This window comes from Ascaphus truei, chromosome 4, assembly GCF_040206685.1.
Source record: "Ascaphus truei isolate aAscTru1 chromosome 4, aAscTru1.hap1, whole genome shotgun sequence".
Lineage (NCBI taxonomy): Eukaryota > Metazoa > Chordata > Amphibia > Anura > Ascaphidae > Ascaphus > Ascaphus truei.
The window spans coordinates 44,458,144-44,580,999 of NC_134486.1; the positions used below are offsets into that span (position 1 = coordinate 44,458,144).

General features: G+C 45.1%; 2 protein-coding genes and 1 long non-coding RNA gene across 4 annotated transcripts; 1 reads left to right on the forward strand and 2 right to left on the reverse strand.

Moving 5' to 3' along the window:
- Positions 1–22,524: 22,524 nt before the first annotated feature.
- Positions 22,525–65,514, reverse strand: FLVCR1 (FLVCR choline and heme transporter 1). Its single transcript, XM_075595655.1, has 10 exons — positions 64,426–65,514; positions 61,683–61,827; positions 53,867–54,007; positions 51,501–51,568; positions 45,728–45,831; positions 44,316–44,426; positions 42,953–43,058; positions 36,892–37,003; positions 26,771–26,838; positions 22,525–24,525 (listed from the first exon to the last, which is right to left on the reverse strand). The coding sequence occupies exons 1-10, from the start codon at positions 65,146–65,148 to the stop codon at positions 24,451–24,453; spliced, it is 1,653 nt and encodes a 550-aa protein (XP_075451770.1). The 5' UTR covers positions 65,149–65,514; the 3' UTR covers positions 22,525–24,450.
- Positions 65,515–69,369: 3,855 nt separating this feature from the next.
- Positions 69,370–84,267, forward strand: LOC142492730 (uncharacterized). The gene is made up of 2 exons (XR_012800891.1): positions 69,370–70,313; positions 84,024–84,267. It is a non-coding gene; the product is annotated as an uncharacterized LOC142492730 (long non-coding RNA).
- LOC142492729 (putative deoxyribonuclease tatdn3-A) lies at positions 73,847–119,683 on the reverse strand. Of its 2 annotated transcripts, XM_075595657.1 has the most exons (11): positions 119,547–119,683; positions 110,139–110,171; positions 109,961–110,034; positions 109,746–109,827; positions 104,861–104,923; positions 104,644–104,753; positions 97,732–97,787; positions 97,183–97,295; positions 94,604–94,684; positions 88,886–89,005; positions 73,847–74,251 (listed from the first exon to the last, which is right to left on the reverse strand). In XM_075595657.1, the coding sequence occupies exons 1-11, from the start codon at positions 119,601–119,603 to the stop codon at positions 74,234–74,236; spliced, it is 807 nt and encodes a 268-aa protein (XP_075451772.1). In that variant the 5' UTR covers positions 119,604–119,683; the 3' UTR covers positions 73,847–74,233. The 2 variants fall into 2 exon arrangements, with proteins under 2 accessions (XP_075451772.1, XP_075451771.1); XM_075595656.1 differs by lacking the exon at positions 73,847–74,251 and having other exon boundaries at positions 88,701–89,005.
- Between the last annotated feature and the right edge of the window lie 3,173 nt (positions 119,684–122,856).

Below are 122,856 nucleotides of genomic sequence, written 5' to 3' on the forward strand. Positions count from 1 at the left end.
TATGTTGTTTCTCTATCTATTGTTAACGATGAAGCCTACTCCACTTAATCTTCCATTTTTTTTTACCTCTGTTGTAATGAGAATGGAGTTTCCTGTGTTTCTGATGGGCTGGGTGCATGATGAGTTAACATTTGTCTCTTACAGATGTGCTTAAATGTAGTAATTTTGCTGGGAACGGATACTGATGGAATTTAACGGCTAGAATAATTGTTATGAGAAGCGTGAGATATAGCAGGACTCCCTCGCATTCCTAACTGGGATGTTGTCTGAATGCCTGGCTGTGTTCTCTGATACATTTGTCTTGCATGAAATGTGCCAGACTCTCAACTGTGGCAAAGCTGATAGTATACTCAGGACTGCGCGCAGTACAAATTTGATCACATTTATAATAGTTGTTATTCTATTGACCAGGTAGTTAATCTTAACCGATGATGGGAGTCCCCTGGTTGTTGAGAACATCATGAGCGGTATCCTGAGCGCCATAGAATGCTGAAATATATATCCGAAGCTAAGTACCCAATAAATTATATATACTCATAACAGCTGGTACAAACACACAGAGTTGGTGCCGCAATCAAAACCATTCCCATAAATCAAAATAAATCACTAGGCCAGATGTAGGGGTTACATTTACCCTCTGGCGGTGCTAACAACCCAATATGATATACGAACACAAAAAGAAAAAGAGGGTTTGTTGAAAGCACACGAAAAATATGTGAAAGTACAAAATGGATTTTATTAGCAATACAAAACACAAAAATAATATTAAAATATACCTAAACACATACTAAATGAACACTGCTGAACCAAAGAATACACAATAAAAAAAATAACATAAGAACTGGTTTTGGTATTTTTCATGTGTGCCCTCGTGGCTGAGATCGACAACCCAAATTAATCTCTTGAACAAGTAATTTTCTTGTCAGAACATCTGTAATATGTATTTCCGTTTTTGAGCCCAATGGGGCCTTCATATTTTCTTCTTACGTCACTAAGGCCAACAATATCCCATTTAATCTTTTCAAGCTCATCTGCCAGTTCTTGCAGTGCTGCTTCTCTGGAGAGAGTCTGACAGCTGTATATAGCCAGATTGCGGTTTGAATAACAGCTGGTGTTTAACTTCAGCGGATTCGTAGCACCCTCTGCCTTCTTCCTGAGCACTGTCAAGCCCAGGGACTATCCTGCCTTGGGAGAATGCAGGCCATTGCTTTTTGGTATGTTCTATATTTGGGGGTTGAGGCCTTACTTTCCATGCTGGCCTCATTTGCATGTTGGCAAGTGCCTTTCCCACTTTAGCCGCGTATATTGCCCAAGCTTTCATAGTGTGGTTGAACCTACCAGCACACGTACCACTACACATCTTCTATACACTATACTGTACATCTTTTTGAACACCAGTTGCCCCCTTCCCACCACTAGCAGGCAGTGAGATTTGAGGGAAGACTATAGATATATAGATATAGAAACACAGAAAAAGAAAACCTCTAAAAAGCACTCAGACTAATTATGCAAAATAATGATAGTAGTTTATTAAATCAAAAAATAATGAAAAACAAAAAACGGCTGACTTGAAACCTGCCTGACTAGACAAAAAAATATAAATAAATAACCCCAAGGAAAACTAAATGACCATATGAAAACCAGACATAATTTGAACAGTACCCAAGATATCTCACCTCACTCTCCCCCCCCCTCACCTCACTCTCCCGCCCCCTCACCTCACTCTCCCCCCCCCTCACCTCACTCTCCCCCCCCCTCACCTCACTCTCCCCCCCCCTCACCTCACTCTCCCCCCCCCTCACCTCACTCTCCCCCCCCCACCTCACTCTCCCCCCCCCTCACCTCACTCTCCCCCCCCTCACCTCACTCTCCCCCCCTCACCTCACTCTCCCCCCCTCACCTCACTCTCCCCCCCCTCACCTCACTCTCTCCCCCCACCCCACCTCACTTTCCCCCTCACCTCACTCCCCCCCCTCACCTCACTTTCCCCCCTCACATCACTCTCCCCCCCTCACCTCACTCTCCCCCCTTCACCTCTCCCCCCTCTCCTCACTCTCCCCAACCTCCCCTCTCTCTCCCCCCTCCCCTCTCTCCCCCTCACCTCACTCTCCCCCCCTCACCTCTCCCCCCTCCCCTCTCTCACCCCCTCCCCTCTCTCCCCTCTCTCACCCCCCTCCCCTCTCTCTCCCCCCCTCACCTCACTCTCTCCCCTCCCCCTCTCTCTCTCCCCTCCCCCCTCACCTCTCTCCCCACCCCCCTCACCTCGCTCCCCCCTCACCTCGCTCCCCCCTGACCTTTTCTCGCGCCCCCTCACCTTTCCTCGCTCCCCCCTCACCTTTCCTCGCTCCCCTCACCTTTCCTCGCTCCCCCCTACCTCACTCCCCCCTCACCTTTCCTCGCTCCCCCTCACCTCGCTCCCCCCTCACGTTTCCTCGCTCCCCCCTCACCTTTCCTCGTTCCCCCTCACCTCGCTCCCCCTCACCTTACCTCGCTTCCCCCTCACCTCGCTCCCCCCTCACCTTTCCTCGTTCCCCCTCACCTTTCCTCGCTCCCCCCTGACCTCGCTCCCCCTCACCTTTCCTCGCTCCCCCCTCACCTCGCTCCCCCTCACCTTACCTCGCTCCCCCCTCACCTATCTCTTCTCCCCCACCGTTGGCTCTCCTCCTCCCCCGTGCCCTAACCTCTCTCTTCTCCCTCCCCTCATCTCTCTCTCTTCTCCCCCTACCTCTCTCTTCTCCCCCAGCCTTGCCTCTCTCCTCCTCCCCCGTCCCCTAACCTCTCTCATCTCCCACCCCTCATCTCTCTCTTCTCTCCCCTCCTCACCTCTCTCTTCTCCCCCCTACCTCTCTTCTCCCCCCTACCTCTCTCTCTTCTCCCCATCACTACTCTCTCTTCTCCCCATCACTACTCTCTCCTCCCCATCACTACTCTCTCTTCTCCCCATCACTACTCTCTCTTCTCTCCCTCACCTCTCTCTTCACCCCCCCCCCCCCAGCGTAGTTCCGAGTTATATATCTTTACAAAAGTGTCTATTATTTTATGAAAAAAGTATACATTTAGCCTATAATAGTAATAATCCCCTCAGAACAGGGCATTACTGGCCAATAATGCCCTGGCTGGGTTAAAGTCCCTCGGCTTCACCTTGGACCTTCAACTCTTCAAGCCAGGGCATTATTGGCCAGTAATGCCCTGTTCTGAGGGGATTATTACTTAAATATGTATTGGATTTTAGTTTGAGTGCTGCATCATATAAAGCCCCTGAGAGCGGTGACATCACCAACTCTCCAAGCATGAGCGAAGGGGGTCCTGCATACTTTTGCAAGCACGAGTGTGGGGGGATTGGATCGGGAGGGGGTGTTTGTGTGTGTGCTTCAAAGTCCATTTTGTTTGGCGCATTTTGTCTCCCCAAGCGCCAAGCTTGGGAGAGCGTACGTGCACAAAGGCAATACTTTTGAGGGGGCATTTATCCACCTCTTTGCTACCTCCCTTCCCTCTCTCCCCCTCCCCCCTTTATTTTCCCTTCCCGGTCCCGTTTTTCCTTCTCCCATTTGCCTTTTTATTCTCCCTGCTCTTTGGCTTGCAGTGTCATCCACACTCCTACCTACAGTATTATTTATTATTTATTTTTTTCCGTTTTCAATGCTGTGTTTTCACTTTTTTTTAAATTATTTCTGTACATTCATAGTATGATTGATATAGTGGCAGCCGACCCTTTCACTTGCAGAGGATCGCAGCGAAGCAGCGGAGGAGAGCAGGAACACAGCGCTATTGCAGGGCAGACACTGGAAGGAGGGACGTTTGACATCACAGCGCTGGGGCGTGCTCCTCCCCCGTACCTCCGAAGCCCCCATGCGTGCACACACACCATCACGTGGCCGCTACCCGCACTATCCTGTTCAGGTGCCTGCGCACAGCTTCTTTGGCTGCCCGACCGCGCACAGTGACTGCTGGGCAGCGCACACAAGGTTTCGCCGCCAGCGCCGCCCCCTGGGACGCGCCCACCAGTTTGCGCACCGCTGCATTAAATCGCAACACCCACACATACTCAATCACAACTCACACACACTCAGACACACTGCACTCACACTCAGACACACTGCACACTCTTTCACACTGCACACTTTTACCTGGGGGGTTAGTACTCCGCATGCTCCGGTCCCCTGTGTGGGGGAAACAGACAGTAGGAGGAGGGGCTGTTTGTGTGCTGGGAAGGCCCCGCAGGAGCAGAGAAGCAGCAAGGCCCCGCCCCCACAGCAAGGCCCCACCCCCACAGCAAGGCCCCGCCCCCACAGCAGAAAGCAGAGAAGCAGCACGGCCCCGCCCCCACAGCAGAGAGCAGAGAAGCAGCACGGCCCCGCCCCCACAGCAGAGAGCAGAGAAGCAGCACGGCCCCGCCCCCACAGCAGAGAGCAGAGAAGCAGCACGGCCCCGCCCCCACAGCAGAGAGCAGAGAAGCAGCAAGGCCCCGCCCCCACAGCAAGGCCCCGCCCCCACAGCAAGGCCCCGCCCCCACAGCAAGGCCCTGCCCCCACAGCAGAGAGCAGAGAAGCAGCAAGGCCCCGCCCCCACAGCAAGGCCCCGCCCCCACAGCAAGGCCCCGCCCCCACAGCAAGTCCCCGCCCCCACAGCAGAAAGCAGAGAAGCAGTACGGCCCCGCCCCCACAGCAGAGAGCAGAGAAGCAGCACGGCCCCGCCCCCACAGCAGAGAGCAGAGCCACAGCAAGGCCCCGCCCCCACAGCAGAGAGCAGAGAAGCAGCACGGCCCCGCCCCCACAGCAGAGAGCAGAGCCACAGCAAGGCCCCGCCCCCACAGCAAAGAGCAGAGAAGCAGCAAGGCCCTGCCCCCACAGCAGAGAGCAGAGCCACAGCAAGGCCCCGCCCCCACAGCAAGGCCCCGCCCCCACAGCAAAGAGCAGAGAAGCAGCAAGGCCCCGCCCCCACTGCAAGGCCCCGCCCCCACAGCAAGGCCCTGCCCCCACAGCAGAGAGCAGAGAAGCAGCAAGGCCCCGCCCCCACAGCATGGCCCCGCCCCCACAGCATGGCCCCGCCCCCACAGCAGAGAGCAGAGAAGCAGCAAGGCCCCGCCCCCACAGCAGAGAGTAGAGCCACAGCAAGGCCCCGCCCCCACAGCAAGGCCCCGCCCCCCACAACAGAGCAGAGAAGCAGCAAGGCCCCGCCCCCACAGCAGAGAGCAGAGAAGCAGCAAGGCCCCGCCCCCACAGCAGACAGCAGAGCCACAGCAAGGCCCCGCCCCCACAGCAGAGAGCAGAGAAGCAGCAAGGCCCCGCCCCCACAGCAAGGCCCCGCCCCCACAGCAGAGCAGAGAAGCAGCAAGGCCCCGCCCCCACAGCAGAGAGCAGAGAAGCAGCAAGGCCCCGCCCCCACAGCAAGGCCCCGCCCCCACAGCAGAGCAGAGCCACAGCAAGGCCCCGCCCCCACAGCAAGGCCCCGCCCCCACAGCAGAGCAGAGAAGCAGCAAGGCCCCGCCCCCCACAGCAGAGAGCAGAGCCACAGCAAGGCCCCGCCCCCACAGCAAGGCCCCGCCCCCACAGCAGAGCAGAGAAGCAGCAAGGCCCCGCCCCCCACAGCAGAGAGCAGAGCCACAGCAAGGCCCCGCCCCCACAGCAGAGCAGAGAAGCAGCAAGGCCCCGCCCCCCACAGCAGAGAGCAGAGCCACAGCAAGGCCCCGCCCCCACAGCAGAGCAGAGAAGCAGCAAGGCCCCGCCCCCCACAGCAGAGAGCAGAGCCACAGCAAGGCCCCGCCCCCCACAGCAGAGCAGAGAAGCAGCAAAGCCCCGCCCCCCACAGCAGAGAGCAGAGAAGCAGCACGGCCCCGCCCCCACAGCAGAGCAGAGAAGCAGCAAAGCCCCGCCCCCACAGCAGAGAGCAGAGCCACAGCAAGGCCCCGCCCCCCACAGCAGAGCAGAGAAGCAGCAAAGCCCCGCCCCCCACAGCAGAGAGCAGAGAAGCAGCACGGCCCCGCCCCCACAGCAGAGAGCAGAGAAGCAGCAAGGCCCCGCCCCCACAGCAGAGAGCAGAGCCACAGCAAGGCCCCGCCCCCACAGCAAGGCCCCGCCCCCACAGCAGAGAGCAGAGAAGCAGCAAGGCCCCGCCCCCACAGCAGAGAGCAGAGAAGCAGCAAGGCCCCGCCCCCACAGCAGAGAGCAGAGAAGCAGCAAGGCCCCGCCCCCACAGCAAGGCCCCGCCCCCACAGCAGAGCAGAGAAGCAGCAAGGCCCCGCCCCCACAGCAAGGCCCCGCCCCCACAGCAGAGAGCAGAGAAGCAGCAAGGCCCTGCCCCCACAGCAGAGCAGAGCCACAGCAAGGCCTCGCCCCCACAGCAAGGCCCCGCCCCCACAGCAGAGCAGAGAAGCAGCAAGGCCCCGCCCCCCACAGCAGAGAGCAGAGCCACAGCAAGGCCCCGCCCCCACAGCAGAGCAGAGAAGCAGCAAGGCCCCGCCCCCCACAGCAGAGAGCAGAGAAGCAGCACGGCCCCGCCCCCACAGCAGAGAGCAGTGAAGCAGCAAGGCCCCGCCCCCACAGCAGAGAGCAGAGCCACAGCAAGGCCCCGCCCCCCACAGCAGAGCAGAGAAGCAGCAAAGCCCCGCCCCCACAGCAGAGAGCAGAGCCACAGCAAGGCCCCGCCCCCCACAGCAGAGCAGAGAAGCAGCAAAGCCCCGCCCCCCACAGCAGAGAGCAGAGAAGCAGCACGGCCCCGCCCCCACAGCAGAGAGCAGAGAAGCAGCAAGGCCCCGCCCCCACAGCAGAGAGCAGAGCCACAGCAAGGCCCCGCCCCCACAGCAAGGCCCCGCCCCCACAGCAGAGAGCAGAGAAGCAGCAAGGCCCCGCCCCCACAGCAGAGAGCAGAGCCACAGCAAGGCCCTGCCCCCACAGCAAGGCCCCGCCCCCACAGCAGAGAAGCAGCAAGGCCCCGCCCCCACAGCAGAGAGCAGAGAAGCAGCAAGGCCCCGCCCCCACAGCAGAGAGCAGAGAAGCAGCAAGGCCCCGCCCCCACAGCAGAGGGCAGAGCCACAGCAAGGCCACGCCCCCACAGCAGAGAGCAGTGAAGCAGCAAGGCCCCGCCCCCACAGCAGAGCCACAGCAAGGCCCCGCCCCCACAGCAAGGCCCCGCCTCCACAGCAGAGCCACAGCAAGGCCCCGCAACAAACAGAGAGCAGAGAAGCAGCACGGAGCTTGTTCAACCACCCCACCCGCGCACAGCGTCTGCCGTCACGCCGCCTGCGCCCCCCCCCACCCCTAAATAATCCTGCGCCCCCCAGTTTGCGCACCGCTGATATAAACAATTAGGCTAAGGCCCCGCTCCCAGAGTCAGCGCACCCGCACTGCTGACAGGCGGTGCGCTGAGATACACAGACCGCGATATGCGGTCTGTAGGGAGCCGGAGCCGGAGCGGGAGGTGGGCGGGTGGTGGGCGGTTTGACAGGGAGGGGGGGCGTGGCTTGAGCGGAGGGACCCGCTACTCTCCCCCCCCCCCCTCCCTCTACGGACTCGGGCTGGAGCTGGAGCTTCGGTAAGTATTAAACACACACACACGCAGGCACTCATACATACATACACACACACACACACACACACAGGCAGGCACTCACGCACTCATACACACACGCGCGCACACACAGGCAGGCACTCACGCACTCATACACACACACACACACAGACAGACACAGACAGGCACGCACGCACACAGACACACACACAGAGAAAGGCACTCACCTGCTTTCACTCCACACTCCTCCCCGCTCCCCGAAGCCTCTCCTCCTCCCGCAGCCTCCCCTCCCCATTGGCTCACAGCCACACACGTCACGCGTCAAAGCTAGAAAACACCATTCTCTGGTGTCTCCAGCGGCTGACGCGCGACAGCGTGTAGTCAGCTGTGCAGCCAGTGGGGACCGGGACCGGCTCGCGAGGATTCCCCTGCTGGTGGGGAACTCGCTACATTGCCGCCCGCGCCAACGAGCGCAGCGGGACCGAGGCCTTAGGCTGACTGCAGCTTGAAATGTATAATGGGAAAAGCACAGTTAAAGCTGATGTTTGCTTTTTAACATCAACAATCCTTGATAATGACACCGTGTTGCCAGTTTGTCTAGTCTATTGTTTCAGTTTTTCACAGTACAAACCTAAATATTTTTGTTTCATGTGATACCAAATAATTTTTCACAAATATAGGTGCAAAAGTATTTGTGTTAATCATATTTCATGAAAAGGTACAACAGCTGGAATGAGCTCTTAAAGCTGCAGTCCAAGCAATATCCTACATGTGTGTTGTTTTTTTAATGAATCAGTTCTATACAGGCAGTCCTCGGTTATCCGACACAATGCGTTACTCAAAATGGCGTTGTAAAGCGAAACGTTGTAAAGCGAAACACACTTTCCCATAGGAACACTGTTTAAATGAAAGGTTCCGTTCCTGAAGGCATTTTTAAAACTAAAATACACCAAATATTTTATGCAGGCAATAAGATATGCAGCACACACATAAATTATATAGTGTATATACTGTATTATATATATATATATATATATATATATATATATATATATAATATAACATAATAAATAATATATTATATAGTATAATATAATATTATATAGTATAAAATTATATATATACGCTCTTACGACGCTTTGCAACATTGTTTATGTGAATGTGTATATATATACATACATACACAACATTGCAAAGCGTTGTAAGAGCGTTGGATAAGCCATTTTGGCGTTGTAAAAATGAATATAGGTATGCATTGCACAGCGTTGGATAAGCCATTCGTTGTAAAGCGAAGCGTTGTAAAACGAGGACTGCCTGTATTATGAGAAAATACTTAGCATTTAATTTTTTTTAAACGCTAGATTATTTTTTATGTATTATAATGTAACAAGCATTTCTTTTGTTTCTATAGCAACAATTTACAAAGTCACATCCCCTTCCTCTTCTGAAACTGACTCTGGCACACCCTTTTTTGAGCTCTGCCCTCTCTCTAGCAGTGCACCAATTGTATCTAGTGACTGCCCGTTCAGATGTTCTTCCCCACAGAACTTTGTCATATTAATACGCAAATGCGTTCCACTGACTGCAGAATACTCCTCTGCAGCCATTTAGTGACCCCCAAGTCGAATCATCGCCGATCGAACACAGGAGAATGGATCGATTGGCGACTTAGCTAATTACTTATCATTGTGTGGATTGTATTGATGCACATATTAAAGCAGAGGGAAAAAAACAGGTATTTGTTTGGCTGTGCTTCACATGCTGCTGCTGCTGCTGCTGCTGCTTCTAACATTTACTAGTTTCTGTGACGGTGCTCGTCTCCAATCAGGAAGCGGACCTGCAGGACTGAGGTAGAGATGCAGAATAACAGACCAGAGCCCAGGGACAGAGTCCTGTTAGAGTATCCGTCGTCGGTAAGCAGGCAGGAGGTCATGCTCCTTGAGAAAGCGCCAGTGACGGCGTGAAACTTGTGGGAGGAGAAGCTTGTTCTTCATGTGGATGTAACACATTTTTATGTAGCCTAATAAAGATGCTTTTATTTTAACCATTTTTGGCCGGTGAGTTCCGTGTTTGGCCACGGTTTTGGATGTCACACCGATCCCTCTTCTCTTCACTGCTACCTTTTGGATTGGATAAAGACACCGACAGAGACGTAGGATCTACACTGCTCCGGCGTGGCCAAGAGGACAAGGGGCATGGCGACTGATTGTGAGTAAAAGTGCACTCCACGCCTCACCTGCCTTCTGTTTTTGGGGTTAATACGCGTAATTTCAGCAGCCTATTCACTTTAGAGACTTTCCCAGTCTATTGTCTGCTGATACGTTCCCCTACCGAGGCTCCCCATACACCTCTCTTATTAGTGCCTATATCTCTCTTATCGTGGCATAGCTTATTACTTTATATCATCCGTGCAGCGCTGTTCCTGGAGCTGACAGCCGGTTTGTTTTTCTTATCAGGAGGTCAGGGCTGGTGGCAGTGGTGCAAAGCCCAGTAAACAAGGGTCAGGGCCGACAGAAAGCAGTGAGGTCGGGGTCACGATCCGGAGTCCACAACAGGGAAATCCAAACAGACAAAAGGGTAAAGCATGACAGCGTAGACAACAGGATCTGCAAACGTTAGAACCTTGCTTGGCAACTCCCACCAGAAAGTGCAGCCTTATATAGCAGGCTGCCAGTGTAACGAGTGCTCACCACAACCTGGACGGGACTGCAAGGCTCAGGTGGGGTACGCCGACCAACAACCGCGTCCGAATTGCAGAGTCGTAGTCGTGTAGCTGGGTCTAGGATTGGAGAAGTCGGGTGGTCGTTGTGCGTAGCCGGGGTCCAGGAGTAGAGAGGTCAGAATGGTCATTGTGCATGGCCGAGGTCCAGGGGTCAGAGAAGGTAGAGGTCCGGGTGAAAGTTGAGGTCAAAGGTACAAGATATCAAGCAGTATGCACAGAGCCATGGCAGGGCAGCAGGATGCTTGAGGCAAGCACTTCGTACATAAACACAAGTTTATGCTCAGCCAATTTGCCAAGGGGCTGGCAAAGCATATAAAGCACAGAGAGCCAATGGGAAGGCTGCAGGCAGTGAGTCTTCACACATAGACTGTGTACTGATAGGCAGGGGCGGAGTGTATCCCAGCTGTGGAGTAATGAAGGGAGTTAGCATTAACCCTCGAGGGTTTTGGTCATGTGGCGCCGCTGTGTATTGGAGACAGGAGCGTCCTCCATTGCGCCATGGGAGGTGGTGCGGGGGTGGAGCCTCGGTCCAGTGCCGGCAGGAGTACTGCGGCGCTCGCGTGAGAGGCATCACCCAATGCATCACGGGACGTGTCATGGGGGCAGGACCGAGGTCCAATTCTCACAGCCAGTAACCAAAATGTCCAAATTTAGCAGAAAGGGCAGGCAACCTGGAAAACCCGAACAGGCAACAAAACCCGGCATGGATTGAGCAGAATCCTTACAGTACACCCCTCTTTAGGAGAGACCTCCGGGCGATCTATGCCGGTTTGGCAGGAAATTTCATTTGAAACGCACGGACCAGGTTGGGGGAATGGACATCCCTGGATTTGATCCAAGGATTCTCTTCGGGTCCATAACCCTTTCAATGGACCAGGTACTGTAGCCCGCCACGGGATCTACCGGAATCCAGTATCTGGCGTACTTCAAATTCCTCCTGGCCATCCACCAAGAAAGTTCTAGGAGGAGGTGGAATAGGAGGAGAGAAGGTGTTCTGGACGAATGGTTTGAGGAGGGAGACAAGGAACACTTGAGGTATTCTTAAGCTATCCGGAAGTTCCAGTTTGAACCCCACCGGGTTGACCTGTTCAGGATTTTGTAAGGTCCAATGAATTTAGGACCGAGTTTGGAAGAAGGTAGTTTCAGCTGGATATTTTTTGTATACAACAAAAGACGGGTGTCCAATGCTACATCCAATTGACAAAACATATAAAGTAATAAGGAATAGGAGAAATAGTAACAATCCCCTAACTTGTGCTACAAAATATCACAGCATGGAGTAAGAATATAACAAACAAGTCCGGGACCCATATGAAATGTAACAATAATCCATCCGAATGCACAGTACAGTGTGTATAATGAATAGTTTCACTCCTATTTAGCCCCATATGATAAGACCAATAAGCGGGAGCCCGACTGTGCTAACAAGGGTAAGTGAAGCAAAAACAACACTCACCCTGTATAGGAGCACATGTCTCTGCCCGGCGGTCTGGACGGCTGAAGGGTTGTAAAGAAGGTGTAAGGGAGGGGGGAGATACATGGGTGATGGTGGTTCGAGAAGGGGGAGAGAAATAGAGGGGGGTAAGAGCAAGGGGGGGGAGTGTAAGAGAGGTGCTCGCAAGGCTGATGACATGGGGGGCCGGTGAAAACCCTAGTCCTGGGCCCCATAAAATCTGTTGGCGGCCCCGGCAACAGTATCCTCTAATTCTTCATACAAGAGTGCAACCAGCAGACGGATACTTGACCCACCCCTCTGTACCACAGCACCTTTGCAGGAATCATCTTGGCAGCATGCCATTTGAAGTTGGTGTGTCCTTTATTTTATCACTCTCTAAAAGCACTCTATTAGAGTCTGTTCTACTATATTTTATATTATATATTGTAATAAAAGTTGTGTTAACCTCTTCATCACTCACCTGGTCCTGGGGAGTTTAAGTGCCAAAATTAAGGGATTTTTGTTTTCTCCTCTGTGTTTATGCCAGATGTAAATATGGTAACAAATAAACTAAAGTAAATCACCACAATGAATGTTTTTTTTTTTTTAAAGTAATTTTAGAAGCACTGCAACAATCTTTTAAAAATGCACGGTAAGGAGACGTGGTAGGAAACGATGCATTTGGTTCCAATATATAGCAATCAGTATTTAGTATAGAAAGCAACAAAATGATATAATTTAATTCTTATGATTAAGCTGAGGGGTTTGAAGAGAGGTTGTTCCCACGTATTCCCTATTTCCCTGAGGTTCTTGAAGGCAACTCGTTCAATTGCACAGCGAGTCACCAAATTGTGTACAGAATGAGTCTGTCTGCCTTCCTCGGAGAGCTATTGCTTGCAGACTTGTATACAATGTTTAGAAACGTGTTCGCACAGCAATCTCAAGGTCTGCATTCAGATAATGTGCAATGAAAATGTCACACTGCCTTTCCAACAGAAAGTATTAACGCTTACTGAACATATATCAAATATATTGTAGTGACATTTGCATTATTTCATCCTGGGACACGAGCACTCAGTTTCTGAAATGGGGTAACTCCTTAAGGGTCCAGACCCACAGGGCCGCAGACGGATTTCCAGGGGCCCAGGACTAGCGTTACATCTGCCCCCTCCCCCCCAATGGTGACGGTCCCCCCGTGTCAGTGGTATTGCGATCCCCCCCATTTCACACCTCACGAGCCTCCTCTATTTCCCCCCTCTTCCCATGTATTTCTCTCCCCTCCGCCTCACTCCCTCTTCCTCACTCACCCTCTCATTCTCCCCCCTCCTGCCTCGCATGTATTTCTCTCCCCTGCGTCTCACTCTTACTCCCTCTTTTCCTCACTCCCTCACCCCCTCTCCTCCACATTCCTATATTACCCCACTCTCACTCAATCCCCCTCCCCTCACACAATCCCCCCAAAAATACATACCAAAAAATCCCACCCCCTAAATACATACAAACCCCCCACACCCCAAATACATTTAAAAAAAAAACAAATACATATAACCCCCCAATACATAAAAAAAATACACCCACCCAATACATATAAAAATGCATCTCCCCAATACATATAAAATACACCCCCCCCCCCATACATATGTAGCAGGATAGTCCTCCGCACCTCTAGGGGGAGCTGATGCAGCTCCTCGGACTCTTAGGCGTTGGTGCGGCGGCTATGCTGGAACTCCCACATGACTAGAGGGAGAGGATATCCCCTCTGAGAACAGGATATCCTCTGGAGACTGGGAACCGTGTGTCAGATGGGCGGGACCTTTGGAGAAGACGGTGGTGTCCGGGAAGCCAGCGGGCAACCCAGGACTAGGCCAGCAAACCCCATCGGCCCGAGTTAGGCCCTGGGCCACCCTAGTTGAGTACTATAGGGACGACCATACCTCAGGGACATTCCTGGTAGTTGAGTACCAGCGGAGCAACAGAGAAGAACGACTCATGGAGGAGTATTGCTGTGCGGCTGCCGGAAGTAAAGAGCGAGGGGCATATTGTTGGGAGGAAAGTACCAACATGCACCGCCAAATACACCAGGGAGGGTAGCGCTGCCCTCACATACATTTGGGGTTACCTTGTTGGACACCTAGCCTGTTGGGATGCCCAAGAGCATTTGGGGTACACTACTGGTTGTGTGCTATTGGTATTACTGTGTTATGTTCATTGCTGTATATGTATCAGGAGGGACCTGCTGGTAAACAGTAGTGTTTATCATTGTTGTGTGTTGCGGTTATTACTGTATATGTTCCTGTGAGGAGCCATCCCGCCAACGCTGGGATCCCCACGGGTGGAGCCACTGCCCCCCGCATCCCCCAAGCTCCCAATCAGCAGAGGCACAGGCCTTCTGTGAGCCTGCAGGTTAGCACCATAACGTAGTAACATGCAAATCTCCCTTGGGGGGGGGGGGGGGGGGGGGGGGATAGGTGTTACACATATAAAAATACACCCAACCCATATACATAAAAAATACACCCCCTCAATACATCTCCCCCAGCTGCTGGCCTCCCTCACTCTGTCCCTGTAGGGGTTTCAGTCCAGGGTTTGGCTGGAACTCACCATCACATGGCTATAGATGTTCCAGGCAAATCTCTCCCTAAACTGAGCAATTGGGATCAGCTGTTTCTGAACTCACAATCCAGTTGCCTTGTTGCTGCCTTCTCTGCAGCTCTGCCCCTATTGGCTGTCTGTGCTATTTAGGGTCAGCCCTTCCTACCAGGAAGGGGCTGAGCATAATTCTTGAATACCTTGAGGACTTTCTTTTGTGTAACCTGTGCTTGTCACAAGCATGTCTGCTTGGCCTGTCTCAGGTCTTCCTGTGCTGAAGCGCCTGTGCTGGATCCCCAGCGCTAAAGCTTCACTGTTCCAGTGGCTTGTCTGCAGTATACCCTGCTTCCAGAGGCTGTTCCTGTGCTGTAGCCCCTGTGCTGAAGCTTCCTGTTTCCTGAAGCCTCCTCCTTCCAGAGGCCATTCCTGTGCTGCAGCCCCTGTGCTGAAGCCTCCTCCTTCCAGAGACTCCTATGCTAAAGCTCCTACGCTGAAGCCTTCCCTGGGATTGTCCCCAGTCTGTGACCTCAACCATTGGTCCTGTGCTGAAGAGCCTGTGCTGGATCTCCTGCACTACAGCTTCACTGTTCCAGTGGCCGTTCCTGCTTTGGAATCTCCTCCTTCCAGCGGCTTCATTGGGCTGTAGCCCCTACGCTAAAGCCCTGATGCCGACCCCAGCATATGACCCCGACAATCGCTCCTGTGCCACTTGCCCTGACCTCAGCCTGGACTTCCTTTACTCTGATCTCTACAACCGCGACCCGGCTAACCATGACGACGGAATCCGGACCCAGCCTCGCGGTCTCAGGGCGGTGTTTCTCTATACCCACCTCAGCCCTGCGGTCCAGTCCTTGTTTGTGACGAGCACATCTGTTACAGTCCCAGGTTGAGCTGCTGATGCGGGCACGCGTACCAGGCCTCCTTCTCATGCTGGGCCAAGCTTACTTCCGGCACATGCTGACGTCAGAGAGATCCATCGCGTGTCGGAAGCTCACCGTGGGACAGAGTGAGGGCGGCCCCGAAGCTGGGGGAGAGGCGGGGCCCGGCAGCGACAGGACCGGCAGCTGGGTCAGACCCAACTTGCAGCACCCGCCCGCTGGGGCCCCCGCAGCCACCAGGCCCGGGACACTTGTCCCGGCTCTCCCCCCATGTCTGTGACCCTGCAGACCCATTTAATTCATATTCATAAGACTCTTAGGTCCATAGCTAAGTTCTAAAGAACAAATACTAAAGTACAAGAGGCACCCCAGTGAAAACTAGAAGGTGGGAACTGAGCTGTTTCATACACCACATAGTTAAAAGACCTCAGTAAATCTGGCCCTAAGGGCTCGACCGTTATTAAAATCATTAACGACTTACAGCTCCCTGAGGCTAGCACATACTGAATGGAAAGAGTGAGAGAACACAGATACCTCCCCATGTCTTGTTTAAGGGAGTGTTTGGGAAGGTATACAAGTCACTTGGTACTTTACAAAATGTGACTCCTCTCTCTCCATATTGTAGGGTGTGGAGTAACACCACCTTTAGGTATGACCTAACTAACGCCAAGTTAAACCCCTGCGTTAACTATAATGAATCTGTGTATAGGTGTTGTTAGGGGGGAAATGCCGCTTTTGTATATTATTAGCAGTAACGGCCGTTACACTTAACCTGCCCTTTCCAGCCACAAACTTGACTTAACCCAATGTTACTGAGTTTTAGAAGATACTCATTAATACTTAACGAGGCTTTAACATAGGTTAGCGCTTTATGTGGTTAGTAATGGACCTTTGCACAGTAGATATAGGGCATACTGCTTTCACATCATTCACCATCTGATACTAACGCAGACTGAGCTCCCCAATTATTAATGTCTCATATGACGTAAATTAAGTCATTTTATCAACTAGAACCCTCTGGGAATAGATTTAGAAAATATTCTTCTTCATCAGATATAGAAAACCTTCAAAGGACTTCAGAATAAAAGTTCAGTATGAAAAGAATGAGTACAGTCATTCACCACTAATCAGCAATGTATTGTGTAAACTAACCACACTGTTTGAACGGCCTTCCGTCCCCATGTTGCTTTAACAAATTTCTGTTATCTCAAAGAGGAATTTTCGAACAATGATTCAAGCGCAAATCATCTATTCCACAAACAAAAGTTTGTCAAAATATCCTGTGAATATTTTAAATAGCAAAGCCAAATGATTATTTCAGCAAAGTATTTTATATAAGCCGAGTCAGGAATTCCAACTCTTTCTGCAGCTTTCTGCATGGATGGCAGTGGGGTTCACCATTTACCAGCCTTACCCATACTGTAAGTCCTGATTTCCAAGCTTTTGGATGCTAAAAGATTTGCAATGGAAATTGGCCAAATCCCACGTGGGTAGGAATTTTAATCCATATTTTCCTCTGTGATGACCACCTGATCCAAACTGCAGTCCAGAACAGGGGTGGGCAACTCCAGTCCTCAAGGACCACCAACAGGTCAAGTTTTCAGGATATCTCTGCTTCAGCACAGGTGGCTCAATTAGTGGCTCAGTCAATTAATTTAGGATAATTCAATCTATACATGGGGGCTTATTCACTAAAACTTTGATAAGTGGCTTATAGCACTATAAATGCCCTTATAGCACGATTATTGCCTGTGCTGCTATTCCCAAAGCTGCAATATCCACTAAAACAACTTTTTATAGTACTAGAACACTCTGGATAAAACAAGCCGTGCAATAAGCCATAAAATTCCCGAAATCGCATTTTTTGGCCAGAAATTGCTAGTCACTAAACTACAATATGCATATAGTACTATAAATATTTGCAATCTTTTCTCGCCAGCCAAAGGAATTGCAAAATGCCTAAAAGGAGTTTATTTTAGTTTTACTGCACAGGATTGATACAGGAGGCTGGCGGGGGGCCCCCCTGGGATCCCTGTGGGTTCTCACGAGTCCCCTGGGGTTCCCACGGGCCTCCGTATCTCCGGGGATCTCCGTATATCTTGTTTTCCACTAACGTTAATACTTCATTTGGAATATTAGAGTTAGTTATTTGTAAAATTAGTATTAATGTTTACAGTAGTTATTGAAATAATGAAATCTCACTCGTCTTGGCTATTAGCAGTTATAAGGCAACTTCACAAACACCCATTTGTATTTGAACATATCGTTCATGGGTGAGATCATGGCCTTGCAGAGTTGTTGCAGTTTCCTCTACCAGCCAATGGGTTAAGTTGATGTAAGTTCAGCCTCTACTTCAAGATAAACTCGGGCTTCAGCCCATCATGACACCTTATTGCTACCAGATTCCAAGAGGGAAGGAGAAATCGATGGGACACAGAGGAAAGACCAGCTTGAATAATAATCTTACACCAGGAAGCTTAGGTTCAAGTTCTAGGCTTTAACACAACCAGGCATTAAGAGGATATTTAGTTACTGTAGCCGAGATACAGGGTACTGAACCGCGATCTTGTGTTAAATACCATTGAAGTTCAGAGCAGTTAACACAGGATCGCAGCATAGTACCCCACATCAGTGCTAAGTAAATCCCGGCATAATAATCTGCTACTTCTAGACAGGAGGAAAACAGTCTACCACCTGTGAGGTGGAGAGGAACAAAAAAAACAACACCAAAATCATCTCTGTTTCCATCTGTTTTTATTTTATTCCTGAGGGATATAAATTGACAGATGACTCATGTTTTTGGTTGTTTTCACGTACAAGCAAATATGTGAATTTTGAAACAATACAAAGAATTCAAGAGTCTATGTATCAATACAAAGACCGCATTGCTTTCTCACAGCATGAAATGTATAAAACTTGTTGATTACGTTTATTTCATTTGGTGCAGATTGTCAGTAAGAGATTTAGGCCACCTCAGACTTGCAGGATGTCTTGTAGAAGTATTAAATAACTCTTCCCCCCCCCCCCCAACTCCTATTGCCAACACTTCAGAGGGTCTATGGCTGGGATTCATCAAGCTGTGAAGTCGATTTCCCACCCTGTTCCCAGTCAAGTCCAAAGCCAGATCGGGTGTGCTAACCCATGACTGCACTTGATGAATCTGCCCCTATATATTTGTGCAATTGCTCTAACTGCAGCAACCTGAAATCAATAGAACACATTCTATGTTTGATGCAATTGTTGTGCTCCAGTATTGGACCTCGATACATAGATCCCTAAATAACAAGCACACAGAACAGAAATGTGAGCAAAGTACCTTCATATACTGTATATGATGAAGATTCCTCTGATAGTTGTGCGCCAATATTGTCTTGATACAGGGACGTAGCTAGAACTTGCCCAATAGTTAGGCTTCTAGCAAAGCCCAGCACTGTGTAAGTCTCTCTGTCCACCCGGTTTACTAAGTACAGTAGCAAGCGCAGGAGTGATAGGCAACATCGAAACTTATGGGGTTGCGCTGCCCCCTTGTATTTTGGGGTGCGACTTTCCTGGACTTGGTGTTGATTGGCTGATACGGGCTGCTACTCACCGCCAAGCCTGGGAAAGGTGCACCTCAAAATTCTTGGCAGAACCAGAGAGGGCGTAGAGATATTTCGGGGCTTGCATGGCTAGGACCTACCCCCACAAAGTATGCCGTAATTGTGACAATAGCAGCACAGGACACAGAATACTTTCTTTGGGTTTGATACAAGTGTTTGCTAGCATAGTACAAATACAGTCACAGTAAAATGAAATAGGTTTACAAAATGATTCCATTTACAGTATTTCATGGATTAAAAACACTTCTTAAAAAATGTTCATCTAACAGCATTTTATGCAAGAAGGCACCAGTCATACTTTTTTTCTGTAAACAAAACCTTCTTTCATCCTCACACAACCAATGATGTTAGTTTATTTAGCATATCATTTTTTTCCATGTTATAATACAGCTGTTCCACTCTTCTAAAGCAAACATATTTATTCATTTATAAAATAGTTTTTATGTTCACTTTACACAGTGAAATTATGCAGTATTTTTTTTAACCTTTTATTTTGGAGACAATCACGGAAAAACCATTTTTTTTTAACCCTTTGACCAATTGCTGCTTCCCCCCCCCCAGAAAAGTGTGAGCCTCTAACAAATATCGGTATTTATTGAATATTTCTTGATTTGATTTTTGCTACAAAGAAAATCTTAAGTTACCAAAAAACCCACTGATAGTGATCCACTATTTTCCAAGTGCAATATATGTTACCAAGTTGAACTGAACTGTTCAACTCACTTGCGTCCTCTCAGTCCAGGAGAGGACATCCTCAGTGGGTTAAAATCAGCGGTTTGGACAAAATGTTAATTTTTTCATGGAAAAGTTTTGCTATTGGAGACACTAGAAATCAATGGCATGGACTTAAAAACAGTGAGAATCAAAGAAAACTAAAAAGCAGTGAATCAGCAATACATGTAGTTTATAGCTCGCCCTCTAGGCCCATCATTTTGTGCTGTATAATTAATAAATGCAAAAATCACAGAGCAAGTAGCACAGCAAGTCATATACATCATTGCTGGAGAGACCTGCAATGCATTATATCACATTAGTATTTACCCGATGTTAAATAGATTACGAGACTATTATTTTATCTCACTCCCAAAACTGAAGTGAGCGCAGCGAGAGTTAAATCTGTGTACGGGACGAGCAGCAATACATTCCAGCGAGTGACCTACAGAATCGTGTTATGATCTGTGGTAGGTGGCACCGACAATAGCAGCAACTAGTGACATTCAGCGGTCCAGAGAATGAGTGATGAGAAGCAAAATCATTTCATGCCCCAGTGATAGAATGCAGGAGGGAATTATTCTGATAAACTAGGAATCTGATCAGCACTCCATCTTCAGGTTCATGCTTCAGAAAATAGATTATTTGAAAAGTTTAAAAGTAGTGACACTAGGGAAAGGAGTAGCACGTCAAGTTCAGCCAGGAGCCGCTCGCAGGGCATTGCCAGATTCTAGCTGCAAGTAATAACCGGTGAAAAAAACATGTTATTCTTCTAAAGGTTTATGCTCGCGCATGTTTTTCTGATGGAGAAAAGGAACAGGTATAAAAACTCCAGACATTAAGTGAATTGTATACGTTTTGAGCCCATTAATGACTGCCTAATAATAACAACAACAATTACATTTATACTGCCTATCCCAACATTTCTAGTAGCTGCATTTCTCCTGAAATGTAAGTTAATTGCAGGCTATGATATATTTTAATTGACCACACCATAAAGAGTTTTACATAGATACTGTAGTATACAGAGGTACAGGTCTATTCGTCCTGGAGAAGAGAGACACCCGAGGCTTTGAAAATGTACACTATAGTTTCATCTATGAAGAGCTCTAATATCAAAAACCTTCACCTAATCTGTTTGTATCTAGAAACAATGTCAATCACATTGATGAAAAAATTGTGATAGATCAAGAGTGAAACCAATGATGAAATGAGACTGGAACATGCATCACAACATTGATGCAAATCACTTTTGGTCTTGCCACCCTATAGAGGTGATAAGACTGGAGCTTTCCAGTCTTTTGAAATGATTAAAGACAAAATAAAAGCCTAACTAATATTTGCACAAACAATAAAAGTATTGTTGACCTTTGGGAGCTGCCTTCTGTACTGTTTTACATTAAAAAAAAAAAAGGAATACAAACTTTTGCCCATGTACAAAAATGAAAAAAGACAAACCAATTTACATTACAAAACTGTCCATTTTGTTATAAAAAGAATAAAAAGACACTATATTCTGCCTCAAATCCCAAAACTGGTAACAGATTCTGCCTTCAGCGGGACACACACTACTAATGTTCTTTACAGACTATACCTCATATACGTTTCCAAGAAATGGGAATATTAGTTCCAGTGTCTCACTCATACTGCCCAATACACAGTTACAGATTAGTGAACCCCCAAAGAACATACAGTAATGAGATGCTCAGAGAGCAACTGACCAGTCAGTCAAAACAAAGAACATGTACTGTACAAGAATTGCAGGCACATAGTAACGATGATTGTTGATTTTAATCTATACCATCGCCAGGGTCCGTGTGCCAGCGAGCCTCGTTCAGCACTATGCATCACTCATGTTTTACATCAAAGTGCATCGAGTAGGTTATGTATTTTCAGGACCATGGACTCCTTTGGTTCAAGTATATATGCAGCACTAACAGCACTGAAGGGTTTTGCATGTCACTGATAAATTGACAAAGAAAACAAACCTTAGAGCACCTCAAAGGATGCACTGCTAAATGATTCCCAGGTCCCAGGCTCTTGACCGGTTAAAGACCTGTATTCTTTCACTACAGGTACAGTTTTGTGTAGAATAACCTCCTATGGCGCTGAGGGTAGAGAATGGAATGGAGTCTTGTGCAATGGTTTCTTCTTGTATGGGTGACCTCAGAGAGGGGGACAAGAGATAAACAAAAAACACCACAATAGTGTATTACCCTTGAGACAACATATGCCGTGATGGACAAGATACAAAGAGCATTTATTGGTTAAAACAATTGTAACCTCAATTGATATAAAACATGTGTTGAATTAATAAACAGTAGATTATTCTCCTGCTGAATAAGAAAAAGCTCCCAAGCGCTTGTGCTTAAGGAAGCTATGTTGCTCCGCCGTTTGGTAAAAACTGAAATCCTACTCACCGTCCATGAGTAGGACATGTGCAGTGGTTCGGGGTCTTTTGCCAGGAATAGCCGCTCGCCGTGGGGTGCAGAACGTCCGTTAGTGCGGGGAGATCTCCTGCAGTCCTCGTGGTCTTGCTGCCAACAGAGTTTTTTCCAAACGTCTCCTCACCTGACGTCACCGTCTGGTATGCACAGCTACGGTGTCCCTGGATGGCCACGGGACACCGTAGCTGTGCATACCAGACACCGTAGCTGTGCATACCAGACGGTGACGTCAGCGGAGGAGACGTTTGGAAAAAACTCTGTTGGCAGCAAGACCACGAGGACTGCAGGAGATCTCCCCGCACTAACGGACGTTCTGCACCCCACGGCGAGCGGCTATTCCTGGCAAAAGACCCCGAACCACTGCACATGTCCTACTCATGGACGGTGAGTAGGATTTCAGTTTTTACCAAACGGCGGAGCAACATAGCTTCCTTAAGCACAAGCGCTTGGGAGCTTTTTCTTATTCAGCAGGAGAATAATCTACTGTTTATTAATTCAACACATGTTTTATATCAATTGAGGTTACAATTGTTTTAACCAATAAATGCTCTTTGTATCTTGTCCATCACGGCATATGTTGTCTCAAGGGTAATACACTATTGTGGTGTTTTTTGTTTATCTCTTGTCCCCCTCTCTGAGGTCACCCATACAAGAAGAAACCATTGCACAAGACTCCATTCCATTCTCTACCCTCAGCGCCATAGGAGGTTATTCTACACAAATCTTCTAATCTGGTTGGAAGATACCGGATCAACCTCTCAGGCAGCTCCAGGACTACCTTCATCACAAACTGTATCACAGGTTTTGTTCCACTGTTTGTATCACTGTATAATATTGTTTACACTAGCGCTAATTTGCACTTATTATTTTACCACTCACAGGTCCAGTTTTACCTTATTTCCCCAGTGCATGTCTCCAGTGTTTATCATGCATGTACCCTTCTCCCCAGCATGTCCTCAGTCTTCCCCCATGTGTCCCCACCATGTCTTTGTGCAGGCTGCTGCCTCTTCTCATCCTTAGCTCAGTGTTGCCACAACAAGCCTCTCCACCTGTGTGCACAGCACCTAGCCCATGCATCACTCTATCTAAACAATCTTAGGCCGCGCTTATCGTGTCGGCGACGCCGCATCAAAACAAATGCATTGAATCCGTCTAGTGCGCTTATAGTAGAAGCGGCGCGACGGCTTGGTCGCGATCGCTGGAAGTCAATTCAATTTGTTCAGCGACCGCAGCATGACGTCAGCGTCGCTATAAGCGCGGCCTTAAGTGGACACAAGAGATAAGAGCCGCCTTAAGCTAGGTCCCCAGTGGCCGCTACGGCGTGCTCGTCACACACAAGGCACAGCCCTCTACGGGCAGGCCCCAGTCAGCGTGTATGCGTGAGTGCACAAGCCGTGATGTGCGACCGCCTTGGCCAAAAGACAAGATTTGTGCTTTGGCGCGGCGGCAGAGCATTGGCCAGTTCACGGCGTCAGTTCAGCCAATGAGGGCGAACCAGCCGAGTGACATCATGGCTACGCCCTCGCCAGCCCTCCCCCACGTCGGTTCTCAGATCTCCTGCTCTGCAAGCACAGCCGCAGACCGCAGGTCGCGGCTGAAATGGGTCACAGGCCATGAGGTGCTCTAGCACGCGTGCAGCCGTAGCTTTACATGTCCTCATGCTGATTGCACAAAATGCAGGGAGCTCACAGCACCTTAGGCCGCGGCCAGGCTGGGAGCGCGCTCGCTGGCGCTAGGCGATTCCTGGCCAGCTAGCTGCGGGTGTGGGCCCGTGACGTCACGTGAGTGGTTCGCCCTAATTGGCTGAACCGCGAACGTGGCCAGGCGCAACAAATACAAAAGTGCACACAGCTTGGACACAACAACAACTTACTTTGTTGTGATCGCGCCCTCACTCAAGCACTCAGCCTGGACAAGGCCTTACTCCTGCTCAGTGAGATTCTACCGCTGTCAAACCCAGCATTTAAATACTGTGGCAGTAACTCAGAAACACAATCACGGAAGGGATATGGGCTATTTTAGGAGGGAGGAGAAGTGCTGGGAGGCAGCTTACATTTTGGGATATATGAATTTATACAATCATATTATTGGGCTTTTTAAAAATAGCCATCAACCCTCAGCCCGGATCGCTGCACCTTCTAATGGCAGCAGTATTGTTACTACGTCTACCTACACACTAGCCCATAAAACATGGCTTGGCATACATTTTAAAATACAATAAAAAAATTATTAAAATGACAGAATATTTAAGGTTTTACAGTACACAGGAATAAAATGGGCCAACCAATCATGATCTAGGTTTCTTCCCAACGCGTCGCAATCTTGTGCCTCCAATATGGTTTGGTGCTTAAAGACACAGACAAGCACAGTTGCCTTCTTCCTGGCTCCAGTTTGATGTAAGATTTGGACATTGGAAAGGAATCTTTGCACTTTGCCACACAGCATGATAAACCGTCCAATAAATAGTATAACCAATAAATATCGTCTTTGAGATAAGTCCGCAGACTTATCACCTTGGTATTTCTCAGTGCTACTTGTGCATCTCTGTGAAGAGGATTCGCTCTCAGACTGTGGATGATGACTGTGTAGTGGAGATGATAATGTTGTGTTCTGGTTCAGTTGGGCTTTCCACTGGTACCTGTCAAAAAAAATGGAACTGTTTAAAGGACAAGCTTAATGTGTGGCAAATAGAATTCACATTAACGGCTAGAAAGATTAAGTTTATATTTTTTTTTGGAGGATTTAAATTAGACATCTATGGCCCCTGTTACAAATCTATGTATACTGTGAGCAATACAGAATTAATTTGCTCCACATATCACATGATGCGATATGGAATAAGAGACACTGTCACTGATCTGCCTGGTAACACATGACAGGAGATATGGGATTGGATAAGAAAAACATTGTTTCAACATTCTGTCAGTTTGAGAGAGTCAGATGAGACAGACACACCGAGAGACAGCCCAGGTGGCCACAAGTGGGGCTACAGAGAGACCGCCTGAAACTAAGGAGGTGAAAGAGGAATCTTGTATGAGACTGCAAGCCAAGGACAGAGAAAGTGAGACAGCAGCATGAACACATTCTCTACACACAAAGAAAGAGAGAGGAGCCCAGAGCAAGAGAGATCCTGATACTTGCTGAGCTGTTAAGACGCGGTCGGACAACAGACAGTCAGGACTTGTTCCTGAAAATGTGGTTATCAGTTGTGAATGTATACACGCACCTCACAAATATACCACCCTAACAGGCCTGCAACGCGACTATCCATCATCTTAGAGCCCCCATGCCATTTCAGCATTAACATTGGCCTATTTGGTTGCTACATTGGACACTGGAACTATATAAAGGGAACAGCACAGTGTTCTCATTTACTGTGTATAATATGTATGTATTGTGTGAAGGTGCAAGGGTTTTTCTCTAAAAGCAGTGTCCACCGGGCTAAGGTTGCACCAAACCATAAAGTATATCTCTCTCGTCTGGTGGGTCCGACTTTGTTGTACTAAGGGAGGATGGACTCAGGCCATATACAAGGAAATAAGAGGCGTTACAAATCAATAGAAATTAAGATGTAGTATTGTACTAAAAAAAAAAAAAATAAGTCGTTCAGCCTCGACAGCAACATCTACTTATATACTATACAAAGATCATGCGGTGATGATTTTGTGAGGCATAGGCTTCCATGTAACCTGCTTTAATGACAGGGAGAAACATACCCAAGGGGTATAGATATATAGATTATAAATTCAGAAACTTTGTTTGTATGGTTATACAAATCCACACGCTTAATCCTAGAGCCACCAAACTTGGCATGCTATCTTGGCATGCCATCAAAAGGAAGAGAATACACACACACACACACACACACACACACACACACAGATTCCCAGCCTTTTTATATTGTGCACTCGCTGCTAGAATATATGTTCCATGATCCCCTAATGAATAAGTCTTATTGCCTACTCAGACTATTGCGAACAAAACGGTTAGGCAGCAGTGTCCTTTTTTGGTGAACCCCTAGGAAACACCTCACAAACCCCCTGTTGGGAATCACTAGTATATATAATACATGGGTAAACACTAGCAGAAAAATAACATGAGAAAATAGTCTTTTCATTTAAAATCCAGGTCTCTATTAATATTATGTACTTTATAAATAAAAAACAAACATCTTTCAAAGTTACAATTGGATGTAGATCTGTTTTGCACACACTAGAGGAAAAGGCACCTTTTCCCTTTAATATTCACAATGAATAGTGAATGAATATAATACAGTGAACATATGTATAGTTTACTGTATTATACTTGCGGAGTTTTTAAATCTACACTTCAGTTAAAAGCTTTTACAAAAAGGGAAAAAATAAAAATCACAATATATGAAAAGTCCCATTTGTTTGAATTTATATCTAAGGATCAGTTATCTAACATGCTTAGTTAGCATGACACAAGCCAACCAACATGTACTCTTAGCAGCTTTGTTTGACCCCTTCAGAGCATGACTTTGCTCTCTGTCACATTGGATTAAATGAAGTATGGCTGTTGATTGGAAGTCAGCAGCAAGGATAATATACTCAATCTGGAATTCCAATCACATAATAAGCACTTTGGTTCAGTAACCGGGCAGAGTTTCTTTCAATCCCAATGGTATAATCTTTGTGTTAGACATTTCCTGTATGTACACTTTCTTATATACGCACTCTAGTACTGAGACTCTTGGTGAGTAGCGTTACGCCATTAAAAAATAAATAATACAGTAATATTGCATTACTGCAATGATAAAACCGTTATGAGCAAATTCACGGTTTAGAAAGGCCACGCTGGCCGCGTCATTTTGTTTTATTGCGAGAATCCCCACAAAATACTCCAAAACAAGAAACACTTACAGGCGTCGCTTCGGACTTTGCAATTCCAACATTTACATTGTGCCTTTTTAGATCAGATTTGATGAGAGCTGCAAGACAAAACAAAAATCAAAATTAAAGTAATCAATAATAAAACATATACTTCATACTGTAAAAGTGACACCACAACGCTCCCATCCCAATGTGTGTTTACAGGTACAGTACCCTTCCAAAAACCTTACTGAAGACACAGATAATGAAAGCACCAAAATATTTTAAAAAATGGCTTTTTCCAATTTATATTCAAAAGTAATAAAATATTTATTTCACACGCCCGTTCTATCAAACAGCAGGGGTTTTTTTTTTAATCGGTCAAATACTGACAATTTTAAGAGCAGATCTTCCTGAATGTCAAACATTTGCATTTATCATAATTTCAAGATATTAAGACACCCCGCGTAGGCAAAACGTTTTAGTACATTCAGAAACCAATATTGAAATAAAAATAAATGATAAAATGGGGTGTATAATGGCAGAAAACTAGGAGACAAGAACACCCTTTTGACAGCACTCGTTGTGATTGAAGTGTAATGATGAATTATTTAATAAGCAATACTTTGTTATTAATATATAAAATAAATGGTTACATAGTTAGTTGTTTATCACTTAACATTGGTGACACAACATATAAAACAAACTAAAGTGCTCTATACACAAACTGAGACATAGGGGAGTTAGGTAACACCCGGTTGCTAATTAGCCCCCTAGTTCAGCAATGAAAATAATTAAAAAGCCTGTATATTCAAAACAGGTAATAGAGGACTGACCATAGGGTTAATTACTAATGTATAACATATGAAAGTTAACACACTAATACACAGATGGTAAAGACAAATAAATTAATATTATGTCAAATGGTATAATCAGTATTGCCAAAATATCAGATCACGGCTCGTGTAGGAGCATCCAACACGCTAAGGATAAAATAGCAGCAGGGTGAATAAATCTCCTAATGGATACAAATACAGGGATACTCCAGAAGTAAATGAATAACATGCATAAGAGCCCACAAAACGTGTTAGATGGCTCTGAGGCACGGATCGAGTCCGTATCAAGTTATAGCCTCCTAGTTAATATGTAATTTAAACATCCAAAAGATAGCTAATGGCAATTTAAAATCTCTGGTGAGGAAACAAACATATGAACACAGAGGGTGGGTTCGCAAGTGTATCACACACACTGAATGCAGCAGCTGCTACTAAAATACAATGTAGCACACAAGAGAGAGTAAGGCTAAGGCCCCGCTCCCAGAGTCAGCGCGCCCGCACTGCTGACAGGCGGTGCGCTGAGATACACAGACCGCGATATGCGGTCTGTAGGGAGCGGGAGGTGGGCGGGTGGTGGGCGGTTTGACAGGGAGGGGGGGCTGCAGGAGGGAGCTGCTACTCTCCCCCCACTCCCTCCACGGGCTGCAGGAGGGACCCGCTACTCTCCCCCCCTCCCTGGACTGCAGGAGGGAGCTGCTACTCTCCCCCCCCTCCCTCCACGGGCTGCAGGAGGGACCCGCTACTCCCCCCCCCCCCTCCCTCCACGGACTCGGGCTGGAGCTGGAAAGTAAGTTTAAACACACACACGCATGCACTCATTCATATACACACACACACACACACACACACAGGCACTCACGCACTCATACACACACACGCGCGCACACACAGAGGCAGGCACTCACGCACTCATATACACACACACACACACACAGACAGAGGCAGGCACTCGGGCACACACACACACATACACAGACAGGCACTCACGCACTCGGGCACACACATACACAGACAGGCACGCACGCACTCAGGCACACACATATACAGACAGGCACTCACGCACTCGGGCACACACATACACAGACAGGCACGCACGCACTCAGGCACACACATATACAGACAGGCACTCACCTGCTTTCACTCCACACTCCTCCCCGCTCCCCGAAGCCTCTCCTCCTCCCGAAGCCTCCCCTCCCCATTGGCTCACAGCCACACACGTCACGCGTCAACGCTAGGAAACACCATTCTCTGGTGTCTCCAGCGGCTGACGTGCCACAGCGTGTAGTCAGCTGTGCCGCCAGGGGGGACCGGGACCGGCTCGCGAGGATTCCCCTGCTGGTGGGGAACTCGCTACATTGCCGCCCGCGCCAACGAGCGCAGCGGGACCGAGGCCTAATTGTCACCACTCTATAACAATCTCCTATTACAGCGGTGGCTGCTATGCTTCAAACACCATCGTCATGGCTAAAGAGGCAGTAAATACCAAGGCTAACTCAATATAAGTTGTATAACATTAATAGTAGCCATTAGTGCAGTGTGTAACAGTAAAATCAGCAAGATAATGGCCCGTGAACAAACCTGTACTCAACAGTGCCTCTCAGGCCTCGTTCAGGGTGCAGGCTTCGGAGGGTGGGCGTGCTGCCGTGGGACACAAAGTATTCAAATTGAATACTGGTTGTCAGGGTAGCAGCTGCCCTGTCCCCGAAGCCCGGAGTTGACGCTGGCTACAGTTTCAATAAACGAAAAAATCGTTTTTTGAAGCTGCAGCAGCGTCACTGGGACCTCGGCAGCCAATGAAATCATTCTTGAGAATGATTTCATGACTGCAACTTGGATCCCTAACCTGCCGTCTGTAGCCCCGCCCCCTCAACTCCTGAAACAGTCTGCTGGGGATGAACACACATCGCCCAGCAAACTGCCGCCCTCACTCCCTCCAACTCCTGCCTCTGGCACCCTGAATGAGGCCTCACCCTCTGCCTTGCGTGTGATCGTCATAACGTCAGTCCAATAGCCGCCTCCCACCTTATAATGGCAATAATCCCCAACAACTCGTGACCTGGCTGCGTCAATGGCCTTTGGCGTCAACTCCTGCAGGCCTTAATAGTTCGGTAATAATGTCATGTTCTTTGTGGATAATTATAATGACAGGCTACAACATTTAAAACAATTAGAAACCAAGCAATCTGTTTGTTCTACATCCTGAAAGCTGGCGACCTAGAAACAAATAGCAGCTAGAATATTGAAATAACTAAAAAAAAAAATGTACTCTAGGATAGCAATATCCCACAAAGAATAGGGCATTACCTGGCCATTAATGCACCAACTGGATTCATCTCAATTCCTTACTCTCCTGTGGTAATTACTTATGTGTTGTGTGGTAAACACAGGTGCTAAGAAGATCTGAACTAATGTTGGCAGACAGGAAAAATGAAGCTGTTCACAAAAGGCAGAATTGCTAAAAAGGTTACTTACTGATTGACCTGAGCTACAGCAATAAGACCTTCACTATTAGAGGGCTTGCTTTGCAGTGCCACGGCAGAAAAAGTGGCTCACTGTGGTAATTAAAAATCTCAACTAACTAAAGCTGTGTGTTAACTTGTGTCCTACAGTAACCTCTGTCTGTGGGCTGTTTACAAAACAGGTGTGTTGAGTAGAGTCACCTGCTGTGTATATGGTGAAGAGGCACCTGCTTCATGGAGTGAAGATGATTTTAACACAGGTGTGTGGGTCACTTGTCCATCGTCTTCACTTACGGCGATCAGAGCAGAATTTTAAAGGAGGGGTTTTGGATTATGTACAGGGCTTGCCAAATGCACTTGCCCACTCGCCTGGGGTGAGTGCATTTTGCCCGCTGTTGAGTGTTACCTGCGAAGGCGTAGTGCAACGTCTCCCGCTTTCCCCTGCAACTTGCGAGTGTCTCCCCTGCAGCTCCTGTCAAATGGCGCTGCATTGCCACGACAACAGGACGCTACGTGATGTCAAGTTGCTATGACAACTTGACACCGCGTGATGTTTTGATGTCACATAGCGTCCTGTCGTCATGGCAATGTGGCATCATTTGATGCCGGGCAGCCATTTTGACAGGAGCTGCAGGGGCGACACTCCCAAGTTGCAGGGGAGAAGCAGGAGAATGGCGGGAGATGCCGCCGCAGGTAAGACTGGTGAGGGGGAGTTTTTTTTAAAGAATTTGTCGAGTCCTGATAATGTAAACATGTACAGATATGGAGAGCAGCTGCCAATTCAGGATTTAGGCCGCATCCATACTGTACCCGAACAAAAGGCTGCACCTCAATGAGGCAGGCCATAGAGTGCGCAACAGATTTATCACATTTGTTTTTGTCGCGCGACGGCCGAGCCACCTGAGTGGTTCAGCCAATGAGGGCGAACCAGCCTCATGACATGGACACGCCTCCTCCACCCCGTCGCTGTGGATCTCAGGCCACAGATCGCTCAGCCGACAGGCGCACGTGACACCATGCGCTCCTTCGCGCACCCACTATACCGGAGACCTTAGAAATGTAAGCAAAGATAATTCCACTAAAGATTTAAGGACATTTACCAAGCATTGATAAGTTGGGGGCATCTTACTGACGTAAATGTAATCCTCCTTGCCCGGCACTAAAGGAGTTTACATCGAGTTGAACTATATACTGTACGTGGCAATGCTCAATCTTGCACACCTTTTCAGGGTGCTGGGGTGGTGCAGGTTGGGCATGGATGTGCAGATAGAATAAGGATGGGCGCCAGGAACTTTTATAGTACAAAAAGTGCTTTATTCTCATCCGGTTATGAGGCTCGCCATACAAGGACAGACTTCAGGTTGGACATCTTAACTGGTAGTAAATCATAAAGTTACTCTGTGCTTCTTCCCCTGGTGGCTCTCACTCCTAGGCTGGGGAGGTATTTATGCTTCTTTCCCTTACGATTGATTAGATTGGATATCTCCTGGATAGCGTCAATAATGCCCCATCTCAAGTGGGCCCCTGCTACAATCACCCCTGTTGGGAATACACACTGCTTTCTGGGATTCGTTTCCTATTAATGTGTACTGCATACTTCCTCCATGCATATTGGATTGGGAGTTTTACGAAGGACCTTCCGGTGGGGCAGATCTGATTATGCTCCGGAGCTGTAGTACTACAGTACACTGTGCTGTATGTAATAGAATGTAGACAAGTCTCGGCTCTGGACAGGTTATGGTCTAAATTTGGACATTGGGAGATAACATTACTAGGTCAAGGTCACAAAAAGCTGACACTGGGAATTGAACTAGGAGTCATTGGGAGAATGGGGCATTAACACCGAGTCCCCATAGGCGACAGGCAACTCCTTAGAGCAGTTTACTTGGTCAAGTACTTTTATTTACCCCCTTCAGTGCTCAATGGGTCACCAAAAGGGGGAGATTCATGGAAACACTGCTGAAAGAATTGATGAATATCCAAGATCCCAGTCAGCATACATTTTCTGGGGGAAATCATATCACACAAAGTTGTGTGACCAACGTGCAGTAATAGTTCAGGGTGGAGCAGTAGATGTAGGTTTCCTAGATTTTAGTAAAGCCTTTCACACTGTCCCAAATAGAAGACTGATAAATAAGTTGTAACGCATGGGATTGGGTTGTAAGTTGGCTGAATGGTTAAGACATTGGTTGAGTGATCGGTAACAGAGCTGTGGTAAATGGAGTCCATTGAATGGAGGGGAGGATGACCAGTGGAGAACCTCTGGGATCTGTACTGGGATCCATGCTTTGTAATGTCTATTAGTGACATTAGAGAATGTCTAGAAGGGAACGTGTGCATCTTTGCAGATGATACACAGATCTGCAACATGGACAGTCCAGAAGTAAACTAAATAAATGAATGATTTGGGTAGATTAGAGGAATGGTCAAGAATGTGGCAACTGCAATGTAATGCCAAGAAATGCAAAATCAAGCTCTTGAGCCACAAAAGGCTAATACAGTAAGGCAATTCAATAGTTAAACTCTAATAAACACAGGGCTATCCTAAATGTGAAAGAAGCCAGAGTATCTAATTGGGTCTAAAGTTGTACAACAGAGGAAAATGAGCAGAATTAGTGGTTATCTTCTGTGAATGTCTGTTTCACAGAATCACTGCTTGAAAAAGGAAAGTAAAGGCAATAATTAAAAAAAAAAAACAATATACAAGAGAGAATCCTTTGGAGTGGGTGCATTCCTGTACAATCCCTACGGATCAGAGTTTAGAACCCTTCGTATATCAAGAGAACATAGTGTCTCGCATGAGAGGACTAACCACAATTCCTTACCAAGGTTATATCAAATGGTACATGGATAGGCAAGTCTAACAGTACCAGTAGGGTCAAAAGGTTAACCAGACTGGGTATGGTGTATACCAGGCCTCTACGGAGAGAAAAACACCCTGATCTGAAGGTGTCAATCTTTTAGGGTAATAGTTAGCCTCCAGATACTGGTTATAAATGTAGTATCTATATAGTGTAGTTTAAAATAGATTTAATGCATAAAAGTAAATAAACGTATGGGATTTTACAGGAGTGCACCCACTCCATAGGACACCCTCTTCCTCTCATATAGTGGTTCTTTATTGCTTCCTAGGAAGCATCAATCCTTGGGTAGCACCCTCTCAGTTTACAGCGAGTGTCAAGTGTATACAGTGTCCCATAGAATTAAAAACAAAAATTGGACAGATAAAAAGATGAATAATGTGTACGTGATGCTGTATCTGCAGGCACGCTCACAGATCTTATAAATGGTGGGGGGGTAAGGGGTGGGTTGTGATTTGTATTTGTGGCTTCAGGACTTAAAAAGGATTATTCAAACTGGAATGTCCCACTTCACAGATCCTTAACACTAGGACTCTCCCTCTTTCATACTGTATATAGCAAGTAAGTAGAAGTCAGTTTGGCACAGAGCTTTGCAATGTGCCGCAGACCCTTTGGCTCTAGTTTACTAGTTCTTACCCTCATATAAACAATGGAAACTTGTATTTTGTCTGTACATGCAAACTTTGGAGAGATTCCCACCCACATAACTAACCAAGCCCAGGAAACCCAACCCGGTTTCTATGGCAGCCAGATGCATTGGTATATCGTGATCTCACCTTTCACCTAGATGCTGTGTAATGTTACCTGTACACCACCAGCCTGGCTTCAGGCCCAGTGCAGTACGCCCAGCCAAAATCTGCACAGTATTACGCAATGGGCATGTCTTTTGGCCTTAAAGAAACACCACTCTCTATAACTCATAACCTCTTTAACATTGTTAGAATGAAACACCTGGGTTACACAACATTACATGATCTCAGTCCCACTGCAACTTAGATATTAACACCCTACAACTTTGCAGTTTACAATGGAAACTGCTCTTTCCCAAAGCACCCTCGAAAACTCAGACGGTGCTGTTTGGGTGCACAGGTATAAATATTTTACTAAGCAGTGTTTAGGTTTAAAACACATAGAACATCTATTCACTCCACCCCTCTCTGCAAAGGGGAACAGCAGAGGTTGGTAAGGAACATGGTAGGAAGGGGGTTGCTGGTGGCCGAGTGGTGCGGAAGTGTCCGTAACCTCACTCCAGGTACCGTGGAACCAGATAGAAGGGTTAGGGTGGATGATGAGGGGAAGCAAGCTGGGCGTCACCTTTGTTTTGGGTGCCTACTGCCTCCCACCGTCACAAACACCCAGTAAGAGCAAGATCCATACACTTCTCTGACTCATGATTAGCCAAAGGCTCTTAATCTCCTATTGTCAGTTACACGAGGAACATAGTGTTCTGGGAATAAGCGTGGGTCATATTTATTCCTGCCCTAAAGCATGTCATTATGCTATCCCCATTTACTGCCATAGGGGCCTGCATTGTCAGGGAAGTGATTACACAGTTCTGTCTATAGCATTTGTCAAGTATTCAGTCATCTCTAGTTGCTGATTAAATGGGCAGTTTAACTCAGCGTGTCAAAACATATTTTAAACACATCAGTGTTACTTGCTTCCTAGGAAAGATCCATCAACCTTTTAAAGTAACTGCGTCACATATTCCTTTTTCACAAAGAAGGAGTATGGCTTTTTTCTCTTTTTTTGTAACACTGGATTCCAGTACTTCAGTTGCTTGTGTTTATCTGCGTGACAAATGATGGCACCATAATTACTCTGCAAATAAAATAAAACTATGCTAACAATTTGGAGGACACGCAAAATATAACAGTTATAGATAGTGAAACCCATCCAAAGAATGTGTTTACCATTGTAATGTTAACAGTTGAAAATGTGTCTTTAACAAAACCGGTCCATCATCTACAGTACATTTAACCCATTAAACACGTAACCTATTACACGTCACTATCCTTCGTTCACTTTCTTCCTAGGCAGGACTGCTGCTTTAACTTAAATGCGGCTGTGATTGCCATAGTCACGAGGTTGCTTGAGCTGTTCTCCATTCTCATGATTGGGGCTTTTGTGGCACACATTGGGCCTTGCAAAAGAAAAAAAAAGGTCTGCTGGCCCTTTCTGCATTAAGGGTGCAGTGCTACATTCAGATTCATTATCTACATTCAAGCCGCTGTCCTTATTCCAAAGTTTAGCTCCAAAAAGAAACATTGGCCTATACCAGGAGTGGCCGACTCCAGTCATCAAGGCCCACCAATAGGTCAGGTGTTCAGGATATCCCTGCTTCAGTACAAGTGGCTTAGTCAATGACAGCCGCCTGTGCTGAAGCAGGGATATCCTGAACTCCTGACCTGTTGGTGGCTCTTAAGGACTGGAGTCGGCAACTCGAGCCTCTACATTACAAGTAAATGGTCACTGACACAATATGTAATAAACACGCTGATCTGTGTACATTGCAAACGTATGTAAAAGTTGTCCAAAAAAATACATAGAAAAGCAACATTGAAACCTTGCAAGACACGTAATCTTACATCATGTGCAACCTCATACGGCTACAACAAAAGCACATCTGAACAAAAGACTGGCACAGTATTCAATGCTCAGATAAAAAAAAAAAAAAAAACGCTAAGAAAAAAAAACCTCTTAAAAACTCAAGTGTTTTTCCCCGTCCTCTTGAGGCAAGTGCCAAGTACGTACAGTGTAGGATTTCTTTTTGACGGACAAATTATTGTAACCAATCTCAGGGACTCAGTGGTTTTTGTAGACAAAAGGGTTGAATTCCAGCCTGCCATGTTTCCCAGAACTAAATGTTCAGCCAGCGTCACACCCTAAATGTGGTATGGATACCATAGCCTCTGCAATCAACTAGTTGATAGAACCAAAACATCCTAATTTATTAGTTACCAGTGGCACATTAACAGGTGCTGTAGCTCTTCGGGGCAGGGCCTCCTTTTCCGAAATGTTACTTTTATGTCTGAAGCGCTTCTTCCTATTGCGTTTTATTTGTTATTTATAGGATTGTGTCACATGTATTACTGCTGTGAAGCGCTATGTACATTAATGGCGCTATATAAACAAAAATCTACATACAATCTACGTACATCCCTTAAGTGTCAGAGGGGCGGCGGCGGCAGCAGAGTGCCACATCCCCTCCGGCAAAGCGCGGTCACATGACTGCCCCTGAGAGCGGCCACATGACCGCAGTGGCCCTTAACCTGGAGACAGAAGGGGAGGCTTCCATTTCCCTTCACTGCAGACATACTGTAGGAAAATCAGTTTTTCATAAAACTTTATTGTTTAAAGTATTTGGTGGTACAGCGTTCTGCTAATCAATATGCTTAAAAGGATTTGACACAATCGCTCATCACTGATCAATTTAAAAAAAACATTTTTGGCCTGCTTAAATCATATTATTAGGTGTGTGCCTCTAAGCTTTATGTTAAAGAGGCAGTCTGTGCAGCACTTAAAATATTTTTAGTTTTAATATAGGCAGCCTTTAATTATTTTTATTGAAAACGAATTACATAAGATGCCGATTGATTAGTTCTTCTGTTATCGATCAGCGAATATACTGCTTACCAGGGTTAACTAACTGGCTGCCTTTCAGTTTCAATCAATCCTTCAATCAGTGTAACTCAGCAGCTACAATGTATTCTTATATGACTAAGGTAACATTATCTACTGTTACAGTTTACAGCTCAAACAGCTGGGAATATTGGCAACAATTTATCACAAAAAAATGGAAAGTGTTTCATAGATCTTGCACTGCTGGGGAGGTGTGCTAAACCTGCTGTAGACATCAAAAGATGCTCAGTATATTAAAACAAATTAAAAATGGCATTAAGAATGCAATAATAAAAATGTAGCCATTATCTAATACTACAGAACGGATTTAAAAATAATTTTAAAAAAATAAACACGTAGGATATTGCTTGGATTACTCCTTTAAATAAACTCACCTGTTAAAATGATACCTAAAAACATCCATACGCAAAGAAAGATATTCCCAGCACGAGGATTGTAGTCTGTTGTAAGCTTGCCTTGAGCCAACGTGAATAAAATCCCAAATATCTAAAATAGAATGGAGAAGATGACATTGAATAACATACAGTACACCCGGTACGTTTAAATAAAGTTCAAATAAAGATTTAAGAGATTTAAAAATGAGTTTTCTGCTAAAATTGCAAATTTATCATGAAAAAAAATCAATAACTCATAATCAATGAATAATGCCAGTGTGTGTGTGTGTGTGTGTGTGTGTGTGTGTGTGTGTGTGTGTGTGTGTGTGTGTGTGTTTTACTTTCTCTCTAGGTCTGGTTTTAATTATTTGCAGATTTCTATGTTCTACTGACTTTTATATATTTATAGTTAAAAAAAAATAAAAGCAAAATAATTACTAAAAAAAAAAGTGAAATTTTCCCATGGCGCACATTATTTTTATGTAATTTTTACAAACGCCTCTAGCCGATGAACAACTCCGCCGCGCTGAACACTACTTAGGCCTGGAATTCACTGTATAAAAATGCGTTTATGTACAAGCAATTTGTAACACAAAAATATTCTGGAATCCTCTTAATAGGGCTTCAATCACACGGCGCTATAAATGTTTCACGTATGTTCCTACTTGGCTTTCTTGGTGCCGCCACGTTTTCTTAATACAGGTTGGTACTTTTTTTTTAAATTTAAATCTACCACTTTTTATACAAAAATTGTGATAATCTTCAGCCACACACTATGGTTTTAGCCTCCATGCTGATAGAAGGCCCGACAAACCCCTTCTATTGTGGTTAGGCCCAATATGGATACTTCCAATGTTCCGCCATCTGCCTCGCCACAGATTCCTTATATTAGGGGTGGCCAACTCCAGTCCTCAAAGGCTACCAACAAGCCAGGTATTAGAGATATCCCTGCTTCAGCACAGGTGGCTCAGTCATACAGTCATACTGAGCCACCTGTGCGGAAGCAGCGATATCCTTAAAACCTGACCTGCTGGTGGCCCTTGAGGACTGGAGAGTCCCACCCCTGCCTTCTATGCTGTGTGAATGTTCCTTTTCATTCTAATTACATGGTTCTTGACCAAGTTATTGAGCAGTATTTCCTTGTATAAAAAGGCAGAATGTCGTTATCCTACAAATAAGAAAGGGAACCTAGGAGGGAATTTTTTTTAAGGCGGCTGGGTTGGCTAGAAACTAGCATATTTTGGGAAGTTGTATGATCTGCATATTGCTTGAGCATGTTACATCTTAGCTTTAATTATGAGATACACTACATTAGGGCACCCACAGTACTGGGAACTTGAATATGGACTTCTGGTATGAACTATTGGTGGAGCTGTTGCATTAGGACCTTTTCATTGTGTTTGTTTATGTATTATGAGTGTTTACATGCTTCTGTGATAGTGTAAAGGAATACTTATTTAATTTGATCTAGCACAACATTTTTTTTGGTGATAATACTGTATGATAAAAGTAAAAACGTAGTCACACAAATGGGGGGTTAGGGAGGTTGCAGGGGGAGAAGAATCACAAAATTGGCCTACAAAACCCACCTATTTGCCAGGACATCTGTCAGTCATCTGCTAAATAATGAAAAGGTGCACTCATTCAATGTAGAAACTGTTTGCTACAATATCTGCACACAACAGCACATATAGTGCTGAGGGCACTCCACACAATAACACTATGCCAGTTTATGGGAACTCTCTGGGTGCAGTTGGGGACCTTTTATTCTTGGTCCCAGACGGTTGGTCTTTTTTTCCCATATATGGCTGTTTCAAGGTTCCACTATTTCTGTCTCTCATATAATTATAATGGTCGAATATGCTTGTTTTTCAACTTCATTTGCGTAGCTATATAGGAGTAGTTATGGTACGAGACCGAATTGACCTTTTGCCCTCTACTTCTTTATACATCCTATGTTTGGCTATGATCCACTTAGGATGCATAACACAAAGAGTGGTGGTACTGTGAGGACCATTGCGTGCTATAACTCAGACAACCAGCAGGGCTGCGGACTGGATCTGTGCGTTTGGTTCTTCTATTCTCGTTGATTGATGGGTTTTGAATTTTGGATGTTTTACTCTTTATGCATTATTCGTCTATTCTTTGTACACTAACAGATATGATGGATATTCTCCCTAATATCAGTTTATACAGTATCTGCTTTTTCAGCTGTTTATAGTTGCATTTAGTAACACTTTACACTATATGATATGCACTTCACAACACAGTTGTATATACACAATGGTACACAGTTTGCCGGGTTAGTTTCTCAGACGTTTTGATACATAACTTACTTATTCATGCATTTACTTTTTGTACTCATTACAGTCATTAACCCAGCACATACAACTCATACAGGTGTTTGCACTTACAATAATTAGGATTCACCTGTGCAGAGCATGTTACCATGTTGTTACTATGGTGCAGCAAAGGAGGAAAAAACGGAGCACTAGGTCCAAACTGGCACTGCCATAAAAAGTGCAAGGATGCGTTCCCAAAATAAAAAGCTTGTTTAATGGATCAAGAACAACAGACACACACCAACGCGTTTCGGACTATTTATCAAGGTGAATAAAATACTTACCCCCCTGGAGTCATAAATTGTAATTAAAAACTTTATTAAACTTACACACTCCCAGGGGGCAATACCAAGGCAAAGAAAAACATTTAAAAGTTAAAAACAACATACAAAATCGTGAAAAAACACAGTAAAAAACAATTAATGTGTTGAGAAAAAAATATAAGCTGCCATCCCAAATCACTTATCAGGGGTATTCCCAAAGGTCAGCTAATACGGTTAAAAAGAATCTGTACAAATAATGATGTCTTCTTATTCAGTCCCTTGATCTGATGAAGCGTTTTGAAGCTAGAGGATATTCAAAGAAAGATCTTAATAAAGCATTTGATGAGGTACAATTGATGGATAGAGCGGATCTTTTGGATAGGAATAAAAAGGGAAAAGATAGACATTTTCAACCACCATATTTTATTGTTCAACACAATAATCAAGCAATGACTATTAAAAACATGGTTAAGAAACATTGGGCAGTGCTAGCAGCAGACCCAGTATTGCACTCAATTTATGAGGAGGGTCCTAGATTCGTGTTTAGGGGGGCAAAAACCATTGCAAACCATGTCTCTGCAAGCATGTTTACCACAGATAAATTACCTGTTAAGAATCTACCTATAGGTAGTTACAGTTGTTCAAAATGTAAAATATGTAAATTTATGAAACAGACTTCCGAATTTAGCTCATTTAAAACAAAAAACACTTTTCGGATAAAGTCCTTCAACTGCGACACCATTTATGTGGTGTATTTGCTCTAATGTGGTTGCGGGAAGCAATATATAGGACGCACAATAAGATGTTTAAAAGTTCGGATACTTGAACACCTACGCCTCATTGCTAAAAAGGATATCAGTCATCCAGTGTCCAATCACTTTACACATTGCCCAAACTACAATGTTAACAACTTATCTTGCCAGGGTATAGAACATATACCAAACCACATCAGAGGGGGAAATAGATTGAATATTTTAAACAAAAGAGAACTATACTGGATTTTTACGTTGCAGACTCGTATCCCATACGGTTTAAATTGTGATTGGGACATAGGACCCCTTTTGTTTGATACATAAAATCTTTTCCGATACCCATTGTATATGCTTTTTCAAGTGTTGTTACTTATGTATGCGTAGAGAGATGGTGGAGCACTGCAAAAAAATAGGGCTGGAGGCAGATCCGTGAAAGATAAAAATGCTTTAATCCAAATGCATGGTAGCAACAGCTACATTAAAAGGGTCCTCTAACGCGTTTCGCGCTTTAGTAGCGCTTTATCAAAATTATTATACTTATGTATACTTGTCTGAAATTGTTGTTAAAGATTACAGATTGTTTTATTATAGGTTGTTCAATAAGTGTGTACTTTCACCTAGGTCATATTATGTTATTAATTATTATTTTGACATGAGTGATATTGCACAATCTTGATAGCAATTCTAAACAGCATATTACAGATTGTCCGGTTGTAGAGCGTAGAACAAAAATGTGCACTCTCTCTTATGTCATATTATATTATTTATTTAATGCATTACACATCATGTGATTTATTGGACATAATTTATATAAATTTTCTAGTCTAATCACTATTAGACATGATGGAGATTGCACAAATTTTACTAATAGTATCAAGTATGAAATCGCTCTCTTTCAGTCTCATGTCACTTTCTTTAGGTGCACTGGGGTTTTGTTAATTTAATTCAAATGTTCAATATTGTATATTTATTGGTTATTTAATATTTGAAACTTTATCTGAAATAAGATTACAACACCCTATGCATAACCTTCGTTACCATGATATTAATGCTCAATATCAAAGGTTGTTTATTATATTTTTTTCTCAACACATTAATTGTTTTTTACTGTGTTTTTCACGATTTTGTATGTTGTTTTTAACTTTTAAATGTTTTTCTTTGCCTTGGTATTGCCCCCTGGGAGTGTGTAAGTTTAATAAAGTTTTTTAATTACAATTTATGACGTATCTCAGTCATAACCACGTAGCGTGACGTGATGACGTCACAGGTATGGACGTGTTGTGGTTTCCCACTTGGGTAGTGCATAGGAGGCAGCTGCTGGTACTCGTGGACATGGTTTATGTTCCATTTGTCTCCTCACTGCTTCACCGGTATTTCCGAGCCGGTTCCGCACACGTGATGAGACGCGTCAGTACGCGATGACGCTTGACGTCCCGATCACGTGACACATGCGGAAGTGTCGGCGATTGGTGTGGATGAGTTCCTAATTCACATAAATAACACTCCAGGGGGGTAAGTATTTTATTCACCTTGATAAAGGACTAGTAATAGTGCGAAACGCGTTGGTGTGTGTCTGTTCTTGATCCATTAAACAAGCTTTTTATTTTGGGAACGCATCCTTGCACTTTTTCTGGCAGTGCCAGTTTGGACCTAGTGCTCAGTTTTTTCCTCCTTTGCTATACTTGTCCTTCTACAGGCGGAGGCACAGTTAACCCGTGGAATCCTGGATACCTGAGGACTTGCTGCTCATCGCGGACACCTATTCCCATGTGAGTCTTTCCAGGTTTACCACAATAGTTCTGGACTGTGTTCATTAAGACTGTTCCATTGTTATAGATGCTCATTACACTGGTCACCGGCAGGTGCTTCACCATTAATACATCCTTACTACCGTGCTTTGTGGGATTTTAGTGCCAGTATGCATCTTTTGGACATCCTTCTTGTACATTCATTATTGGGTTAATTCCATTCTACAACGATTTATATATTTTTTTGTAGTATTTGCTGTATTTTTCTGAACACCATACAAAACGTTTTTATCATCGTTACTATGGTGCACAGGTTGCTCTGCTTAAATCCAAGTTTTGTCCCTTCTGCCCTAATGGAGGCGTGTAATAGGTTTGGTTGCTGTGAAGCTTGTGTGTATTTGTGTATGTGTGTATGTGTGTATACATACATACATACATACATACACTTGTATGCATTCTGCATCTTGACAACTGTCCATGCTAGAACCGAAACGTCGACCCATGTTTTATATATCACTCTATAATTTTTTTCCCAAGCCCACTGCAGCACTGCTGTCTCTTGTCCTGCATTAGTCATCTGCTGCCGCGTGTCCTTTTAGACTTGACTGTCAGCCCGTGCAACTTGCGTCACTGACAAGTGCCATATTAAGGATGAACAGGTTTATTTATTACTATTTCTTCACTTTACTTTATCTTCGTCATACTATTTCCTTTAGGTGCATTTTTGTCCAACGGGAATGTTTTATGAGTTGCATAACATTTAACATAAAAATGTGAGGCTTATGGTGCCTAGTATATTTTGGTGCTTTTCTTGAGAAAGATACTTGAAAGAGATGACACCCCAACTGAGTGTGCTTATCATGTATGTTGTCCACTTCCCAAGTAGCTTTCATACGATAAAAGTAACTAAACAAAGACCTTTAAAAAGATCTTTCACCAGGAATCTCTGTCGTTACCTGCGCAGAGGCGTTAAGAAGCCCTGATGAAGTCCCTTCTGATTCTGGATATGTTATCTCAACAGCAAACTCGAATCCAAGAGGGAGATAGCCAGTCATGAAGAAACTGAGGGGAACCAATGAAATATAGGGTCACAGACGTATGCTTTTGCAAACTAATTCATGTCTCTTTGCTGACCTGTCAAGTCTGACTAGCAAGTGCCACTGATTAGGGGAGATTATTTATATATATCTATCTATCTATATATATATATATATATATATAAAAAAAATTTTTTTAACATTAGCGTCTCAAAGTCAGTCCTCCAGGGCCACCAAGAGGGCAGGTTTTATGGATATCCCTGATTCAGCACACGTGGCTCAGTCAAAGACTGCACCATCTGTGCTGAAGCAGGGATAAAGAAACACAGATACCCAGCAAGCTCTCAGAACCCCCCCCCCCCCCCCTATACACACACACACACACACACACACTACTGGGCGGGGCTAATTGTATAAAACAAGAAACAAAGAAGTCCAGAGCAACGTCCAATGTGACAAAAATACACAGTGAAATACTAATATATCTCTTGAAAAATGGGTCATTTAGTTAACCCTTCGGCCAAAGCGTATAAGCCTGCGAGACACTTTCAAGGCATGACCATAATATCGCAGGTCCAAACACTAACTGGTTAAAATCCTTATTTACCTCTATAATTAAAGGAATATGGTCCTAGCATTGAACCTATCGCAACCAGCTGCATGAAAAGAAAACCAGCTTACTTGGACAGTGGGGAGGGGCGAGCTTTAACCCCTGGGTGGGAGGAGCCACTAACTTCCAAAACAGCTGAGACCAGCTGGACAAAGTAAACAAACACATAGATACCCAGCAAGCTCTCAGAAACCCCCCCAGGCTTATACGCTTTGGCCAAAGGGTTAACTAAATTACCCTTTTTTCAAGAGATATATAGGTATTTCACTGTGTATTTTTGACACATTGGATGTTGCTCTGGACTTCTTTTTTTCTTGTTTTATACAATTAGCCACATCCAGTAGCACTCCTTTTGACACACACACACACACACACACACACTTGGGGGGGTTGCTTGAGGGACCTACAAATTAAACTAGCAGTAAAGGGGTTATTATTACCTTAGGGTATCGTATCCTTAACCTTTTAGCCACCACGGAACCTGCAATGCGTTGCGCTGGAATAAGACGCAGGCTCCTCTGGCAGGGAAAGGGTTATACTTAAACTGTTTGGCTCAGTGTGGGCTGCCACACTTCCCCTGGAAACACCTTGCAGGCCCCTCCAACAGTGACCGCAATAATCCGTCTGGGAGACATTCCTGACAAAGTCAATTCTGCAGCATGAGTGCCTTACCCAAGAGCTCCTCCCGTCACAAACACAACAATGAGGTTGCCAAGATCCAGGGTGAAAGTGAAAACCAGCATTCCGATGAAGGACAAGATGTAAACGATCAGGGTAGTTTGTCTGCAAAGGAAGCCAAACCAGAAAGACACATCATAGGTGCAGCGAGGCCAAAAAAATCAAGTCAAACAACTTTAGTCTCAGGCATAGTACCACCTTGTATCATCAAGGGTGCGCAAACTGGGGGGGGGGGGGGCGCGGATGGATACAGAGGCCCAGCGCTCTTCCCCAAGGCATTTAAATTAAATGCCGGTGGATTGCTACTTACCATGATTCAGCCGCTCTAACGCGTTGCCATGGCAACGCGGTGCCACATGACGCTGTTCCAAGGTGGGGGGCGCGAGCACCGAGGTAGGCAAGACAGGGGGGGGGGGCGCAGCACCAAAAGTTTGCGCTCCCCTGGTGTATCTGATACTATTTCTGTTCAATAATGATCTTTTTTTTTTTTTGTTTACCTGACTCCGTGTACCTAGAATCGGCCAAGATTATGAGGGTTAACTATCAATGCAAAACGGTGCCCTTCTGAATTAGATTTTTCGCTGTCATACTATACAGGTGTTTTGTTTTTTTTAGCTTTTGCCTTTGCTTATAACAGGGGTGCTCAACTTCAATTCTCACATTTTATTGTTAGGGAGAACATAGAGACACAGTAGGGGGGCATTCTAGCAAGTGCGTCTGCAGGGGGCCAAGCTTTATGTATCATGTGTATAGTATTAGCCACAGTGGTAGTCATATGCTTCTTTAAGCAAGTGTGTATTAAGGTGGGTCTTAAAAAGGTGGATAGATAGGGTGCTAGTCCCTCAAGTTGTTTTCCCTGCGTATTTAAAGCCATATGGATCTTCTAGTAGACTTGGCCCCACCCGTTTCAAGGACGGAGTAATTAAATCTCATGTCAGATAACATCAACGGTCCAATGACTAATAATGAATAATCACTGTGCATGCGTGTCCATTGCTACAGAGTGGTATGAGGTAGCAAGTTAGGAGGCAACCAATTTGGCTTGCAAATTAGCAGGAAAGAGATGTGAATGTATTTTGGCAGCAACAGGGTTGTTCATTAAACTGCAATAGTGCCCCGATCTATTGGAGTTTCAGGAATAACCCCCTATGTATTTCAGCAAAGCCTTACCACCAAAATCCCAAGCAAAAGAATCAGGAAAGGTGTTCCAGGCAGATAAAAAACCCATGAACAATGGATACAGGATTTAACCTATACATTATTGCAGCCTACAAAGAATCAGTTTTCCTCCAGAACCAATATGACAGCTAGAACTCTGCAATAAGATTCATCAACAAATGACTGCGTTCCGTTCCTGCTGCACATACTGTATTATAGGAGGACTTACACTTGCGATGTTTACTTACTTGTATGTTTTGGTGTAATCCAGCCACAGACCACAAATAATGGAGCCAACCATTCCTGCTACCACCAGTGTCAGACCGATCCTCCCAGCATTCACCTCTCCTCCCTTTGCAAATGCGTTGGAAGATAAAAAAAAAGCATATTGCTCAGACCCGTCAGATTAAATTATTCATGGTACACACATCTAATACATTAATGTTATAGTGCAGACACACAAGTATTACATCATTTTACTATGCACTTGGGAGGAGCCACACAATAAAATCGGTTTCTGTCATTGGCTTCTGTTTTCCCTGCATAGACTTTTGAAACAACACTTGCGAGAGCTGTGCAGAGAGAGGTGTGCACTAGTCAGATTTTGAGGACTTATTCAGAAATGAAAGAAAATAGTGTTAAATATGTTGTCAACAATGAGTTATTGGAGGACTAGAAATTACCTATTGCCAAATTGTAGTTACCACTCAGAAGTGGCTGTATCACAGTAGAAGTGTTTCAGGGCCCAAGAAGGAGAATAAGATATGGTGTTGCGTATGTATGTACAGTATGTATCTTTATTAATATAGCACCCACAGTACTTTACAAGAGAGACAATACAGTTACAGGGAATTATAATAATACAAGAAGCGCAGCAAAGTCAGACAATAGGAAAGGAAATCCCTGCCCCGGGGAGCTCACAATGTAAGTGGTATGTTGGGAGAGTTACAGCGACAGCAGGTGAGGGAATAAGTGCTGTAGATGGCAGTGCTTGGCCACAATGGTTGGTAGGAGCGACTGTGCGTGTGGACAGGGGCCACGAGTCCAAGCGAATGAAATGCTATTCTAGGGAAGGAGCCGGCTGTCCAATAGGAACACTCCTGCTCTGGTCACATGGATCCCCGGCTCCAACAAGCATCAGCTGTATGCTCTGTTCCTGCTGCTCCCACCGGCTGACCAAGCACTTCGGCTGCTGCCACCGCCACAAGGACGTCTGCTGCTGCTTCCAGATGTTGCCGCAGTCTTTGTCACCTTCCGTTGCCGGCTGTAGATAAGTTCTGATGTCTTTTTCAGGTGCTCCTAAATTACCCGGCGCCGGTTCCGACCCCAGCCCCGTGGTCCAGGTAATTTCCGGGTAGCTGAAAAAGCACTGGGTAAGCCTGGTACCAGGGTAATTACCCGGTACATCACTAATGTAGGGAGGAGCAGATTAGTGAAAGGCCTTGAAGGTAAGGAGGTGAACTTTACAGGTGATCAGAAACATGATGGGAAGATTTAAGGAGAAGATGAGCAGAGAGTTCTGGGAGAAAGTGAAATTATTCCAACAGCAGAATTTTGGATAGATTACAAAGGAGAAAGTTCTGAGGTGGGGAGGCCGGTTAGCAGAATAGTATAATAATCCAGATGGTAGAGGAGAAGGACTTTTTACAGTCGATTGACAAAGATCGCATCTTAGCACTGTTATGGAGGAAGAAGCATCACATTTTAGCCATGGCGTAAATGTAAATGGAGAAAGAGAAGGAGTAAAAATGTCACACCTAAGCAAAGTACTTTGGCGACAGGATACCTGGTAGTAATGTTTGCTGTGATGGAGTAAGGGATATTGGGCCATCTCTAGGGGATAATCTGTGAGGCGATCAATTTTAGGCAGTGGAGCACCATGAACGAGGATATAGTCAGGAGACAATCAGAGACTTGGGACTGGATTGCAGGAGTGAGGGTAGGTGTGGATAAATATATCTGTGTGGAGATGATATCTAAAGCCAAAAGCGTTGATGAGGTCACCAAGTGATACTGTGAAGAGAGGAAAAAAAAAAAAAAAAAAAAAGGGAGGTCCCAAAACAGGGCCCTGAGGTACACCAACAGGGATCAACAGGAGGCGAAGACATGAGCAATGGGAGAGGTCTGATGGGAAACCGATAGCTTGGTTACAGATACCAAGAAAATGTAGAATATGAAGACGAGAGTGATCAACAGTATCAAATACAGCAGAGAGATCGTAGGATAAGTAGACGAAAATGACCTTGGAAATCAGTGGCTAGTTTAGTGAGCACAGCCTTCGTTGAGTACACTGTACAAAAGCCAGAATGTAAAGGGTTCAGGAATGCATGGGAATTAAGAAGGTTTATCATACGGGGGAACATGGGATGTTCTAGTAGTTTTGAGGCAAAAAGCAGGAGGGATACAGGACGGTCGTTAGTATGGCACGTAGGGTCTATGGTGGTGTTTTTGAGAATAGGTATGACCACCGTAGATGCTGGGTGAGAGCGGAGACTAAAATAGGTGAAAGAGTTGAGATAAGGTGTGAAAGAATGGAAGTGGGAATGTGGTAGAGGGACCACATGAAATCAGTTTACAAACATCCAACTCTAACAGGAGAAAAGGAATGAAGAGTGGTAGAGAGGAGGGGGAAGGGACAGAAAGAATCTCATTGTGGATAGCATCAACCGTGCCTTTACTGTGGTCGCCATGGCAACGCGACATTAAATGACGCCACGGGGTCACGTGACGCGTCGCCATGGCATTGAGACATGACCCGTTGCGTCATTTGATGACAGGTCATAGGAGAGGGGGCACGCGAACACTGGGGCTGCGAGGCAGGGGGATGCAGGTCAAAAACTTTGCGCACCCCTGGTTTAGACAATTAGCAGGAGTACGAGATTTCCTCCAGAGAAGCGAGCGCCGGAGCCGAAAAGGGGCATATAGATCAAGAGAGCAGGTGTTCATAATCACTGTAAGCTTGTGTCCTTTTCTTGTCTAGGACACACCTTTTCTTATCAAAAACCGAGCACCTCATACTTCCTCCCAAACCTGCCCTACTACCGCCTCCCACATTACTGTTGGTAATACTATCATTCCCCCTGTAGCCCAAGCACGCTTCCTAGGGGTCACACACTAATCTGCTCTCACATTGAAAACGTTTCTAAAACCTGTCGCTTTTTCCTCCGCAATATAACTAAGATACGCCCTTTCCTCTGTTGCCCGACTGCTTAAACTTACTCAGGCCCTCATTCTCTCCCGTCTTGATTACTGTAACCTCCTGCTGTCCGGCCTTCCTGCCTCTCACATGTCTCCCCTACAATCTATCCTAAACGCAGCTGCCAGAATCACTCTACTTTTTCCTAAATCTGTCTCAGTGTCTCCCCTGCTCAAATCATTCTCCTGGCTTCCTATCAAATCCCACATCTCACACTCGATTCTCCTCCTCACTTTTAAAGCTTCACACTCTTCTGCTCCTCCTTACATCTCCGACCTAATTTCTCACTATGCTCCATCCCGACTCTTGCTTTCTGCTCAAGGATGTCTTCCCTCTAGCCCCTTTGTATTTAAAGCCCTCCATCGCCTTAAAACTTTCTCACAGACCGCCCCACACCTCTGGAATGCCCTTCCCCTCAATACCCGACTAGCACCCTCTCTATCCACCTTTAAGACCCACCTGCTTAAAGAAGCATAGGAGTAGCACCGTGGATAATACTAGACACATGATACATAAAGCTTGGCTCCCTGCAGACTCACTTACCAGAATGCCCTCTCCTCTCTGTACGTTCTTTCTACCTACCAATTAGATTGGAAGCTCCTCGGAGCAGGGACTCCTCTTCCTAAATGTTACTTTTATGTCTGAAGCACTTATTCCAATGATCTGTTATTTGTACTATTTGTTATTTATATGATTGTCACGTGCATTACTACAGGCATACCCCGCATTAACGTACACAATGGGACCGGAGCATGTATGTAAAGTGAAAATGTACTTAAAGTGAAGCACTCCCTTTTTCCCACTTTTGATGCACGTACTGTACTGCAATCGTCATATACGAGCATAACTGATGTAAATAACGCTTGTGTAACAGGCTCTATAGCCTCCCCGCTTGTGCACAGCTTCGGTACAGGTAGGGAGCCGGTATTGCTGTTCAGGACGTGCTGACAGGCGCATGCGTGAGCTGCTGTTTGCCTATTGAGCGAAATGTACTTACTCGCGAGTGTACTTAAAGTGAGTGTCCTTAAAGCGGGGTATGCCTGTACTGTGAAGCGCAATGTACATTAATGGCGCTATATAAATAAAGACATCCATCCTACTCTGTGTAGCCAAATCATTTCAAATGTGTATATTTTTTATTCAAAAGCATAGCTTTATTTTGTTGAACTGCTCAGCAGACTTCAAAGGAAAAACAAATTCTATATGAATCCATTGGAACCTCTTCAGCCTGTAGCAGGAGGGCACACTGCATGTGCGTCATGCACTAAAAATGTGACCCTCTAAGGTACTGCCTCGCTTTGCAACACAGTGCTTATAAAAAGCAAAAGTCATGTGATGCCTGCCATACCAAGTCTTCTGATTATGTAACAAAGATCTTGTTGATAGTACTTTGACATCTCAGTAGTTGCAAAGCTATCAGCTGGAAAAAAAGAATATATTTTGAATCTGCAACCTGAATGCTAGAAGCATAATGGATATGCAAATATTAGTGTTATAGTTTTAGTTTTAATAAATACAGCAGTTCCTTAATTTTACAGCAAGAAATCAATTATCTAAGCGCCCGATCGCTCTGTTCTTCTGTGATCGATCGACGAAGACCCTGCTTCCGAAAAGCGGAAGTGGGGTAACTTCCTATATGGTTGCAATAGCAATCCAAGGAAGCTTAATACATTAAAAAAAAAAAAAAAGCAGTAAGTATTATCGAATACAAACATAGGATGTTGAATGGGATACTGCTTTAAGATCTCAAATACATTCAACTTTATTAAAAAGCATTAATAATGAGGAGTCACAGAAACTCATTAAATCTAGTAATTTAGGCTACAAATGAGTATCCTGTGAATGGGCCTTAATCTGCTATCATATGTGGAAGTACATGCACACCGCTAAATGGTGCTGGAGGGGGGTTCTTATCTGCCGGTGCACTGTGTCCAGGGAGGTCCAGACATCCCAAAGGAGATCAGCAAAGAAAATGGAAGCAGGCACACGGTCTTCTGAAGATGCAATTTAATAGGCCACCAAAGGGTCCAACGTTTGGGCAAAAATTGCCTTTATCAAGGAGAGGGCTCCTTAATCTGCTAACCATACAACACTTTCCCATATGCTTGTAAAGGAACAGGAGATGGGTGTTTGGCTGTATATAACCACCTCCTATGGAGCCCTGTGTATAGGAGAAGGGACTGGACAGTTGTGTGGCTAGAACAGAAAACAAGCGGTTATTCCTGGTGATGGCACATGTACAACTCATACACGTCAATGCGACGCACCCCATTCCGGCTGTAACTGTCACTTGGTAGTTCGAGGTGGGTTACCCTGGGTTGGTGCACCCCCCAAAGTGTTAGCTATCAATATTTCATAGAGTTGACGATCCAGATTCTAGTGCTGATTAGGGGGCAGGATTGCACCAAATGGTCACACTGGGGGTTATTCCTTAAACTACCATTAAGTTCAATGAGAGTTTCCGTACGATAGAGCCCCAATGTCAACGGACATTTTAATGACTAACATACATGATCTCGGTTTTGTGTTGTACCGACATCTGGAAGTTATTATTCCAGTTCGGAATAGAAAAAGAGGTTAGATGTACACATAATATGATGGACCATTGATTGGTGAGACGAGACCAAGGACACAATGTTTAGGGGTACAAACAGCCCCTTCGTCAGGTGTTACTGATCCAGAATACTCTGGTTTCTATTTTGTATATGTTGCCCTCCAGCATTTTGACCTTATAACAGTGTTGAAACTTGTACTAATTGCTTGTAACCACCACAAAAATACCAGTGATACATATACAATATTCTAACATATCACAGAAAACTGACCTCATAATGAAATGTAATCATTTGATTTAGCAGCGTGGACACAGAATAGAATGCTCCTGTCATGATCCCTGGAATAAAAGAAGAACACATTACCTACTTATAGGATGCATATTATTATTTCATTAAATAGGAGATGTTCTCTCTACGCATGTCAAATTACAGAATTATACAGCAGATGCCAAATAAAAGACTTCACTCATCATTTCCTTTTAAACTGGGAATAGGTTTACTGGTTTATGCACATCTTTAACCCAGGCTGTGCGAAAAGCACTGTGTAATGCAGCAGGCATAAAAGTTTATAGGGCTCCATATTACAATGAAGCAAAAAGGGACACACAGAGTGCTCATTTGCATGTCATTACCCAGAATCCCTGGCTGCAGTGAACGCATTATATGCCCAGAGATTGTGGGGAAAAGCAGGGTTGCAGACCTGTCCGAGTCGTGATGTGCTCATACGTGCCATTTTTATTTACTGTACAGTGGAGGGTTTGTCACCATAATTTATTGTGTCTTAACTAACATTTTTAATTAACTGATGTCATTTGATATTCAATATAAGTAGATATGGTTAACCTAAATTTCTAAATAAATCAAACTGTATTATTATTTTTTCTCCTAACAAATTGGCGTCGCCAATTCAATGCCTTAAACTCTGAAATATTCTTAGGAAATGATTGGATAAATTTACTGAAGAGCAAATAAATATTTTTGAATTCCATACTTCTGTGCCATAGGTACATACATTGGTTTCTTTATCCCCGCATACACACTTACCTATACAATCACAGAATTGCCTCATGTGAAACAGAAGAAGCACTGGTGTAACAATCATGGAAAGAGAAAAGAAAGTGCAATCATATTTATTGCAGTAAATACTCCCATCAAACAGGTAGGTAGAAGAGCTCATACAAACATATTGATGCCTCCCAGTCCTCCGGATCAGTACCGACACCAGCATGTTTCTGTGATCTCTTACACCCACTTACCACTGTAGTATTTCCTGCAATATAAATGTGATCAAACTACGAGCGTCTTTTGGGCTTTTTCATCTGATTGTTAAACGAGTGCTCTTGTTCTGTTTCACATGAGGCGATTCTGGGATTATATAGTGTGTTTTTGGATATTTCATTTGGGACACACGTTTTTGAAGTGAGACACTGTTAAATGCCACAAAAATGCTGACATACTGTATCTATTGAGATATTGTTTTTCCACAGACAGACAAGCAAAGGCGTTACAAAAGCAGAAAAAGGAGGGGGGGGGGGGGGAAACTGTTTTAAATGCGCTCAGTGTGGTACATACTCTGCAACAGGTATAAATGTGACAGGCTGTGGATCTAAGTTATAGACGTGGAATACCGTAGTGAACTGGAATGAAATAAATCCAATTCCTTTAGAACCAATGAATAAATAGATGAAAATAATAATGTCAAATTATTTCTTACATGCATCAACACTGCTCTAAAGGCTGTAGTAAAAACAAAGGAAAAGACTAGAGGGTCCACAGTTACCTAGTCGTAAACAACCACTGATAGAAATGTATGTCTGAAATACATAAGCAATGAATAATGAATGTAAAAGGTCCAAGACTAGTGGATGAAAAGCGGTTTGCAAAATGTGACAGTCAAGGTTCCTTGAGAGATGCTGGTAGATTAATATATAGATTTATAGTAATTGCTTTACTAATCCATGTTCATCAATTTCCTTATACTCAATGCTGATATAGTGCAGTCTTGTTATACTCCATGTTAGTGTGTAGCGATTATACGTTGAGAGTATACTATACACTGACACCGAGTATAGACTACTGGTGCACCGCCAGGTCCCCTCTGTGGCACGCTGCACTTTATGCAGTGCTACCTTGTGGCATCCATCCATTAATGTCCCACCAGCAACCCAATATGCCCCTGCACACATGCGCCATTAGCACACAGATGGGCAGTCGACATTTTGCCGCGACCGTGCAGTCACCGCTTAACCGTCGAGATATTAGGGCGCCGGAGGTAGTCATCTAACCCCTTACCCTAAACCTTTTCCCCATATCGCCTTGCCCTAAAACCTTAACCCCTTACCCAAACCATAACCAGTTACCTCCTTACCCTAAAAGCTTAATCAGTTAACCCCTTACCCAAGACCTTACTTCCTTACCCTAAAAACCTTAAGCCATTAACCCCTTACTCCCACTACCCTAACCACCATCCTCAATGCTGAAACAGCTAGAGCCAGCCAACTGTCCCTAGGTGGTTGAACGTTGTCGAAACAGCCACGTCTAAAAGTCTCATTCCGTGGCCAGGGAGATTATACCAACAAAGCCCAAAGCTTTGTATCCATTTCCAGTGAGTTGACCAGATATCACCTTGATCTTACCATAACTGATCAGCAAGAGCACAAAAGGAACATTCTTGAAGAGGTTCATCATGGACTGCTTGTAGGAGTAATCTTCAGGAGGCACGTCCTGCAGAACCGCTTGAGACTGACTAGGAGATATGTCCGGCTTCTCCTTGAACACTATGGAGAAATGGGATTAGGTATTAACAACTGCTCATCGTCTTTTCAGCAACGGACGGTTTCTAGTGAGTCTTCACGGTGCAATCACCATGCATAAATAAGACACCCAGGAAATACAAGTGCTAATACAAAACATCCACCACCTTATTTATTTCACCATAGGAATCTTACGCATGTAGATACTTTTTTTATATATAGCGCCATTCAGGCACGTAGCGCTTCACAGCAGTAAAACACGTGACATAATATTATAACACCTAGTGGGAATAAGCCCTTCAGATATGAAAGTAACAATAAGAAAATGAGTCCCTGCCCCAAAGGAGCCTACAATCGGAGTAGTAAGGACAGAGAACTTAGAGAGACAAGTAGGAGGATGTTCGGGTAAGTGCAGCTGCAAGGGATCAAGGTCCGTGCATAAGATATGTATAGTGTCAGTGGAGCCACTCATATGCTTCGTTAAAGAGGTGCGTTTTACGAAAGGTCCTAAAAAAGGTGGAGAGAGAGGGTGCCAGTCAGATATTGAGGGGGAAGGACATTCCAGGAGGTGTGGTGTAGTGGAGTAAGATCTTAGGTGGGAGAGGGATTTAGATACAGAAGGGGTAGACAGAAGACATCCTTGAGCACAACGTAAGAGTCGGGTAGGTGTATAGCGAGAAATTAGGGCTGAGATGCAGCTAGATCAACCAACTGGCCTTAAGCTTGTGGGTTCCCAGCTGCTAAACTATGTCCATGTGTGGAATCTTGGTGTTGTCCTTGACTGTGACTTGACCCTTAAACATCAGGTGTCAGATCTTCATTCGTCCACCTAAAGAACATAGCCAGGATTAAGCACTTAATTCCCCCGAGGATCTTATTAGGAATGTCCATGCCTTTGTGTCCTCACGCCTGGACTACTGCAATGCACTCTACCTGGGTCTGCCGGAAAAAAAAAAACAAAAAAAAAAAGAGCTGTGCCGCCTGCAGCTGGTGCAGAATGCTGCGGCCAGGCTGTTAATTAACCAGACCCGTTCTTGCCACGACACCTATTCTCTGTTCTCTGCAATGGCTGCCTGTAAGATGGAGAATTTATTTTAAAGTTGGCTTTGTAAAGGGAGTGAAGTCGTTAACACACTCCCTCTGCAAGGATAAGGAAGCTACAAACTGGTGTCAGATTTCCTACCCGAGCTGCTTTTGAATTAACTCCTGATTGAACAGGGTTTAAAGGCAGGAAGTAACTACTTGTCACAGTCCCTGTAAGAGTTCCTGCTCTGCAAGAGAGGAGGGTCACAGAAGATTGCCTGTGACCCTGTTGGGGTTCACACCCAGCATTATCCGAGCTCCAGCCCTTGTTCACCAGGAGAGATTTACCTGGCAACAGTGGGGACCTCAAAGCCCCACATCACAGAGAAGCATGAACAGAAATAGGGCAGGAGTTTCATTTTGCTGGTTTACGTCAGATCCAATGCTGATCATTCTTCCTGTAATTATACAGGTAAATAAGAATTTTAACTCAGGGAGTGTTAGGACATGCTAACGGTCATGCCTTGAAAGTGGCAGCAGGCTTAAGACGCTTTGGCCAAAGGGTTAAACTAAATGATGCTTTTTCAAGAGAATATATAAGTATTGCACTGTGTATTTTTGTCACATTGGAAGTAACTTTGGGCATCTTTGTTTGTTTTTTGTTGTAATACGGAATTTGATCAGAAGCCAGGAGAGGGATTTCAACAAGAGACGCGGAGACAGATTTAGGAGAGAGTAAAGAGATTCTAGCAGCAGAATTTAGGTTAGGTTGAAGGGGAGACAGGTGAGCGGCAGGAAGGATGAGCAGTAGAAGGTTACAATAGTCGGGATGGGAGAGAATGAGGGTCTGCGTTACAGTTTTAGCAGTCGAACCAAGGGCATTTGGTTTCAACGTTATGTAGGAAAATTACAGCTTTTAGCTATATTGTGAATGTCAGGGAGGAGTCAAATGTGACACCTAAGAAGTGTGCTTGTGATACTGTGTATGATTGTACTAGCAACAAGAATTAGGAGAATTGAATCAGTAAATCAAAAAGCACCAAAACTATTACCAATGTGAGAAAACAGCAGCCATGTTTATCATACATTTAACCCTTCGTTGGCAGGTGGTGCACAATCGGCTCAAATGTTGTGAGGGAAAAAAAAAAAAAAAGACACCAGAAAGAAAATTATTTAGCACAATGTTTTCAGTTTATTTGTGCTTAGTACTAATATTATATAAATGGCTAGGCAGTAAAAATATTTTTTATAGGGGGTAAAAGCAGCCAATTTTATACCCAATTAAAAAAAAAATCACAAGCGTCACGTTGTCGCTATAAAGAACATAAAAAGGGCCAGTAAAAGGAACAATACATGGCACAGGCCTTCTTTAATCTTCTTTTGTGTATGTATATACATACACAAATATATACACACACTGGAGTTACAATAAAGTTAAAGCTTTTCGCCCTGTAACACATTCTTTGCTTATCTAGCTGTATTTTCTTGCTAGAATTTAACCCTTAGACTGCCCGTATGACAAAGGCCGGCTCCTTATGACATTCAGGGAATATCATGTTATTTTTGCTTGTCAGGTAGAAGGGCGCTACCCAAGTGATTACATGCTCGTGTTTTTGGACATCTGGTGGCACTGGAGTGCTGCCGGCAGGTTAAGGGTTAATACCATGTGTGTCGCCATTTTGGAAAATGATGCCCAAAAGCCCAACAGCGAAAAAGCGCAGAATTATATATGCAAACCTGCAGACTGATCTTCACTGTATGCCTGGTATATAGAAGCCCACCCAGTTTCCTGGGACTCTCTGCCACTCCAGGTTCTTCTTTGCTGCCTGGCAGCTGAAGCAAGCAACAAAAGACGATGCTTACCAAACTCAGATAAGGCATATTGCAGCTCGATCCCGCTTTAATTGCCATTAACTTGATACCCGGAGCGGAGTGAATCTCCCCCCAACATGCTTATCGGTGCATGAGTAGTATTGCGGGAGAGGCGATCCGTGACCTGTTGTGTGTGACCCTTATTCATGCTTAGTATTTATTTTGTAGTTTCTTTTACATGAATTAATCAACTAAACAAGAAGAAAGGATTCCGATCAGAAAAGTTAGTTTGACATCTACTCTGAGTGGGTACACCTTTATATAAAGATGTAAACATGCCTGCATAACACCGATAACTCGGTCAAAGGTTACAGGGAAAGCAAAATGTAGTAAAAATGGTTAAACAAAAAGCAAAGAAAGGTTAGAATTGGCGAAGGCATAGTGATTACAACAATCATCACATATATCTTTGAAATAGGCCATAATTCAGGTTCATATCTGGGAAGACTGTTACAATCCTAATGCTTCTTAGAAGATGAGACAGCTTAGCCCAAATACATAGCATGGATTATAAAACCTATGTCACTCCCCCATGAGAAATGTTCACAGGTGCCCAGTCTTAAACGGTATTTTTCTGAAGAAGGGTTTCAGATTGGATGTCTGTTCATCATTTCACATAGGTGTTTGCCTTGTGTATAGTACAGACAATCAGGAGGATATAGCACAGTGAACACAGAGAAGAGCCATAGGCTGAACACAAAATAACACAACGTTCAAGAAGTGCTAAAGAGTAGTTCTGCCCCTACTACTCTATTCCAGAAAAAGCAGAAAAATACTACATATACAGGGATGCTTCCCATCTGTAGAAACCCCAGCTTCCCCCCTGGCCTTAGTGTGGAGCAGTTCTCCTGGTGGTCGAAAACACACTGCACACTGACAAGTGATTAGCTAAGCTGCAGATCGATCCATTCTCCTGTAATCAATCGTTTGCTCGGGTTATTTAATTCAGTTCTTGCACAGCATTCTGGGCAATGTAGCCCAGCAATATTATGTGACTGGGCAGTTACTAGATACAATTGGTTCACAGCTAGAGAGAGGGCGGGGCTCAAGAGCCAGAGCCTATCAAAAGGGAAAAGGGGCTGTCACTTTGGAAATGCTTCCTACATTAGAAACATTAAAAAAAATGTCTTTAAAACATTTTTTTTTAAATGCTACAAGTATTTTCTCATAATAAAGCAAATAATATATATATAAAAAAAATTTTTTTAAAAAAAACAAACACACGTAGTATATTGCTTGAACTGAGAAATAGCAAAGTCACATTAATAATAGACCTCTGAGAAACTAAGCACATCTCAGACTCAGAGTTGCTTAGATATGCCCCAGATAAGGCACTTCCATACTTCCTGTTATGCGGAGCACCAGATCCAGCAAACTACAGCTTTTGAAAGGATCTGCATTACACACCTTTTGCAAAGCAACTAATCTCATTTATATCTTGAGCTTCTACCCAACACTGGAGATAGAGAGGAAGCACATACAGTATTAAGACAGTGGGAAGTGGCTATTGAAAAGCAACACAGGAATACAAGAATCGGCGGAATACGGAACACAATAATCAAGGATTTTCTTAAAACCCACTAATAAAGGAAAATAGCTACCAAATCCTATATAGGCAGTACCCGATTCCGGCCTGCATTCACAAATTTCATAAAGAAACCCAACCTCTATGCTTCTGGAGATGCAATTAGAGTGGGATATTTATCCACATATGGTGGGAGTGTCAGAGAATCAAAAAGCTCTGGTTGAACGTATTCACACTCAATGACACCCCTAGGTATATTTCCAACACTCTCACCATGGCAAGCAATCTTGCATAAGAGGCCTTTAAAGACCAATAGTATGCAGAGGAAACCATTTAACCCTATCTTCTTCTCGGCAGTCAGATGTGTAATTGCACAGGCATGGAACATACCGATCCCCAATATAGCCACAATTACTTCCAGAGTGTGGAACACTATGAACCTAGAGAAGCTCACGGCCTGGCTCAAAGATTCCACGTGAAATTAGAGGTGACCTGGAGCCCTTGGGTCGCAAAGTAGGAGCACCCAACCGTTGATAGATTTTCCTTGTCACTAGAATCGAAGTACAGTATACTCTTAAGAACTGTCGTTTGCTCTAAAATATGCAAGCCCGTTAATGTTAAAGATATGCCATAGAACATAATAGGATTTTTGTAATCAAGCTAAGTTTGCGTTCCCTACACCCTCACAAAATTAAAAAATAAAAAAAAAAACACAATTCAAAATAAAAAAAACTTTTGTAATAAAAAATAAACATACCCCAGAGAAATGTAGCACACGAGCTGCAGCAGAGGTTTCTGCTAAATAAGTATTTTACTCGGACATACAAGAGAGCACAGAGCAACCTCTGTGAGCTATATACATTTATTTGCTTTATGACGTGTAGTAGCGCTGCTGGGAAAAGCCTGATATTGTAGCAATCGCACCAACGGTACAAAGTACCACACATTTTTATTTACAAATCAGCACTGTCACTGTCTTTAAAAGGAAAGGGGATACACACATGGGACATTATTGTAACGTATACTCGCAGTGTGTTATAGCCTGGTGTAAGAGTGACTTACTGAACAGCCATGAATTCGATGTAAGGCCATGAAATAAAGCAGTATTCACTTCCCTTTATGAAGCTCTCCCAATATCATGCGGGACATTCACAATCTTTGCAATCTACAGCAGGTAAACAGACCATCTTTCATGGAGGATGTTGTTTATATTGGGCTTGTTGCAAGTATGTATTGCTGGCTGGCCAAATATAACAGATGCAATTGCTCAACACAGGCAGCATGAAACAGCACTCTTCTATGCATGTAGCTCTCCTTCCACGTGATAAAATGTCCCTGGTTACCCTCACAGCACTGATCATGTGTTGAGGTCAAATATCAAAATCAAGTCATTCATGTGGGATACCTCATTTACCTAGAACCCACACAGAGGGAATACGTTTCTATACGCTCCTCCACCCCCTCATAATGCTCTGTGATGTGCTGTTTGCCGACAGCACCTACCGAAGCACACAGCGCTCCCACACTATCCAAGTGCCTCTCACTTAACCACCTTCAAACAGTCAGCATGGAAAGATGTTCTGAGCTCAAAGGGAAGGAAACATCTGCTTGTAACTGCTGTGAGATAGCAGGCTTCAGAGGTTGTCTGTCCATACTGCTAGCAGGAGACTTCCTGTCTTTTTATTGCTTTGGCCAAGGGGATGCAAGACAGTCCAGAATAGCTTTTGCTTTACTTGTAGATGTAGTAAAGGAGTACATGGCACTGATTCTTTATCTAAGCCAATGGTTAACTTTTTTTTGTTACAGAACCCTACAATCATATTGTGAAAAAAAATCTGCATAATCCCAGCCTTCTCTAATAGCACATCTTAGATCAGATGCATTGTAAGGAACCCCAACCCTCTCTAATAGCGCGTCTGAGATCAGATGCATTGTAAGGAACCCCAACCCTCTCTAATAGCGCGTCTGTGATCAGATGCATTGTAAGGAACCCCAACTCTCTCTAATAGCGCGTCTGAGATCAGATGCATTGTAAGGAACCCCAACCCTCTCTAATAGCGCGTCTGTGATCAGATGCATTTGAAAGTCTTCTGTATTTGGTGCAATTTTCAAATGACCTGAAATTTGCAGGAAACCCTTTAGGGACAGCCGGGAAACCACTGATCTAGGCTCTATTACTTGCACATCCTGAAGAATAACGCCTTTATCTCTTCTCCTGGGAAACAGAGTTATCTTCAAGGTGCGTCTCCCCATTTAGATCAGTAGTGGTTAGATCACGATTGTGACGGTAGGGGTAAATATGGCTGTTGTTAAAAAAAGGTTACGCCCTGCATTACCCCTACCTGTCAATAACACAGTTGTATTAGACATGCTATGTATGTATAAATGTCTTGTAAACATGGTTCCAGCACTTCAGGGACCAGGGGTTAACTTTATGTTCAGTTGGAAAGTTGCACAGCTGTCTGCCACCTTTCCATGTAACTCTTTATGTTGCATGTCTTCCCACCAATTAGGGGCTGGGCAGGTAGCCAGCAACTGGCCCTGAATGTTGCAACATAGTGGGCTATTGGTATAAACGTGTTTCTGTCTGGCGATGTTGATCCCTGGTATTTGTCCTGGTCTCCCGTGACCTGTTTTGCTGCAACTATATACCCCTTAAGGTCACAATACCCCCGTTTATCTAATATGACAATTCAATGTGAGCAGCAGTGAAAATCATTTCAACCGTTACACTATTTGCTGTCCAAGCTTCTGGCTTTGAGGTGTAGCCAGTCACACATTTCTCCAATCACTATATAAATAGATGTAGAAATCCACATGTCAATGAATACCACAACGTTAAATCCTGGGAATACGGAACAAAGCAGAATGCTGCATTTTAATATTGGACAATATTGAACAACGGTTGTAAGTGGCTGGAGAAAAATAATTATTTTAGGTCAGATTTAAAAAACAAATAATAATAATGTGTGTGTAATTGTATAGATATAAATTGACAGATACACGTTAAATATTTAGAAAATCTTTTTTGCTGAACGTTAGAAATATATAAGCGAGGTTTGTGCTATCAGAATAGGAAGGGAGGGGCCTTCTAAAATAAACCAATTTTTTTTATGTGAGATTGTAAATTATAAAGTAGCGGTACTCTGGATGTTGGAAGAAACAGTAGTGTTACTCTGTGCCTCTTAATACCATCACATTCTGACCACTGAATACAAATCAATACATTGTGAGAACATTTATAATTGCAGCGACATCTCAGCATGTATGGGCTCTCACCTGCTGCAGTCAGAATAAACAGAAGTGTGGACACAGCCGCTGTCCCATAGAACATAATGCTAATGTTGTGCCCAGTCTGCTCCATGTCATTGTCTAGCTTTGGGACTAACACCGGAGGTAAGAGGAAGCCGATCGCTACGCCAAGCTGAAAAACACAAACATGGTCTTAAATCAGGAGGTGCTCAACTCCAGTCCTCAAGACACCCTAATCGTAGGGTCAAAGACTGAGCCACCTGTGCTGAAGCTGGGATATCCTCAAAACCTGATCTGATGAGGGGAGGGGGGGGGGGGGGGTGGAAAGCGGTTGAGCACCATACCTTAAATCCATTTACCTCCGACAACCGGGACAAACATTGTTATATGTGCATTCATCTAATTTCTCACCGTCACAGGGTTTCATCATCAAATCATCCATACGTGTGTACATGTACATACATACACAATATAAGATGCTGTAAATGTAATGTTTTCGCTTTCATCCCAGATTTTTGTAGGGAGTGTTTTATACTCTGAGTGATGAACCCTTAAAAAGACTAAGAATTCCCCATAGTGAAAAGCTGTCCTTCTGCCCATGTCACTCATTCCAAATAAGCCAATAGGGGTCTTCGGCGAGTTGCAAAACAGTCGTTTCCATATACTTTGTTACTTAACTCTGTAAGATTAGTATATTGAAAGTATACTGATAGAAATTCTTTGACTATTTGTCCTAAAGTGCAGAAGTCAGATTTGTATTCAATGCTTCAGGTAATGAGATACTTACCCTTTGATCAAATACAACCCATCATAAAAGCTAACACACCTATAATGTCCTGTGTCAAGGTACTGTATTGTAAGAGATTAGTAGCTGCAGAGGTTATACTTTATTGATTTCATCTTTACTGAGCAGTGCTATGACACCTTCCGGCCCACGCAAGTGAACAGATAGTCTTCTGGCACTAGTAGGTGTCTGATGGAGTAGCACCTTTTAGTAAATAAGGCCCTAAATGTTTCTAAAGTGTACCCAAAATGCCTCTTATTCAACGAAGTATTTGCAGGATCTGGGCAGAAGAAACATGGTATATGGATTGTATTATGTCCTTAATCTACCAATGGACTAAAACAAGAGTGAAAAACAAGGATAATGGCGGTGGCATTATTGTAGTGAAAAGCGGGACAATGGGGGGAATTAGACAGAATATGAACACATCAATAAAGTGACATTGTATGTGTAATTTTACATCGAGAAGCCTTGTTTGAAAGTAACATTTGCTTGGACTCTTTCACTAGATTGATTACACATGGCAGCCCTTCTCGGTAGTGAAGAGAGGTACAGTATACCGAGCTGTGGAATGTTGGCACCATACTGTACAAATAAAACATAATATTAATAGTGTAACTAACGAAAGAAACATACATTGATGTGCAACGAAGTCAAAGCACTGATGTCACATCTACCCTTTTCATTTTTTTTATTTGAATAAACTTGCAGTCCAACAAATACGACAATTAATATTGTAGAATTTACCACTCAAACTGCTTTCATTAGAAGCTTTTTTCGCATCACTATTTCTGCAAATTAGAAATCAACGAGTTAATTTCACAAGGAGTATGTAATGAGAATAAAAAAAATGGGAAGGTAAAAGCATTGAATTCACGTATCTCATCATAGGTGTTTATTCAATGTTTTGAAGCAGCGGAATACTGACGATTTGAGTCCCATTCATTTTAATGGAGTTAAACTCTTTTCCAGTATTGGGCAGTGGTTTTAAGGCATATTGAATAGAGCAGTGCATTTCTTCAAAATGTGGTTTGTGAAATGGATTTGCACATTTTCGGCATATTGACTTTTCATACTTCGTGAATTTCTTTAATTTTTTATTTTTAAACTTTCAACATTCACAAAAAGGGCAAATTTCGCCTGGTTCCCGAACGTCGCTGAAACTCCGCACATTTCTAATACAGTCACACTGGTGAGAAACCATTATTTGCAGCAGTGGGCGATTAAAATGGGTGAAGCAATCTTATATATATAAAAAAAAAAAAAAAAAGTGTCATATTTGTACCCGCAGTAATTTGGAACAAATATTTTCATTGTAAAGTTTTTTTTTTTTTTTTAGTCAACTGCAACTGGCAAGACAAAGAAAATAAGTAGGGGTTCTACTGGAAAAGTTTATTTTGACATCTGCACCAAAAAAAAAGAAAAAAAAAAGAGTGAACATATTTTTAATACAAGCATGGAGGAGGCCCAGTACTCAATATGATAGAAGACTGCTTCTACATGTAAGGATGCTCGGAGCCCTACTCATCTCAAAGTGTACCAAACAGCACCCTCTCTATCCACCTGAAAGACACCTGCTTAAAGAAGCATATGAGTAGCTCCATGGCTAATACTATACACGATACATCACGCTTGGCCCCCTACAGACGCAGCTACCAGAATGCCCTCCTACTGTGTCTCTGCAAATTCTTCCTACCAATTAGATTGCAAGCTCTTCGGACCAGGGACTCCTCTTCCTTAAATGTTACTTTTATGTCTGATGCACTTATTCCCATGATCTGATACTTGTATTATTTGTTTATCTAAACTATTAATCCAAGCATTTTAACTCGGTTGATAACACATTGTGCACACATTTAACATGTCACCTAAATAGCCCAGCAGTGTTATTACTCAGATCTCCTACACATACTGTACACACACACGACACACACAAGGCTTCGATCAGCTGTCACACTGAGGAGGAGGAGGAGGATGGACCAGTACCTGGTTGCCCAGCACCGCCGTGGCACACGCAGTAGACACCTCCTTGGGTCCGAACCACACGGACGCCACCCGGGACGGTAACCCCAGAATAAACACCTGGGCCACCGAGCACACGGCCTGGGCCAGCACGGTCACCCCGAACAGGTCCGGCCTCACGCTGGCACACTTCACCCACGCCCCCAGGCAGTTGAGCCCGCAGCCCAGCAGGGCGGTGACCCGCAGCCCCTTCTTGTCCAGCAGCCAGGTGGCGGGGAAGATCAGCGGCACGTACGCCACCATGTACACCACCGACAGCCAGTCTATCTTGTCGCTGGACACCCCGTAGAAGCGGGTGAACACGGTGGTGATGATGCTGTACTGGATCCACTGGAAGGCGTTCACCAGGGAGTACAGGCTGAACACCCCCAGGATGGCGAACCTCCTGCGGAACAGCTTGGTCTCCAGGGGGAAGGGCTGCCTCTTACCCTCCGGGGGCTCCCGCTGACCGGGCAGCATGGGCTGCCTCTCCCCCGCTCCCAGCTCAGCCTCCGCCGGGGGCTCCCGCAGCATTGCCCGCCCCTGACCCTGTCCCAGCTCAGTGTCCGGGCTGCGGGTGCGCTCCGCCACGTAGACCTGGATGTCCCCGTTGCTGGTGACCTTAGCAGGGAGCAGCCGGTCCGCAGCCGGGTCCTCTCCCCCCAGGATGTGCCCGTTGGGATGAGAGGTTGTTTCAGTGGAGACCATGGTGGAGGGTAACGTGTGTGGGGAAAGAAAAGAAAAGTCCTTATATAGGTGCGCTATACATCCATCCCCCCCCCCGCAGGTGAAGCGGTCCCTTCTAAGGCCCTGCGTGCGCTGTGCGGAGGACACGGGCTGTGCTGCCGCTCCACGCTCTCCTACACATCGGCAGCCCAAGGCAAGATAAGCCGGCTCCCAACAGCCAATCAGCGTTCAGCAGCTTCAACCCCTCCGCCAATCACTTTCAAGTATTGGGTGTCCAGGCCCAACGTGGCCCCTCCCTCCTAGGTGTCAGGGAAAGCACGCGAAGGACAATGGAAACGAGCGCTGGTGACGTTGTTGCACCGAGTCTCGGTGATGTCACGCGCGCGGCGGCGGTGACCTGAGCGCCTGTGTGTGGGACTGTAGGAACATGTGTAGGTACATGCAGCACGTGCGGCTCTTGGGGACACGTCACTTCCAGGCGGGATGTGATCATTGGAGGGTGGGGTGCTCGCTGATATTCCCGCACTAGGGGGGGTGGGGGGGGCATGCTGACGGAATTATGCTGCAGGCATTTCTAATGATGGAGATTGTTTTTGATTGGTGTCTGGGTTTTTAATAGCAGCTATTGCAACATTGGGAACTTAATGTAAGGGCAATACAAGATCATACAAAGATCTACAAAAGTGGGTTTACTTTAAAGCAGCAATACTACACCCCCCCTCCCCCCAATCTGTGAAAGTACTGATTGGGTACCTTAGGCTGCGGCCAGGGCGGCGCTGAGCGTGCAGGCGCTCATGAGTAGCGGCGCAAGCAAATGGCAAATTCAAATTTGTTTGCTCTGCAAGCAGGTAAGTGCCGCGCATACTCAGGCGCGCTCACGCCGGCCACAAACATTTCCGCAATGTGTTTCATCACGACCAGCGTGAGCGCGCCAGCTTAGCGGCACTCTGGCCGCTGCCTAAGGCGACGCGTGCATGCCGTTATTGCTGTTCAGAACATACTGACAGGCGCATGCGTGAGCTGCTGTTTGCCTATTGGACGATATGTCCTTATTCGCGAGTGTACTTAAAGTGAGTGTCCTTAAACCGGGGTATGCCTGCATAGATATCTTTTAAATAAAATGGTCTTTTAGTTTAACTCTTTGGCCAAAGTGTTGTAAGCCCTTGAGCTCCTCCAAGGCAGACCACGTCTCAAGGGTCCTAACACTAAAATAGATTCTTAATAACCTGTACATTACCAGGAAGAATGATTTATAATAAATCTGTCAAAATTAGTTGCATAGTTCTAAGTCTGATTGAAGCTCTTATTAACCTGTATAATACCAGAAAAAGCACTCTGTATTAGATTTGTCGCAATCAAACTGCAAGCAAGTTCCCATGAGTGTGGAAGGTGCAATGAAGTGAGTTTTAACCATTTAAAAGTGGGAGGGGGTGAGCTTCAAACTAGGGAAGGAGGAGCTACCCTCCAAATCAGCTAGGACCAGCTGAACAAGAATTGCAAAACATACAGGAGCCCTATAAGCTCATATTGAACCCCCAAAAATAACCACAACATATATATAAATATATATATGCATATAAGTGTCAAAGAGGAGTGCTACTGAGCATGGCAATATATATTGAAAACCAGAGACAGAACATCAAACACAGACGGAGCTCAGTGCTACATCCAATGATACTAATACACGATACAGTGCCTAAATCTCAATATATAAATCTGAAGTTTGTGGGGTTGTAGATGTGGCCAATCAGATTCGTCCGTGGGTCCGCCCACCCACCCGCGACTCATTGGCCAAGAGATAAGCTCCACTGTGACACACACAGACATTGGTCCCTGTGTCCGCCTCCACACGACTCTCAAATGTAACTAGATAAAATAAATTAATGTTTTTAAAAAAAAAAAGTATATGAATAAAATGTAATGAAAGTAGAAGATATGTTGAAGATAATAAATAGAGTAATGCAGTATTATTGATAAAAATGTTTATTGTAAGTAGTGTAAAATATTAATTAATGGTTGTGCGCACATGGATATGTAAATGTAGGGTTATGAGGTGTATATTTTGCATGCATACATGGATGTAACACACTTGTAATATTTAATTTGAAATATATTTGTTGTATTTGCAGACCTGTTAAAGTGTTTTAAAATAAGTAGGTATGGTTGTGATGATTTAATTATTGTGTAGGGGTAGAATGTGTGTTGTCTTGATGCGTAGATTTATGTAAAAACGTGTACTGAAAATGATTGAATTGTAAAAAAAAGTATAATTGGCAAAGGGGAAATAATGAAGGGGCAACATGTGTAAGTGTGAAACCGTGATATGTTGTGAAGTTGAGTAGATGTATTGAACGTGAAGGCAATCTTGAAGGCCCAATGCGAATGTAAGCCATAGGCTGGCGGCCATTTAATAATGTGAATGTAAATTAACACTGCGTAGGTGAAGGTGGGTAGACGGGCGGCCATTTTGTAATGCCAATTCAGAGCAGTTGCATGCGGAAATTTTGTGTAATGGTGTTTTACATTGTGAATGCGATTATGGATTTTTGGTGCGGCGGTCGCGGCTACAGGGAGTGTGGTGCGGCTGTGTGTGGCACAGGGAGTGTCAGCCGGGTGCAGGCTATGGCGGGCATGGCTACAGTAAAATGTGCACGGCTACAGGGAGGCTACAGGGAGTGTGTTGCGGCCGTGTGTGTCACAGGGAGTGTCGGCCGGGTGCAGCAGGCGTGTGTGCAGGGAGTGTCGGGCAGGCGTGTGCGGGCGTGTGTGCGGAGCTGAATGGGTTTTTATTAGGTGAAGGCGGCGTATTTTCCATTTTTATTGGTCTCAGGTGTGAGTGTGTGTACACGGGAGTGCACGGGGGTGACTGTGAGTGTGTGTGAAGCATGGTCTCAGGTGTGAGTGTGTGTGCACAGGGGTGACAGTGAGTGTGTGTGTGTGTGTGTAGACAGGGGTGACAGTGTGAGATGGATGAAAGTTACCTTGGACTCCGCAGGGGTTCTCTGGGGGTATGGTGTGTCAGTGTGTGACAGTCAAGTAGGTGTGTGTCAGTGATGTCGCTGTACCTTTTGGCCAATGAGAGTCGTGTGGGGGCGGACACAGGGACCAATGTCTGTGTGTGTCTATGTGTGTGTCACAGTGGAGCTTACCTCTTGGCCAATGAGTCGCGGTTGGGCGGGCAGACCCACGGATGAATCTGATTGGCCACATCTACAACCCTACAAACTTCAGATTTATATATTAAGATAGCTCCAAAAGTGTAGTCAGCGCTTCACAAAGGATACAGTACAGGGAATTATATAATCTATATATAAGACTGAAATAATGTTTGTGTGTGTATTTGTGCCCCCTGCTCATTGGACTGCGGGGTGGGCTGACGTCACAGCAGGCCGTACACCTCACACAGCGTGCTCCTCTTGGCCTCACTTCGACTTGGCAGGACCACACAGTGACTACTTTGCTTCTCCTCTCACAAAGCTAACCACGCTCCTCGCCTCACCGCCGCTGTCTCAACTTTCCCCCGCTCCTCGGCGCCACCACACTGCCTCACCTCTCTCTCTCCCCCACCCCCCTCTTCACACCGCTACCCACGCTCCTTGGCGCTGCCGCCAACAACGCACACCTCTCTCTCCCCCGCGCCGGGAACCAGATCCCCCCGCCCACACCCACAGAGCGCCGCCACCAACCCCCGTGAGTCAGGAACCAGCCCCCCTCCAGCGCGCCGCCGTCACCCCCAGTGAGCCAGGAACCAGTCCGCCCGCCCCCGTGCTGCGAACGGGGGGGGGAGGGACCCGGCACTGTGCAAGGGGGGGGCGAAGCTGTGCATGGGGGGGCACACGCTGTGAAGAAGGGGGCTGGATCTGGGCAGGCGGGTGCCGGAGCTGTGCAGGGGGGGTGCCGGAGCTGTGCAAGCGGGGGGGAGCGCGGAGCTGTGCAGGGGGGGGGGGCGCGGAGCTGTGCAAGGGGGGGGCGGAGCTGTGCAGAGGGGGGCCGAAGCTGTGCAGGGGGGGGAAACGGAGCTGATAACGGGGGGGGGACGGAGCTGATAACGGAGAGGGCGCCTTCATGTCTAGGGGGAGAGGGAAACAGATTCATGGGAACGGGGGAGAAAGAGAATGGGGAGAGAGAGGGGAATGAGGAGAGAGAGTGGAATGGGGAGAGAGAGGGGAAAGGGGAGAGAGGGGAATGGGGAGAGAGAGGGGAGAGCCGAGCGAGAGAGGGGGGAAGCCGAGAAAGAGACGAGGGGAGCGGGAAAATTAAATCCCGGGCAACGCCGGGTAGATCAGCTAGTAATACAATAAAAGTGGCAAAATCAGACAATTGGAATGGAAATCCCTGCCCCAAAGAGCTTACAATCTAAGAGGTATGTTGGGAGACTTACAGAGACAGCAGGTGAGGGAATAAGTGCAGTAGATGGTAGTGCTTGGCCACAATGAGTGGTAGGAGTGACCCTGGGTGTCGGACAATGACCATGAGTCAGGCTATTGGGATGCTTGATTTGTGAGGCAATTTTAAGGTTCGTCAGTATTAAATTATGTAGCCATGGCTGGGCCAGCTACCCGTTCAGCCTTCCCTGTCACGTAAGTTCTAGTAAGATTCTGAGTGACAGACTATCCTATGGGGTTTTCCCCTTCCTGCAGCCTCTGTGAGTAACAGAAGTGGAGATGACATGAGAGTCTGTCTGTTCAATAAGGATGCAGAGCCTGTGCCCTCCCCTTTTGCACTATAGTGGAGGTGTCCCAAATTATAGAGAAGAAACCAGCCCTCACTGGGTGGGGTTCAGTCAGTTCCCTCTTCCTCCTCAAGGAGCCAAATCTCCCGGAAGACGTGCTCAGTCCCTCATGGGCTGGGTGCATTTCACTACTCTAGTGATGCCTCATCATTACCAGCAGGCCTGTACCATCCAGGAGCCTGGAAGCTATCCTGACAAATGATTGCAATCACTGTGAGAACATCAGCAGTGGCTGCATAATAAAGACCATCCCTTTTTATATATCTGGCTGTCGCAATCTATTGGCTAGATGTATGGGGATAAAAGACTGTCATGGTGAGGATTGCCTTCATTTCTACTGGAGGCCACTATGCCTGGAGGCACTGGCACCAAGAAAGAACATCATGGATCACCATGAGCCTGTCCTGTTTACCCATGTCATTCTGGAACACTCAACATCTCCTGAGCTAAACAGGTACCAAGCATCACACAGGACTGTAGCCAGGGTAAATCTCCCAGGGGTGGGGGGGAAGCAGTGCTACAATTACATCGGTTAACACCATTAGCAGGGGAAGAGGTGACAGGGAGTCGTGGGTGAGATCAGGTATGTTTATGTCTGGATCCAGGATTAGGAGAGGCATCCCCAGCAGCAAGGAGGAGTAGAAAGAGAGGGGGTGTGTACAGAGGATTTATGGGGGTGCTTTTTATTGAGGGGTAAAGAAGTTGTTGGGAGAGAGGTGTATAAATAATGGTGCAGTGTATGAACACAGGCATCGGTGGAGGGGAGGGGAGGAGAGAAAGAAATGTGGATAGGAGAGGAGTGGGGAAGTTGGAGGGAACAGAAACGTTTACAAAGGAGTGAGGAAACAGTAAGCAGAAAATGCAATAGGGAGGGCATAGTGAGATGCAGGAGGAGAGACTTCCCAGGTATTGGAGGATAGGAAGAGGACAAATTATCAGACCATTTAGAAAGTCAAGTTCTCACAGTTGCAGAGTTGTTGTAGTGCAGAGTCCAGTTGTTCTTGTATTCTTCACCTCCAATTCTAACTCCAAGATTAACTCCACAGACACTTTAGATGTTACACAGCCAAGGATGATTTAAAACTCATTAATAATGCTATTAATAGTTGAATAATACAAAAAAATGCAGTATTAGCTAAAACTAATTAAAAAAAACATAAGATTACACGTTTTGCTGCTTTACGAGAGCGAGAACAGCTTTTGTGAAAGAATATGAAAATAGAAAATCATATATGACCCTGGTAGCTCAAATCCCTTATTCAAAACCTGATGTGATTTATGAGAAGTGCCTACCTCTATGTTCTAACATTTAATTTCTGCCTCACAATTTACATTTTCTCACGGTTTACGAATAGATTCAGTCGTGATCCATCCGTACTTTCGAGGAGATTAGGGTTACATTTCAGATTCCCAGCACTCATTTTTTTGTGTACAGTGTGTCCACATTCACCATTATATTAATTCAATAATAAGGGGTTCTGAAGGTTTCTGTGATAATAACCCAGTGGACACACAATCCCAGCAAGCTCTAACTCCAGAACCCACCACATAATATATGTATATATATTTGTGTCAAAACGAGAGCCACTCAGCGTGGCCAAATGTATACAACAAAAGACAAAAAATACCAAATGCAACATCCGACGAGACAAAATACATAGTTGAATACTTCAATATTCATATTCTCATGCGTAAGGGTCATTTAGTTAAACCCTTTGGCCAAAGCGTTATAAGCAGCAGGTTTCCCCATGTACCTGTGCAAGACCATTCTCCCTCCGCAGCAGAGGTAAATGAGAGATTTCACAGGTAGTGTTAGGACCTGCATACTGGTCATGCCGTGACGTGGCTGCAGGCTTATAACGCTCTGGGCAACGGGTTTAACTAAATTACTCTTATTCATGAAAATACTAACATTGAAGTATTTAACTATGTATTTTGTCGCGTGAAAAGCAAACGCTTAAATGCATCTACCATCAGGTGAGTGGAGTTAATCTCGTGCACTATATCAGGGGTGCCCAACTCCGTTGCGTGCGTTGTGAACTCTCAACGCATGGAATATGTACCACGTTCACACAGAAGTAGGTTAGTTCCTGTCCGGTGATGTCTTCGACGTGTAGGGGCAGACTCTAAGCCAGGGGTTCTCAACTCAAGTTCCCCCCCCCCCCCCCAACAGGTCAGGTTCTCAGCTTCTGCACAGGTGGCTCAATCAAAGACTGAGCCTCTGATTGAGCCACCTGTGCTGAAGCAGGGATATCCTTGTTGGGGGAAGGGGGGAGTTGAGCACACCTGCACTATACAACAGATTGATAATGTTAGCAGTGTTGCAATATATTTTTTCTGCAGAGTTCCATGTCATGTTTGTTTAACGAGAGAGAGAGAGAGAATATGATTTCCATATTCACTTATCACATTTGAATGTTTTCACTGTATATTTCTTTATAATTGAGGATGTTTTCCTCTTTGTTTCACATAATTCACATCACCTATATCAGGAAAAGGGAGACCAAAAAGCGCACCAGCAAAAACGGAGCAGGAAGGACCCAAAACGAAAAAATGATTAAAAGGGCACTTTAATGTAACAAGAGACCCATCCAACGCGTTTCGAACGTCACAGCGTTCTTTTTGAAAAACATATGAAGAGTACATATCCAATTAGGGGAAGGTCTTTCAAGTTGACTGGCATATATACCCTATTAGGAGCAGTACTCAGCTGATAACTCAGTATAAGCCTATACAGTAGTTACAGCAGTGCCACCATATTCACCTGTAATATATCTAGCAATACTAGCGTTTACTCCAGCTAGACCATCATATACCTGGAATATTTATGTGTTAAGCACCAAACAGCAACAATTACATACTCCATAACATAAGTGAGTGCAAGTAACAACACACTAGGTGCACTTAGACATAGATCTGTTATAACGAATCTATAATGTACTATTAGCTGCAGTACACATACAGCATAGTACAGGTCCCACTCACGAGTGCACCTACTAGTATTAAATTACAGGGGCACTACATCTGTGGCTTTAACTGCCGTTACTTTCATCAAGAACCCTAGCTAACCCACTCCATAGAGGACTGCTAGGGCCAGTGAACTTTCCTAACACTGGACATTTATATACCACTGCACACTCATCTGGATACACTTATCCATAGAGTAAGAATCATTTGGTATTATTTAATCATTGTTTTAAACCCCAATATTTTAACGACATTGTCATTTAATAAAGTTATTTTAAGAATATCACCATTTCACACTGGATCAGAGTGCTGTATATAGGGGTTCTGTCTGTCTACCATGTACTAAGTTATATGCCCCTTGCAGCACCATTTCCTATGCTTCATATCTAAGCTGCAGCGGGGGTAAACCATAAGTGTATATTATTTTCAGGGGAACCTGCCGATGAGACTGAGGGTGAGTGGGCTTGTACCATCTACCACCTGTCTTCAGGAGGATAGTACCCATACTATTACACATTAAGTACTATATTATTCTTATTAGTACCCTGGTTTAGTAGTTTGGCTTATTTAATTCATTGCACCTGCATTTGAGCGCTTTAGCCACTTTCCACATCACCTATATCAGATAGTTCCCATTCCTTCATACAGTAGCTGGTATTGCCAATATTTTCAGCAGGTGATATTACATTTGCTGCGTTGCTAAAGTGTTATTGCTACGTTGGTAAGATCCATAAGCTGATATATGGACAGATAAGGTGTGCATGTGATAATAGATATATATGTATATAAATATATATTTAACCTATTCATATCAATTTCTGTGTAAAAACATTGGTTGTATGTATTCTTTTACATATATGTACTCACATGTATATGTATCTGTTTGACTTATACACTTATAGTAATCATTAATAAACCAAATTAAAACAAGTGTGAAATTAATTGCTTATAGTTAAAAAAAATCTATATTTTTTTCTTAACTATATGCAAATAATTTCACACTTGTTTTAATTTGGTTTGGTTTATTAATGACTATTAAAAAAAAATATATATATATATATAAACAGAATTAGGTGAGCTGAAACCTACCCATATAAGAAAATGTCAGTAACACTATATATTTTTCAATGCCTTAGGAATGCTGCTGGGGATAGAGAATTAGCCATACATTTTGTATTTGTTTTCTATAGTTTTACAAGTATCAAAGAAGAGTTTTATTTCATGCACCTCATTTGGTCATTGGTATCTTCTGGGTGGAGGCACTGTCAGACAGGACATGAATTCTGTAGTGGAGCCTTTGGGATATGTGGAGTATGTCGGTGGGATAAATGTTCAGAAGATGGACTTCAACATAAGCCAGGACCCCAGGGTTGATTTTTTGTAGTTTATGATAACTACAGGCATCCCTCAACATACGGAATTTTGCTATAACGGAATTGATAAATTAGGGTAGAAATTCGTTATACAGAATGTTAGTGTCACATTGTCAGGGGGGGGGTCGTACAATGCACGGTCTGTCGTTTGTCCTAGCGCGTTTCATATGGCCGCAGATCATTTTTCATACTGAACTGGTCCCCACGCTCTTCATTTTGATAATTATTATTAATATTTTATCATAACAATTATTGATTTCCCAATAAATAAGTGCTTAAAAAAAGTTTTGCTGCATTCTTAATTGATTTTATTATATCTTAGGGCTGAATAGTTTTTCGTATATAATTTATATAATGGATGTCAACGGGAAAATAGGGTTCAATATACAGAATTTCGCTTTATGGACAACTTTTCAGGAACGTATCTCTTTCGTATATAGAGGGATTCCTGTACTTTAATTTGTAGCAACATAATCTCCGTATGGCAGTAAACAAACAACAATTCTCCAAATGAGCTAAAGCATGCCCCCCCAAAAAGTAGCAAAAACATTATATACTAGCTGATGTACCCGGCGTTGCCCGGAGGCAGGGAGGGGGGGCGTGAAAAGCAGGGGGGGGCGTGAAAGGCAGGGGGGGGCGAGGCCGTGAAAGGCAGGGGGGCGGGCGAGGCCATGAAAGGCAGGGGGGGCGGGGGCGTGTAAGGCAGGGGGGGCGGGGGCGTGTAAGGCAGGGGGGAGCGTGAAAGGCAGGGGGGAGCGTGAAAGGCAGGGGGGGCCTGAAAGGCAGGGGGGGGGTCAAAGGCAGGGGGGGGGCGTCAAAGTCTGGGGGGAGGGCGTCAAAGGCAGGGGGAGGGCATCAAAGGCAGGGGGGGCGTCAAAGGCAGGGGGGGGGGGGCGTCAAAGGCAGGGGGGGGGCGTCAAAGGCAGGGGGGGGCGTCAAAGGCAGCGGGGGGGGGGGGCGTCAAAGGCATGGATTCCTCCCCCTGCATTTCCTCACCTGCCAGCATGGATGTTGAGCAGTAGAGAGCGTGCTCTGGGAGGTGGGGGGAAGTGGGAGAGCGACACACACGCGACACCTACCTCTACTTCCGGCCGCCGCCATCTTCTCACTCGGCGCCGCGAGGGAGGAAGGGGGTCCTTCCGGGCGCCGCCATCTTAGGCGCCGCGAGGGAGGAAGGGGGTCCTTCCGGGCGCCGCCATCTTAGGCGCCGCGAGGCAGCTGTAGCCTGCCTGGCCACTGCCTGTTCCCCCGCCGGGGAGGGAGATGAGCGGAGCGCCGGGAGGGAGAGGTGAGTGCAGCGCCGGGAGGGAGAGATGAGTGGAGCGCCGGGAGGGAGGGAGAGGTGAGCGGAGCGCCGGGAGGGAGAGGTGAGCGGAGCGCCGGGAGGGAGAGGTGAGCGGAGCGCCGGGAGGGAGGGAGAGGTGAGCGGAGCGTCGGAAGGGAGGAAGAGATGAGCGGAGCGCCGGGAGGGAGAGATGAGCGGAGCACCGGGAGGGAGGGAGAGATGAGCGGAGCGCCGGGAGGAAGGGAGAGATGAGCGCCGGGAGGGAGAGATGAGCGGAGCGCCGGGAGGGAGGGAGAGATGAGCGCCGGGAGGGAGGGAGAGATGAGCGCCGGGAGGGAGAGATGAGCGGAGCGCCGGGAGGGAGAGATGAGTGGAGCGCCGGGAGGGAGAGATGAGCGGAGCGCCGGGAGGGAGAGATGAGCGGAGCGCCGGGAGGGAGGGAGAGATGAGCGGAGCGCCGGGAGGGAGAGATGAGCGGAGCGCCGGGAGGGAGGGAGAGATGAGCGCCGGAAGGAGAGAGGTGTGTGTGTGTGTGTGAGTGTGCGAGTGTGTGTGTGTGTGTGTGTGGTGCGCTGAGGGGGAAGAGAGTGGCAGTTGGGTGACGTCAGACCCACCAATCTGATTGGCCAGAGGCTGAGGACCAATCAGATTCACCGCAGATAGCACTAACCATTCGATTTTATATATTAAGATAATGTTCTGAATCATGCACACTGTGGCTAATGAGTAGAGCAGTGGTTTCTAATTTGGGGGGGTTAAGGAACCCTATGTGAAATTCTGAGGAACCCCAACCCTCTCTAATAGCGCGTCTGAGATCAGATGTACTGTAAATTCTTCTGTATTTGGTACGATTTTCAAATTACCTAAAAAATTGCAGGGAACCCTTTAGGGATGCCCAGGGAACCTAGGAAACCTAGTTGAAAACCACTGGAATAGAGGCAGACAGTTCAACTCAATCCCTATTCCAGCGGTGCACAAGCTGGGGGGCGGGAGATTTGTCTGGGGGGGCGTGGGCGGTTGCAGAGGTCCCGCGCTCTCCTCCCAGGCATTTAAATTAATGCCGGGGGATCGAGTGAGGCCTCTGCAACCACAAAACATACCGTGATTCAGACGTGTCTCCATGGCAACGCGGCGGGGTCACGTGATGTGACATCACGTGACTTGACATCACGTGACCCGGAGCGTCATTTGACGCTATTGCAAGTGAGTAGAGGGGGCGCGAGACTGGGGGAGGCCTGGCAGCTTCAAAAGTTTGCCCTATTCCATACAAATGGAGGCTTCTTATTTTCTGAGGTGTTCTATTGGAGGGAACAAAACAGAAATAAAAATGGGAAAAGTACTGAGGGAATCCACACTAAGAGATGGGAACATGTAAATGTGATAGGGACAGGAATGGTTATGGTAATAGGGATGGGTAAATTACAAAGCTTCTCACAGGGATGCAGGGGGAGACAGGAGATAAGCAAGCTGAGAAAGAAACAGGACATGACCCACACAGGGAGGGGTAAGACTGCACCAAATGGCAAGGGGAGCAACCCAACTCAGAGGAAAAAAAGAAGGGGGGGGATTCCAAGGCAATAGGGGAGAACCCCGGAAGTGCCAGAACAGGGGATATATATACAAGACCAAAATGGTCTAATTATCGACACCAAACAAAATATATGCAAAAAATAAAGGGTGTTTATTGACCCATAACACACAGGAGCCCGACGTTTCGGTCCCCATGGGGACCTTCAGGGGTTGAAGAAGGTGTGTGTGTGCATATAGCAAATGGAAATATTACTGTATGCATAGATATATAGATATATATAATTTTTTACCAGAATCAACATTTCGGCCTTAAGCTGAGACCTTCATCAGAACTAATTGTAGCAATAGCTATTTTGTCCTGATGGTTTCATCTTGAGCTTGAAACTCTCATTCTCTCCCGTCTTGATTACTGTAACCTCCTGCTGTCCGACCTTCCTGCCTCTCACCTGTCTCCCCTACAATCTATCCTAAACGCTGCTGCCAGAATCACTCTACTCTTTCCTAGATCTGTCACAGCATCTCCCCTCATGAAATCCCTCTCCTGGCTTCCGATCAAATCCCGCATCTCACACTCCATTCTTCTCCTCACTTTTAAAGCTTTACACTCTTCTGCTCCTTCTTACATCTCAGCCCTAATTTCTCATTATGCACAATCCAGACTCTTGCGTTCTTCTCAAGGATGTCTTCTTCCTACCCCCTTTGTATCTAAAGCCCTCTCCCGCCTTAAACCTTTTTCACTGACTGCCCCACACCTCTGGAATGCCCTTCCCCTCAGTACCTGACAAGCACCCTCTCTCCACCTTTAAGACCCACCTTAAGACACACTTGCTTAAAGAAATATATGAATAGCACTGTGGATATTCTGAACACATCTTAATATATAAAATCGAAAGGTTAGTGCTATCTGCGGTGAATCAGATTGGTGGGTTTGACGTCACACAACTGCCACTCTCTTCCCCCTCGGCCCCACACACACACACACACTCTCTCTGTCCTCTCCCCCCCACCCCCCCATCACACTCACCTCCCTCCCCGGCGCTCACTCACCTCCCTCCCCGGCGCTGACTCACCTCCCTCTCCGGCGCTGACTCACCTCCCTCCCCGGCGCTGACTCACCCCCCTCCCCGGCGCTCACTTCCCTCCCTCCCCGGCGGGGGACAGGCAGTGGGCAGGCAGCCTGCAGCTGCCTTGCGACGCCGAGTGCCTAAGATGGCGGCGCCCGGAAGGACCCTCTTCCTCACGGCGCCGAGTGCCTAAGATGGCGGCGCCCGGAAGTAGAGGTGACATATCTGTGTTTGTGTGTGTCACTGTGTGTGTGTGTCACTGTGTGTGTGTGTGTGGGGGGGACACTGTGTGTGTGTCACTGTGTGTGTGTGTGTTTCACTGTGTGTGTATGTGTGACACTGTGTGTGTGTGACACTGTGTGTGTCACTGTGTGTGTGTGTCACTGTGTGTGTGTGTGTGTGTGTGTGTGTGTGTGTGTGTGTGTGTGTGTGTGTGTGTGTGTGTGTGTGTGTGTGTGTCAGACACTGTAGGGTGGGGACCGGAGCTGCACATGGGGGGGGGGAGGAGGAGCGGAGAGAGAGGGGGGAGTGGAGAAACTTGTCCACTGTCCCCCCCCCTCCTGTCCACTGTCCCCCCCTCCTGTCCACTGTCCCCCCCCTCCTGTCTACTGTCCCCCCCCTCCTGTCCACTGTCCCCCCCCCTCCTGTCCAATGTCCCCCCCCTCCTGTCCACTGTCCCCCCCCTCCTGTCCACTGTCCCCCCCCCCCCCCCCCCCCCCCCCCCTCATAGCGGGAAATTTAACTCTCGGGCAACGCCGGGTCTCTCAGCTAGTGATACATAAAGCTTGGCCCCCTGCAGACGCACTTACCAGAACTCCCTCCTACTGTCTCTGTACGTTCTCCCTACCTACCAATTAAACTGTAAGCTCCTCGGGGCAGGGACTCTTCTTCCTTAATGTTACTTTTATGTCTGAAGCACTTATTCCCATGATCTGTTATTCATATTATCTGTTATTTATTTGATTACCACGTGTATTACTACTGTCAAGCGCTATGTACATTAATGTCGCTATATAAATAAAGACATACAGTACAATACAATACAACTTCCATGCTGCTAATAAATATGCAAGTGTTTTTTTTGCCACTTTTGTGTTTTTTTTTTTTTAAACTTAATTTTTATTAAAAATTTTTAGGGAGAGGGGGGGAATGAAGAAAATAAAAAATGGGGGGGAGGGAAGGGTACAAGAAATAGAGATGGGAGAAAGTTCACATTTATTTACAATTTTACCTAACAAGATTTCTTAAAATATTCTATCACACAGTTAATATAAATATCATTTTTTTTTATTACAACAAAATTAAGTGGGTATTAATTTCTGGTTGATTTTCACTCAGAATCCAAGGTAACCACACCTTCTGAAAATCTGTGTAGGTGTCGTTATTAAGACTAACCATTTTTTCCATGTAGCAAATCTGCCAGACTTTATTTTTAACTTTGGAAATTGAGGGAATAATTGTTTGTTTCCATACTGCCGCTAGTTCGCGTCTTGCGGCTGAAGATATGTGGCACAGTAATTTATTTTCATGTCTCGTGAGGGGGTAATATGGTTTGTTTAAAAGAAATAACCAGGGATCCATTGGTAGATCCAAACCGAAAAACCTTTGTGACCACATTTTGATTTCCAGCCAATAAGCTGCTATGAATGGGCACCCCCACCGCATATGTATAAATGTGGCTTGTACTCCACATCCTTTCGGAGATGTAGTTGGGTACTCTGGGATGAATTTAGCTAGTCTCATGGGGGTTAAGTACCACCTCATCATAACTTTATAGGCATTTTCTCTGATTGTGATACACATTGATGATGTGGCAACTTTTTGAAAAATATCATTCCAGTCTTCCATGTCTAGTTCCTCCCCCAGATCATCCTCCCATTGTAGCATATATTTCAGTTTTTGATTCATTTGTGGAGGGGGGCTAACAAAGTATCCATACAATTTAGATATCAGTCCAGGTGTGTTACTATCTGCTAGACAAAGTGACTCAAATCTAGATAGCAATTCGGGGGGTCGGATTTTGTTATAAAAGGCTTTCAATTGAAGGTATTGGAGGAACTGATTGTTTGGGATAGCCTTTTCTTTGTGGAAATATTCAAATGTTCTGGGAAATCCTTCTGAACCTACATCTTTTCATCTTGTGATACCTGCTATTTTCCGGTCTATAAACCTATTACGGCCTATTCCTGGACCAAATTCTGGATTATCATATAGTGTAGTCATAAGTGTAATCCGTGTTGTAAGGAAGTGTCGATTTGCAACTGAGTTCCATAATTTGAGTGAATGGGCTATAATTTGGCTGGATTTGAGTATTTCGGGACTCTTTCTCACTGGGCACCATAGAAGATTATTTAATTCGACTGAGGCAACTAAATCCGTTTCCAATGATACCCAGCGTCTGTGGACTGGATTAGAGTGCCATAGTATTAGTTGGCTTGTTTGGGCTGCCTTGTAATAGGACAAAAGGCATGGGAGACCCAGCACTCCTGTCTTGTTTGGTATATTTAAGATTTTCTTACCAATTCTTGGTGTTTTATTTTTCCATATAAATTTGTTTATTATAGACTGTAGAGTTTTAATTTCCTCCAATACCAATGGAATGGGTAGAGTTTGGAAAAGATACAGAAGACGGGGCAATATGTTCATTTTTATACTGTGTATTCTGCCTATCCATGATATAGCGTGGCCGAACCACGACCCAATATCAGACTTAAGAGCTCTTAGGACCTTTGGATAATTCTCCCTATACAGAGAACTATAGTTTTTTTGTGATAAATATCCCTAGGTATTTGATCGTATTCGGTTGCCATTTAAAATCAACGTTTAAAGCAATCAATTTAATTTGATCTTTAGGCAGATTTATATTTAGTGCCTCAGATTTGTTACTATTGATTTTGAAACCTGAGATATCCTTAAAAGAAGACAGAGTAGAGTATACATTTGGAAGTGAAGTTTGAGGTTTGGTTATTGTAAGGATCACATCATCTGCATAAAGCCACTTTGTTTTTGATGTGCTTGTCTCCTTTTAGAGATTATTCTATTCACATGTACTTAATTATATACACAGACTTTCGTGTTTCCCTTTTTTTTATTAACCCTTAATTTTGCTTTGCTTTGGTGTATGCAGGGATATATATATTTACAAGTAAACAACAGTTGTCAAGAGAAGATTCTATTTATCTGGTTTATGCAAGGAAAACTAGTTGCCACGGCAACATCTAATGTTTCACTGTCATGGTAACGAGACACGGTGTCATCTGTCCACTTCACAGAGACCTGCAGGGTAACACCATAGGGGGGGGCTCTGTAGATAATCATGGGAACAAATAGATATAACCAAATGTCTCAAGCAGACAAAGCAGTGTTGTGGGAGATAAACGAGAAAAGAGAGACTCGGTGCATGGTGGAACCGCAGTCCAACCAATACTGGATTAGACCTGAGAGAAGACATTTCCCACATCATTCCAAGAGCGTCCTGAGCCAGACGTGTCCTCTGTCTGCTGAATCAAGAAGCACGTGGGCAGCTATAACTCCCAGACACAGGGAAAAGAGGCACTTCTCCGATCAAAGTATCTGTAAGTGTTGGCTGTGCATGTGTGCGAGTCACTGGGAAAGCAAGGTCATGTCACGGAGCTGTCCTGCCTAGGTCAAAAGTGCATTAAGAACAGTAGGGTGTTGTATGGGTTAAATGTAGTTGACCGATTGTAGCCGATTTTAAAGCAACAAGACAAGTATTTTAATATATATATATATATATTGGAAACCTTTGTAGATGGAGGTGGCACACAGGTATACTGTAGATGCAAAAAGGGCTTGCTCTGTATTAATTACACAGAAATAAGAGCGGGTACGTATACATTTTTGGGAACACAGATATGGCCACCCCATAACATAAACAAATACTTTGTAGGGTTTTTGTTTTTAATAATCTAATAATCTAAGCCAGACACTCCTGTCACTAAAATATATTAGACCCCGCTGGCGCTGAGCGCGCTCATGCTTGGAGAGCACTCCAAGCGTGAGCGCCGGGTGTCTTGCATTTACGCACACGTGCGGGGGGGGGGGCATTGCGGGTAGTTGAGCGCGCTGGAAAGTAATTTTTTTTTGTTTACCTGAGCGTGGGTGAGTGTATGTGCTGGGGACTTACATATATCTATATATGTAAGTAATCGCTAGCGCTAGCGGGGACGCAGCCTGAATCATCTGACTTGTAAGCTGTGCTCTGCTCCTCGGTTTGCAATGTAATTATGCTGCCATTGTTGTGAATTCCCGACACAAAGCGGTGCATTCATTTTTCACAAGATAGAAATAAATAAGACAGTTACTTCTAAAGAAGCTAATTAGTTATATATAAGTTGTTTACATGTTTTGTTTGTTGAACCGCTAAGTTAAACTGCCCCTATAACCCTTTGGACGCCCCATGATGCAGCTACTACCACATCATGAAGTCTGGCACGCCAGGGCGGAACGGGACATTTAGCCGCGGCCATCCTGCCGCGAGCAACTCTTCGCCGGCGTTTAGCTGCAGCCACTTCCACGGGACGGTACATTTTAGGGTAGGGGGTTAACTTCAGGGGTTTAGCAGTTCGGATAAAGGGTTTTAGGGCACGGGGTAACATTAGTATTAGGGTTTAAGATTCGGGGGTTTTAGTTTAAGGGCTAAGGTTAGTGACTTACCTTAGCAGCGAAGCTGCCGCGTGTCCCACCGGCGAGGTGAGCAGCAGCAAAACGCGGGCAGTCATTTGGCCGCAGCGAAGTGGCCCTGACCAGATGTCCCAGACCGCTCCAGGGGAACGTCATATGCTATTTGCTCATTTTCTAAAAAAAAGCCATTGAGAAATTATCGAGGTCAGATAGATATGAAGGGATTCCCCACGTGGACAATTTATATGTGGCATTATCTCAAGCTCCAGGATCTGGTCGTATAAAGATTCAGTCTGAAAAACCCGATACACCACATATTATTTACAGAGCAGATCTCAATTATTATCGTTTACTTGTAGAGCACCAACATATTCTACCAATTTACAACGTGCGTGTGCGTGTGTGTGTGTATATATATATATATATATATATATATATATATATATATATATATATATATTAACATATATATATTAACATAGTTAAGTTATGGTGGGTAAAAAAAGTGACAAAAACCCTCCACAGCAAAGCATATAGCAAATGGAAATATTACTGTATGCTCATTTGCATGTTTTAGACAGGTCTGCAACCCTGCCTTTCACCATTATCACCCAGCACTTTCACTGCAGCAAGGGATTCTGGGAAATGACATGCAAATGTGCACACAGTGCCACCTTTTGCTGCGAAACCATTAACATGGTTCCCCATAGGCTTAAGCTTGCTGCATGGTCACACCTGTCTAAGACATGCAAATGAGCATCCAGTAATATTTCCATTTGCTATATATGTGTGTGTGTGTGTGTGTGTGTGTGTGTGTGTGTGTGTGTGTGTGTGTGTGTGTGTGTGTGTGTGTGTGTGTGTGTGTGTGTGTGTGTGTGTGTGTGTGTGTGTGTGTGTGTGTGTGTGTGTGTGTGTGTGTGTGTGTGTGTGTGTGCTTTGTTATAACAATCAGAATTGTTTACGTTTAAAACGGGAACGTTGGCGCTGAGTCATATTACTAGCGTATATAGATTCCAACTAGGTCAAAGGTGCCTGCAAGTCATAACTCTGGAGATAAGGGGTTGAACAGTGAGTGGAGTCGCCATGTTTACATTATATTTATTTTATTTAAAAAGGTATGACGTTATACCTTTTAAATAAAATAATCAAATAATCAGATGCAACTGTCTGGCTAGTAGTTTTCAGAATTACCTGACACATTCGCTCGTACATCTAATCTAATTTAGCTTTATTTTGGCTATGTCTCTTCTAGAAGTGCGCAGGGTGAAACATTTCTGATGAACTTTGTATTTCTCTTTCAGGTAAAGGGCATCTGGTGTAATCTTGGAAGAGAAAACTCTGACAGAACCAGCATGAGATGCTTATTTTGTAGTGCATGAGAACTGGACCCTGCAGACAAAATGGAAGTGATCGTGATCTTTATAGGCAGAACATCTTCCTGGCATGAATATATATTAATATATCTCTCTCATCGGCTTTACCAGCCTATGTTTTTAATATTGTGTCCCCGCCCTCAATTAAATATAATAAAGACTATTTATTGTCTATTCTTCCTTTGTTGAACTTCTGTATTCCCCTCTTCCCCCTCCCCCCAAATACTGTAACATGTTTAAGTGATTGAGACTTTTAAGAACCTAGTTCCACTTAACAAAACATATTGGATAAGCAATAAAACTTGTCTATCTAATACTTTGTCTAACATTTTTCACACTTCACAGTTTAGGAAATAGGCCCTTAGAGCAGAGGTGCGCAAACTGGGGGCGCAATACTTTTTTGGCAGGGTGCAGCGTTTGCAGAGGCCCTGCGCTAAGAGCGCGAGGCCTCTGTAATTCACTTACCCGGCTTCAGTCCACGCGCCTCCATGACAACGCAGCGTCAAATGACGCTGTGGGGTCTAGTGATGTGACTTCACATGACCCAGTGGTGTCATTTGACGCCTGTTACCATGGGGATGTGGCTTCAAAAGATGCACACACCTCCCCCGACCCTACCTTGGGGTGAGCAGCGGTGCAGTCCTGCGCTGGTTTGGGGACTCTCCAGCTCTCCCCTCTCCTGTCGGGGGGGAAGCTGAAACCTGGCGCCGATAGGAGCATGGAGAGGAGAGAGCGCAGGCCCCTCCCACCCCCCAAAGGCACGGGCCCAAAGAAACCGCCTTATCCTAAATGTCTCCTATTGCCCCATATATTTTAACCGCTCAATATAACATCTCTCTGCTGATCTCTCTATCCCCCCTCTCTCTCTGTCGATCTACTCCTCTCTGTATGCTGAGCGCTCTCCCTATTCTTATCTCTCCCTCTGTGCTGTGTTCTGATCTTTCTCCCCCCCCCCCCTCTCTGTACTGATCTCTCCCCCTCTGTGCTGATCCCTCCTCCCTTTCTGTGTGCTGATCTCTTTAACTCTCCCTCATCCCTCTCCCCACCTCAGTTATGCTATATGGTTCTAAGTGGCAGTTCGGGCTGTTTTACGGTGATGGCTGCTTCGGACTATTTAGAACTTGGTTTACAATCCTAATGCATGGAATCTGTACTGCATTCTGACTAAGTCATGTGTGTCAATGCTGAAAGATTGCTGCAGTGATTTCAAAGATGTAATAATTTGGGTGAAAGTTTAACCCAGCTGTAAAATGTCCTTATTTCTCTTTCGATTGATTGATCAACCCCGCACCACAGTACTCAGCATTCTGGTCTCATCACATAAAAAGAAACTTATTTTGAAGATAAATACTCACATACAAAAATAGTACAAAATGGCGGTGACGTTCCAAATAAGTCATAATATTCTTAAATATAGTTGCATAGTTTTCTGTTTCTGAGTGTAATCCTTGTATTTGATCTTAATATCATTATAAAACTTCTCTCCATCTCCTGGTGTTAACCCGTCTCTCTCACATCTTTCTGGTGTAATCTCTCTGTCCTCTCACTAGCTGCCCTGCTAGATATTTATCCAGATGCTATCCCTTAGGCCTGGGATATAGTTGTTTGCCAAGTGCGGAGGCGCGTTGAGGCTCAGGGAAAGCGGTGCTTTCCCTGGCCTTACAAAGCGCGCCGTCCATGGGCGTGTCGAGGGCGGGCCAGTGACGTCACGGAGCTGGTTCACGTGACCGGCCCTGCGCTCCGGCAAGCAGGAAAATCTCAAGACTCGGTGAGACACACGCTTCCGCAGGCGTGCGGAAGCGTGCGTGAGCCCCTGCTAAAGCCGCTCTCATTGCGGCTGCAGGGGCTCAGTGCAGAGAAGCAGCGCGCCTCAGCACGGGTCAGCGCATAAGCGATGACCATGCCCGAGGCCTAAGTCAGCTCTTGCTATCACTAATTCTATTACCAGATAAGATCCTTCAGCCAAACTGATGTCATCTGATAAGGAACTGACAAATAGGAAAACTGGGGCGCTCCTACCAATTGATTACAATAATACCCAAAGCCTTGTGGGAATCTAAAATAGACATCTGTAGGCGGCGAATATACACATATAAAATAATAGTGCAATACTGGCCACAAGTGTTTGCTGCTGCTCAACCGGCAACGGATCTCCCAGGATCCTCACACAGTAGGGAAACACAGTAAGGCGAGCGCAAACAAAAGAGAAACAAACAAAATCAGTAAACCAGTAAACTTAATGGTGTGTGGAAATTGTGTGGGTGGAAGGGAAAGTGGGTGAATGTAGATAGCAAAATCATAAAGTCACTCACACGGCCATGTGTAAGTGTAAACACATCACATAGTAGGCAGCTTTAGCCTGGAGCTTGCTTCATAAATCGCTAATCCTGGAGATGATCTCAGAAGGAATGAAGGGGAAACAACAATGGGTGTATGTCACTGGTAAGTGACAATGCTATAAAGAGTAATATAAAAACCACTCACATGGCCATATGTGAGTGTGAACACTCAGAGAAAATCCAAGCCTCGCTTGTAGAACTCAATCCTCTAGGGACACTCATACATAAAATGTACCATGGATGTAAAACCAGATACTTTTAATCAAAAAACAAGTTACAATGTCCAAAAATAAAGTGACTGCTGTCCAAGAACTCACAGCTGCTCTCCTGTGTGGCACGTTCGGCGTCAACCCCGACTTCCGCGTCCGGAAGATCTGGCGACGAACGGCTATTCAGGTCTGCCTACGGTGGCTCGTGATGTCCAAAATCCTCCTCAGAACAACGCGTTTCGCTCGCAAGCTTCGTCAGGTTCGTCAAGGAACTGCCCACGCCTCCGTGCAGAGAATAACCTAATATGGCATGTTTTCCAACCTAATGCCATAGCCTCATCCGATTGCATCAGCTCTAACCATAGTTGTCAATAGTCACTCAAATGTCACCCACCCAGAGCTTCTCTACAGAGAACTCAGCACAGCTGCACTCTTAATATACCATCCCAATGTAACTGAATCTATCAGAAAATACCAATTTCAATATTATGCGATATCATAATAATAAAAAAAAAAGAATCATTGCAAATATACTGTATACTTGGCATTTTGTCGTCATACGGGATTCATACATATTAAAATATAATAATATCACTGAACTGGATTTCTTACACCAGCCCATAGAAGTCAATACTTTGTAAGGCATCTTCCCGTTTTATAGCAGAAGAATGCTTAGTAAAAATTGTCCAGATTGTCTTATTGCTATGATTTTCTCAAAACACTTTTTTTTGAAGAGCCTGCACATGTAAATTATGCTATATTGCAAGAAATCATATTAATAAACCTGATCGCAACTCCTCACATTAACCCTTTCACTGGCAGGCAGGCCAGCACTGCATTGCAATGACACCTTTTCAATACTAAAAATAATCTATTTACAGATTTCTACACAGATTTCTTTGCATTCAAGACTTATTCTGTCTGTATATAATGTAAGAAACCTTTCAGTCTAGTTTTCCATTCTCCATTTGACAAAGACCTTTTAGTCTATGAAAATATCCTCATTAGTACAACACTGATGCTGCGTGCACATTTTAGCTTTGCCAGCAAAACAAAGCACCCATTATAGAATATGCATAGTATCATTCTTTGCATATTCTACCTATTGCACCTCAAACCTAACAACTAGTCTGACACAGAAAACACGTGGGAGAAACATTATACAATGCTGCAGAATTGATACATCCCCATTATATTAAATGCATCAAATAACACCTTGTATTGTTCCCCAAATTAATTACAGACACAAACAAAAGCAAAATAGATGATACATATGCTGATGTTAAAACAAGATACCCGTTGATATGGATTAAATACCCATTTTTTTCATCTACCTGTAGTGCTGTCTCTCCTTTCCTTGTCTTTTTATTTTGGCGATGCATCTTTTATATGTACTATTTATGACGGGTGCACTTGCCAATTGTGAGCTAATGTTTTTGTATATATGGTGTGCTTTGTCTTCTCTTTTTTTCTAGCTGTTAAGGCAAGCATATCCCAAGTGCCATTCAGTGTGGGACAGAAAAACACATTGTTGTACGTGTTGAAACATAAGTCCAGATGTTAGTTTTATCTATCTAAGATCTACAAGGAAACTATGTATAAAGTGAAGACTACAAACCAAAGCCTTATTGTTGGGGGGCAACTGAGGAAGGGATTTCGCATAAGTCCAGATGTTAGTTTTATCATTGTTCTTCCTAACTAGCTCAGAGACAAATCATGAAACCCTATAAATGCCATTGCAGAAGTAACAAATAAGGGATGGATGTACCCAGACAAACAATAATGCCATACCTGTGCAAGACTCAAACATCACTGGGAGAATTGTGTACATTTATATTGAAAACACTGCAAATCTAACAAAAGCCCTTAAGCATTATGTGTAAAGAACATTCGTTCTTAGTGACACGTGCACATTTTAACACAATTTTGACACAACCCGTACATGTTTAATGTTCATTTTAACAACAAACCTAAAATATTCCCAAACATATTTTATGTGAATGGGACGTTACCCCGACTGACATGTTATACTGATTTTAACGATGTATCTTTTGTAGAGTTATGGCCCTCTTTATTGTACTGTCACTCAAGGCCACCCAACGCGCAGAAAAGGGATGTAATGATAATGCCTACGCTGTATCTTTTCCACGGGTGCCTCTTCAGCTGAAACTCCCCAGAAGAAGTGCGCCTGTGTCTGCGTCTGCGTCTGGCTGAACTATTATTTTTTCAGTTTGTTGCAAACCTTTGGAAAAAGTTGTAGGGCGTTATGTGTCGTCACGGCACAGATTGCGGCCGGTGAAAGTCCTTTCACAGAAGCAATGTATTCGCAGGAAATGTAAATATTTGATGGTACATTTCGTTCCTGAAAAAACAAAACAAATTAAGAAAACATATGACCGCAGAATCAGCTTAATACAAGAACTGACCGATGGCATACATACAAGGGTCAAATGTTTATTCTCCCTAAAAATTATACAATGTGCTAACATATAAAGCAAATGTACTAATATACTGACAAATAAAAACAACTTCATACAGCCAATGTACACCACTAATCATTTCCGATACACGTCCTTATAGTATTCGAGGGGCCTCGCTCTAACCTAATTGTATGGTGATACAGTGTGCTGCCTGGGAAATGCTGAACGCAGTGAAAGTACACCGGGGTGTGAGTGTGAGTGTGAGAGAGAGAGATATGTTCCCCTAGGCGGCGCACCACGGTATGTGTAAATCAGTATAATAAAAATAATCTTTAATTCAAAAATATTTATAAAATAAATGGCATCCAAATACACATTTTCTCCTGATGAAGCTGACAGTAGATCAGCGAAACGCGTTGAGCTTTGACAGTCTGCGCAGTGAGCTCCAAACAGAGGGGACTGCCTTGCCGTGTACCCGCCTTCTCCCCCAAGTAACCGTAAGTTGACTGGTTACCGACGGATGTGACGTCAGACGCCATCCGACGCCACCCAGTTGCGGGATTACCGAAGGAAGACGGCCCTGATACCACCTCTCTTGCGTGAGATCCACTGCTTTATTTGATGTGCCTGCTATACTTGTACACATTGTGAGTACATATTGTAGCTTCTTTTAATGTTATAAAGTACATACTGGTCTGCACTATGGTTTCTCTCCGCTGTGTTTTCTCCTGAGTTCCATCTCGAGTGAGAGCCCTCCTGAGTTCCATCTCGAGTGAGAGCCCTCCTGAGTTCCATCTCAAGTGAGAGCCCTCCTGAGTTCCATCTCGAGTGAGAGCCCTCTTGAATTCCATCTCGAGTGAGAGCCCTCCTGAGTTCCATCTCGAGTGAGAGCCCTCCTGAGTTCCATCTCGAGTGAGAGCCCTCCTGAGTTCCATCTCGAGTGAGAGCCCTCCTGAGTTCCATCTCGAGTGAGAGCCCTCCTGAGTTCCATCTCGAGTGAGAGCCCTCCTGAGTTCCATCTCGAGTGAGAGCCCTCCTGAGTTCCATCTCGAGTGAGAGCCCTCCTGAGTTCCTGTTTGCCTTGTTCCATGTTACACGCTGACTTTCCATTTACTTTTTGTAAGTAGGCATGTTGCACGAGCCAAGTTTAGTTTTACCATCCACACGTGATTTTACTGCACCATTATATTTTTTCTTTTTTGGGGTGTTCCTGATTTATTGCTCCCTTCATATCCTGTATGTAAACTATCCAAATACACAAACGTGACAAACAGTGGTGCAAGATCAAAAAATACAAATAAAGAGCCCAGAGCTAGGTTTTGGAACATATAGACCTGTCTGGACATATACATACAACAGCAAGGTTGATGAAAACAGGAATAAAGGAAAAGCTGTAGCACGAGTGCTAAATAAACTCCAATAGCTACGTTATGGCATTATCATGTCATTCCAGCATAGTATGTACAGGGATGAGACTAACTCAGAACCACAAAGTAGCTTAATAAGGGTAAGTAAGGTCTCTCTATATAAACATCACCAGTGTGTGTGGACTCAGTACTGTTGACTCACATGATGCTGATCAGTCAGTGTAAATACTACAGCAGTAACTCAAGGGAAGTGGATGCCTTTGAAAGTTGACAATGCATCCTGTCCTCCTTTGGATGTGGGTCCATCATTCATGAGTACATATATCTATACTTCTAGCTTCCTGAGCTTAGGGAATACAGTGATGATATAACGAGTGAAAATGGAATTAATTCAGGTCATAGCCTAGCACTGGTTTGAAACGAATAAATTGCAAGGAATAGCCAGAGTACCACATTTAAGGTACATCAACAAATCAATACATAATAGTATCATAAACACCTCTTAACACGTTCAGTGTATATGTTATGTTTGGAGGTATATTGCAGAAGATCATACTGTATATAAAAACCGGGTAGCTGTGAAATAGCTGTAACGGGAGCATATAGATCCTACTTGCGGTTTGTATGGGGCGGCGTTCGTCACTGCATGCAAAGATTCGATCTTTTTAATACAGTAAAAGATGTTAAATCTCTTTGCGCGTAAAATGCTACTTCATAAGCATTTCGTGCGAAGAGACAGATACATCACCAATAATCTGGGGATTCCAGAATTAGAGATCGGGGAGCAGGAGGATGTGGATAATTTACAATCATTACAGGAAGAAACTGAACGCACCCCTGGAGAGGGACCACGCACCACTCTTAAAAGCCAGAGTTGCTTTACACCCATCTGGATTCTTGTGCCAATATCTCCAGGTGTGAGTTTGGTTACAAAAGATCTTGAATCAATTCAAGTTACAAAAAAACACTAACATGAGTCCTCCTGAAAGACAAGCTCTGAAGGAACTCATAGAAATGGATCACATAACATCAAAACGGCCAACAAAGGCGGAAACTTTGTCTTACAACAAACAACTAAATATGTTGCAGAGAACATGAGATTACTAAGTGATCACAAGTGCTCCTGACTTCTAGACAGTGATCCGACTGAATTATTCTCTAAAGAACTAGCTGTAATCCTAAAACAAGCTACAGAAGAAAGTCATATCTAAACGTGAATTTGAATACATGATGGTTCCTGCCCCAATTATAGCTACATTCTATAGCATTCCAAAAATACACAAACATGCAGAGAAACCCCCGGGGAGTCCCATAGTCTACGGGGTGGGGTCCCTAACTGAAAAAGCAAGTATATACATACATCAGGTTTTGAGAAATGTTGTAACGGCATTACCATCCTACGTTAGAGATACAAAGGATGTCCTAAAACGTCTGGAAGACATCACTGTAGAACCACACACTCTTCTAGTTAGTTTTGACGTTGAGTCATTATACACTAGCATATGGCTTGATGTGGGCATAAGGGCTACAAAACATTATTTGTCCTCTAGGAGTTTACACTTTGAAAACCACAATAAATTAATTTGTGAACTCTTGGAATTTGCTCTACTCCACAACGATTTCCTTTTTGATAGGAATTTTTTCCTACAAACACAAGGTACCGCTATGGTCACAACATGTGCACCAACTTACGCAAATTCATATCTGGGATGGTGGGAGGAGGCGAGTGTCTTTTCTGAAGCCATGCGTCGATATACTAAACATATCAATGTTTGGCTTCGCTACATAGACGACATCGTCCTCCTGTGGAATGGTAGCAGAGAAACTCCAACCGAATTTATGACATTGATAAACGCCAATGATCAGAATTTAAAATCAACATCAGAGGTCAGTGAGACAACGATCAATTTTCTTGATCTCACCATAAGTAAGACACCGGGTGGCCATTTAACCACATCAAGCTTAAAAAAAACAACAACACGGATACCAACTGCTACTTACAAGCTAGCAGTCACCACCCAGCATCAATAAAGTGAGGAATTCCAACCGGTCAGTTCCTCAGAATCAAAATAAATTACTCGGAGATTCTAGACTTTAAAACCCAAGCAGAGATAATGAAAACAAACTTTGCTGAACGCGGCTACAGCAAGACTAGCAATAAGACGGACTATCACAGGGCTCTCAGAACACCTAGGGCCACATTACTAACCAATTGCCGGAAAGAACATGCCAACAAAGAGATAAGATGTATAACATCCTATAATGCCCAATGGAGGGACATTAACTCCACTATCGATAAACAGTGGCATGTTCTGGCTAATGACAATGATCTTAAAAAGGTATTAAAGGCACGTCCCAGCATTATCTGGAGGAGAGCAAGACATTTCAAAGACCTACTAGTCAGGAGTCATTTCTCTAGAAAGAGTACCACCACAACATGGCTGGGAAAACAAACTCTTGGGTGCTATAAGTGCCATAAATGTAGAGCCTGTGATTTTGTAACTAACAGCAAAATATTCAGCAACTATAACGGAACTAAAACATAATCTTAAATAATTTATTAAATTGTAAATCGGTTGGCATTATCTACCTCGCCTCGTGTATGCGGATTAAAATACGTTGGCAAAACTCGGAGAGAGTTTAGAAAATGAGTACTGGAACATCTGGGACCTCTCAGAAACCTTGTGGATACCCCGCTTTCATGTCATGTTAGAAACAAACATGCATCACATTTCAAGTATAGACCACATCCCACAGAACATCAGAAAGGGTAATTGGGATAGACTTTTACTGCAACGTGAAGCTCGATGGTTCTGTACATTAAACACACTGTCCCCCAATGGTTTGAATGAGGGTTTTGTCTACACCCCTTTTCTATAAAGGATTGCTAAAATATTTTAGTACACTGTAAAATACATCATGACATTGTGACTCTACGTGCTGGATCTAATGGGTTAACTAAGCTGTAATCATACATCACCGATCTAATTTTTCACACTGTCTAATTTTCAAATGAAAACGGGACGGGACTTTGTTCACTGGTATCCGCAATGCATATACTCTGACAGGATCAAACACTCAAAACCTAAAGCTCAGACCGCGTTATAAGCGGATCCACGCTGTAGCGGATCGCACTATAACGGGGTGGAGCTGTACATGGTTACATTAAAAGAACAGAAGTTATACAGTCAATTCACAGACATTTCATGGACAGATGGAGATTGAAAATTGGGTACAGGGGTTAAAGGGCTGGTGAGTTTCAGATTGAAATCGAGAAGCTTTAACATCACCAAACATCAGCAAATGGCAGCAAAAGGGTCACACCCTTTGGCTGCCCTTCTGCTGCACCAAAGGCGGTCCGACTTTGGGACGACTCGGGTGTACACTGAAGGGGTTCAGATTGAATGCAGCTGTGAATACAAAGTTCTTGGCTCATTAACATTCCAGTGGGTGGGGTTGATGTTCCATAAAGTACAAGCAAATGTTAACCCTTAGCCCGCTGGACCTGTGCAGAGGGGAGCAGCTCTTGGGGAGCCCCATCAGGCTGTCTGCCTTTGGGGCAACGCAGATGTACACGGGAGGGGTAATGAGGTAATAGCATTTTTTTTGTGTGTGCTATCTATAGTTGCATGGATAACATGTTATCTTGTAAGACACATGACATCTACGTAACCCGTTGTTGCCAGGTGCACACTGTAATCGCAGAGCCCTATGGCAGTGAAGCTTTATTAGCAGTGGATGAATTAAAATGCTAGAGGGGATATACTGCACAACTACTTTTTATTTTACAAGTCAAAAGAACCACAACTTTGTTACACACCTACTGTTCCATTTTTTTTTATTGAAAGAAAAATGGGTTTATTTTTGGAAGTCTCTACCCCTTCCTGCTTTGCAAGCATAAATCTTTCTAAAATGTAGTTGAAAGCACTTTTTTCTCATGTTTAATAAACGGGAAATGATAGCACTGTTTATCAGTTTTTTATTTTTTATTACAACAGATGGCTAGGCCATCCTAAACACCTACATTAAAATGTAATTTTCAGATGGCTTCTATTCACACACGTTCCAGGTCTGAACTACTCATTTTCATTGAAACTCCATCAGCTGACATCAGTAGGTTCAGTTTCTCACACAAACTACTTGCCATACAGGAAAATATAACCACACCCGTACCTGCTTCCTTGGTCCGAGAGATGGTGAATCCGTCTCCAAGCAAATGTTCTCCAAGGGGATCTGCTTAATTAACTTCGCTCTCTAACATTTAGGAAAAACATGTTAACAAAAAAATGGTCATCAAATGTTGGCATTCACACACAATTCTGTTTAGGTGGGTGAATAATATGGTCATTTAGTGTAATAAAAGAGCAATGCCAAGAAACCAGTTATAGACAATTTATATACAGGTCATGTGGTCTTATTTAAGGAGCTCCCAAAAATGTATTTTGCATCCCCCCAACCACCTAAAAATATATACAAATGTTAGGTATTATATTAAGTGGAAAATATGCATGTGTGGTATATGAGCTATATTGATAAACATAAGGTACGTGTGTGTGTGTGTGTGTGTGTGTGTGTGTGTGTGTGTGTGTGTGTGTGTGTGTGTGTGTGTGTGTGTGTGTGTGTGTGTGTGTGTGTGTGTCAGTGTGCTGTGTTGGGGTGAGGGAGGAGGCGCAGTTGGAGGAACTTGCCTGGGTGCAAAAACAACTGGTTTCCCCTCTAACAGCCATTGCCTTTGCATATAATTAGCTTTGAAGATACCATGGTACCTCAGGAAACATAACGTCAGCCCTGGTTTTAGGTAACGTCACATTTATGAGCCCTGTTGTAACAGGGGTTTGAGCATCTGGTCCTCTGAATTTTTTCATTCAGCCATTTTTACTGAAGATTTCACAAAATGCCTCAATCTTTGGTAAAGAAGGCATTTTCACAATGTTTGTGCACAAAATCGATTTCCCTGATTTCATCACATTTTGCACATGCCTCACAGAAACTCATAGCGCCCTATGTACTGAGATCATATTGGAATAATTTTTGCGTGTCAAACTTTTAGGGCTAAAAAGTAGTAGAAACCTTCATAAAAATGTGCGTCGTACGTATGACGCTTCCTACATGCAACGCATAGTTCGTTGTTTGAAATTAAGTTTGACGCACCTTGTCATGTTCGATACCGGATTAATACAATTATAATAAAAACAGAATGGTGTTTTTTTTTTAATTTATAACTTGTATTTGTAAATAAAAATGATTAGTGTAATATTTTTTATAGTAGCCATACTGTTTTTAATAACAAAACATCCGACCGACTTCAAATACATTTTTGGTTGATAACTTAATTCTGCGCTAACAAACAGACTTTTTAGTATTTACGCCAGGTTCATCTTCGCTAATTTTTACGCACTCTACTTTTTTGAGGCGCACAGATACAATTTTTCGACAGCACATACCAATTACATCTGTACACCTCGCACGGTTCATTTCTGTGTGAACAATAATTGTTGCGCTTGCAGATTGAGAAATGTCAGGTTAGTACACAGGCACCATAGTTTCCATGTTGTTTATCAATGCGTGCGAAGTTTGCAGTGTTAGTTTCTTAACTCCCAGAAGGACTTTCAAATCATTGCCTATGTAACACACACACACACACACAAATCAACTCATAACTATGTGTAACAGGGTATGTCTTTTCTGCCTATCTTTCCCCACCCTGTTATGCAAGTCCTGCTAGCTGCAGGCTGTAAGGGGTTAATCTGTGGGCTTGTGACCCCTACCCATGCTCCTCTATGATGGACAGGAGTAAGGTGGTGACTCATGGCCTGTATAAGCCTATCAGGGATAGGTATAGACCATGAGCCCGCCCCTTCTGCCCTAACTAGGGGAATGCCAGATTTAGTATCAGTCCTGTTCCTGCTCTGGAGGAGAGAGGAAGCAGAGAGCTATGAGTCTCTCCAATGGCGGGATGAGCGTGCTCACCCTCAGTCTTTGGACTGAGGGAACATCAGATTCAGCCACAGAGGCCCTGTAAGACCAGGGGCCATCACCATCCAGAGGTCAGGGACCTCTGAGACTCTGCAACGCTGTAACGAGATCTGCAGTGGATGCCTGCCATACAATAAAGACCCTTGTTATCACTCCTGTCTAAGTATCAGTCCTTGGACAGGAGTGAGAAGTATGCAATAGTGGGGCTGACTTCTGGACAACCTGGAGCCCACTACGGCTGGAGGCGCTAACACCAATGAGAAGAACTACAGAAAGAACCTAAGCCTGTCCTGATCTCCACACCACCGCAGATCCAACTCATCTCTCCTGGTCCTAACAGGTATCCGCACCACACACAGGAAGCAGAGGCTGTGTATTTCCCACTGGGGGGGAGGAAACAGTGCTACATATTTAAGCACAATCTTGCAGACAAAATGTAGCAAACACAATCCTACTGCAAAATAAAATTGTCCCTTTAAACCAGGGCTGGCCAACTTCTGTTCTCAAGGGCCACCAACAGGTCAGGTTTTCAGGATATCCCTGCTTCAGCAAAGGTGGCTCAATTAGTGGCTCAGTCGGAATGACCCAACCACTGATTGAGCCAACTGTGATGAAGCAGAGAGATCCTGGAAACCTGACTTGTTGGTGGCCCTTGGGGACTGGAGTTGGCAAGCCCTGGTTTAAAGGGACAATTGTTTTAAACCCAGTCACTGACACAGAGGTAAACACCTAAAGGGGTCAAATTTGCAACTTGTCTGTGTTCTTCACTATCTTACTTGATCATTTCTGGTGACCGCGGGGGGAAAGGAGAAGTAGTATCCAGCCTGTACTCCTTCCAGGGCAGCCGAGGGCCTGCCCGCAAAGTTATGCAGTAACACCTTCTGGGCACCTGAAACACACATAGTATCAGGAGCTATTCACGGAGCAGGATTGCACCACGTTTGCCTCGATACATGAATATAACCCCTGTTATACTGTGGGACTCTACATATTAACTGATTAAATAGTTCCCAGAGAGCACCCCACCAGTACGTACATTTATACTAAGCCGAGCAGGGAAACCTCTATCAGTGCCCTTCATGGCATCCTTCATTTTCAGAATATATTCCATTTTTTTAATTCCCGGGGAGGTTTCATAGGATAATACAGGAGAAGAACAACACACAGGATTATTATCCTTTAATAACTCTGGTCAGTTATTTTTTTGCACTGGTAAAGCACCAGTTTTCCAACTGTGAGACTTTAATAAACATACTTCCCTCCGCACGCAAGAATTTATATTGCCCTGCAAAGTTTAAACTTAATTAACCTTGTGAAGATCTTACCTTGTTCCTTAAGAAAAGCGATTGTCTGCCTCCCAGCTGAACGGGAATGAACATTTCTGTGGACCCAAAAACACACACGTTTGTAAAGTATAAAGGGACTGTTCTCCTGTGTGTTTTTTATTTTGAATAATTTCTTTACAATGCTGTAGAGTCTGTCTTCACCTCTCTGGTTTATTTCCATGGTCGCTGATTTTTTAAACTGTGTTTTTTTATTCCTAAAAAATAAATCTAAATGAGTGTGACCCCCCCCCCCTCCTAAAGGGTTACTAACATGGCTGTTGTATGCTGGGCCCCACCCTGAGTTGCTTTGGGGATCTAGGCGTCGCGGAAGGGTATTTAAGGAGGGACTACTCTAGAAGGTTAGGTTCCAGGAGGACAAGAGGAGAAGAGCCTCGGGGAGAGTAGATAAGTAATGTTTATAAAGGAATAGTACAGACCATGCCCTTGTATTTATTATGTTGTAGATGGGGATAATTAACTTAGGATCTCTGAAAGAAGGAATGGAGACCTGAATAAGAAATTAAAAGGAATACGGCCCGCCATAGAGGGCCTCAGGAAAGAGGGCTCCCGGGTGCCTGCGGATCAGCACTAATATTCCTCAGCAGTCTATATGGAAGTGGCAGTTCCCAAACAGGCGAAAGATATTGGGTCAAGTAAGATAACACCTTCCAGGATTCCTGTAGTGGCCCAGAGTAGCCAGATTAATACAAATGATGGTTCCAAAGCAACAAGGAAGCCGGGCCCCACACTTACTGAGAGCAACTAAGTCAAAGTACCTTCATTTGAGAGTTAAGAGTGGGCACTGATGGAAGAGCTGTATTCATGTATGTCTGTTATAAAATACAGTACAACGTTGCTAACATGTGTATGATCCGTCCCTGACCATGGGAGCACGAGTAAACGACTGTTGTACTACAGAAGTTCCTGGCGCCCATTATTCTACAACCTTCCTACCTCATCGCCCAGCCGCCTGGATCCAGCCCGACTCAAGGTAACCCATGCGGGGTAGCCATATATAAACACACACAAATGTAATCTCCCTAGGAGCCGGGCAGGGAGGGTTACATGGATATGGCTGCTCAACGCCTCTCAGTAGTGACATTAGTAAACCTGAAAGAACCTTATCTGAGAAGATTAAAATGAAGATAAGACATTATTTCTGATAGGAGACACCGTCGTTGGCATGGATTGGAGAAAGTGAGGACCAGAGTTGCCGGGCGAGCACCCTACTGCAGGCGTTGGGTCTTTTTAAGATAACAATTCCAGCTTCACATTGAAAAAGTTAGGATGGGTAAAAAAAAAGGGGTCAGAAACCCTCCACCATACAGTGTAGAGTGCAGTCTTTCCCCATTATCACTTAAGAAATGGAGCTTCCACAGCAGCCAGGGATTGTGGGTAGGGTGACCAGACATCCAAAAGTAAAAACCAAGACACAATAAAAAATTATCACTAAAACAAATTACATTACTTCAAAATAAATATTATAGTATTTGTCTAATAGCGTCCCCACACACATACTTACTTACCCCCCCACACACACACCCACACACACACTTACTTACCCACACACACTTACCCACACACACTTACTTACCCACACACACTTACCCAGCCACACACTTACCCAGCCACACACACACTTACCTACCCAGTGTAAAATGTAAAATGTCTTTGTATTTTCAAAATGGCATAGAACAAACCTCTGCATTCCGGCTTTTAGCAGACTAAAGAAACGTTTATTATCCAAAGATATTGATATGATATTACTTACATTCATCAATTAAGTGATATTCTTTTCAAAGAGATTGCACGTCATTCCTTTATCTTGGTGAAATCCGTTCTGTCTGACATTGCTGGTATAACTTTCTTCTCCCAATGTTAACCTGGCTTCTGATGGTATTCTGGCCTCTTTTTCCTAGCTAAACATGCCAGTATTTATCCAGAAAATATTCCCCTAGTCAGCCATCCTTAGGCTAAGGCCCTGCTCCCTCAGTCTGCGCGCCCGCACTGCAGACAGGCGGTGCGCTGACAGGCACAGACCGCGATATGCGGTCTGTAGGGAACCGGAGCAGGAGGGGGGGGGCGTGGTTTGAGCAGAGGGACCCGCTACTCTCCCCCCCCCCTCCCTCCACGGGCTCGGGCTTCCGGGCTGCAGGAGGGAGCTGCTGCGGGCTGCTGGAAGGTAAGCAGCTCCCGCTCCCTCCCCCCACAAATGCCCTCCTCACAGACGCTGATACACACACACACACCACCCCCTACCTTGTGTAGGAAACTGTCTGACAGCTCCCGCTCCCGCTCCCGCCGCTGATAGGCTCATCAGCGCACCACGTGATGCGTCACCGATCGGGATCACAATTTTCTTGCACCCCCTGGCGGCTGACGCGCCACAGCGCGTTGTGAGCCGTGCAGCGAGGGGGGACTGGGACCGGCTCACAAGGATTCCCCTGCTGGTGGGGAACGCTCACGCGGTCGCCCGCGCCGCCGGGCGCAGCAGGTCCCAGCCCTTACTCCTAGCATTATGACTGAATAAGGTATTACCATGTGTACTTCTGGCTAACACGTCATCATACCTCCTTAAAATACATACAAAGGAACTCGTGTTTATTATTGGATCAGCTTCCCAATATTTGTTGGTAGCAACTAAATGTCACTCGCTGGCAGGGATGCCACCTTCTACTGAAGGGTAACACAGAGATAAATGTAACATTTTTTATCTCTTGCCGGCGGCGTCTCCCGGCATCTCCCCCTGCAACTCCCGTAACATGGCTGCCATGACAATGGGACGCTACGACGTTATGCGGCGTCAATTTGCCATGACAACGGGGCACCTTATGGCGCCGAGGCATCACATGCTGCCGCGTTGTCATGGCAACGTGACGCCGAGAGGTCTTGTAGCATCCGTTGTCATGGCAAAGGGAGTCACGCGACGCCACGTAGCGTCCCGTTGTCATGGCAACGCGGCGCCATTTGACTCGGCCCAGCTATGTTGACGGGAGTTGCAGGAGGATGCCGGGAGCCGCTACTACCCGGAGATTAACAAGATAAACCCGTAGCCAGGAGATACGTGGCGAAAACCCGTAGTCTGCGGGTTAAACCCGGAGCGGTAGCAACCCTGCTCGCTGGCCCTTACTCAGACACCCAACACAGCTGTAATCCCACTGCAACGCTAACCTTATCTCGTGACTTGAAAATACCTCCTATATAACACAATCACACACACCTTATTTCCAGCACACTGCAGCCAGGGAGAGGACAAGCTTTGTGAGCAGTGCAGCACCACCTAATGGCCGGAGGAGACATTGCGCTGCAGCTGCTCCTTTTTCTGCTCCCAGCTACTGATGTACCGGGTACCGGACCCAGCAGCTGGAAAGTGGACCCGGTGCCGGGTATCCGGGTAATGTCAGGGCAGTTGAAAAGTATCTCTTACTTACCTGCTGGAAGCCCGCGCGGACATCTGAACAGGTAAGCAGAGGTGCGGGGGCGGTGGGGCAGCATCAGCGTCAGCGTCAACTGCACTGTGAGCTGGGACCATGTGACCGGAGCAGAAGCTTTCCTATTGGACAGCCGGCTGTCCAATAGGAAAGCTTCCTCTCCTGCTCCGTTCACATGGTCCCAGCTCACAGTGCAGTATGGAGTCCTGCAGCTCCCGCGTGGGCTCCGCACTGACCGCTGATGCTGCCCCACCGCCCCCGCACCCCTGCTTACCTGTTCAGATGTCGCCGCAGGCTTCCTCCACCCCCAAGGTAAGTGAAAAAACGGGTAGCCGGGTACAAGGTGCCAAATCCTCCGGGTACCCGTTACCCGGTTTAAAAAAAAATGTAGGATCTGGTCCAACACTACTCCCAGCAAAACCGGGACATCTGAAAGATTGTCTGGACACCGGGACAGTTACTTATAAGCCGTGACTGTCCCGGCTAAACTGGGACATCTGGTCACCATAATTCTGGTTACGGACATGCAAATGAGCACAGGTCAAAACAGCTGTGTCAATAGGTTTACTGGCTATGCACTTCTTTAACCCAGGCTGTGCTGAAAAGCTGTGTAGTACGACAGGATTACATTTATAGGGCTTATGTTAAAATGGACATGAAGCAAAAGGTGACACTGTGTGCTCATCTGCATGTCAGTACCCAGAATCCCTAGTTGCAGTTGGAGCACTGTATGCCAAGTGATAATGGAGAAAAGCTGGGTTACAGTCCTGTCTGAGACATGTGAGTGTGCTCACAACTGATATTTATATTATTAGATAAAAATAATAAGAAGAAGTATTTAAATTTTAAGTTGGAAAAATAATAAGGATGGAGACACTGCACCTAACAAAAAAAAAATGATATTTCAAGCAGCTGCATCGTTTGCCGTTTCAAATGTTGCCCAATAATGTAAGTGACGAGCAGGGAGAGCCAACAGAGTGTACGATCTATGAAGGATCATTATATTTACAGCCTGCAATGAACGCCTTCTCTCTGACTGAGCTGGAAGTGAAAGGTAATTACTAGTACAAATCAAGTAGTAATCAGTGATTCCACTATACAAATCCTTGGTAAGTTCTAGAACATATTGCGGTCAGTTACAGATCATGTAGCACCTTGTTATTAAACTCGCTCGCTGCAAACGTTCCTGAAATCCCATGATTTTTATCTAAACTTGCCCAATGTTGTTACCGCGGCTCCATTTGTTTGAATGAAGATGCAAGAAATCTTTAGCTACATCCGTAGTTCACCATACCCACTGAGGGTGGTAAAAGAAATAGGTCGTTCAAAGAACTAGGGGCTTATTCAATAAACACGATTGACCAGACATGATTGAATATGTCCCTGAAATGGTTCACCGGAGAATTTTGGATTGAAAGGGAATTTACCAACTGAAATGTAAGGCTAGTAAAATCAGAAATACATATTCACTGAAAGGCAAAGTGGATGCATGGATACATCAGTCGCCCAGTAGAGGTAGTTGAAGTTCATACAGTGAAGCAATTCAAACAGGATACCCTAATTTTGGGAAGAGACAGGCATCAAATAGGGGCCTAAAGCTTTACAGCATGTAAGAAATATGGGCAGACCAGACAGGCATATTGTGCAAGTAAAAATGTCCATATTATTTTAAATAAAAATACTTCTCAATTATATAGTCTGCAAACATACACAAAACATTATGCTCCTCACAGAGCAGCTGTCTGCTTTCCCTTTTGCAGCCTCGGGAAGTTTAGTTCAGCACACGTTGTGCAAGTTTGGCTGTTTTTTTTAATGAGACTTCCGCTTTGTGCTGTAACCTTATAGTGCCGAGAAAAAGCTTGTGAATCCCAATAATAATGACAGAAATTCCATTGTTCTTTCCACGATAACCTTCTTGAATCAAAACCAGTCTTTTCTCAAAATATCCAATATATTAACCAATTCCATGTCTTTTGAAATAAAGTGATGTATGAATAAGACAAACAATGAGTAATTAAGAGTCAGTGTATTTGCAAAAGTAAGTGAAACCCTGGTTTGATTAGCGAAATTAAAGGGGATAATTTGAATCAGATATTTAAATAATTAGGTAGATCTTCAGGTGTGAGTTTGGGAGGCCCCACCCTATGTAAAGATCAGAAACTTTGTGAGTTTGGTCTTTACCATACAGGTGTGTGGAAACAAGTCATGCAACGATCAAAAGAAATCTCTGAGGACCTCAGAAAAGCAGTTATTGATGCTCATCAGTCTAGAAAGGGTCACAAAACCATTTCTAAGGATTTGGGACTCCACCAATCCACTGTCAGACAGACAGTCTACAAATGGATAATGTTCAAGACCACAGTCACTCTACCCTGGAATGGTCGTCCTACAAAAATCTCTCCAAGAACTGGCAAGTCATCCAGGAAGTCACAACCAGAGTAATATCCAAGGATCTGCAGGCCACTCTCGCCTTGGCTAATGTGAGTGTTCATGACTTAACTATCAGAAAAATACTGAACAAGAATGATGATCATGGAAGGATAGCCAGGAGGAAACTACTGCTCTCTAAAAAGAACATTAATACCCGTCTGAAGTTCGCCAAAGAGCACATAGATGATCGACAAGACTTCTGGAACAATGTTCTATGGACAGACAAGTCAAAGGTAGAACTTTTTGACCTCCATGAGAAACGTTATGTTTGGCGAAAACCAAACACTGCGTTCAAAAAGAAGAACCCAATCCCAACCGTCAAGCACGGTGGTGGGAGTGTGATAGTTTGGGTTGCTTTGCTGCCTCAGGACCTGGACGGCTTACCATCATTGACACAACCATGAATTCTGCACTGTATCAGACAATTCTAGAGGAGAATGTCAGGTCATCCGTCCGTGAGCCGAAGCAAAAGTGTGTCATACATCAAGAGAATGATCCTAAACATACAAGCAGATATACAAAAGAATGGCTGCAGAAGAAGAAATTCCCCTTTTTAGAATGGCCTAGTTAAAGTCCAGACCTAAACCCCATCGAAATGTTGTGGCAGGACCCAAAGCGAGCTGTCCATGCAAGGAAGCCCTCACATGTCACTGAGTAGAATTAGTTCTGTAAGGAGGAACGGGGCAACATTTCTCAAAACCGATGTGACAAACTGACCAGCAGTTACAAGAAACGCTTAGATTAAGTTATTGCTGCTGAAAGGGGGTGTCACCAGGTACTGAACCTAAAGGTTCCCATACTTTTTCACACATAGATATTGAATATTGAATCATTTGTGGATAAATGTTGAAAGTGTATCATGTTTTTGTATCATTTGTTTGATCAGGTTATCTTTATCTATTATTAAGACTGAGATTAAAATCTAATAACATTTTATGTTTGAAATATGTGAAAATCCTAAGGTGTTCGCAAACGGGGTTCGCAAACTTTTTCTAGCCACTGCATGTCCACCCTTAGAGATGAGCTGCTTGCTCTCCACATTTACACTGACACAGGCAAGTCCAATCTTTTTGCAATATCCAGCTGCAGCTGAAAAACCTTTCGCTGCTCGTCACGTTGTTCGGAAGTGGGGGCGAGCCAGGGAGTGAAGTCTAAACCAATCTGCACACAAATACACAAAAGGATTGTTTAAAACAGAACAAGGAGGTGCAAAGGCACTCAGTAATTATATATACATACACACATTCACTACATACAGTATTCTTTACCTCTCCTATAGCAACCAGCTCATCTTTGTACTTGTCAAACAGTGAGACAGCAGGTTCCAAGTCCTATAAAAAAAAAAAAGTGTGTGTAAGAACTGGACTCATTTATTTATCTATACAATATTGCCCAGGCTCTGATATTTCAGGATAAATCAGATATACAAGAAAAAGATAAGGTCATTCAATGAATGTACTGAAATCATAAGTTCTATGCTGTTAACAGGCATCAGATTTTGTATCTTGGCCATTCAGGGAAATTAACGTTCTGGTCTTTGCGCAAGAAATTTACTAAAACTATTCTTGCCGTTATGCATTTTAAATTGTGCACCCTATGAGCGTCCAAATTGCTATATTAAAGGGGCAGTTTAACCTACCAAACTCTATTATGTTAAATGATATAAACGCAAAAAAAAAAAAAACCTACCTAGACCAGGAATACCTAATGGAAACAAAATTATTAGTAATAGTCAGCATGGATTTATGATGGATAGATCATGCTAAACTAACCTTATTACAGTATATGAGAGAGAGAGACCATATATATATTACAGGAAAAATACATTCCTCCCTGACTCCAAGAATTGGCAATCAGATTATCTGCCATTACCATCTCCATGGGTAACAAATTCCACATTTTAACTGCCCTTACTGTAAAGAAACCTTTCGTTTTGTTGCTGGTGAAATCTCCTTTCCTCCAACCTTAAGTGATGACCCCGTGTCCTTTGTACTGCTCTTGGGATGAATAATTATTTTGAAAGCTCCTTATACTGTCCACGAATATATTTGTATATAGTTATCATATCCCATCTTAGACGCCTCTTTTCTAGTGTAAATAAATCTAATTTAGCTAGCCTATCCTCATAAGTTAGATCGTCCATCCCCTTTATTAATTTGGTGGCTCTTCTCTGCACTCTCTCTAGTTCCATAATGTCTTTTCTAAGGAGTGGAGCCCAAAATTGTACTCCATATTCAAGATGTGTTCTTACTAATGCTTTATAAACGGGCATAATTATGTTAACTTCTCTTCCATCCACTGCCCGTTTAATGCAAGATAAGATCTTGTTTGCCTTTGCAGCTTTTGCATTACACTATTGCTAAGCCTGCTGGGAGAAGGAGTGGCTCAGTGAGTAAAGACACTGACTGGCTCTGAGTTAAGCAGGGACCTGGTTCAATTCCCAGTGTCAGCTCCTTGTGACCTTGGGCAAGTCACTTTATCTCCCTGTGCCTCAGGCACCAAAAACATAGATTGTAAACTCCACGGGGGGACCTGTGCCAGCAAAATGTCTCTTTAAAGCACTACACAACATGTTGTTGTTGTTATTATAATTAGCACTCCTAAATCCTTCTCCATCAATGATTCCCCTAATTTATCCCCATTTAATTTGTAAGTCACCTTTTTATTCTTGCATCCCAAATGAATAACCTTACATTTATCTGTATTAAACATCACCTGCCATTTGCCTGCCCACGTTTCCAGTCTCTCCAAGTTCTTCTGGCGAGAAATTACATCCTGCTCTGATTCTACTACCTTACACAATTTAGTGTCATCAACAAAGATGGAGACTTTGCTCTCGATCCCAACCTCAAGGTCATTAATAAACAAGTTAAAAAGCAGGGGTCCGAGTACTAATCCCTGAGGTACTCCACTCACGACTTTAGCCCAACCTGAAAAAGTTCCATTTATGACAACCCTCTGTTGTCTGTCCTTTAACCAGTTTTCAAATCAGGTGCATATATTTTTACTGAGTCCAATTTGCTTTATTTTGTACAATAACCTCGTGTGGAACAGTATCAAAAGCTTTTGCAAAATCTAAGTAGACCACATCAACTGCATTTTCCTGGTCTAAATTCCTACTTACCCCCTCAAATAAACTATGTATATACTGTACTATTTGTGTGTTGCTCACACTTAAAAGCTGCAGTTCGGTCTTTTTTTATTTTTTATTTTTTTACTTCAATAGTTTCATGTGGGCAATCTCTAATTACCTGAAGAACTGCATAGCTGCCGGTCAATTCGTTCTCCGTCTATTGATCGGCAAAGTTTGGCGACATCTTTAAATATGGGGAATGTAAATCGTTGCTATAGGAACAAGCATGCTTGTTAAAATAGAATACAAGAAAATTGGTCTTTCAAAGTTGTTTCTTTTAAAACAGAAAATGCTAAAAGTATTTTTTCTTAAAAAAAACAACTTTGAAAGACCAATTTTCTTGTATTCTATTTTAACAAGCATGCTTGTTCCTATAGCAACGATTTACATTCCCCATATTTAAAGATGTCGCCAAACTTTGCCGATCAATAGACGGAGAACGAATTGACCGGCAGCTATGCAGTTTTTTAGGTAAGTAGAGATTGCCCACATGAAACAATTGAAGTAAAAAAAAAAAAAAAAAAAAAACGGGAGCCTGAACTGCAGCTTTAAAGGGGCAAATCTACAGGGGAACAATTCTGTGAGTGAACAGACAGTGGAACAATTCTGTGAGTGAACAGACAGTGGAACAATTCTGTGAGTGAACAGACAGTGGAACAATTCTGTGAGTGAACAGGGGCAGAGGATTCATCAGTATTAAAGTGCAAGAAGAGAGGGGGTCACAAGCCTGAGGGACTAGAATGACTGGCGTACAATTGTGATAAGTTGGCTGCTCCAGGTGTAGATGCAGCCAAGTGTGAGTGGGGGATTTGGGGGGATTTCCACCGCTCTGCAAATGGAGAAGTAGGAGTCTAGGATCAGAAGGTGCATGTATAGTTTGGTGGGTTTGTCAGCTCTAGCTTCATGTGGAGTAGGAGTTTGCATACTGAGCAGCACTTCCTCCCCACTTGAGAGTTTAAGAGAGTGTTCAGGAAGGTAAACATGCAAGCAGAGCGAAGGTATGTTATAGCTGCTGTATCAAAGCACAACAGCCTGTCAGGTTTGGCCAACACCAGTCTTAAAGGGCAACAAACAGGTCAGGAGTTCTGGATATCTCTGCTTCAGCACAGGTGGCTGCCATTCTGAGTGAGCCCCATGCTGAAGCAGGGATATCCTGAAAATTTGGCCTGATGGTGGCCCTTGAGGACTGGAGTTGGCTACTCCCCTGCCTATGGGCAGTCACATTGTATATTGAGGTGGTGGATGAGCCCAATTGAAGATATTCAATGGAGTTCCTGGTTGTGGAAAGATCATGTCAGAGGAAAGCACTGAAGATTGATTTGACTGTGGGAGAAAAGAGGCTCCCCCTCATTTCCACTTGTAGGATTGGGAGAGTTTGGTCCTATTACCGATGCTGTGTCATACGGTGTGGAGATGTCCACTCATGCCAAAACTCGACAATGAGCAGCAGGGCATGGTATGTATCTCTTTATTTAAATAGCGCCATTAGCATTAATGGACATAGCGCATCACAGCAGTAATACACGTGACAAACATGTACATAACAAATAATACAAATAACAGATTATGGGAATAAGTGCTTCAGACTTAAAAATTAACATTTAGGAAGAGGAGTCCCTGCTCCGAGGAGCTTACAATCTAATTGGTAGGTAGGAAGAACGTACAGAGACAGTAGGAGGGCGTTCTGGTAAGTGCGTCTGCAGGGGGCCACAATTTATGTATCAGGTGTATAGTATTAGCCGCGGAGCTACTCATATGCTTCGTTAAGCAGGTGCGTTTTAAGGTGGGTCTTAAAGGTGGATAGAGAGGGTGCTAGTCGGGTGTTGAGGGGAAGGGCATTCCAGAGGTGTGGGGCAGTTAGTGAGAAAGGTTTAAGGCGGGAGAGGGCTTTAGATACAAAGGGGGTGGAGAGAAGACATCCTTAAGCGGAACGCAACAGTCGGAATGGTGCAAAGCGAGAAATTAGGACTGAGATGTAAGGAGGGGCAGAATAGTGTTAAAGCTTTAAAAGTGAAGAGGAGAAATGAGTGTGAGATGCGGGAATTGATAGGAAGCCAGGAGAGGGATTTCAGCAGGGGAGATGCTGAGACAGATCTAGGAAAGAGTAGTGATTCTGGCAGCAGCGTTTAGGATAGATTGCAGGGGGGACAGGTGAGAGGCAGGAAGGCCGGACAGCAGGAGGTTACAGTAATCGAGACGGGAGAGAATGGGGGCCTGTCAGAGTTTTAGCAGTCGAGCAACAGAGGAAAGGGCGTATCTTTGTAATATTGCACGAAGGTGCATGCATGGTGGCGCCCTCTCATGGTGGGAGAGGTGGTGAAACAGCCCGTGCTTGGTGGCAGAGTTCAATGCTGTCTTGTCGTGGAGATTGAAGCAGGATTAATATTCAGTGGTGCAGCAGGGTGTGGCGGAGTCCTCATTTGTTTACTGCTCACTTTTTGTTCTGGAGAGAGCTGTCCCTTTAATTAGTACCTGGCTACCTGTAACAGGGACTTATCCCTGTTGAAGAAACTGCCTCTAAAGCCAGCAGGGAGCTGGTTAAGTGCAGCCAGGCAATTGACCAGACTCCACCTGCCTACTGAGAGCACTGTGAAAGAGTGTCATGTGATACACAGGAGAAGGATTCCTTAGCTCACATTTGGGGTGACAAAGGAAAGCAGAGGAGCCTGCACACAGACTGTCTTGAGCACAAAGGTGTGCTGAGATCAAGACACCCAGACACCCTCAAGCAGACACCACTGACCTGAAGGGCAATTTGCGTTAAGATACCACTGAGACTTTGGGGTGATAAGTGGGTAAGGGGCTTTCTCTCCCCCCCCCCCCCAGCCTTGCAGAGAGGGACTGGGGAGTGAGTTAGCCCTTACACAGGGATAGGTGTTTATTGTTTTATGTATATTTTTGATTGCTGTATTGTTTAAAGGAACAGGTAATAAAGCCTTACTTTAATTTCACCTTAAAAATGGTCCCCATTGCATACCTCTGCACACATCTCTTACACTACCACTTTTCAGTTCTCTTACCTTCACTGTCACACTGTACTGCCCGTCTGCATTGCTCTGAATCGGATGTACCCCAAAACACGGCATAATAAAGTCTGGGTACCTTTAAAAAACAAAACAAAAAAAAAAACATATATATATATATATATATATATCAGATTTCAGTCTACCATTACATTACCATGATTGGCATGTTTAATGCTGAATTGTGTAAAGTATCTAAAGATATAGCAGACCTCTCTGAAAGATGAATAAGACTTTCAAATTCTCTCTCATGTTCTGTAACAGAAATGAGAGCTCGGATTCCTTCCTGCGGAACGAGCACAAGAAATTATTTTCGTAAGTATTTGCAATGAAAAAAAAAAAAAAACTTAACATTTCAAATGTTTTTTCTAGAAAATGAAAGTTACCTACTTGTCTTGATTTTTCAATAATGTCCTCTGTGTCCTGAAAATAAAAGTATTTGAACATGTATTATTCTAAGAAATAAGATGTAACATCACATAGTTCCCTACAAGTAATGTAGAGGAACAAATCTAAAAAGAAAATTAAATATAAGAAAAATTAACTATTGCTCAAGGTGGTATCTCTAATTCCCACCAAAGATCCTAGAAATCAGGAAGAGCAAAAAACAGTCCAAAAAATACCAAGTAAAAAAAAAAAGTATATTATATCCAATACAGCATTGCAGTAAGATTTGGGTGACCACACGTCCTGTTTTTTTTTTCATTTGCCCCGGTTCCCAACTTACTTTAAAAAAAAAGTCCCGATTTTTTTCGACACTCGTGCACATGCGCAGCTGGCAAGTGCCGATCAAGCATGCGCACGATCGTCTGGCAAGTGCTGATCACGCATGTGCACGAGCATCTGACAAGCGCTGATCAAACATGTGCACGAGCGTCTTACAAGAGCTGATCACGCATGCGCAGTGTGACAGTGAAGGTAAGCGAACTGAAAAGTGGTAGTGTAAGAGATGTGTGCAGAGGTATGCAATGGAGACCATTTTTAAGGCAAGTGCCGATCACGCATGCGCACGAGCGTCTGGCAAGTGCCGATCACGCATGCGCACGGGCATTTGAAAAGCGCTCGATCACGCATGCGCACGAGCGTCTGGCAAGCGCCAATCACGCATGCGCACGAACTTCTGGCAAGCGCCAACTGCGCATGCACAGCCTACAAGCGCCCATTGCCAATGCATGACAGGCAAGTTACCAGCCACTCGTGCATGCGTGAAATTTGGCCCGGGGAAAATAGGGTCACCCGAACGAAGTAAGTTCATAGTACAAGACTCAAATGATCAGAATAGTATACATACAACGTGTATATAGAAAAATCGAATACCAATTTACCCAGGCATTTAATTAAGGAATCACAACCTGTCCGGCATTAAATAGCCACAGTCCCATTCCATCTTTCCTTGTGTCTGGTCTTGTTTATAACCTTAAATCTTTTCTTCTTTTTCCTTTTGTGTAACGGTGAAGTGCTTTGCGTCCCATTGGGAGAAAAGTTATAAAATTATTATATAATATAAAAGGTAAAAAAAACAAAAAAAAAACCTTACCACAAATAAAAGAATAACACGCAGTCACCCTGGTGAATGAGACTCGACACTTCGGGCCAAAAACAGAACTTTATCAAGTCTTGATATTTCTATATGCACGTTGTATATGTAACCATGCTGTAAAATGGTTGCAGTCATCTCTCCTGCTGACAGTGAGGCCTGGTAAGTTATGGGCATGCCAGCAGTAATCATGGAGGTTTACCCTCACACCCTGGTGAGGTGCCCTATGTATGGATGGGAGTGGTCACAGGTTCTGACTCCCTGGTTGGTGATGTCAGAGTTGTGTCAGCCCCAGAGGATACATAAGGCACAGCACTGTTCAAAAGTTAGGAGTTCTGTCTAGTCTAGAAGTTGTCAGTTATCAGAGGAAGACCAGAGTTAGTGTGTTAAAAGGACTAATGAGACTGTGACCAGGGACCTGGCACAGGTGAAGTATCCCTGTGGGGATAGGGAATCCCTACATTAGGAGGACATTACCTTTCAAAGGGAAGTACGGTGAACGATGGAGGGCTAATTACACCCCATTGTGGAGGGCAGCTGGCCCACCGTACAAATAAAGATGTTCCTGATTAACAACACTCTCGTGTGCAAGTGTGGAGTTATTGCACAGAGAGGGGCACCACAGAGGAGTTCCTCACCAGGACCATCCCCGTGTGACCGAAGGGACCCTGATGAGGTGGAGGCGCTGCACTGGATCTAGGTAGGACTCTGCACACTACCTCAGCTGCCTGTCTGGGTTGGCAAAATCCCCATACACCATCATGCGGGAGACTCAGGAGTCCTGTAGCCAACAGGTGCACCACCAGACACTACACAGTAATGGGGGCTGGTTAGACCACAGGGCCCAATATGAGATTGGGTGGGTCAGGCCGGTCCAGAAAACCCGTTACAATTGGAGGCGCTGCTGAGAGAGACCTGTCAAAGGGACAGGCTTTTGCTAGGTCACTTGGAAACAGGGAGAGTGTCTGCTGCCACTTTGTGCTGCGTTGGGACGGACCTAGGGGCAGTCAGGGGGCTGATGGCGTATGTCAGTTCCCAGGGACGACCTAGGGGCCTGAAAGAAGTGGGGGATTTGGAGCCGGGCTATAGCTGTCCTAGTCACCTTGAGGTAGTGCTAGTTGGTAGGATGCCAGAAGGGATAGCCTGTTAACGTGGTCAGGAATCCTGGAGAGGGTCTGCGCTAGGCTAACCAAGACAGGTAGACGCCCCAGTACTGCATGGGAGCCCCAGAGTACTCTAGCCCATTCCAGACCTCTTACCGTAGGGAGCACAGACTGGGAGGAAGGAGATACAGCAGACACTGAGAGAGTGAGCCTAGCCTGAGGTAGTGCATACATGAGTTCAGCCTACATTAGGTACACATGTGGTGGTGCATCAGAGACATTTTTATTGTACCGGTGTGGTGGCTGCCCCGCAGAGAGGAGCCCCATGTACAATATTACTGAGTACAACGAGCAATTGGCGACCGCAAGAATGGAGGATCCGCGCGGTGCGGATAGTCCAAAATGGTGACCGGAGGTTAATGGGGAAAGCACACGTGGTGTGCGCCCCACTGAAGAGCAAGCTGTTGCTGACCTGTCTTTTACCAGCCTGCTTTGGAGCGGAGCGAAAGCTGTGGCCGCACCGTTTTGGTCCTGCCTAGGACAACGAGGCGCCACCCTGGAGGACTGTGTAAAGGACATTGAAATTGTGGCTGGTGAAAAGGACTTACAAAATGGCGGCTCCCGCTTCCCTGGGAGACCGCGTGGGCCGATGGCAGACTATTCTGCCAATGCACAAATTAACAAGAATTGGCCAGAAGTGGCGCCAAGAGGAGAGCCCTGCCCGCATGGGGGGTATGGCGCGAAAGCTGCGGCCGCGCCTTCATGGACAGAGACTCACTCAGCCCCAGTGCTGAGTCAACCACTTAGTCTGTGGGACCCTCCTCTAATATCCACCAGGGGGAGTGGCTTCCAGCTATGCCCCGTGGGTATGAATCCCGCGGGCCCAGGAGCTGGTAAGCTGACGGCACTATTACCAAAAGTAGTTCCGGCAGCTGAAATTGTGTGCAAGAAAGAAGGTTACTTTGCACGCAAGGCAGCTGAAAGACAAAGGCTGGAGTTGGCGGCAAAAGAAGGACCCCGCCCTGTTGGGGAAAAGCGCGCGAAAGCTGTGGTCGCGCCCTCTAGGACCGAGAGAGGTGCGGCCTCAATTAAAGGACATCCTATTCCCTTGTGGGACCCGCCCATAATTGCTACCACTGGGGGCGGATTCCAATTGTGTCAGATGAGGGCGGAGCTGAACCAAGGAGTGGCTGACCATTCATCCCCTGTTGGTCACTCATGCAAAACCAGCTTCCAGGACAGACCAGTATTGCGAGTAGCTCCTACCAAAACTATGGCCTGCTCCCCAGATGCGAACGGATGGTTTCGACCCAACCCTATGCAGTACCCGGCGGGGTACTAGTGATACGCGTGGGGGGCGCGGAGACAGTAGTAGGCCTCTGCCTGCAATGCCGACTGCCCGGCGGCGCCATGGGCACGGCCGCACGCTGTCCCCAGTGTGGCACTCAATATCTGTGGCCAATGCCCACCTTCGTGCCCATCCAGAACAATGACCCAGGGGGGAATACGGCTATGCTGTCCGGCGAGTTCCCTGGTGCGCTATGGACTAAGGGTGCGGACCCTGAGGAGTGTGACGTGGTCGGTTCGACAACCGACCGAGAGAAGAGAAGGCGGTCGCCGCGTTCGGCGACCCCAAGTACCCTAAGTGCGGATCCCTCGGACGAGGGGCCCAAGGAACCGACAAGTACTTTAGTCTGGCCGGTGGCGGTGTCCGTTGGAGGAAATGGGAACAAAAGGCCACTTACCGGAAGTGACAGTGGACGGAGTCGGGTGTCACCGGTGGAGCAGAGACCGGAGAGGCGGAGCCCAGCTGTTCTCGGGACCGGCGGGTCCAGTAGCAACGGGCGATCCACGCCCAATCTGCGGACTGGTAGGGATAGCCCTTGTCCTTGCCAGACTCCGATGCCATCGCTCGAGAAGGAGAGGCCGTGCCAGGCCCGGACGGCGCACATGGACGCAGAGGGACTTCCGGACCTGATTGTGGAGGAAGAGATCCCGCATGGGGGTCCATCCCAAGATGGCGACGCTTCCGCTTCCAGTGACAACGGCGTTTCCGGTAGAGGCGGCGGAACCCGCGGAGGCAGAGGAAACGCATCTCAGCGATCGGGTGGTGGTTCCCGATCGAATAAGAAGAACCGGAGTACGCGGAGGCCAGAGAGGGGTGAGACGCAACCGGCGATACCACTGTCCAGTGGTACGGGACAATCTCAGGAAGGCGAACGGGTCAGAACCCCGCGGCTTCCAACTGCCTATCCCTATGCCCAACCCCACTCCCTAGATAAGGCCACTGTCCCAGTCACCTGTTCCCGGGGATCATCATCCAGCTTGGGGGTGTCGGAAGGGTCTTTGGGGGTTGGGGAGAACCGTACTGGGGATCGACTGCGTAGTTTTGATTCCGGGGAGGGATCCCGGGGAGGAGGACAATTGGGACAGGTATCTAAGTCCCGGTGGGTGCCGGAAGAGGAGGATACACCTTCTGGTGAGGCCCCGAAACATGAGAGGTGGTCTCGGCCCCGTTCTGCAGGGACCTCTGGGGTATGCTCCTGGGGAGGTACGGAAGAGGGAGACTCTCAGGAGTGGAATGAGAAGCCTAGGGAGACCCGTTGGTGGGCGCCCTTATTCAAGGGGTACGTGGGTTGGATGGACCGCACGCAGTTTTTGCTACGAAAAGACGATATTGTAGATTACTGGTGGGCTAGAGGGGAGTTCACGCCCGCAGAACGGAAAAAGGAAATGCAATATCGGTGGCTCATGATAGATCGAAACGAAATAGAACCCATGGGCCCTGGTATATTGTCTGACCCCGTAGATCCGGATGAGCCCCTATCATGGGTGTTACCAGGGAGAGCAGGGAACGCCAATCTAACTAGGAGTAGTAGGGCTGAAAGGGCGATCATCGCGAAGTACAAGTACTCTCATGGGTTGGAGTACCCGCATGTTCCTGAACCCCTCATGGAGGAGATTGAGGAGAATAGGGAGAGGTGGTTAAGGGAGACCATTGAGGAGTACATGGTCAACAAAGGGGGTGCCATTACTGGTAGTAAGGCAGAAGAGATGATAGAGCACCTTATAAGGGTTTGGAGCATTGGGAGGAGCGTATACAAGCATAGGGTAGTATACAGGCCTGAGAGGGGGTTGCCGCGTAGCTACCATGTGACTGTTCTAGACATGGGGGGTCGAGTGGTAAAGAAACCTGATCCAAGGCACTATTATTAGGAGGTACTAGTGGCATTACGCGGGCTCGTGGCTGCTGGTCGGGACGTGCTTGGCGTGATGTGAACTGTTTCATTGTATTATGAATCTCATGTGTGATGTTCTAATAATAATGTTCCATTTTCCAGTGCTTCCTGACGAAAGGTGTTCAAATTTAGGTCCCAGCCGGGAACGGTGGGATTCACCAGGGGGAGAATGTAACAATGCTGTAAAATGGTTGCAGTCATCTCTCCTGCTGACAGTAAGGCCTGGTAAGTTATGGGCATGCCAGCAGTAATCATGGAGGTTTGCCCTCACACCCTGGTGAGGTGCCCTATGTATGGATGGGAGTGGTCACAGGTTCTGACTCCCTGGTTGGTGATGTCAGAGTTGTGTCAGCCCCAGAGGATACATAAGGCACAGCACTGTTCAAAAGTTAGGAGTTCTGTCTAGTCTAGAAGTTGTCAGTTATCAGAGGAAGACCAGAGTTAGTGTGTTAAAAGGACGAATGAGACTGTGACCAGGGACCTGGCACAGGTGAAGTATCCCTGCGGGGATAGGGAATCCCTACATTAGGAGGACATTACCTTTCAAAGGGAAGTACGGTGAACGATGGAGGGCTAATTACACCCCATTGTGGAGGGCAGCTGGCCCACCGTACAAATAAAGATGTTCCTGATTAACAACACTCTCGTGTGCAAGTGTGGAGTTATTGCACAGAGAGGGGCACCACAGAGGAGTTCCTCACCAGGACCATCCCCGAGTGACCGAAGGGACCCTGATGAGGTGGAGGCGCTGCACTGGATCTAGGTAGGACTCTGCACACTACCTCAGCTGCCTGTCTGGGTTGGCAAAATCCCCATACACCATCATGCGGGAGACTCAGGAGTCCTGTAGCCAACAGGTGCACCACCAGACACTACACAGTAATGGGGGCTGGTTAGACCACAGGGGCCAATATGAGATTGGGTGGGTCAGGCCCGTCCAGAAAACCCGTTACATATACTATTGTGATCATTTGCGTCTCGCACAACGTCTCACCTCAATGCTGTATTGGATTTAATATACCTTTTGAACATTTATTTAGTGTCTTGATATTTTTTGGACTGTTTATTGCTCATTCTTCCCAATTTATAACATGTATTATTCTGGCATAATTAAAAAACAAAACAAAAAAAACCAAGCAAAGACTACAACTGGAAACCCAGCCTTTGCTTTCAAACAAACAAACAAACAAACAAACAAAAAAAATCTCCAGATCCCATATGAGAGAAAATTCAAATAGAATGTTTATGATAACTAACATTAGAACAAAAAACTGTATATACTGTACATTGCAGCCCCACATTATCTGTAGAAATGAAACATTCCAAGAAATATAAACAGTAGCAAAAGTCATTGTGCATTAGCTGTAAAAAAAACAAGACGCAGACACGTCGTTGTATTTATTCCTGCTCCTTATTTCTACTGAGTGGAAGTGCAATGTTTTGAGTCATACTCAGCCCTTCCTCAGGAAGGAAAGGAACTTGAATGATCAGTATTTAAGCAGGTCAAATGCATGTGGATTAATACAAACCAGGCCATTTCCTGCTAATGCTGGAGCCAGCACATGAGCCAACAATTCTGGCCTTGTACACAATGGAATAAATACATCACAAACCCAGTGTGCATGCAAATTCCCCAATCCAGCATGGAAATGCTGCTTAGGGGTCTATGTACAATATCAACGCAGAGAAAAGTGTGTCTAGACGCACTGTTCCGCTTAAAGGAGCAGAGCTGAGGCATATGGAAGAACAGTTTCTTACATCTGATGAAAAGTGATAGATTTAAGCCACTTCTGATCTGCTTAATGTTTTGCGCAATTTAAAAGGTGAAAAGTGACGCAGAATGTGATACATCTCATTATAATCTGTGCCCCGTATAGCCCCTCCTACTGACACTCCACAAGTTCTGGTAGACGGGGCAAAATTGGAGCAAAATAATTTGATCCATAGGTGCAGGATGAAAATGCACTAACATTGCTTTGATACCCAGGCCCTTGGTGTCCTACACTTTTGAATAACTCGCTTTCCGTCACTCCCACTGATCCACATTAGTGCAGCCAGTTCCTGTTACACCACTTTTGGGAAGATTGAAAAATGTCTCTCACTACTTATTACAACTACAAGCCCTTCTTCCTCTGTAGCAAAACCTGGGTATTCAAGCACTGAAACCATCCACGGGCCCCTAATAGTGGGTTGTGTTTTTCACCTTTTTCTTTTCCCGTTATTCTGAAGCTTAAACACTGCCTAAGGCTGGGGCCATGGTACAGCAGACCCTGCGGACGTGCTGAGCGAACAGACTGCCTTAAGGCAGTGTTCACGTCCATGCGGAGTGCGGGCGAGCGTGCGGAACCGGAGGGGGCGCGCGTTTGCGCAAGAAATCAGCTCAAACTGATTTCTTCTCGCGACAGGCCAGTCACGTGAGCGGTTTGCCCAATGAGGGCGAACCAGCTCCATGACGTCACTGGCACGGCCATAGACACGCCCCCCGACGGCGCACGTACCATGGCCGAAAAACGCACCCGCTTCATGGCCCCAGCCTAATGCACAATGTGCTTTCTCCCGGCCTGCAAAGGCTCGGGACCTGGTGGCCTCGCAGTTCCTCTCGCTACACTGGATTTGTATCTTATTTAAAGCATCTCCCCCTTTCTGTTCTACCAAAATAAATAGGGTTTCGGTATTTCTAAAACACACTCCAATGAGCTCTCGCCCCAATAACAGTGGATCGTTTTTAATTTCTAGATCTGGCAGGGTACAACTACATTTTGTAATCCACTTCAACCACTGAGTTTAAGTTATTCAGCGGGGTAGAAGCACCATTTATTATCACACAATATTACTAAGCAGTTGAATGGGTTTTTAATGAAATAGGAATCGTTTCAAAAAAATCTTAATTCTTACAACAAAAGCTTGTGCGCGGCTCACAATGTTTATTATTATTATTATTTTTTTCCACTCCTGAATCCAGGGGTCCCCTGAAGCTGATCCATAGACCCCCCCAGTGCTGTCAATGTTAAAACCGGGGCTCCCTCCCCCCCCCACGATTTTTCTTGTTAGCACAGAATCTGTACTTTTGTTTCATCAATGCAGAAATAATATCAATTTCAGTTATCTAAGGCCGGGGGTTCTTAACTTCAGTCCTCGAGCTCTCCCAACGGGTCAGGTTTTCAGGATATCCCTGTTTCAGCACAGGTGGCTGTCTTGCTGAAGCTGGGGTAGCCTGAAAACCTGTCCTGTTGGGGGGGGGGACGACGACTGGAGTTGAGCACCCCATGTCTAATGGCAGGTGCCGTTTCAGTTTCTTTTAAACAACTGGACAATGTAATTGGCTCTCACAAAGGTTTAATCACACCAAATATTTGTTTTCTTATTTGTTCCCTGTCTTGAGAGGGGGCTCACGCGAGCGTCCGCAGGCGTGCTGACGAGCTGGATTTTTCAGCTGACAGCCAAAGCTGTTTTACAGCGCGCTGTCGGTTGAAAACATCCAATCAGCGCGAAGCAGCGTCTACGTCACGTTGACGTCGGTGCGTCACGGGCTATTGGCCCAGCGACGTCACTGCCCCGCCTCCCGATCGCGCCCGCTGGCTCGCTTGCATGTTAATGAAATCGCACAGCTTCAGCAGGCGAGCCTCAGCGTCAGCGCAGTTCAGCACTGCTCCCCCCTCTATGGACGCAGCCTTAGGCAGCAACATCTCCCCTCCCTCTGCACTGGGGTGAGAGGGAGAGCAGGCTGCTGTGGTGAGCAGCGGTTAAGAACAGCAGGTGAAGCCTCCCAGGCTGCCTGCTGCCCAGCAATGGCCTATAATCACCTATATGTAACATGTCAGTGCTATTAGTTCACTTGGGCCAGGAGGGACATCCTCTTTAACAATGTAAACCAGGAGAGCTACTGTACAGTGCCAGGCAGCAGCTACAATGTTATTACCTGCATGAATTCCTCAGCTGTCATGTGACAGTGACAGTCCACATATGCCAGAGCCATGTGTAGTCCCAGCAAGCTACCAGAGAGGGCGGGGCTTCCTGGCAATGACGCCTGCTGCGGGTGGAGCTTCAACAGTCACTGCACATGGAGTGGGCGGAGCTTGCCTGCAGTGGGCGGGGCTAAGGAGCACTTGTCTGGCTCCATATGCGCTCTGCAAAGCACTTTGAGCAGCAGCCAATCCGAGAACAGACAATGTGGGCGGGGCAATGTAAACTGGTATGTTAGAGGGGCACAAAGAATATTAGGGCCTTCATGTGCACGCGCCTGTACTGTGCAGGGGAATTCCCCGGGTATATTTCTCACATAGAATAGGAACCTCGAGTTTGTTTAACATTCATTTAATGACGAGAGAGAATGAGAGAGAGAATGAGAGAGAGAACGAGAGAATGAGAGAGAGAATGAGAGAGAGAATGAGAGAGAGAATGAGAGAATGAGAGAGAGAGAATGAGAGAGAGAGAGAATGAGAGAGAGAGAGAATGAGAGAGAGAATGAGAGAGAGAGAGAGAGAGAGAGAGAGAGAGAGAGAGAGAGAGAGAGAATGTGTTAAAAAGAGTAGGGTTACTATTGATTGTTTGACGTATTGTATTGTATGTCTTTATTTATATAGCGCCATTAGTGTACATAGCGCTTCACAGTAGTAATACATGTGGTAATCAAATAAATAACAGATAATATAAATAACAGATCATGGGAATAAGTGCTTTAGACATAAAAGTAACATTTCGGAAGAGGAGTCCCTGCCCCGAGGAGCTTACAGTCTAATTGGTAGGTAGGGAGAACGTACAGAGACAGTAGGAGGGAGTTCTGGTAAGTGCGTCTGCAGGGGGCCAAGCATTATGTATCGTGTTTAGAATATCCACAGTGCTATTCATATGCTTCTTTAAGCAGGTGTGTCTTAAGGTGGGTCTTAAAGGTGGATAGAGAGGGTGCTAGTCGGGTACTGAGGGGAAGGGCATTCCAGAGGTGTGGGGCAGTCAGTGAAAAAGGTTTAAGGCGGGAGAGGGCTTTAGATACAAAGGGGGTAGAAAGAAGACATCCTTGAGCAGAACGCAAGAGTCTGGATGGTGCATACCGAGAAATTAGGGATGAGATGTAAGGAGGGGCAGAAGAATGTAAAGCTTTAAAAGTGAGGAGAAGAATGGAGTGTGAGATGCGGGATTTGATCGGAAGCCAGGAGAGGGATTTCATGAGGGGAGATGCTGAGACAGATCTAGGAAAGAGTAGAGTGATTCTGGCAGCAGCGTTTAGGATAGATTGTAGGGGAGACAGGTGAGAGGCAGGAAGGCCGGACAGCAGGAGGTTACAGTAATCAAGACGGGAGAGAATGAGGGCCTGAGTCAGAGTTTTAGCAGTCGAACAACAGAGGAAAGGGCGTATCTTAGTTATATTGCGGAGGAAAAAGCGACAAGTTTTAGAAATGTTTTGAATGTGAAGGGCGAATGTGAGAGAGGAGTCGAATGTGACCCCTAGGCAGCGTGCTTGGGCTACTGGGTGAATGATTGTAGTTCCAACAGTAATGTGGAAGGAGGTAGTAGGGCCAGGTTTGGGAGGAAGTATGAGGAGCTCTGTTTTAGCCATGTTGAGTTTAAGGCGTCGGAGGGCCATCCAGGATGATATAGCAGAGACATTCAGAAACTTTGGTTTGTACAGCAGGTGTAAGGTCAGGTGTTGAAAAGTATATTTGTGTGTCGTCGGCATAGAGGTGATAATACGTACTGTATTTGTATTGTTACTTGAAAACAAATAAAATATACAAGTTAAAAAAAAAACAGTAGGGTTAGCTTATATAGGTGAAAATATAAGGTGGAAATAATAATGCGATGGAAATAATTAAATATAAACATATAAAATACAAAGGTAATATAACCAAATTGTGAATATAAACCATAATATACACTTTAAATAATATATTAAATCATGCAAACCAGTCCCAATAGTAGGAAGTGTAGATCAATATATTGTACATCTAAATAAGGAAATGCGAAACATGATCTTTTGGTCAAGGGAGACTTAATTGCAGCTTCAGTTGGTGATGAAACACATCACAGAGAGAGACCTGAAAAGAGAAAGCTAAAAAGAAGTGCACGCTCCATAGCAGGACTGTAAAAAAGTTTAAATAAAAAGTCAACAAGACTTCCACTCACAAAAGGAGCAAATTAATGTGCATGTTAGAGTAACAACTCGGCACAAGACGTCCAGCTCACGGAATGGATGAGGATGGATCTTCACGATCGATAGAAACTAACACCTCGGCTGTCCGTAGATGAGTTTCTGCAACCAGTCAGGCCAGGATGAAGTAAGTGAGATTGCTCTGTTTGGTTGTTCCAAGAGAGAGTACCACCGGATAATTGAAAAGTAGACCCCCTCACTCAAAAGTCCACTTCCGCATCAGCATAGGGTACATGCACTGCCCTGCGTACGCGGAAGTGGACTTTTGTGTGAGGCGGTATATATTTAGAAAATTTAACCCACAACAGTTTCTGGCTGATCTTACCAATGGCTCTTGCTACAGAACCGACTTGATACCTGACCCCGATTCTGAGGTTCATTATTTCCAAACAGAGTTCTTAAAATTCTGTGATACCCATGCTCCCTTATGCAGAGTAAGAGTACGGGGGGCCACCACATTTGTCCACTCCCAATGAAGCGATTACAATACCAAGACAAATTTCCTTAGCCAACTCAGCTTTCGCCCAAAACACACCATGGTAACTGCCCTCCTAAAAGTTTGCAATGAGATCCAGTGTGGAATAGAACTTGGACAACTCACTGGTTCAATATTCCTAGATTTTACAAAGGCTTTTGATACTCTTGATCATGTTATCTTGCTAAATAAACATTAGGGCTCTGGAATAGGCGAACATGGTTTAATTTCTACCTATTAGGTAGATCCCAACATGCGTCTATCTCGACCCTAACTTCAACCCCTTGAATATCACCTGCAGTGTCCCGCAAGGCTCTGTTCTGGGGCCCTTACTCTTTTCAGTCTTCAGCAATGATCTACCTACAGCTTGCAAGGGAGCTTCAATGCACATGTATGCAGATGACACAATCTTATATGGGTCTCTGATCTTGGACACAATCTCATTTTTTGAAAACAAACGTTTGGGTTGCACATTGATACCCTGTCATCCAAAACCTATGCCAAACTAGGTGTACTTTATAGCAACAAATCCTCCCTAAGCCTGCTGGTCAGAAATCACATCGCACAGCAGATGCTAATGCCAATTATAGACTATGGTGAAATATATGG

Bases quoted from the DNA above. Each gene is read 5' to 3' on its own strand.
- LOC142492729 (XM_075595656.1), bottom strand. From the start codon at position 119,603: ATGGCTCTGGCATATGTGGACTGTCACTGTCACATGACAGCTGAGGAA. The intron at 94,685-97,182 runs GTAAGATAGTGA...CCTAAATGTTAG, and splicing joins CGGTCACCAGAAATGATCAA to AGAGCGAAGTTAATTAAGCA. The intron at 89,006-94,603 runs GTACGGGTGTGG...TTGTTTTTTCAG, and splicing joins CTCTCGGACCAAGGAAGCAG to GAACGAAATGTACCATCAAA.
- FLVCR1 (XM_075595655.1), bottom strand. From the start codon at position 65,148: ATGGTCTCCACTGAAACAACCTCTCATCCCAACGGGCACATCCTGGGG. The intron at 54,008-61,682 runs GTGAGAGCCCAT...ATTTCTCCATAG, and splicing joins GTTTATTCTGACTGCAGCAG to TGTTCAAGGAGAAGCCGGAC. The intron at 24,526-26,770 runs GTAAGTGTTTCT...TTTTTTTGACAG, and splicing joins CAAAGTCCGAAGCGACGCCT to GTACCAGTGGAAAGCCCAAC.